This window comes from Alligator mississippiensis, chromosome 8, assembly GCF_030867095.1.
Source record: "Alligator mississippiensis isolate rAllMis1 chromosome 8, rAllMis1, whole genome shotgun sequence".
Taxonomy (NCBI): domain Eukaryota; kingdom Metazoa; phylum Chordata; order Crocodylia; family Alligatoridae; genus Alligator; species Alligator mississippiensis.
This window is the reverse complement of record NC_081831.1, coordinates 81,903,450-82,046,334: the sequence shown is the minus strand read 5'-3', so window position 1 is coordinate 82,046,334 and position 142,885 is coordinate 81,903,450. Positions and strand designations below refer to the sequence as shown.

At 50.1% G+C, this 142,885-nt stretch overlaps 2 protein-coding genes and 2 long non-coding RNA genes across 5 annotated transcripts in view; 3 read left to right on the top strand and 1 right to left on the bottom strand.

The window, feature by feature from the left end:
* SLC6A14 (solute carrier family 6 member 14) overlaps positions 1-2,851 on the top strand; it is a 16,442-nt gene extending 13,591 nt beyond the window's left edge. Inside the window, exon 14 of the mRNA XM_006265530.4 lies at positions 401-2,851. Within this exon, the coding sequence (XP_006265592.2) occupies positions 401-550 (150 nt within the window). The 3' untranslated portion in view covers positions 551-2,851. The remainder of the gene's footprint in view (positions 1-400) is intronic.
* A 20,142-nt stretch (positions 2,852-22,993) lies between these two features.
* Positions 22,994-27,300, top strand: LOC102565668 (protein FAM162B). Its single transcript, XM_006265533.4, has 4 exons — positions 22,994-23,433; positions 24,328-24,433; positions 25,574-25,682; positions 26,372-27,300. The coding sequence occupies exons 1-4, from the start codon at positions 23,253-23,255 to the stop codon at positions 26,462-26,464; spliced, it is 489 nt and encodes a 162-aa protein (XP_006265595.1). The 5' UTR covers positions 22,994-23,252; the 3' UTR covers positions 26,465-27,300.
* A 6,012-nt stretch (positions 27,301-33,312) lies between these two features.
* LOC106739323 (uncharacterized) lies at positions 33,313-103,410 on the top strand. Of its 2 annotated transcripts, none has more exons than XR_002091883.2 (3): positions 33,313-33,465; positions 85,491-85,652; positions 98,127-103,410. It is a non-coding gene; the product is annotated as an uncharacterized LOC106739323 (long non-coding RNA). The 2 variants fall into 2 exon arrangements; XR_009464038.1 differs by having other exon boundaries at positions 33,313-33,743.
* On the bottom strand, positions 61,684-103,755 carry LOC109284431 (uncharacterized). The gene is made up of 4 exons (XR_002091882.2): positions 103,667-103,755; positions 103,408-103,487; positions 67,600-69,682; positions 61,684-65,855 (listed from the first exon to the last, which is right to left on the bottom strand). It is a non-coding gene; the product is annotated as an uncharacterized LOC109284431 (long non-coding RNA).
* Positions 103,756-142,885: the final 39,130 nt, after the last annotated feature.

Sequence of the window (142,885 nt, the reverse complement as noted above, 5' to 3'; positions counted from 1 at the left end):
ATGACCTGGTCCAGTGCTTCACCACCCTCCTCGTGAGAGTTTTTCCTAATATCCAACCTCAACTTCCCTTGCTGCAGCTTGAGCCCATTGCTCCTTGTCCTGTCACCTGCCCCCACTGAGACCAGCCCAGCTCCATCCTCTTTGGGATGCGATTAGTAAAGGACTGCCGTGTGCAAATGAAAGGGACCATCACGGGTGCTTATGAATCAGATCCAAATCCATTGCTTGTATAGACTCAGACCTCCAAGTTTGGGGCAGGGGACGGGACGGGCGGTCATTATACTTCTCCCCACTGTTCAACGGGGAACTAAAATAAAACCCAGCCTTTTGAAGAGCAGGGAAATGCACAACCTGCGTCTAAGGCAGCGGTCACCCCAATTGGTGTCCCTTTGCTTTCCAGCGCATTGTAACCTGCCTGCGGCCAGCTCCGAACTGGGGGCCTTACCTGGAATCACATCGAGGAGAACGATACAGCCACATGGTGGATCCCAAAAAGGAGAAGGACCATGAGATCCCGACGGTAGCGGGATACGTGCACAAGCCTCAGTGAGACGCCGAGTTCCTCCTGCAGATTTTTAACCTGAATAGGATTTTTTTAATGTTAGGAGCCAGTGATGCAAAAGAAGAGAGGAAGCCATAGTATTTATTATTAGCACTGAATGTTTGTGGAGCAACCGGTCATGGACCAGGGACTGGACCCCGGGAGGGCAGCCAAGTGTGTCCCAGCCTCCCCGGCGAAGAGGGGCCGGCTATCCCCTACCCCGTCCTGTGGGGCGTGGCACGCAGCTGGCCTGCAGATGTTGCTCCCGGCTGCAGCGGGGCTGGGGCAGATGGGGCTGTGCTGCGCACACCACAGCCCAGACACCCCTCCTGCCTGCTCCAGCACCTCTCAAGGGGCGCCTGGGCGGGCTGATGTCTGGCTGCGTAGCCTGGGCACCGAGCATCATTTCTGCAGTAGCGGGGCCCAGGATTGGAGGCTGAGACAAACGTGTGTTTGTGGAGCTCAAGTCTCTGATACGGAGCGGTGAGCAGCTGCCGTGCCCTGCAACGAGGGTACGATGCAGCAGAGTAGCTTTCTGCACATTTCTATCCACTGGGATCACAAACGGGTCACTGTCCTGTCGTACGAGCACAGTCGGGAGTCACCGACCTCGCACAGCTGAGTAAAAGGCAGGGTAGATTTGCACCTTCTAGGCTAAGCAAAGTAGACCACTAGATGTATAAGTATGTATAGATCTATATAGCCATATATATATACAGAGAGATCTACAGATAGATATAGATATCTATCTATATCTATAGATAACTATATAGATCTATATATAGATACATATATAGATATCTATCTATATATATAGAGAGAGATAGAATATATCTATATATAGATATAGAAGAGAGATAGATATCTATAGATCTCTTTATCTATCTATAGAATATAGCTATACATAGATAGATATCTATAGATCTCTTTCTCTCTCTATATATAGAGATCTATCTATCTGTCTAACATATATATAATATGTTATTTCAGCTACTTTATAGTGTATATCTATCTATCTAGATAGCTAGATAGATGGATAGTGTTCACAAGTCTATCAATCAATAGAGAGATAGCTATAGCCAGATTGATTAATAGAGATCTATCGATTGATATAGATATCAATCTATCTAATATATATATAGATCCATGTAGATAATATAGCTATCCATATACAACACAAACTTTGTGAGCTGAAGCTCACTTCACCCGATGCTGTGAAAGGCCGTGCGCAGAGCGGTATATAAGGGAATGCAAAATTTGCACACCAAAGCAGCGAGGGGGGCAGAGGGGCATTGGGGGGACAGTCTGGGAGCAGCAAATATAAGCAATAAGCCCTAGGACCACGGTATCTGATGAAGTGATCTGCCCGTGCAAGGTTGTGCTGTACGTGGATCTGTAACTACACGGGTTCGCCTATAAAGTGTGAATTGACCGGGCCGTCTGCACGACTTCAGACCAGAACACAACTGATGGCGTCTGTCTTGCAGCTAAACCTGGAGCCCTCTTGTCCCCCCTGCACAGAGACGGCAGGGGAACGCGTTACCCTGCGCCCCGCTCCCCTTCGTTCTCGTGGGGGACAAGAGTCCCTCCTCGTGCGCGGTCCCACCCGAGGGCCTAGGCCCCACTTCAAAAGAGGGCAGCAGGAGGGTCAAATCATGCTTGATATTAGACTGTCGTCCCAGCCTGCCCGCGCTCAAAGCTCAGGAGTGCGGCACCGGGAATCATGACGGTCATTTATAAATCCTGATGCTTTAAGTAAAAATCCTAGGAGAAAAAAGCCTTTTCGTTGGGTTGTCAGCATTTCTCTGTGGTCCTTGTCAGCTTTCCTTGGTATCGATCAAGGCCAGTAACTCCCTTCCCTTTCCGCATGAAGGCACGTGACCACGTGACTCCAGGGGCTGGGGATTTATGCCAACCAGCAAGTCTCATGAGCGCTGAATTTGTCCATTCATGTGATTTTGGCTGTGAAGTGGCACGGTTTGTTTCCAAGGGACTTGGCCTCACGCAGGCTCCAACTTTACTGGCCACCAACACCTGCAATTTGGTGGTGCAGGATGGGATGGAGGATGTCTGTCCTGGTTTCGGGGAGCGGCGGGGACCGCTGTATCTCTCCCCTTGTCGTTCCGGCTTCTTTGCAACAGCCTGGTGCAGATTTCCAGCTCGCTGCCCCACGCGGGTCTCTGTCTCTCCTAGCCTGGGTGGGGATCGCTGGCCGGGCGCTGGCTGTGCCGTACAAACAGAGGTTCATTTTATACTGGCATTTTTGTGATGAATTAGCAAATTCAGGAAAATAAAATGCAGAGTTTGTAACTTGTTGGGTTTTTTGCAACCAGGAATGTGAGGCAGCCTCTTGTCTCACCCGCTGTGCACACTGTCGCGAATCTCGGTCGGGTTTTCTCTGGGCGCGGGGGCGAGAGGAGGGAATGGCCACCCCGGGGCGGGGTGCTGGGCACTGAGCTGAGGTCTGGCTGCAGCACAGAGGACCCAGACCCCAGCCTGGCCTGTGCCAGCAGGGCGGGACGGGGCTTGGCTGCGATGCCCTGGGACGGCAGGCAGCTGCCACCGTTAGCAATGAAGATCACCGTGGGAAAGGGCGATGCATCGCCCCAGGCTGCATTGGGAGGGAATCCTATTCAGACTGGCAGGGACCGGCAGGTGGGCTTTGGAGAAGGGCATGCTTGCTGCACTGGGGGTTGCACCTGGAGCTAGGGCTGCTCCGTGGCCACGTGCCCATCCCCGACGGCCCCCTTCTGCCAGGGGCAGTCAGGAGACCTGAGCAGGCTGCTCCAGCCCATCTCAGGGAAGATCTCCAGCCCCTGCCCTGGTGAGGGCCACAGCCCCTCGCTGCAATGCCTGGGGGAAGACAAGCCCTTCATGAGGCTCTAGAAACCCCCCAGCCGAGCCGTGAGGAGCCCCCGTGTCTGCCCAGCCCTTACCCCTCACCTGCTACAGTCGCACAGACCAGTGCTGGAGCGATCCCATCTGCAGGGGGGCTGCTCTCCACAGAAGTGGGGTCCCCTACTCTTGCCGGCTCACCGGGGAAGGGCGGTGCAGTGTTAGTGCAGGGGCAGCTGAGCCCTGCAGCGGTAGCGCAGCACGAGCGGATGTGAGGGTGCAAGGCAGCACTGCAGTGGGGGCAGTGTGCAGTGCAGTGTTAACATGGGGTAGATATGAGCACACAGTGCAGTGTGAAGGCAGGGGTAGGTGTGTAGAATAATGTTAGGATGGGGGCAGCTGTGCAGTGCAGTGCTAACGGTGGATATGAGTGTGTAGTGCAGTGTCAAGGCAGGGGTAGGTGTGAAGAGCAATGTTAGGATGGGGCAGCTGTGCAGTGAAGTGCTAACGGTGGATATGAGTGCAGTGCAGGGGTAGGTGTGTAGAGCAATGTTAGGATGGGGCAGCTGTGCAGTGCAGTGCTAACAGGGTGGATATGAGTGCAGTGCAGGGGTAGGTGTGTAGAGCAATGTTAGGATGGGGCAGCTGTGCAGTGCAGTGCTAACAGGGTGGATATGAGTGCAGTGCAGGGGTAGGTGTGTAGAGCAATGTTAGGATGGGGCAGCTGTGCAGTGCAGTGCTAACAGGGTGGATATGAGCAAGCTGTGCAGTGTTAAGGCAAGGGCAGGGGTGCTGTACAGCATTAGGATGGGGCAGGCATGCAGTGCAGTGTTAACAGGGTGGACATGAGCATACAGTGCAGTCTCAAGGTAGGGATAGGTATGCAGTGCAGTGCAGTGTAGTTGGAGGGGAGGGCTGAACGTGCAAGGCGAGGCAGGTGAGCAGCGCAGTGGTAGCACACGACGGGGGCAGTGAGCAGTGCACACTACCAGGCCCCCCAGGAGCACTCTGCTGCCCCGCTCCAAGCAAACACACCCTCTATTTAATTCACAATGTTCCGAATTTTTGTGAGATGCTTTTAAAGAGCACGTTCGCTTTGCTCCTCTGGGCTTTTCTCCTGCCTCCTCTTTCCATCCCATTTCTGGGGAACAAAAGGAGGAGCAGGAAGGGGGCAGAAAAACCCTTTGGCTTTGCTTCCCTTTGGTTCGAATGCACCTGAAAGCACCTGCTTTGGCTGGTTTCCTCACCTGTCAGCCTGCCGCAATGACTGAGGGGTAAGAGTGTGAAGGCAAACTCGAACCAAAGCAAGTGGTGGCTGTTTTCTGGAGGCCGTTGCTAAATTGGGAGCCAAGAAGGAACCAAATGTGAATGCTACTTGTGCTCTGACAGTCACTATCCCGTCTTTTTCCTGTTCCTTCCCGGGCGCCGGGCGTGCGGCTGCTGCAGGCAGTAGAGGGCAGCCTCGGTTTGCTGCTGCATCTCTTTTCTCGGGCTACAAAGCACCGCTGCAGAGGGGCTGGCGAAGGCCCGGTACTCTATTCAGGAGTCTCCTAGCATCCTACTCCAGCTGGGATTCCCACCAGCTCCCCTCCCTGCATTTACTTCCCACTGAAAGGGTCTCAGGAACGTCTTTTGCAGCCGCAGTGCTTGGCTCTGAGCTGCTTTGCTGGGATGCTGGTCCTGCTGACTCCTGTGCAGCAGCGCCGTTGCTTCCCCAGCGTTACTGCCGAGCGATGTGAATGCAACGGCGACGGGAATCGGCCCCGCTGCGCTAATAGGGCATCTTCACACACAAAGGTGGGGTGTGAAAAGGGCACAGGACAATCTCATTTAACTCCCCTATAACTTGGCCTGGCCTGCATGGCCTGGTACATTGGTGGGCAGCGCTGCTGCGGCCGCCGCGTCTTGCGCAGAGCAGTCCAGGCTGGCAGGAGATGGTCAGCTGGGACTGGTAGCAAGGAAGGAGTTATGAGGATGCTGTTTTCAATAGCACAGATGAAGGCTGAAAATGTTTTAGGGCCGGTTCAGACTCTAAGCACTTCCAGTGCGGACGCGGGTTCCTGCGACAGCAGTATCATAGTGCGTTGCATCCCGGTTGGCCCAGCAATGGGATGCAATCTTCCCAAAGCTGCCTGTGGAGCTGATTTGCTTCTGAAACATAAATGATGGCAGTGGCCAGAGTCCAACAGGCATTTCCTACCAGGTGGTAAAAGGCAAAGGATCTCCCTCGGGGATGATCTTAGGTGCAGCGATGCCTTGTTCTGCTATGGGGATTTCCCAGGCTTCTGGGCTGTGCTGGCTGCCCCGTTCCCCCACTTTCTGCTATGTGTTGGGGGGCTTTTCAGCCTTCCCAGAGGCATTGGGTGTTGGCTGCAGCCCAGGATGGGGCTGGGGATGGGGACTGGGCTGTGCCAATGCTCCTGCTGGGACTCAAACCCCGGCTAGAGGGTCTTGCCCCGTTGCTCAGGGTCAAGCAATGCCAGATCCGATGTCGGGAAGGAATCGTACCCCCAGATGGATATGGACTGGGGGGGCTGTGCTTTCCTCTCTAGCAGCGGAGCATGGTCCTCTACCAGGGATCCCTTGAGCATATACGGATAGCGTTTCATAGAAGCAGGATGGACGTTGGCTGCCGTGGTCCCCTGCTTTCCCTGTGACAGGTGCAGGTGATGTCTGGTGTTGTGTCAGGGCTGAGGGTCATCTTATGCAGAGTTTGGATGATGGTTTTGGTTTGGACAGGGCTGATCCTACCTCAGGCAGGAGGTTGGACTAGACGTACTTTCTTCAGGTCCCTTCCAGCCCCTACTTCTTTAGGATGCTATGACCATCAAACACTGGGTGGTATTTGGGTCAGATGGAAAACTTCACCCCCAAAAGTCAGGCATTGCCACGCTCCATTCATCTCCTTGTGAGCATCCACCCCCTTTGGACAACCCGGCATGGCCGGCGTCCCAGAGGATGTGGGAGTGTGAGGTCTGCAGGTTATGGGCATGAGCAAAACGGTCCTGGTGGTGCCTTTCATGGGGAAAATGAACATAGGTGGCTATCTTCCAAAAATCAGGATGCGTGTTTGTGTGCACGCATGCTTGCACAGATACAGAACTAAAAGCTCAACTTATCTCTTAGTTGAAAACCACAGACATTTTGGGCCTGGGTTTCATTAATGGACCAGTGCTCCGGCTGGGCGTTGTGTCATAATTGGATTCAGACTCGTGGACGTGGCTTCGTGTGATGCGAGCAAATTTTGGGGGCAGCTCCGTGAGCATCTGTTTGAGGACGTGCCCGCGGCAGCACGGCTCCCAAGCTGATTCATGTGTGGCAGCATCTTGTTTCTTCCAGAGGAAGTGCAGCTGCTCTCCCGCCGCAGAGCGGCTATTTGGAGGGAGATGAAGGGAAAGGAGAGATAATGGATAGCCTGACCCGACCAGGCTGGCTACAAGCTGCCCACACGACTAGTGCAGGTTCAGCGAATACATCCAGCGTCCAGACCCGGGTCCAAATCGTGCACTTCCCGGATGAACTAGCAGGCGAGCTGGCTGGGGAGTTTGCAGCCAAGCAGTTTTGCACTGGTGCACGCTCGCTGCCTCGTGAGCACTGCACCAGGGTTTGCTCCCCCACAAATCTCCTGCCTCAAAAGACTAAACAGTTTTGAAATGATTAAAAACAACCCTGCTTCCATATTTTTCAGACTGACATTTTTGTGTTGTTCCAAGTCTGATGACTTTTTGATTTGAACCTTTGGTAAAGCTACATTATAAAAAAGGTTACAAAAAAGATCGATATTAAATTGAAATGTTTTGGAGCTGTCCAGGCAGCGTGTTTTGACTGACCCCAGCAGCGCTGTGTTTTGTTTCTTAATAAAAACGCGGGGGGTTGTGGAGACATTTTCACATTTTGTTTTGTTTTGGAAGAAGAAGGATTTTTGATATCTCAATATCTTGGCAGGACAGGAAAACCATTTCCTGCTTAGCTCTAATCATCCTGCACACAGGATGGGACCCCTTGAAGAGAAAAATAATCTCTGAAACCTTAATGTATTGCAAGAGGGTTTAAAAAAAAAAAAAGAAAAAAAGCTGAGGTTCAATTCAGCATTACTATTTATCGTATCATTTTAGTCTAATTCCAAGAAACAGGAATCCAATTTGCACCATCCCTTAAGTCTGTCCTTAAAGTCCAGATTGCACCCTGCATAGGAATATATATGTGTGTGTGTGTGTGTGTGTGTGTACATATATATGTGTGTGTGTGTGTGTGTGTGTGTACATATATATATGTATATGTATACATACACACACACACACACACATATATATATATATATATATATATAAATGTGTGTGTGTGTATAAATATATATATAAAATGTGTGTGTGTGTATATATATATATATATATATATATGTGTGTGTGTGTGTGTGTGGGGGGGGGTGTATGTATGTGTATGTATCCATGTATGTGTATATATGTTATGTATATATGTATGTGTGAGTATATGTATATTTATATATATATATTTCTGCTCTAAAAGGTCAATGAAATGTGGCTCTAAACTGCATCTTGAAACTAGCACTTCAACATCCCCCGCAGGAGGGTGAAGGAGAGGAGCTACATAGTCTTGCATCCTTGCCATAACCCCCAGACCCTTGCAATGACCTTTCCTGTTTTATTAACACTGAGCTCTATCCCGGAGGCTGCAGCAGTGCTCAGATGCACAGGGATCAAAACCTACCTGTGCCGGATACTTTACAAACAGCCACTCTCGTTAGATCTTGCATACAGCGTGAGCAGGGGTCCCAGAATATCAGCTCGTTTCTTTTGGGTGTGCTTATTTCAGAGGTGGATTGGATGTATTTTGTCCCAGGGTGGCCACCCCACACACCAGCCTAGCCTACCCTACAGTCATCCAGACATGAGACCAAATGCTGCGACCTTTGGAGGCAACAGGACGGCCCCCTGCACCACCAGTACTGGGATCTGGTACCAGTTTCCAATCTGCTGCCGTTACAAGAGAAGGCTGATATCAATGGGATGCTGAAAGCTTGGCCAGGAAGACAGGTCTGTTCACCTCCATGCAAGTAAGAGGAATCAAACGCTGCAGCCTATGAACAGCTGGTGCAGTTTTAATGTGTTGCTGCCTGATTGCTAAAAAATAGAAGGCAAAGCACCGCAGGACATGCCTGCCACATGCTCGGGTGCAAACCAACCTGTGTCAGCACCCTCCCTGGCTCCAAAGCATCCAGCTGCAGGTGAAACCACTGGTGCAAGAGCTCATCTGGGCTCCAGAGATGAGGGGATCACTGTGGCCACAACGCCAGCCGAGGGGCCGGCAGCTCCCAGACACAGGATGTTGAGTATACCCCTGAAGCAAGGGACCGAGAGAAATGGGCAAATATATTGCACCAGTGTCCACGTCCTGTGTCCAGGGAAACTGCTCCCTGTTGTGCTGAGACCAAGGGGAGTGGGAGCAGTCGTCTCTCTGTGTTGGTGGACACTGGTTTTGGTTTTGGTGCTAGATGAATACAGCGCCTGCTGAATCATTTCAATAAGGACTGGGGTTTTGGTTGGAGAATACCTGGAGTTACGACGGAGGATGTTTTTCCGATCACTAAGGTCTCAGGCCTAAGTGACGACACGTCACATGGATTATGCTCAGTTACCTTCATGCACAAGCGTGGACACAAGGACGTTCGCTCCAGCTCTCTGTAATGTGGACAAGATCCCTGCTCATTACAAACGAGCATGTTGCGTGCCTTCTGCCACAGTTAACTGCTGCCACTTGCTAACTCCTCCCAAACTCTCCCCCTCTATTCAGCACTGGGAGGCCACATCTGGAGTCCAGTGTCCAGCTGTGGCCCCCCACTGCAGAAAGGATGTGGACAAATTGGAGAGAGTCCAGTGGAGAGCAATGGAAATGGCTGGGGGACTGGGGGACAGGACTGGTGAGGAGAGGCTGAGGGAAATGGGCTGATTTATTCTGGAGAAGAGAAGACGGAGGAGGATTGAATAGCAGCCTTCACCACCCTGCCGGGGGGCTGCAAAGAGGCTGGAGCTGGGCTGTTCTCAGTGCGGGCAGATGGCAGCACAAGGAGCAATGGGCTCAGGCTGCAGCAAGGGAAGTTGAGGTTGGATATTAGGAAAAACTTTCTCACTAGGAGGGTGGTGAAGCACTGGAGCAGGCTCCCCAGAGAGGTGGTGCAGTCTCCATCCATGGAGGTTTAAGACCCAGGTAGACAAAGCCTTGGCTGGGATGATGTAGTTGGGTCCGTTCCTGCTTGGAGCTGTTGGACAAGATGCGATGCCCTGAGCTCCCTTCCAACCCTCAATTCCTAGGATTTTATGATTCTTAGTTCCAGCCCTGTGCTACTGCCTGCGAGGCCAGCCAGGGTTCCTGCTAGCCAGAGTCCCCGGTGCGGTTATTGCAGCTGGATGCTGACTAGCTACAGCTGAAACACATCTGGAACCAGAGCAGCTTGGATGTGCACGTGGCTTTCACTTTCCAGAGGCTGCATCGGCAGCTGGGTCTGTTGAGATGAAGCAGGTCAAGAGGCAGAATCCTTCCTTTTGTGGGGAAAAAGCAAAGCTCTTGGGGCACAGGGGAGGGGGGCAAGTTTCACTTTGGAAAAGTAAGACCCTTGCATTCTCCCCTGGGGCAGGAGCCCTGACAAATGTGGCCTCTGCAACCTTTGGGCTCAGGCACTTTGAGCCAAGCACTCAGCGGTAGCACGCCTACACCTGCAGCAAGCCTTGGCTAAGGAGCTGTGCCCGGCAGCACTGCCCTTGAGCTGGCCAGCGAGCACCAGCTGAGGCCGGGTTTGCACGCCGGTGCAATGGCCAGCCTCCTGGTTCCTGCACTCTGCTTTGCTTGGTTCCTGGTTTTGGCTTATTTCTGGGCTTTGCATTTCCCCGTTGTCCTGGCTCGGAGGCTTGTGGCTCAGTTATGCTTCAAGGGCTTGTCCCAGCCAATGCTGGGGCTGCCCCAAGGCTGGATCCCTGGTGTGGATGTCCACGCTCCCCAGTGAGCTCCCAGCAAGAGGAGTCTGATGAGACCTGCCAGGGTCTGTAGGACATTACAAGTCCCTAATGCCATCTGGAGCATCCTTGTGTTGGCAAATCCCTCATCAGCTCCATGGCTCAATAGAGTCTACCTGATTCCTTCTAACCCCTTCATTGCACAGGTGTTAAGGACCCTCTCTCCTCTTTAATGCTCTGTAAAGGCTCCCTTAATCAAGCCAGCCTTTCTTCTGCTGTCTGTTAGCTGCTCCTCCTCACAGCGCTCCTGTTTCACCTCCTCACAGACTGTTTCTAACACTAGCTAGGAGCGTTCACTCAGGCGTGGAAATAACTTTCAGGAAAGCACTGGAGGCCCTGCCAAGATGCTCGAGAAGGCTAGACTGTGTTTTGAATCTGAAAGAGAAGTACATTGATTTCTAATGGCTACAGGGCTAATGAAACAACATCTTCTGATAATGTTTGCCTAGTTAGTTGTGCTTTTAGGCATAATATGCAATATAGCAAATGAATGCACATTCCAGTAAAGGCGTTGGGTTTGGGGTTTTTTTGCTTTTAACTTAAACTGTAATAATACAGCCCTAGATCTCTAGCATATTAGCAAAGCTTCTAGTTTCTTTTTACTTAGAGAAAAACATGTGTTGTGCTATATAGACTCATAGGAAATGAGGGTGGAAGGGACCTCAAGAGGTCACATCTATCCGACCCCCTGCTCAAACAAGCAGGACCAGCCCCAACCACATCATCCCAATCTACCCGGGTCTTCAAAACCTCCCCCCACCTCTCTGGGTAACCCGTTCCCATGCTTCACCACCCTCCTCATGAGAAAATTTCCCCTAATATCCAACCTCACCTTCCCTTGCTGCAGCTTGAGCCCATTGCTCCTTGTCCTGTCGTCTGCCCCCACTGAGAGCAGTCCAGCCCCATCCTCTTTGACAATGCACCACATCATCTGCACCCCCCTTTGCAAAATCCTAGATCCGCCCATGAAGTCAACTGCAGAGAGCGTGGGACACCGTTAAGAAACCAGCCCAGGGAGGGGGAGACATCTTGCAAGTAAGAAAGCAAAAGGGACAGCACCTTTTAATGAAAGGCTTCCCCGGTGCTCGGCAGCATGACGCTGCTCTGCAAATGCCTGCTCTCGCTGCCCGGCTGTCCCTTTCCAGGGTGAAGGCCGCACATGGAGGGAAGGCAGCTGGGAATTGATTTCCTGCCACGACAGGCCGTATTGCTCTGGAGAGCAGCGTCTGCAACGAGTCCCCGGATAGCCCGTGGGAGGATGGGAAGAGGCGTGGGAATGCAGGCAGTCATTTTTCCCATTGCATTTTTCCCAGACAGCACCATGTTAGCACTAGCATGGGCAGGATTCAAGCTTGCATGCACACATGCGCATTCGCACACACGTGTGTACTCTTCTGTACTTCCTAACATACATAACGTGTGCAAGCGCCCTAAGTTCCCCTGTCTGACCTTCCCAGGTGTCCTCATGGCACTGCCTGGGCCTCTGCTGTGCTTCCTGCACCTGCAGCTAGTTACAGAAGTATTTTAAAAATATTGGCCCAGGCTCCCTGCGGTGTTCAGCCCCCCGCGTTCGGGATGGCAGGCGAGCAGGGCGAGGAGCGTGCTCATTCAGCAAAGCACGCCAACTTGTGCTCATTAAAAACACTTAGCGGAATTGCATTTCCCAGGAGAAAGCCTTAGTCTAATTAGGGCTCTGTACTGACTAGAATAGAAATGCCCGATACCAAGACCCTGCCTATGTTCAGCGTGTGTGAGATCTCCACAGTCAATCAAGTTTGAGCAGCAATTGGTGCAGATGCTCAATTTATGTACACCCAAAATATCTGATTGGATGGGGGAGGTTTCTGTAGGAGAGGATTTTATACATGCTCACACCCAAAGGGCTGTGAGCCAGTTGGCATCAAACTTTCCTAAAGCAATCCGCCTTTGGGCCAAAGTTCAGCCCCACTCAGTATTGCCACAGCTCAGGGTAGTAGAAACAAAAACACTTAGTAATAAGAGACAGACTTTAGCTTTAATGACAGCGTGGGCTACCGTATGCATACATGCAATCATGTATGTGTACATGCAATCATGCACGTGTGCATGCAGTCGTGTATGCATACACGTGCACAAGCCGTGAGCTTGCAGAGAAAGCAGACCTCTTCTTACAGATGAGAATAAGCCCCACAAGGTAACTTGTATCTTCTACTTTTTTAAAAGTTGGAAATAAAACATGAAAACATGAGACAGGAAGATATTCCCCATCTGTTCAAGGACTGGCATGATTAGGCTTGAGTGGATGGCCCTCTTGTGCACGAATCCTGGTCTGCGGCATTTTTCTTTGTTAAATTTAATTCAGTTCCTTGGGAAACAAATGAAGAACTGATAAACAAGACCTGAGCAGCTAGACAGTGATGGATGCTCACAGATATGGCTTCTCAGTCTTTTGGCTGAGATCAAGGGTGGCGAAGGAAGAAGGGCAGGCTTGCCAAAGGGGGAGGAACAGCTGTGTGGGTGACCAAGGAAGGGTTAGATCCAGCAAGAGGGGCATCTGAGCTCCCAAACCTCCAGGCATGAGGCTTGCATGTAGGATGCCTGCCATGGGTTTGGGAGTATCTGCAGCCCCGAACCGGAGAGGTGGGGAGGAAGGAGACTTGCCGGTGGTGGCATCCCACAGACATGAACAATTGAGTTCTGCTCAGTTGAAATCTGGAATTTAATTCAGAACCGATTCGGCCCCAGTAAATAAATAGCAGGTTTGGGACCCGACCCAGGACTGCCTTGCAGAAGAGTTACATGGGAAATGCAACTGCTCCTCTCTTCGCTTTTGGATGTGGGATTTTACCAGCCCCCATGAAAGCACGGGGTGGTCGGCCACCTTGGTGCGCGGTCCCCGCACGGTTCGAACATGGGAAGGCAAAGTGCCTCTTGCTGCCATTTCTGCCCCCAGGGATGAGAGGTGTCTCCACCCCACATTTCCAGTGCTTCTATAATTTCACCCTGTTTCCATTGCAACTCAAGTTAATATTGATTTGGGATTTTTTTGACACAGCCATTTGCACTTTGGGCTGGGAGCGACGTTGCTTGTGAAATCTGGTCCCTGCTAGGTGTGTGGCAGCACTGGGGTAGGCAGCCTCTCTTCTGTCTCCTTAGCCTGAGACTCATTAGTCTGTGTTTATCAGCTCTTGCCAGAGAACTGGTGAATAATGAGCCGTGGTCCAGGTAATGAAATGGTCTCCCTCTCGCATCTGATTGCATTGCTCCTTGTTATTTCCTGCAGCTCGCAATTTAGCTTCCCCTGGAAGCTTGTTTTGCAAACACTAACGACGGTGCAGCGACAGAGGGACACTGGGTTCTTCCGCCATGCCCGGGAAGGATGGCAACCCACAGGGCCTGTTAGCCGGTGCGGGCATGGGGACATCCTCCCAGCCACCTGCTCCAAGGACACGGTTGGAGAGGAAGGTTGGGTATCCCCCCGGGCAGCTTCCCGCCAACAGGCACGGCTACCTGAGCTAGCTCCTCTGCCATGCAGACTTCCCTACAGCAGTGTTTCTAAACCTCATTAGACTTAGGGCACCCCTCATGAGACTCAAGGCAGCCCTTTATTAGCAAATGACAGCCCTGAGCTGTGTTTTGACAATGGAAAAATACCAGTAATAGAGCCGTCCTTCTGTTGCAAAGCACTCAGAAAGCCCAGAACAGGGCAGAGGGTTTTTGGCACTCCTGTTGGAAATCTCAGGGGTTATCTTGTGACTTATGTGAAGGCCTTTGCACCTAATAGGAGGGGCACCCTTAAAAGGATCTCGCGGCACCCTGGTTGAGAATTATTGTTGTAGGTTTGGGGGCCAACAGTGGCAGGTGGATATAAAATGGGCGCAGGTGTCCACTGGAGTCTGGTGCCTCACACCGAGCTAGTATCTGAGCAGTGCTGTAGGGAATGGAAAGACCATTTCCCCCTGTCCCACACTTGGAGCAGGTGTCCCATGTGTCCCATGGCTGGTGCATTTGCTGGATGGTTTCTTTCAACCACCTGATGGCCCTTTGAGAGAGCACCCATGAAAGGCATCTCGCTGCCGGGTGGACTTGTCTGGCTCCGAAGAAATCCTTACAGAGGAGCCCCAGAAGAGGCATCTGATCCCAGACTGCGTGCGGCTTAATTATCAATGGAGTTCGTTGGAGATCTTGAGACAAAACCAGCCCTGGCGCAACTCCACTGATTTCAGCGAGGGATTTGTTCGGAGCCTTTTGTTGTATTGATTACATGCATATTCAAACACTCATTAAAAAGTGAGGTGGTGACCCAGTTACACGGGGTCGCTCATAATGATCTCTCCGGGGGGTACATTGTATTGGCCTGGTCGATAACGTACGGCTGCTTTGGAGGTGCCTAAAAGCCTTGCGTCGTACGTATATTAAAAGAAGCGCCGCCCGTCTGTGCAGAAACCTGAATTTCTAGGCAGGATAGTTCAATCTTTTTTTTTTAAATTAGGCTGCTTTCCCCCCAAACAATTGACTAATGGACTGACAAATTTCCAAACACATCTGGTTGTGAAAACCACGCAGTCTTTCTAAGAGGAAAATGCCATTAAGTGATGAGCAGGTCTGTCCTGTCATCGCGTTCCTCAGACTCTGTTGGGGAAACAGGTGTAAAAAAGCCTGAAATGAAATTGTTTTTCCAGTCTGTGAGTTGAAGATTTAATTTGCTCGAGCTCTGTGCTGCATCGGTAGCTTTGTTTTACCCTTCAGGGTCTTGCACGTTTATGCAACGTGTTTGAGACCGTCCACTCCCTGCTCTCCCAGTAATCAGTTCTTGTCTGCGGATCCCAGCAAAACCAGCCAATGCGTTAATTGCTTTGGGTTGTAAAACCTGCAACGTGATTGCTCAGATCTGAATTCTTTGCTGGATTTCCGTACATCTGGGATCTCTACTGCTTGCATGTGGCTGTCTCCACACAAATGAGGCACGCTGCAGGTAATCGCGGGGCATTTCACCCCATCAGTATGCTGTGGGAGTGCCACGCCAAACACATGCTGGCTGGTTCTGTAATTGCCGCGCTGCAGAGCCCGTGTTGCATTTCAGTCCTATTGCCTAGTGCCCATGAACTTGGGGAGGGAAGGTCACATCCTGCAGGTAAGCAGGGAGAGAGAGAGAGAGAGTAACTAAAGGAGCCTTGGGGATTTTTGTCCTCAGTGGCCCCGGCTGTTAGAGTACAGGCTTTCTGGAGCAAGGGCTTGTAGACAATCCTTCTCCCTCCCAGGCTTGGTGTTTGCATGCAGAGGTCAGATCCAAATGCAATAGGAGTCAATGTGTCCCTGTGTTTCAAAAATTCATACCCAAATCGCTGTATTTTGGCCGAATACCTGAAGTCTTGCTGAATAAAGTGCAGTGGTGGTATAAATCCATGGCTTAACCACGGGTGGAGAACTTCTGGGCACTGAATATTGCGAATCGTAGCTTAGCGCTCCATGAAACAGAGGTAATTGGAGCTTTTCCTCTGACTTAGATTTGCTCTTGCGCACAGTGCTGATGGGACGTAATAAAAGAGTCGTCCCTCATTGTGTGCGCACGCCTTACCCACCAAGCAGCTTCATTAAAGCTAAGGGATGACTCAGGTAAGGAAGGACTGCTCAGCCGGGCCCTTGGCATTACTCCATTGCTGCATATGCTGCAGGGAGCGAAACACAGCCGTTAATTGTGGGTGAACTCACTGAACGTGTCTCACGACAGCAGAAGGTGCAATCTCATTAGATGAAGTTCGTTTGCAGCCCGCCACATCAGGCACTTCTGCCCAGGTCGGGTGTAATCTGGTTTCATTGAGCATATACGGTCATCCAGGCACTTAGCTTAACCCTGGTCCTGTTCAAATACAGTGCGCTGGCCCAGGAAGCACATGGCACTACTATCGGTTTGACCAGAGGAAATGGGCTCTGAAATAGCCGTCGTCTGCATTTCAGGCTTTTGCTGCCAACCTTCATACCAAAGCCCATCTGACTGGGGAGGATGCATTGCTTAGCACTTGCTCTGCAGCAGAAGTAGCTCCAGCTGCTCCTCGGCTGGACGAGGTTGTCCTCACCAGTAAAATGCCTCCCTGCAGAGGCTGGTGGGAATCAGGATGGGACTCTGAGGTCAGTGCATTTTCCCCACGTCTTCGGGATGTTTTGAATTGCAGTGGCACATGGCAGCTACAAAACACTGCGAGGAAGGGGCAAACATCAGTGGAAAAGCAAGAGGCAAGGATTGCTACGGGCAGTAACTTTTATTGAACCGACTGCATGGTTGGGGTAGACTTGGACAAGCATTTGGGTATCACAGCACCTTTCTTTGGGTCTCCAAAGCAAGACATTTAACTCTCGAGCTGCTTAAAAGAATTTGGCAATCAAAATTGTGGCAAAATCGGTGTTTGAAATCACCCCATAAATAAAAAAGAGGCTGTTCCCTCCCTAAAATTTCCCTCTGGTATTTTAGCAACTGTATTGTTCTTCTTGGTGGTGTCTGACACTAGTGGGGCTACCTTTGACTATGCAGAAGAAAGCTTGCAATTAATACCTCCAGGCTGGGGGCTATTTAGGAAGCTCTGTATGGACCCCCAGAGTCTAGTTTGACTCTGAGACCTTGCATTTGTTTGCCAGATCACAGCCAGTCATCTTTGAACTTGACTTGCGGGTGGCACCAAGTAGCTAATGAGCCGTCGGTGTGTCATAGATTTGCAGTTGTGGGTCGTTAGGGTGGATAGCTTCCAAGAAGCTTGAAGGTCATGAAGTGCCTAGATGCCTGGCCAGAGATCTCAGCTGAGCGGAGTGAGAGGCCCGGGTCTTAGGTGACCATCGAAGGGGAGATGGAGACTGAGTGGGTTGTGTCTGTCTCTGAGGCTGGTTTTGCACAGCAGGGTCTTTCAGAGGATGCCTTGCTGGTTTTCAACATGCTGCATTGTCACGCAATCACTGCCCTCCCCTTTGTCGTCCTTGCTTTTTGGTGGGAAAGAGAGCACCATCCGGGGAGCGCACTAGCTCCAGACTTTCCCTGTGGGTCACTGCTATTTTAAAATAGATCCTATAAGAAGGACACTAAGTGGAGACCTCGATTTAACCGCTTCTCTGGAAATGCAGAGACAGCCGGAGGCTTGCGGGGCAGGTCAGATGGTTAGAGATGCACTGTTTGGCTTCACTGTGCGTCTACATGTGCACTTTAATGTGCATTAGCCTACTTTAATGTGCATTAATGTGTCATTAAAAAAAATGTTATTTAGTACATGCACATTAAAATAGGCTAATGCACATTAAGCATCACTTAAAAACCGTGCTTTTTAGTTAATGAGCATTAAGACAGGCTAATGCGCATTTTCCTAGTACCTCACAATGGAGGTACTAGATTTAATGCACATTAGCTTAAGTGCTTTAATGCACGTGTAGATGCACCCTTAGAGAGCAGCAACCTCCTCGGAGGTGGTTAAGCCCCGGGTAGACCAAGGCTTGGCTGGGATGATGTAGTTGGGGCTGGTCTTGAGCAAGGGTTTGGACTAGATGACTCCCGAGGTCCCTTCCAACCCTCATTTTCTGTTCGGTGATCTCTAGCACCATATCTGCAAAGGAGCTCACAATACTGTGAGCCACAAGCCCATCCAGGGCTGTTTATTAACCTCTGCTAAGAAGCTAGGTTACAGCCTTGGCCTGCATTTAATTAGACTGAGGCTGAGAGAGCTCATTTTAAGACACTCTCAACTTTCTCGCTGTCAGCACAACTCTCCTATGCAACAGCTTTAATTGCAATGGGTAGGAAAGCCAGGAAGCAAAGACATTAGCTTCTGCGCGCTCTGCACACGTCAGCAGCTTGCTTTGCTAACAGCTTGTCAGTTGTGCTTGCGGCCTCAACTCAGCAAGAATTTATTTTAAAAGCAGGTGGACAGGACAGAGTTAGAAACCGGGGAAAGGATCTAATTAGTACCCTTAGCAGGAGCTAATTAGCAGGAACGACGACTCCTCCAAATCAGTTTGATGCTGAGGCCTATAATGATTTGATATCAAATTCTTTTCCAGTAGAGAGAGTAGCAATAATCTGGTGTGGTTTAAGTGCTGTTTGTTGCCAGATAGAAATGTGTTCTCCCGAGGCCCCTTTTTCCTGAAGCAACAAATGCAAGAAATGTAATGGGAGGAGCACGGTTGGCCGAGGCGAAGTGACTGCGTCCAGCAACAGGCTGGTCCTGACGAAGGGGACGGAGCAGGGGACGGCAGCCCTTACCCTGCCATAGGTCGGGGGGCTTCGTGCCCACCCGGGGCTGCATGCGGGGGTGCGTGTGCACACTGGGGTGTGCGCCAGAGGCACCGGTGTCCAACAGCACGGTGAAGGTGTGTATGCATCCTAATTCTCCATCCCCCCCGTGCCCCTGCGCTGCCTGGGGCACAACATCCATATGAATGCGTATCATTAACTCCAAGGCATGGAAAGGAGAGAAATGCCGAGAAGCTGAATGTGCTTGTCAGATACCACCATTTACTTCCATGTTATAAGCAAACACACCCGCTCCTTTATAACCCCCCAGCATCCTGGTCTGGCCTTGTTTTGGCTACCTGCGCTAATCAGCTGCCTGCCCATCGGGAGGGTTAGCGAGCTCCTGGTCGCTCGGAGCGCTTGCAAATTTTAGTTTGCAAAGCAGTTGTTTTCCTGATTGCCTCAACCGGCAAAGAGTTTGGGTCCAGGATGCTGGTGCTAGGGATGGGGCTTGGCTCGCCGTCCACCACCACGCAGGACCTTCCAGAGAGAATTAAATTGTACTTGCATATGAAACAGGGGATGCACATCCTGGAAGGGGCAGACAGGGAAGGAAGGCATCGGCGGCTTCTGCCTGATGCTTGCCGGTCAATCACTGCGCGAGTCCGAGCAGTGTCGCCCGTCGTCCAGGCCCTGCAGAACCGCCGTGCTCCCTGTGTCTTGCTCAGGGCCAGGGTGCTTTGCTATTTGAGTTCGGTGGGATTAGGATTGGGATTGGGATAGAGCTCAGCCGTGCCACATGTTCTGCGTGCACCCACAGACTTTAGCTCTCTTGGACTCTGCTGCCGCAGACACGCTGCCCTAGCTTTTCAAGCCAAGGGACTGTGGTTTCCCAATGGCAGATGCTGGAAGCAAATTTCCAAGCTATAGGCTCAGTGGGTGTGATATGGCTTTGAAGAGGAAGGTGTGTTCTTGGGGAAAATGCATGCATATTTTCCTTGCAAACAGTCAGGGCCTGATGCAGATGATTCAGAGCTGTGGGAGCAGCTTCCCCAGCAAATGCTCACACCCATAGGCTGAGCATGAATGGGTGGGTTGATGGTTCAGAGCAAAGTGCGTAGAAAAGCCTTGCTGCCTTCTGAGCTGGATCGTGCATGTGAGGCTGTTGCTGCTCTTCCCAGTCCAGGGAGATTTTCCCCTGCTGTGCTGCAGAGAAGAGTCAATACCTGGCTGCTCACCTGCAGCACAGCCTGGCCGGCGCAAGGAGCATCCCGAGCCAACTGGGGAAGGGGGTCTGGGATGCGATGTGAGGGTGGAGAGTTGTCGCCACCCTCACAAACTCCTGCCCGTTCGCCAGGCCTCTCTTATCTGTGCCGAGCTGGTGGCCGGCTTCCCACCGGCGAGAGCTCGGGGAGGGCAGCAGGGCACACAGCTGGGAGCACCCAGATAGGGAGATGAGGAGGGGCAGGGAGGAGATTTGCCGATGACCATGCCCCGCAGCAAACGCATGCTGGAGAGATGAGCTCTTTGAGCTCCCAGGAGTTTTCTGCAAGAGAAACCAGGGCTGCACCTGGATTTAAATGCAGCTGGAGGGTAGGGGAAGCGAGCCGGCGGGGGAGACGGGAGAGGATGCTGCTGGGGGGCTGGTGCAGGCTGCAAGAGATGGGTTTTGCGGCAGCATTGCCTGAGGAAGGACGTTGTGCCTGCGGGGTAAGGCCCTCAGGGCCGGATCCCCGCATGGGCTGAGACAACTGCAAGGGGGAGGCCGGCAAAATAGAGGCACCTCGGTCTGCAATGAGCCCCGCTCAGCTGCCCCCGACCCGGGAGGGTCCCGCAGTCCGTGGGTCTCCAGCTTGGGACATGAAGGACCCTCTTTCCCAAAACATCTCTGCATGGGCTGAAGGAAGCACAGGCGAGGGCAGAGCGAGCGCACAGAGGGGTGCAGAGATGCTCAGTCTTGCGGGTGTCTCGTTTGCATGCTCAGGGCCCCGCCGATAGCCGGGCCGCGCTGGGCTGGCAGGGACCCAGGGGGTGACTGGCCTTCCTCTGCAGCCTGGATGTCACTCGTCTGCTGAGAGCACCTGGCCACCGCTCGCTAGTCGATCCCCTGTGGCCACAGGGCCTTGCTCGCTCGGTCTCTTCTGCCGGGGACTGCAACGCTGCTGTCTGCCTATATGGCTACCCTGGATGTTGGGGCGCCCTAATAGACCATTACAGCAGCATCGGTTTGGTAGGACGTCACGGCCCATCGTCTCCAGCCTCCTGTACAGGAGAGCAGGCTAAACGAGCCCCGAAGAGTCCCTGAAGCCACGACCTACTTATAAACCTCTAGCCTGGCCCCTTCCCCTCCAATCGCAGCCCCTGCACGGAGCTCCCCAACCACCGCACCAGGTTCCCGTGGTGCCTCGTTCACTCGTCGCCGCGTCTTTGCAGGTCTAGCTTGCAGTGGAGGTTGCAGCTGGAAGCTCGAACTGCCATTTATTTTCTGTGTAGGTTCCTAATCTGGAAATGGATCTAATTTGCTTTGCTGAATTAAAAGCAAATTAAGCTAAACACATTGTGTTATGTCTGGGTGCATTGTGCGGCTTCCATAGCGGAGGAAAAACAAAGTCGTCATCGCCACAAGTTTTTTTGTCCTCGGTATCAATAATTCCATGTTCTCCGAAACATAAAACATCTCTATAAACAGCAGAGGATTTTTCCTCAGGGCCAAGAGATGAATAGCTCAAGTGATTCAGCTTATTCCATCTGCCTCTCATCTTTCATCACCCTGCTCCTTAAAGAGCATCCTTGCCAACATGGCAATCTGCGTCCTATCACCCTCCGCCCGTCCCCCCGCCCCTGCCCAATACAGCTTTGATTGTCTTTGGCAACGTGACGTTTGATAGCATTAAATGGTTCTTAACATTTTCCCTTTGGCAAAAGTCTCTTCCCTTTTGAATGAGGATTTTCTTCCTGGATGTAAATCAGCTTTAGAGCCTCCTAAGTATCAACAGAGTAAATAACCCAATGCTCCAGATAGGAAATGCATTTTGCATTTTCATTTCCTGAGCCGTTAACATCATGCAAAATCCAGGAGAGAAAACATCAAGTCGGGAGAACGATACTGTTTGTATTGCATTTTGTGCGTATAACTTAATAGTATAACTCAATCATGTATGACTTGAGAGCTGGTAGGATGGACATCGGCGGGACTTTTCCGGCGTCGTGGGGTTTGATTTCGGAAGAGACCAAACAAATCCTTTCCAGGTTAGAGCCACGTCAAACTGACCCTTCCACTTGCTGCCAAATAGTACATAAAGCAATGTTTTAGCAAAATTAATTTTAGTCCTCGCAGGCTTTTCCTGCTTTGCTGACTTCCAATCTTAAAAGTGCTGCTCTGCTCTGAAATGCGATTATCTCAAATGGAAACTCTTCCTCGTGAGACCAGCTGCCCTTCTGCACCCAGCGTCTTTACACTCCGGCTCTTTGACTTTGACATAAATGAGTAAATTATATTTTCGTCCTCTTAGCCCTGCCGAGCCAGTGAGCGAGGATGGAGGCTGCGGGCATCTACCCTCGGATGCAATGAATAGACTTGTTTCCAAGTTGTAATTCATGGGTCAGTCGGCGATCAGGCGAGAGCTGCCTGCAGCATTTCCAGGGGGACACTTTTTCAGCTGGAAAATGCAGATTCTTGCAGAACAGTTTGGTTCTGATGCCTGTCCTGAGTCCAGCCAAGGGTCTCTCTCACAGACCCCTGTTTGCTGGCTCTTGAAATACCCATCCCGCCGGGGATAACGGGAGCCAGGGCCGCGGGGCGCAGCTGTGCTAGAGGAGATCTGAACTTTGGGGTGCGTCATGAGATGCAAAGCACATAAATCAGGAGGCAGAAATAACCCGCTGCCTCCGTGCTTCCCTTCGAGAGTGCCCTGGGAAAGCTCAGGCTGGGATAAATCTGCGCTGCAGCCCTGCCTGGTTAATCGTTTGCTTTGGTTATTGTACCTGGGCAGCGCTGAGCAATGTGACTGCCACCCGGGTTCGGTACCAGGAATACATCACAACAGGCTTTCTCCCCCAGCCGATGCCAGCAACGCAGAATACCCCTGTGCTTTTAGGGGAAGCTGGTTTAACTCGATTACTTTTTCATGTAACGTGTGGTCAGCTGTGGACGGTTGCGAATGGCTCCTGCAGACTGGCCTTGTTGTGTTTTAACTCCTCTTTTGCAGGGGGAGAAGTTTTTTGGGTGCCGTTGCTGCTACCCCGATTGCTGCTCTTGGTCGGTGGATTTGGTGTGCTGCTCTTCGGGGTATTGCTCGCTTCAGGGGGGCTCGGGGCAGACTCAGAGAAACATTGCACCTTTGCAATGCTGGCAGCTCCGTGACGTTGCAGACCCCGACCCGCAGCCCATCTCAGTGGACGCAGGCAATCGCAGTTTGGCCGTTGCCCTCGTTATGCAGAGGTGTGTCTCCTGGCAGACCCGGGGAAGAGACTTAACGAGTCACCGTGACTCAGGAAAGCCGAGGGTGGTGCGAGCACACGGCCACGAGATGATAAGGTGAAGCAGCACGGCTGTGTAAATACCCTCGGAGGATCACACGCGTTTCCTGCAGGAACATTGGGTCCACGGTGCCTGGTCGCTGAAGCAGGGCAGAGGCTGGCGCGTGGATGGTACAGCGCCATGCACGCCATGCTGGGAAGGGCTCTGGGTGGCAAGGCTCTTGTCACCGGCCTGCGGAGGACGAGCACGGTCCGGGACTGTCCACGCATCAAGGAGGCGCCGAGGGCACCCCAGACAAGAAGACCATTTTGTGACATTGCAAAGGATGGGAAGGGCGCTCCCCTCCAGACCGCTGCTCCAGGTGGGTGGGCGCGTTGTCATCCACACTTCGCTGTGCGAGGACGGGGAAGAGGGTTGCCAAAAAACAACCCCTTTCCCTTCGGCTCCATCCAGGGCAAGACTGAGCTAGTGGGATCGGGGCCTTGCAGCCGAGCAGGGCACGTAGAAGGGAGGCCTTGCTGCTCAGAAACAGGAATAACACCAGCAAAGGGGGGAAACTGAGGCAGCAGCTGTGCCGGGTGGGGGAGACCGTCTGTGTCTGGCACATCTGAGCTTGTCCCGGTTCTGCCAGATCAAACGGTTGCAAATTGCTCTAACGGAGGCTGCCGCCGAGCCAGGGAAAGCAACAGGCAAGGCAACGAGGGGAACGACTTGGGCTGCGTTTGGGCCCCTGAGCCCCGAGCGGGAGCGGGGGGACGGCCCCACCTCATGCATACTGCATGGCCGTCCTGGTGGCAGCCTCTCTCTGGGAGTGCAGGCAGAAGTGACCATTATTGCCCGATCTGGCCACAGAAAGCAGTTTACAGCTGTGACCAAACACAAGTGCACAGCTGCAGACAGCTTCAAGAATGGCTGATCGGATGCCAAGCAGACTCCTCGTTGCGCGAGGGCTCAGATGAAGTTGTTTCAGGACAGAGCATTTTCTGTAACATCTGTCTGCGCTGCCTGTGCCCCCCCTCCACTTTGGCAGTGGTTTGGCAGACCTGGGGGTGTAGACCCGCTGTGCTGTGCACACGGATGCCACGTGGGGTTAATGTCTCACACCCGTGGACCTTATTTATTAGCAAGCAGGCTTGCAGATGAGGGTGAGTTTCCTGGAGAATAAGAAATGCCTCTCCAAGCTTTCGGGACGATGCTTTCCCCCCCTCCTTGCGCTAGCGCAGCTCGGCTCACGGCTCTCGTTGCATCCCCCAAGGTCACAACGCCTTGAGAAACGAACAGCAGCCTACAGGACTCGAGAAAAAGTCCCTGATATGGGCAGGGCGGTTTGAGAAAGAGGAGGACATCCCAGAGTTCGTGTCGTAAGTAGGCCTGTTTTCTGGTGACGTTAAAAATCTCCGTACCTGATGTATCCAAAAAAGCTCAGCTTTCAACTTTTCTCTCCCCATCAGCTGCAAAAATGCATCCGAATGGTGCGTGCTCTTGTTCGAATGCTCCCACCGGGCTGTGTGACAGTGAACAAAATGTGTGGGTACGCCGCCATTCACCACGTCCCAAAATAATCCAGATCCATTTGGAAACTTTAGCTATTTATTTCTTTATTTTTTGCCAGCTCTGGAGAGTACATTGGATTCGGTTGCTTTTGAAAGGAAGACCACACTTGGTTATACACAGGCTACAGGAAATTGTCTCTCAATAAGCAGCCCATTTAGGAGAAAATAGAAGGATTTGGTACCTGCCCTTGGAATAATCCAGGCAGGGCTTGAGCCACCCTCTTGTATTCATGGCATCATAAAATCATAGAAAATATGGGTTGAAGAGAGCTCAGGAATCACATCCAGTCTGACTCCCTGCTCCAAGCAGGACCAGCCCCAACTGCATCATCCCAGACAAGGCTTTGTCTACCCAGGTCTTCAACACCTCCAAGGATGGAGACTGCACCACCTCTCTGGGGGCATGTCTATACGGTGTGCCTAAACTTAATGCTGCATTTGCCTAATGTGCTTTAAGGTGATTTAGGTGTGCATCTACACATGCATGTGCTAAGGCGCATTAACATGGTGTGCAGACCGACTTGGAACTCAAGTTAGTCCCAAGTCAATTGACATATACAGTGTTAATGCTTGTCTGCATGTGCGTTAAGGCATTTTAGCTATTCATGCCTAAATTTGAGACCAGGTCTCAAATTTAGGCACAAATAGCCTAAAATTGCCATTTTAAGGTGCATTAAGGGTGTGCACGTGAAGACCTGCATCCTGCATCTGCCTTAAAAATGGCTAATGCACCTAAATCAGCATGTGTAGACACCACACCTAGGTAACCTGTTCCAGGGTTTTAGTGAGAGAGTCTTTCCTAATATCCAACCTCAACTTTCCTTTCTGCAATGTGAGCCCATTGCTCCTTGTCCTGTCATCTGCCCTCACTGAGAACAGTCCAGCTCCCTGCCCCTGCCAAAATCATTGCTCCAGCTCACGCCATTGCACGACTCTGCTCTGCTGCAGGTCTGAGGCCATCAAAGCATCCCAGGACACAGTGAGGATAAGGGCGTCGTACGTCCTGATGGCACTGATGCTGCTGTTCAGCTTGGCCCTGGCCATCTCTGGCAAACTTGTAAGTGTTCCTCTCCCTTCCTGGGCAAGGCAGTCGATCACACCCAGCACCCGGGGCGGGCACGCTCGTGTCCTCCTCCGTGCGCTGCTGAGACGGTTTTGAGCACGCAGGGGTCACGCTGCATTCAGGGTCGGCGGCTCCTGACCTCACTTGCTCTGTTGCAAGTTTCTTGTCGCGGGACGCTTCCACGCCCAGGCCTCGCTGCACGGTTTCCCTTTGGATTGACTTGGCCGTAGCCCATCGCGGTGCCACTAGCACCCGCGGTTTTGCCTCTAGCTCCGTGATGGCCTGTTCAAAGGGGAAAAAGGGTTGACTCCCCTTGACCGGGATTGATTGGGTCAGGCTTGGGTGGGATCCAGTTGGCCCTTTTCTTTTCCTTTGCTGCTTCATTTGGCCCCTTCTCAGCCAGCCCTAGACCCCCAGGGAACGACCTGAGCAATGGTGGGATGATGGTGCTGGAGCCAGCCAAAAACAGCTTGGCAGGGGCTTTGCTTGTGGGCTCAGCACCGACCCCCACCGCCTGCCCTTGGCTGGAGGCTCCGGTGAGGCCTGGGGATGCATTTCCACTCACATCTTTCCCCGGGCAATATCCAAAGGGCACCAAGAGGAGCAGAGAGAGGCAGAAGGGGGGTGCCCTTGGCCGGGGAAACGCTCTGGCGCAGGTGGCCTTTCACCTTGTGTTTTCCCAGGCTGCCAAAAAGGATGCCACGCTGGTGAGGAAGGCCAGGTGGAAGGAGGAAGCAGAGAGAGACCAGGAGGCGGCGGTGGCCAAGGCCGAGTGACCCAGAGCGGACGGACAGGACCGGGGCACTTTGAGCTCTCAGGAGCTTCGTGGCCATAACTCTGCCAGGGCGAAGATTTCACTGCTTCCCAACGACTTGTTTCGGGATCCCAAAACGCGAGTGGCAACACCCGGGATCTCTGTGCCGGCAGCTTCCCTCCGGGCTTTTCGACTGCTCCCTTTGAGAGGCCCAGGAATCAACCCGTTCTCTTCTAAGCCAAACAGCAGGGGAAGGATGATGTGGCATTAGGGCAGCCTGGGGGCGGTCAGATCTTTGCTCTGCCACTGACTCTCTAGGTGGCCACAGTCACGTCACTTAATGATGTGTCAAGCCCCATGTCTGACCTCCAGCCTGCGTGACCACATCCCCACGGGCGGCTGAGCCCAGACCGTCGCCCCAGCTGTCGCGGCACAGAGACTTGACCACCTCCGCCCCTGCTAAAGACCTCCAGGCAGACACCCTGGAAGGACCAGCAGAGACACGGCCGCCGTGGACGGCTTGGCACCCCCACCGCCGTGCAATAACCTTTGTCTCCGGGTACCTGCACTTTATGCACAGAGTCATCACCATGGCAGCGTCGCTTGTCCTGTGGCGCTGTGGCTTTGCTCTCGTTATCATTATTGTTTTTAAATTCCGGTCGTTATCTCCCGGTTCCCACACGAGCTCCGTCGGCTGCGATTCTGAGCCAGCGATGAACTGCCGCTGCATTGTTTTTGCTAAAATTGTATTATTAGTGGGGTTTTTATTTATTTTTTTTAAATCCTCATAGTTCATGAATTCATCATCAAACAGCTGCTTGGCTACATGGAAAATAAATGCATCTTCTCACAGCTTCATTTAAAGTGTCGCCCAATTCTCCCCGATGCTGTTTAACAGATGGCAGCAGGTCCTAATGAAATATCCAACGTTACGTTTCGGGAAAGCGATTCAACTTTCGGGCCTGATGACGCACCCGTTCCCTGCCTGTTGGGCGATGACCTAAAAAGCTGGGCATCCTTCCTCGTCTTTTGGGCTTCAAGAGACTTCTTCGTGGCCGGAGGCGGACAGGAGGATGGAAGGCACAAAAATATGTCTAGCTTAGACATACACACGCGTGCATTTCCCGTGCAACTGCCTGGCACGCGAGTGCTTGGCCCTGGGGATTGCACCGGGGATGAGTTTTGCTCCCACTCTGTGCAAGCGTGGGGCTGGCATCAATTAACGCTGCGTGACGGCAGAGGCTTCCCATTCACTTTAAGGTGTCATAGGGCTGGGCCTCCTGTGCACTTAGTATTGGTAGCCCCCCCAAAAAGAGCCCCACAACAAGTGTTGTTATCCCCTGTAATGGGGTTAGGCCTTGCAGTGCAAAGCAGCTATGGGCTGGGGAAGCTGGGAGCAGGACAGGCAAGGGCCACGGGGATTTGGTAGCTCCACGTCCTGCAGGGAAGCTTCCTAGGGCTGCAGTGGCTTTTCCATTGAGCCCCTCCGTGCTGGGGGACCAGGTCTATGGGGAGGAGGTGAGGGGCTGCAGACGTGGGTGGCAGGGCTGGGAGGTGGGCTGTGCACATGCAGCAGCTTGCCCTGCTCCCGGGGATGCACGTGTCTCCATCCCCTCCACAGGCCTTCAACCCCTGTGATGCTACTCGGGCTCTGGGTGCAACACAAGAACGGAGAGCAATACCCCCAGATGACAGAAATACCCCCAGGTGATAGAAATACCCCCAGGTGAGTGAGCAAAATGAAGCCACTGCTCCTCACACCCGCATCTCCTCCCCTCGCTCTCTACCCGAGTCACCGCGCAGCCTTGGGACTGAGCTGATAGCAAAGCATCCTGAAGAGACAGGCCTCACTGTCTGGGGCAGGAAACTCCTGTGTTACACCTGTCAGTGGAAAAGAGAAAAAGCCGTGAGGATTCCCATCAGGTCCCCAATTATAACAACCCATTAGCTTGGGTTTCCATTATAACAACCCATCAGATTGGGTCGCTTGGGGGGACTTGTGAAGTGCAAGTATTGCACCGGGTAAATCACCTGCAAGGGCTGTTTACAGGATCATGCATTTGAATAGGTAACGATGGCAAATGCTGGAGGTAAGTGATGGGGGGGGTGATGTAAAAGCCACGGGAACAGGAGCGCGGGCTGTCTCCCTCGCATGGGCGTCTCGCGGTAGTAACCGCAGATGCCACAAGAGGATGTTGCAGTGCTGGCTTTGCTCAGACACCCTCAGTCAGGAACTTCTGCATCTTCAAAGAGGTTTCATCCTGTGTTTGCAAAGCCCTTTGAAATCCCTTAATGAAACGCCTCTCATTACTGCGGTATCCTGTACATATAACAAGCTGGCCTGTACCACCCTCGGGTTTTCTCTCCGTTGCTAATATGACCCTTTCCAGGGGTAGAGTTGTCACTGCGGTGTTATCCGGTGGTCGACACTTCCCCGCCTGTGTCACCAGCCCGGTCGGGGGGCCGCAGGAGGAGCGCGGCCTTGCACCTGGAGCAAAGCAGTGGAGCCGAGAGGGTCTGGTTGCACGCCAGCATCCTGCGAGACGCTGAGTGCATCCCTTAGTCTCTCTGTCTGAGGTTTCCCCTTGGTACAAGAAGAAAAATCTTTCCCTGCTTTTTGCATGGGCTTTTTGCAGCTTAGCATGCTCCTTTGCCTGCAGAGAGAGGCACTGCAAATATGCAGCCTTTAATAACAAGCATGGGAGAGGCTTTTCCAAAGGGCCTGGCATGGGTCTAATGCCGTGCTCGCTGAAGCCAGTGGTTGGAGTCTCCCTGGCATCGGCGAGAGCAGATTTAGGACAATCCCAGAGTATCTGACAAGCCCCCTCGGCCCCCAGCTGCCAGGGGCTTACTGTCCAAGTGGGGCTCGCTTGTCCGGGAGCTTGCTGTGTCCCTCGCAGCTGCAGGTGTGCTGAGCTAGACCTGCACCTGGAAGTGTGCAGCTCAGGGCTGGGAGCACGGGGGACATTCGGGCATTCCTGCTCCGTGCTGTCCTCATGGCCGAGGCCGAGCTCAGGGGCTGTGCATCACCACCTGCGATGCACAGCCTGATCTCCCCTGTTTTTGGGCACCTCCTGGCACCTATGCTAGCGACGTGTCGATACCCCCGCCTTTCCGTCTGACCCTCTGCACGCAGGTTTTCCCCAGATCCTAGATCTTTCCCCAGGATCCAAGATGAGCTGTGCAATCTCATGCCTCAAATCCTCCCCGGTCCCCCCCGCGGTCAGCTGTACAGATGTGCAGCCCGCCAGGAGTGGCTTTGCACATCTGGGCTGAATCAGGCTGGCTTCTACTCCCAGCCATGGGGTCTGGTTATGACTCTGCCGGCAAAGCTGACAGCGCTTTTGCACAGGTCGGTGCCTATCTGTTGTGATTGCCTCTCACCTGCCTGGCTCCTCAGCATGATTTGGGGGTGCGGGACGGCACCCACATCTGAACCTTTGAGCAATGCATGCTTTGACAATCAAGCCTTTTAATCAGCAGGGAATGCAAGCAGGAAGCAAACGGCCGATGACCATCGCTACAGCGCATTGCTATGCGCATGGATCTCAGCTTAGTGCGACAACGCTGCGTCCCTCTCAGTCGCACGAGAGGAGCCCACCTGGAGGTTCCTAAATACCTTTCTCCGGTCCTTATTCCCCAATTCTGCTTCCACCTGGAGGTTCCTCAATACCTTTGTAAGTCTAGGCCTAGCTCGGCCCTTGCTGCCGCAGAAGCAAGACTAAGCAATCCCTGAACTGGGGAATAAGGAGCATTCGTTCATTCATTCATTAGGCGATCGATGTCCTAGGGTCGCTGGAGGGCAGTTTCCTGGAGAGGGCAGCTTAATGCACACGGACTCCTGATGCTCTGCTGCACCGTCCCCTAAGTTCATCAAATCGGGGTTAAGCTATGCCTCGTGTCTGGATTCAACCAGCTAACAGGGTCCCTGATCCCTATGGGAATAGTTTGTTGCCTTGCTTTCGGTGGGAGGTGGATATTCAGGCCCGGGATGCTAAATCGGGGTGCTCTGCTCATGCCCGCCCCAGAGACAGGCTCGTGGTCCCACTGACGTGGACTATACATTTTCTAGGGCAGGGATTGTCTCTAGGGTCAGCGTGTGCAGAGCCTGTCGCGAGTCGGGTGCTGGTCCAGACCCGTGGCTCAGGGATGCTGCAGAAGAAATACGAACAACGAAAGAGCTCCCACACCCAGCCTCGTTCAGCGTGCGCCAGAGTCGGACCCGGTAGCAGACCAGGATTTACCGACCGTAACATTGCAGCATGTCACTCAGCTAGAGCAGGAGTAATTGGGAGACTTTCCAGGTGATCAAGTGGAAGGCGGAAAGGGCCCGTTGCACGAGTCATTTGCTCAATGCGATCACGGGCCAGGGTTTGTATTTCTAGTCCCACGGTGCATGTCAATGCCTACATAACTCATCGCGGGGCACGGCGACTTGAAGTCATCGCTCTGCATAGCTCATAACTCTCTGTTTGCTCTTCTATCATTGTCTACAAATTGTCCGGCAACACATTTTATAATGCCAGGGATCTAATCCGCGCCGAGGACATTCTGTGAAGGCTGTCAAGACATCATAACTCAGCGCTGCTCCAAAGAAAATGAAACCACCAAATACTATTTAAAATTATATTAAGGGACTCACACAAGGCTTCAAAGCAAGGAAATGCAATGCCCCGCTATTGCACTACAGGGCACGCCGCGCGAGCGAGCCTCCAGCGGGGATGTTACACGCTGGAGTGACAAAGCCAAGCAGGCTGAGTGAAAGACGGGCTAAACTGGGCTCCTGATGCAATCTGAAAATCCCGCTTAGCAATTTTATATTTTACAGTTGTTAACTTGAAATTAAGAAATGCACAGAAGTGTGAGCGCTGCCCAGGTGCGCATTGCCGACATGGTCCAGGACATTGCGATGGGCCTGCGAGCATCCGTCTCTGTGACGAGCAGCGCCTTTGCAAGCTGCTAGTGTCGAGACCCTTTATGAAACGTTTCCTAGCCTCTCCGTGCCCTTGTTTGACTGGAGGAAAGAAAGAGCATGATCTCGTTTAAACTGAAATCAGAGGATGTCCTTACGGTGCTGCAACCCTTTAAAGCAGTAGTGCTTGAGCTTTTTTCAACTTCATGCACCCCTTGTTAGACTCAAGGTCCTCCTTGGCAAATGCCAGCTTTTGGTTCTCACTTGGTTTTTGGCTACAGAAAAGTTACTAGAGCAATTCTCCTGTTGCAAAGAGCTCAGGAAGCCCAAGTCAGGACAGGATCATTTCAACTCTCTGGGTTTCTACTGGACATCTCAGGGTTTATCTTATGGCTCATGTGTAAATGTTTGCACATCCAATGCTGCTAATACTGTGCAGGAATGCAAAACTCTAGTACTCTGGTTTAGAGATGATGATACCTTTTATTAGAGCAACTAAGAAATTGCAAAAAAAATGATCTTTCTTTGCAAGCTTCGGGCACACGCGCCCTTCTTCAGGCTGGGGATGAAATTTAAGATGGTGAAAGTCCCCTTAAATAGAAAATAAACTTAATTTTAAGCTGAAGGTGGATGCATGCTCCTCTGGGTCCATGAGATAACGAGCTCACCACTAATACTGCGTGGCACTCCCCTTCCCCCTGAAAAGCCCTGGCACCCTGGCTGACAATCACTGCTGGAAAAGCATCACAGTCAGACGAACTTTGCAACCAGACAGAAGAAAATAAAACCAAACCAGGCCACAAATGAAGCTCCCCAACTTGGAGGAAACTCTTACAAGCCAATGAGCTTGTCACACAGGTCCCAAAGAGATATCACCCTGGACTGGGCAGGTTTGGTACAGAGGTACTCTGCAGCAGATGGGTTTATTTCCCCAAGGCACTGCTGCTTTGGGGCCCACGGCAGTGTCTCATGCACCCTTCATGTACCCACAGACTGCTGCCGCGTCCCACTGGGAACGGGGGGCACTGGTGGGTGGGTGGGATACCCCTGCCTGGGTTTTCTTCTGCATCTTGGCATCACTGCAAGGAGCAGCACTGCTTTGACGGCCTTCCAGGCCTCTGGAAACCGTGGCGTGGGGGCAGAGCAGGATTTGATCCTGGCACGCAGACCGGGGTGGGATGCTTTGCACTCTTTTATAAAGTCTCAGCACTCAAAGGCTGCAAAAAAGGCCGCTCCAGCTTCACTGTTTAAAGAACCAGAACAAACTGTGACTATTCAGCAGAGCAAGTCTGGCCCCGATAGTCTGCTCCACCTCGTTGAAGCCAAACAGAAGTAAAAACAAACACATCCCTGTGCCAGAACCTGCTTCTGCAGGCCCCTGCCTTGCACGCCCGCCCGCCACGCAGCAACTATGCTGGCCTGGGAAGCGATTTGCAATATTTCTTTTATAGGTGCAAACCAGAGCATCTCTCCAGCCCGGAGATGCAGTGTGACATAGCACAGCCTCCTTGCTGGAGGAGGGATGAGAAGCTTGCTCCCAGCCTGGGGAACAGGAGGCTGAAAGGTTTGCACTGGGAAGGGTGTGTGTGTGTGTGCGTGTGTGTGTGTGCAGGGGGGGTCGATGGTTTCTCCGGGCAGCGTGACAGGCTGCAGGGCAGGTGGGAAAAAGCCAGACCTTGCCCTTCCCCAGCGCTGTTCACCAGTCAGCACTACCTGCTATCATTAAACCCATTTCACGAGAAAGGAAACTGAGGGGCTGACAGAAAAGCTGCGGTTTCCCAGCCAAGGCAGCAATCGAACCTGGCCCCAGGCCACTGCAGTGAGCGTTAGTCCAGCATCACCCTGAGGTAGTATTTCAACCCGGGTCAGGCCACGGCACCAGCTGCAGCTCGTGGGCTGCGAGATGACTCCAGGTCCCTCCCAGCTGCAGCTGGTGCTGGGGAGGGTCGTTAGCGCCAATTGGCACAGGGTGGGTTCCTAGGCCCATTTGCTTTCTTTTTCCCATATCTGAGGTTTCCACCCAGAACAGCAGCACCCTGGGAGCGTGGATCCTGAGGACTGATGGCATTGGGAGCCGTGCCCAACAGCGCTCCTTCTTCCCTAATGAAAGAGTAAGTGCTGAGGCAGGTGAGGCTGCGAGGAGGGTAACGAGCCCAGCTCTCAGGGTTTGGAGTTGCATGGAAAGGGAGCTAGGGTGATTTCTTACCTCCCCCCTGCTCCCACCCTGCTGTGGAAGATGGCTTAGGATTTGGAGAGAAAGCCAGGCCCAGAGGGAAAGGGAAATGAAGAGGGGCTTGCTGGAGCCCTGATTGCATTTGGACTCTTGTCCCTGCTGGAAAGGACAGAGATGCCGGGATTTCTGGAAGCCAGACAGGAAAGGGGCACGGAGGTAGGTGTTGCACTTGCTTCAAGCTGGCAAAGGAAGCTAAACTGGTTTGCCTGTTGTTTGGGGGGTCTTCGCCATGCGTGCATGCATGTGTGTGTGTGCCTTTGCTAAATATGTATCTGCATATCTGCTCTGTGTGTGCATGTGTCTGCTAGGGGTGTGTCTTTGCTATGCACATCCATATGTCTTACTAGACACGTGCGTGTGTGTCTTTGCAGTGCATCTATCTGCGCACGGGTGTCTCGGGAAGCGTACCAGCAGGGGCTGATTCTGCAAAGGGGAAAGCTGGTAAGGATGGAAAAAAAGAGCTCTTCCTCTGGCTCCTTTCTTTCATGCTCTCAGCTTCTCCTCAAGGCCAAGGGCAACGTGTAAGGCTTCTGCAAAGCAAACCCAGGCAGGGTGAGCTGGCAGGGAAGACCTTCCAGCCCCAGGTCACCCCTTTTGCACAAGCCAGGCTCTGGCTGGAAGCTCGCTGCCTGCACCCCCAGCTCACCCGAGTGTAAATGGGAGCATGGCTGTTCACATGGGGAAGCGCCTTTGTATCTTGGGTGGTCAAAGGTCTGCTCTGTGTATCGGCAATAATCAAACTGAGCATCCTAATTAAACTAGGAACATGGGGCTATGGTCTGTGCCTTGCCCCTGGGCTCAGTCGCACAAGCCGATGGGGCTCCTTCAGTGCCCCCAAACCGGCAGCAGCGTGGTTTGGATTTGCACGTGTAAGATGCTGCGTTTGTTGTTTTGAATCATTAGGGTTTGGACGTGGGCTCCTCTCGCCCCCCTAAAAAGCTTGAGATGTGGGGGCTGACTCTGGCGGGTGAAGAGATGTCGCAGAGATACGGCCCATCCTAAAACGTGGTGCTGAGGTTCCCAGGCAGGGCTTTGATGAGGAAGGCTTGGTCGCGGGTAACTGGTCTGCAGGCTGTTCATCACCGAAGTGCCGGTCCGGGCTAACGATGGACCGACGCGTTGTGCTGCCCTACTTGTGTTCTGGCTCATGAAGCGCGATTGCTGGAGGGAAGCCGGCCTGCCCGATGTGAAACGGCGCGTTTTCAATCCGTGTTGTGGTGTTTATCTGGAGAGGCCGTTTTATGGTGCACGGCCTCTGGAGAAATACAGGTCTTTCTCAAGGGAGGTGGAGCTGGAGGTGAAAGCCTTGGAGGGGAGAGCAAAGAAAAGCAAGCTTGCTCATAAACCCCTGTGATGGGAAATGCAAACGGACGTGGACTTGTGTCCTAAGCCCTGCTGCAAAAGTGAGCAGTTGTGAGCTGCAGCAATGAAGACGGGGCAGGGAGGGCTTGCAGGTGGTGACGACCCAGGTAGACCACATCACGTCTGGGATGATGGAGCTGGGGCTGGTCCTGCTTGGAGCAGGGGGGCTGGACTGGATGTGACCCCTGGGGTCCCCTCAACCCTCCTTGTCTGTGATTGCAAGGAGCCTGCAGGAGGGCTGTGCATGCTATGGGAGGGAGCATGGAGGTGGCTCACCCCGGACCCCTGCACGTGGGTGCCAGCCCACGGCTCGTCCCAGACAGCGGAGGGTATTGCTCGGTGGTCGACATCCTGCTGACCGAAGAGGCAGGTATAATTTGCCAAAGCTATACTGCTTAACACTGCCCGCTGCGACATCGCCCCTGGGCACGTGGGCTGCTTTGGCCAGCCCTGCCTCAGACGCTTGTGTCCGGAGAGCCCCTTGCAAGCACCACGGACGCGTTCCCCTTGGCAGAGATGCTCTCTGCCCTCGATCCACGCAGGCCAGGGAAAACGCTCCCCTCTCACCATAGCCATGTCCCCACCGCCGATGTTGCTGGCGTGTCGCGGATGTGCTGAGTGCGGGTGGAAATTGGTGGTGTTTTCACACCCGTCGCCAGCGCAGCATCTCCAGTGTGACTTTGCAGCATAAGCCAGGCCTCCTCCTGCTTGCACCGATGCATCCGTGCCGCTGCACAGCTCTCGCATCTGGGAGCAGAATCGGGGCCCTTCTCTCTCTTTTTCACCCTACCCTGCCTAGCTCGCGGGTTTGGAGAGGAAGTTTAACGTAGCCCCCAAGTTACCTCCTCTCGCTTGAACAGACCGGAGAACGATTTTTAACCCAGGCTGGAGCCTGAGGCAGATTTGCATAACGCTTGATATAAAAGCGACAACACCTCCCACACTGCAACCCGAACGGGAGAATTTGTTCCTGTTAGGTTTTTTTTTTAATTTAAGTGCTTGTAACAATGGAGCGATTCGGTGTTTAAAGACACTTTGCAAGTCCTACGACAATCGCTCACTGCCGAAAAACCTCCCACCTGACACGTCATCGGAGCTCGCAAGAACATCTGTAAAGTTTTTGTGCCGACACCTTGGCACGTGTTTTGGGAGAGCTCTGTGTTAGGTCTTGCCAATTTTCCCCCTCCCCTTGCCTTGCTGGGATGAGACTTGCTTAAGATTTAAATAGGTCCAGAATTTGCAGGCGGCTTTTTATGCCCCTGGATAGAGACAAATCCTGGAAGTGGAGGTTTGACTTTGTGAGCGCTAGTGAAGCAGCTTTCATCGACGCTGGGGCTAGGGGTTCAAATCCCCCTTCAAACTGTGTGGCAGTCTGGTACGGATACTGCTGTTTGGCGGCTTGGACCCTGGGTCCATGCATCCCATGGGTTGGATCGCAGCTGCCGGAGGAGAGCAAAGGAGCTCGTGAACCTCTGGCGTGATAGATCATCTCCTATCACCTTCCCCATGAAGTCACCAACCAGCAGCAAAATCCCCGCTGGATTTCATGGAGTCTTTGGCACCTCTTTTTTGGGGGGAGGACCCCTCTGTGTGGGTAGGACATGGAGGTGCTCTGGGTGGTGGGGCACGGGACTTTCTTGCTTCCCCGCTTGTCTTCCCGCTGCAAGCTCTATCCGGTTTCTCCCCTCTCTGATCCCCATCGCCGATGCTGGGGACATGTGGTGGGGACATGGCTATAGTGGGACTGCTTTCAAGGGCAAGATGGAAGGAAAGAAATAGTCAGAAATCCCCCAAACCCATCTTGAAATATTTTTTTCCCATCATTTTGTTTTCTTTGTCATGATAATATTTCTGTGTTTTTTTTTTCACATGACAACAATCAAATAAAAACAATACGATCTTAATGAATAAGTAAAATCCAATAAGAAAGCATATTATAATATTCAAATCCTTCCTCCTGGCCCCCTGCAGAGGTGCCAAGAGAAGGAAATCTGGGGAAAAAAACATCTTTTTTCCCCCCCTCCTCTTTTTCCAAATTAAATGACCTATATAAGGCAGCTGAATAGTTGGTAGAAACCCCCCATTTCTTTTCTGTCTCAAACTCATCAGTTCTGCAACCACAAGTCAACCTCCCCTTAATAAGAGCCGGCGTTTCCCACAGACGATGCGACATGCCAGCGGTCCGGCAGGGCGCCCGTGGCTTCAGACTTTCTCTTCCCGATCCTGCGTTCGTGGCTCGGCGCAGGAAGCAGCGGGCTCCGCCAGGCTTTCAGATCAGATTGGCAAAGCAGCAGGTACAACCGTCTCCTGAAGTCGCCCGTCTGCTTGCAGCTCGCTGCAGCCTGCGGAAAGCAATATGCTGTGCACCAGCGATGTTGAAGCATCTGCTTTCCTCCCAAGGCTTTCAACCAGGTTGGCAGAAGGAGATGCAGTGCCTTCCTGTGGCCCTGGTGCCAGAAGGCAGCTCTGGAGACGCCTCAGCTAGCTCTGGGGGGTGCCCCTATTCCGTGATTATTCTGCAGGGATAATTTGGGGACGTGCATTAGGGGGATTGCCACCCCCGCTCTTCTGGGGTGACGGAAGAGGTCATAGGAGGCCACTCAAAGCTTTGCCTGAACGGCTGCTTTGCAGTGGGCTGGGCGCTGGGGCAGACCTGCCCTCGGCTGGGCCGCGGAAGCTGCCTTGTGCCTCTTGATGCACGCACATGTGTGCACACCCGCACACATACTCGCACCAAAACTGAATGTCTCGTGGGGACAGCTCGGAGTGGACGAGCCCTGTTCCTGCCGCCGCCTCCAGCTGCTTGCACGTTCTCCGGGCCACACGCCAATGCATTTGCGTCCCTTTATGAGTTTGCCGCTCTGCTCCCCCAAACGCCCTCCTCTATTGCACAGAGGTGGGGAGGAGCTAATAGGACTTCGGAGCGACTCTGGCCAGTGAACCCCCATTTCCAAGATGATGGGATCATGCTCATTCGTGCAAAAAGAAACAAACTTCATAATAATTACCATAGCTACCAAAAAGCTCTCTAGGTGTTATGACAGACTCTTAAACTGTCAGTGCCTCATTAGCAACCTAGCCTGGAGAGAGAAATCCATTATGCATGTAGACTGCAAAAAGTAAGTGAGCATTAATGTATTGAATTTATTAGCCTCTGCCTGGGAAATAATAAGCTCCGCTCGTGGAGATTCACCTAGCCCAGAACGAGGAGCCTGCACGTCGGTGCGGGGCTGGGGCAGGGCTCGGCGGAGCTTGTCCCTTGCTCAGACTCGGCTGCAAGCTGCAGGCAGGGCTCCCACGCAGCACGGACAAATGCAACGGGTGCCAGGTGTACGCGAGAGCCCCTGTCCCCAGTGGGGCATCCAGCCAGTGCCATGTTGGCTGCTGGGACTGCCCCCCCATCCCTGTGCCTGCCCCTTGCTCCGGGTTTGCACTGCCGGGGTATGTCCGAGGGGTAAGTTCTCTGCCCAGCTGCTGCAGGGATCTTGCTCCCAGTGATGGTGGTCGTCACGCTGGGCATGCTAATGACTCCCTGTCACTCTGCAGCATGTGCACTGCTGAGAGGCAGAATTGCTCCAGGGGCAACTTTGCCTCCTTGTTAAACTGGTGCAATGACTGTAAACCAGGCCATCGCGGCACCTGGGGGTGCCTGGAGATCCTTCCAAGGGTCGTGCAGGATGCCGCACCACGTGAGCGCCGGGAGGTGTGCAAGCGTGATTGACAGCCTAAACCCAGAGGTTTCAGGTAGGAGCCCGCAGCATGAAAAACATTCATGGGATTTTTCCCAAGTTCTTTGCAACAGGGGAATTACTTTATAATTTTTGCATGATGGAAAAAAGGAGTGAAAAAGAAGAGCTGGTGTTTTCTAAGCGGCGACTTGAGTCGAATGAGGGGTGCATTGAGTCTACAAAGGTTAAGAAGCACTGAGGTAAACCAGTGCCCCCCTACGCAGGGCCGTGCTGTGGTTTTCTTCTGCAAGGGCACATGAGTCGGGGGCAGCAGGGACCCTCTGTTCCCTTTCCTCCCCCAGACTGGGGTTGCCTGCAGGTGCTGTCTCGTGAGCAGCCTGCAAATGCACTCACCTGAGCGCCGTGGCACTGCCCCGTAGGAGACGGCAGAGCCCGTGTGTCCTGCCATGGGCTGCGGATCAAGGCCACGCTAGAGCCAACAGCCAGGGGAATGCAAACTTGTCCGTGGAAGAGCAAGGGCTGCAGGGGAAGCTGGGCAGCACGGGGTAGAGACGAGGAAGATGGGGAGCAGACGGGAGGAACTGGTAAGCCCACAAGGCCTTGAGGCTTGTAGGAGGGAACAAAATGTATTTCCAGCTCTACCTGCCCGACTTGGGGGCTTCTGCCTGGCCCCACTTCTGTCCCCCGCGATGGGGATTGTCGGCGGAGATCGCATTACCCGTTGAGCCCGGCATTGCAGTCAGTTTTCTCTCCAGCTTGCAGCCTGTTCATCCAACCCGCGCTTCCTTAAGTGGACTTAACTGGGCACGGGATATTGCTCCTGGGGATTGTATGAACAACACCAAATCCTATATCTGAATATCCAAGATCCCCGTCCCCAGACCACAGTCAGGGCCTCTGCATAGAAAACCAGCAATGGGGTGCAAGGAGGTGTGACAGGCAGGGCTTGCTTTCCACCACTTTCCAAAGGCAGGTGACATCCAGGACCTGAACGTGGGGCTATAACACACGCCCTCTGAATAGCTGTTTGGAAATGGAAGAGAAACTTTATGAATGCGTATTGGTAAAAATATCGTCGTGGAGCTGCCTGGTGCACAGGCCATAATGTGGTGAGCAGAGCAGCGCATTATGACATGCATAAAATTAGTGACATTGTGTTTTTGTTTTCTCCTTTGATTAGGAAAGCTTGTTACAAGTGGTGTGTTTAAAGAGATATTATGCAGGATAGTGATAACCAGTTTTAAGTCATTATACAAGCAGTTTAATTTGATGTTGCTCTATAAATAATCTAAGTGTATTTGCATGCATATTTTGTTGACAGGAAGATAAAAACTATAATTCCTAGCAACAACATAATGATGTTATGACAGTAACAAAAAAAAAATTACATCTGCCATTCAAGACTTAACTGCTCAGTCATTAGAAGATAAAACTTTACCACCCCAAGCAAACATATAATGAAAACAGGGTACCCATCTAACTACAACCTACTCCTCGTGGGAGTGGAGAAATACAGTATAAGCTACGAAATTTAGAAGTGTACCTTCCTTCATGCTTTCAGACTTGCATTGACTTGAGTGGGCTTTTGTTCAGGTCTTGACATTTTTGCAGGTAGTTGTTTCACCTTGTTTATATGCTAATGTATCTTTTTTTCCTAACGAGCTTCCTGTAGCAATATCCCCTGCAAAGAAAGTAGTGTCATATGTCAGGATGTTCCCCTTTTTAGAATAGATTTCTCTTGTATTCTTTAGTCAAAATTTAAGCCTAATAACCCATTGCTGCTATTTGCAAAGCTCAAGAACCAAGTTGCCTTCAGTTAAAATGCAGCAAAAATAGCTGCCAAAGCTGGCGTGAAAAGGGAGCAAACAATGTGTTGGGTGCGTCAGGCAGAATTCTCTAAAGAAATGCAAATCGTTAGTTTTTTCGGGGTGGCAAAAGGAGCTGTTTGATTTGGAGACCACCTGGTTTGGACTCAGGCATTTCGTGATGTATTCCCCCTTTTTTTTTTTTTTTTTTAATTCTGTTTCCTTACCGTTGGCCTGTAAAGTGAAAGTCAGGCAGGGCCGAGGAGCAAATCACCATGCAGGTTAGGGGCAAAGTCACCTGGCAAATGCAGTCCTCTAGTGAAAAAGAGATGACACGGTGCCTGGATGAAAAAGAAAAATGTGCTTGAGCTGGAAGTGTCCTGTCCTGACCCAGAGGAAAGCATGAAGCTCCTTGGATTAAATGTACATGCTGCAGATGCTGCATTAGTGGGAGCATTGCCAGCAGGTCAAGGGAGGTGATTCTTCCCCTCTATTTGTGAGGCCACATCTGGAGCCCGGTGTCCAGCTGTGGGACCCCACTACAGAAAGGATGTGGAGACATTGGAGAGAGTCCAGTGGAAGGTGATGAAAATGGTTGTGGGGCTGGGGGACAGAACTGGTGAGGAGAGGCTGAGGGAACTGGGCTCGTTTAGTCTGGAGAAGAGAAGACTGAGGGGGATTGAATAGCAGCCTTCACCTCCCTGCCGGGGGCTGCAAAGAGGATGGAGCTGGGCTGCTCTCAGTGGGGGCAGATGGCAGGACAAGGAGCAATGGGCTCAGGCTGCAGCAAGGGAAAGTGAGGTTGGATATTAGGAAAAACTCTCCCTAGGAGGGTGGTGAAGCACTGGAACGGGTTACCCCGAGAGGTGGTGGAGTCTCCATCCTTGCAGGAGTTTAAGGCCCGGCTAGACAAAGTTTGGCTGGGATGATGCAGTTGGGGCTGGTCCTGCTTGGAGCAGGGTTGAACTAGATATGACCTCCTGAGCTCCCTTCCCACCTGAATTTTCTGTTTGTTTGCCCATCTCCTCCTTTCCCAGCCAAAGGATTTGCTGAAGGACCTTGATACCCTCCTTGATCATCCCCATGAGGCAGGGAACGGGTCTTTAAGACCTCCATGGGGTTCATCCCCTAACCTCCAAGCATGCTAGGCAAGCATCTCCATTTACAGCTCCTGCGTGCTGGATGCATATAACACCCCTGGGACACGTACACCGGGGTATTGAGGTCTCCTGCATTTGTTCACATGGCATTTGTATGTAGACATTTCCGCGAAGCAACTGGGTGGGAAGTCGGAGGGTGAAACCTAGCGTCTCTCAGCTGGACGATGCCTCTCGCACATCTAAATTGGATTCCTGATGTCACACTGATGGCTTCCATAAAAAACGGGAAAGTTATCCGGTGACTCTGGCGGCTGGCTCCCAGGACCTCGATTAAAAAAGAAGTGGCAGCAAACAAGATTGATTGTCAGTAAACCCAGCGACGAGAGCGGAGTCCGTCAGGAATCCGTAAACAGGATCCTAACTTTTACTCATTAAAGACTAAGCATCGCTTGAAAGGAAATTAGCACCTGGCTGTATCTGGACGTGCTGGCTCGCTCCGTGGGTTTCTTACTGAAATGCACAGCGGGGCTGGCATCGTGGAGCTGGGGCTTTCCAGTGTCTGGGGTTGGTTTTGTGAGCTCTGCTTTCCTTTCCCTGTGTATTGCCCCACAAGACTTTGCCTTAACTCAACAAGCACTTTCCCCATCATGCACAAATAAATAAAATGGAGCTTGTTCCCCCCAAACCAGGCCAAGTTTGGGGGTGTGCTGCCATTTTCTGTTTTGTGACTAAGGGATGATCCAGGTGCTCCAGTGACGAAGGGAAACCCCGCACCAGCGGGGACCTTTTCTCCACATGGGATTGCATTTAGCTTTCAGAAAATAGCCTGGTGCAAAATGCAACGCACGTCAGAAGCAGGGGGGTTTGGGAACAGTCACCTCAAAATGCAGCCTGGCTTCGGCAGGGTTATTCCCCAAGCGAGGACTACAGGAGAAATGGCCTGGAGGAGGATACATGCTCTGAGCTTGCTCCCAGCTCTTGCAAGAGCTGATCTTAAAAATGTGAAATTGCAGCGAGTTAATCCAAGTGGGAATTTGTGTTCTAGTCAATTTAGCAGTCATTCTGGAAGAAACATTGCCTCTCAGTACAAGGCATATGACTTCCATAGGGGGAAATACATAATGTCCTATTTACTGCTACCTGGAGTTTATGCTTATATAAAGGGCTGGTGCGAGGTAGCAGGCAGCGTCTGACAAGGATCTGGCATATCCCATTATAGCCCACCTGGGAGGGTCTATGCCACACTCATTACACTGGCATTTGCACACCCCAGAGTGCTGTCAGCTCTTGTTGTCTTCCTCCCTGGATGCGTCTACACGTTCATTAACGCACCTTCGTTACTGCGCATTAAGTTTAGTACTTGCATAATCGAGCATTACTCGGCACTAGCCTTTTTAGTGTAGATGAGGCCCCTGAGCAGGGACATCCTCCCCTACGAATTAACAATGATCCCATCACTATGCTTCAATCAACACATATAGATATAAAATGATTAAGCAAATGCCCCTTGATTTGAGATGGGAATTGCAAAGAGCTCTCTGGGAGTGACAGCGGCATGTGCTATGAGAAGACTCATAAATTATCCAAGCAGAGTAAGCTTTTATTGCACATCAGGCCTTAAACTAAATGGATCTCTGATCGGAAATAAAGTAGCAACAGCAGCAATCTGAGCGTGCAAAACCCCAGTGTGAGGATTATGATCCTGCACGACTGGAGACGGAGCGTGTGAAGGGTACCTGCTCTCCACATCCGTCTAGAAATCTCTGTGACCCCAAATGCCCGGGTGGCATCTAGACAGACCTTTGTTCTTAGAAATGGAAAATGCTTCTTTGAAGCAAAAGGACAACGTTTCCATACATATGTGTCGAAGCAGAACGTATCGGCCAAACTTCTTTGCAAACGTCCGTGAAATATCGTGGCACTTCCAGAGGCCTTTTATTCCTCTGAAACTAGTCGCCCGACTGGACCCCAATTGCAAACGTCGGCTCCATCCAAAGGCACGTGGTCAAATCCTCGGCTCGGGGAGTATCGAAGAATGAGGCACGTCCCCTTCTTTGCTTTCCGGGACAACTCCCAGAAGCACCTGCCCCCAAGTCTTGTGCAGGGCGGTCTGTGGTGAGCAGCAACGTGGATGTCGGGAGAGACCGGGCCATTGGTGCAGAGCACTGCACGCTGCTCTTCACCCCCAGTTTCACACCCGTGCCAGGGTGACCCCAGGACACGATCACCAGCAACACGCTGGCAGGTCCTGAACTATTCCAAAACTGCAATGGAAAGACGGACCTACGTTGCCCCAGGCAGGTAGGGCCAACATAATAGAAAGAGCTGTTGTTGCAACATCTAGGTTTTGTATTGGCAAGTACGCGTGTAATCTCGTTTTGCAGGGCCTGACCCAAACAGGATAAAAGACCTACCACTGCCAGGAGCGCTGCGAGCCGTCTTGCCTTGTCCTGCGGACTGCAGATAGCTTTGTCTAGTCCCGGCCACCTGCAGATGTCGGTCAGTTATGCAGCAAGGCTTGCCGTTGTGCGACACACCTAATTGCACGGACTTGGATAAGGGAGGCATTGGATTTAAGTGCATAAAATGAGACTTCCTTAAGGCGGGGAGGAAAGACCTTCTGCGTGTCCACTGAAAGAGCACAAAAGAAAATGGTAAAACACCACCAAGAAGTGGGTCAAGGCGGCATAAGCAGATCCTTCCAGTAACCCCCAGCCTTAAGACATGGCTTTTCAAGTAGCACAAGACATCTCCCCGCACCACTTGTTTGCAGGCATTGAGCAGGTAGCCAGGCTGGGAAGGGGAGCAGACGCCTCTACACGGACAGGGACTGAGGTATCGTGCTCCAGCTCCCGGCTTCCCTAGGCAGAGCATCGCATTGCACCTGCAGACGCAAAGGCCTGAACCTATGCAACAACTTCCTCTCGCTACGGGACCTTTCAGGGCAATTCTGTGCAACTTGGGGATCGCAGCAGAAGGGAGAGGTGATCCCAGCTCCACCAGCTCCTTGGTGAAGTAGGAAGAAGTCGGAGAAGCTGAGAATCCTTCACTTGAAATAGGAAAATTGAGGTTAGATATTAAGAAAAACTCTCACGAGGAGGGTGGTGAAGCACTGGAAGAGGCTCCCCAGAGAGGCAGTGCAGTCTCCATCCTTGCAGACTTTGAAGACCTGGGTTGACAAAGCCTTGGCTGGGATGATGGAGTTGGGGCTGGCCCTGCTTGGAGCAGGGGTTGGACTAGATGTGACTCCTGAGGTCCCATCAACCCTCATTTTCTATAATTTTACAGTCTTTAGAGGTCTGATTCCTGGGGCGGGTTGCACTTCCATACCCCTGGGAGAAGCTGCTGGTGTGCAATGCAGGTAAGGGAACAAAGCCCCCAGAGGAAAGTTGAACTAAAGCAAAACTTGTAGAGCCCAGCAATAAGCCGAGCACCACCTGGGAAGCATTTATCCCCAGCCCCGAAGAGACCCACGGTGACAGCGAATAAATATTGCCTTGATCCAGCGCTCTTCGCCCAGGTGTCTGAAAGCACGATTGAAGCGGCGAACGAATGCTTTTGTTTATCCGCTCAACCCTGGAGTCTTCTGATGGCTGTAACAGCTGGACGACACGTTTCATTGGCGCTTAACGAGAAAACGGTGCTAATCGCTGTAAAGCCATCCTGGCTCATGTTCTTGATGCGAGAAGCCTGATTTGTTCTGATCTTTACATCGGAGGGGTAGTTGCAGCTTCGAACCTGGCACGCGTGCAAGCAAGCTAATTCCCTGCAAAAGGGCCAAGCCCCGTGAAATATAACTCGGCTGTTTTAATTGTCACGCAGCTGGGTTAAGTGTTGGCTTGTTATGCTGCCATTAGCCTTCCCAATAAATAGGCACATTTGTATCTTGTGACAAAGGTGCATTAAAATGGTAAATGTATCTCGGGAAGCTGCAGCGATGCCAAATGTGTGTGTGTGTGTGCGTGTGTGTGTGGTGGGGGGATTTTTTATTTCAATGGCTATCGAACTTAGTCTTGGAATAAGAAGAGGAAATATTGGGCCCAGGGGACAGACGAGCAACGAGGCAGCGTGCCACCTCCTGCTCCACACAGCGCCCCAAAGGGCAGGATGGTGCAAAGGTGTCCCGTGGCAGGAGGGCGTCCATGGGATAGTCTTCAACTAAGGCGGCACAAGAAATGCAGGTTTGGAAGCTGCAGACTTGTCTGTTGCCAGGATTGGATTTCTTCAGAGAAGACCTTTGGTTGGAGACTCCTCTTCATGGGTTGAGAGCCAGGCAGTGAGATCCATCCATGAAACGCCCGATGATCCATCCGAAACAAGTGGGGAGCCCAGGTCCGTGAGCCCCGGCGAAGCAGACTGAAGCTGGAGCTCTGATGTGCAGCAGAGCTGTGCGTGTGCCCAAGGGTCTAGTTTGCACACCCGGCAGACCCCAGTGCTACGGGGTCAGTGGTGGGGTGGCGTCTTCGGGGCATCGGCTCTCTTCTCTCCTATGCTCCTGCAGCTTCGGGCCAGCAGACAACATCCCACCCTCTTGTCGGGGATCGGTCCGTGGCATCCCAGGCAGCCGTTCTCTTCTTCTCCAACCTAATAGGGTCTGTGGGCCACTAGCCCCATGCCTGCCTTAGCAAGAGGCCCTTATAGGAGGGCAAGTTTGAGTTGGTCCCTTGTAGCTCCAGTGCCCTGGGACGTGGCGGATCAGTGCCCTGGGACGAGGTCCGAATCTTAATGCAACACCGGCGTGGACCTGACCCGTGGCTACCCCGAAATCATTTACGCACCAGGGATCGATTTGACCCCAAGGTCTGCAAAGACAAGTTGGGAAAAGTTAGAACCAACAACTCTCATTTTCTATCGCTCCAAGGGAGGAAAGTGGAAGAGGAGGTGGGTGAAAGGGAGGGCAGCGCAGGCAGGAGGCGTGCGGTGACGTGGGGCCTGCCACCGTTTGGGCGACACGCAGGCAAGCACCCGAGGCATGGAGCGGTGAAGCAGATTTACGGGAGGAGGAGAAGTGAGGGAGACCTCGGCGGAAAGGAAGTTTCTGTCTGAGAGGAGCAAGAGCAACCGGCGGTCGCTGTTAGTGCATCGCAGTTGCACAAATCCCCTAGTCCCAAAGGCAGGGAAGTTCCCCTGCACCGATTTGCACGTGTGTGTGAGCTTGCTGCTTCCTACGAGTTCCCTGTTGGCACTTCTGTCGCGTAAGGCTAATTTCTTTTCATTTTCCAGGGCACAGACACTTGTCTCTAGGGTTGCCAACCCTCCAGGATTGCCCTGGAGTCTCTGGGAATTGGATAGAAATCTCCGGGAGATGCTGAGAGTCACCCGGGAGATCAACGATGGGGCATTCATTAAAATAAATATTAAATGTCGAATCCAATTTAGGCAGGAGCCCGGTGGGTTTTTAAAATGTCATAGTAATATGCATGTGTCTTCCTGACATAAAGTCTACGCACCAAAATCCATACCTGATGTATGCAAGTAAGCGACTTTCACTTTGAAATGCCTCGGGGGTGCACTGGCAGGATAAACCCCGTCTGATGCCGGGCACCTTTTTCTTCTCTGTTGTTAACTGGGGATGAATTCAAAGCTGAGCTGAATTCTGCTTTGTCTTAAATCTCCCTCTGGCCATGTCTTGCACGGCACTGCGTGGGGGTGAGCGCGGGCAGCGCTGGTCCCCCGAGACCGCAGGGTACTTTCCATCAGAGGGCAGCAACATTTTGTCTCCGCAAAGTAATTATTTTGGTTAAACTGCTGGGTCCGGACTGAGTGCAATGGAGAGAGCGATCCGGTGGGTGCTTCAGGGAAGGTTCCTTCCAAAGGGGAATTAACTTCCATTAAAACTAAGCTTTGACTTAATTATTTTAGCTGCATTGGGATAATTTCAATTAGCTCTTCACATCCGATGCTATCGCTCCCGTCTTGCTCAAGCGGACATTGGCACTCTCTTTCCGAGAGTTGATCAGGATTACGAAGCCTTTCCTGTTTTCCATTTGTGTCTTGTATTTATACATCGGGCCTGATTGTTTATCTGATTGCTCAGGATAGCGAGGCCACTTCTTGGAAGCGATTTCTCCTTGATTAGCTTCAGCTACGGCATGGGGGTTGGACTCGACGCCACGTCTCTGATCCCACCAGCATCTCGACTCCCGGCCAAATGCATCCTCGCCGGTGATGACAAACACGCTTATAAAGTTTGTCCTGTGCAGGTTGCTTAGCAACTGCATCGCCCGCCTGTCACAAACAGGGTACCGCTAACATGGGGCTGACGATGATGCTGGAAAAGGATTGTTTCAGCAGCTGAACACCGACGGTGGGACCCGAAATAGCAATGACTTGCTTTGGCAGGGCTGGCCGTTGCACCGTAGCTCAAGGCTGGTGCAAGGCATGACGTCCTCCCTCTGCCCAAGAGGGCTGGTGCCAGGGGGCAAGGGCCTGGCTCTTGGCCACGGGAGCAAACAGCAAAAGGGGGATCTCAAAGGAGGTTTTAAGAGGTGATGCCCTGATGCCTTGCTCCTCCGGGTTGTAGCTCCCATTCGGTGTCTTGGCTATTGACTTTTCCTCCTCTCCGATCTCCCCAAAAGAGACTTTTCTGAGATGGGAACACGGCACGTGCTCTCCCTGGATGTCCCCACGTTTTAGCCATCTTTATTCCTGAGCTTGGCGTGTCTTCCCGTTGGCTGCAAAAGCACTCCCATTGCTGAAAGACTTCTCTCTGAAACCTCCCGCTCGACAGGAACGCACATTTGTGGCTGCCTTATAATAATTAATACCTGCTTGGCTAATCAATACGTCTTTATGTATCTAACTCCCCCGTATGTGCAGAGTCTCTCTTTAATTACTCTGCTGCTGTCTTATTCTGTTGCTAGCATTGGCTGTAACAGCCTTTTTTTTTATATGTGTAATACGTGGTATGGAGTTGGGCTCGGCGCTATGGATGGGACCGTTTGCCATTGGAAAACTCCAGTGTGTCGGGGATGTTACTTAGGTCTAGGAGAGTATGGAGGGGAGAGAGGGCAGACCTGGAAAGGCCTCACTCGTTAATTAAACAAACTCCAGGACCTCCGCTCAATAAAGATTAGTCTGCTCCATCCAGGACATCGCGAGTTGTCCACGCAGAAAACAGCTGAACAAATGACCAACCTGCTCCAAACTGCGCTCGCTCTCGCTGCTCCTCCTGAGAACAGCTGAGACTTAAATGATACCTGAGGCTTTCTCCTCTTGCTCATTCTCTGCCCTGCTGGAAACCGGATCAATTGAAAGCTCTTGGGAATGATGCTTCAGCTAATGTACATGTTAAATGCTCCTACAGTAAGTAATTGTCTGATGGCATTTTGTCGGGCGGTGGATTTATTTGATTCGGTTTCCATTAGTGGAGTCCATGCTGACTTCTGTTGGCGTTGCCCTGAAGGGCCTGGTTTGGCATTGTCGTTTTTTCCTTTAAGCACAGGGCTGTGTCCCTTGGCTCTGCCCAGGTTGGGTGTTCAAATGGTGGCCAGCACAAGGATCATGGCCCTCCACTGAGAACCACTAATATGAGCCGATAACCATATCTCAGAGTCAGTGCGGCTTTACATAGGACTCGGTACTAGTGGGCACATCTACACATGTGCATTTACTGTGCAGTAGCCAAAATTACTGTGCAGTATGGGTGCACGTCTACATGTGCACAGCCATACTGCATAGCAAGTATGGCAACTTATGCTGAATTGAGCATAAATTTGATACGTGCTTCATGCAGGTATCAAATTTATGGCCGAGAAGTGACCGCAGTAACGCACATGTAGATGCCTTACTGCGCAGTAATACTCTGTGTGTGTGTGTGTGTGTGTGTGTGTGTGTGTGTGTGTGTGTGTGGACTGACTTGGGTCTAACTTTAGTCCCAAGTCAGTCCATACATGGTGTAAATGCGCTTTAATGCTTGCACATGTAGATGCCGGCCTATTCCTGCTTACTGCACAGTAACTTGCTGCGCATTAAATTTAAGCCGGTGTAAATGCACATGTAGACGCACCCACTGAGGAGCACTGGGATCTTTACTATGTGGGGCAGCTTGAGCCTGAGCCTCTCCTTGTCTGCTTATCTCCCCTCCCTCTAAAGATCTCGAGGCACCTGGTTGAATCGCTGACTTATCCTCCCTGTAAGCCTGCTCCCAATAGATCCAGTGACCTGCTGCCTGCTTTAATTAATTTGTGTTGTTTCATTTCTTGTCAGATCTTCATCCTTCTTTTCTGTGATGATACCATAGACATAGCACTAGTTATTTCAGGCAGGGACTCTCTCTTTCCTATATAGCTATACAGTGCCTGGTGCATTTAGGCCCTCGTAGCAAACAGGGTTTTGTATTTTATCTATTGGTTCTCTTCCCTTAAAAGCAATTAATTTCCCCTTCTGCTACAGAGCAATGCAGCAGGATATATCGGAGGGAAGGGAGCGAGCGAGGTGGATTGCTGCTGGCACACATCTGAAGTGACAAGCACGTATTGGCAATCTGTCTTTGCTGGTTAGAAGTGAAGGCCAGGGAAAAGGAGGCAAAAAAGCACCCTCTGAGCCCATCAGTGCTTTGTGGCCTCCTTTTATTTCCTGCTAGCTCTGGTCAGTAAGCTTAGGTCTGTTAGAAATGCCTTGAAACAAGAGTCATCTAATCAAACATCACAGACGTCCTGCTTCTGCATGACGACGTTGCCAGATTTTCAGCTCTTTTATCCCATGCCGAGAGATGAGTGCCATCTCCAAAACCAACAGGCCTCTGGCCAAGCCCGAGGTATTGAGTTTTGGGATAACGATACTTCTGGGAGGTGGTGCCCACCGAAGATGAAGGCAGGTCCAGCCAGCAAAGGGTGATGGGAGCCAACCTACCCCCACCTCTCGTATCAGATGGGGCAACGTAGATCCGCCGAACACGTCTGCCCGGCTGGTTGCCAAAGGGAACCGACCCGGGATCGCGACCGTCCGGGTGCGGGTGCAGGCGGAGACGAAACGCAGCGTTCGCACAAGGGAACGGCGCTGGAGACGGGTAACGGCCCACGTGAAGCCAATCAAGGACTGTAATTGCTTGTTTCCCATTAGCATGCGGTGTCCTCCTCTCGACGAATGTCAATGGGATGGATGGCAAGTCATTGATTATTTTTAGTAAAATTGTACATTTCTTACCTGCTTCCTTTTTAGCTCCCTGACACTAAAATTGAAGCAGAGGAAGCTCGTTTTTGTTATCAAACAGGAAGACTGTAATTAAGCAGTCCATCATAAATGCCTTTTATAACTGAGGCCATTATAGGACTGGAAAGCCTTATCTAGCCACATAATAAGTTGCCTTTTTTTAGATATACGCATGTCCTTTGAGTCTCCTTGGCCCTTTGAGTCTGTGTAGCAAATGCTAACCCCCTCCAAAGTCCCTGTAGTTGCACAACTTCTGTTTTTAAAGAGCGAGTGTTTCTGTATTGCGTATTTATCATCCTAATTATGCAGCTAGTTGTCAATAGCACCACGCTTGCTCTTACTCCTTTCATTTTGTTCTTGCATTGTGACCTAGCCTTCTGTGTTCTGGATCTGCATTAAAAAAAAAAAAAAGTTGATTTGGCATCATGTCATCATGCCTAATTATAATCCCAAAATACCTTCACATGTGTTAACACAAAGATGAATGCCTTCTAATTAGAAGAGCCCAGGACTTCATGGTCGCCCTCCTCAGCAGAGGCTGCTGCAATTGATGTTGGAGCCAAAAACAGACAAATAGCAATGGGAGATTCATGAAGCGCTGCCATTCATGTTGGTTGAGATGGCAGTTTGGGGGGGTCTTTATTGGTATCGCTGACTCCTGGTGCTGGTTTATACATGCCGCGGCTGCCGTCTGTTGAAAAATAAAGTGCTCTTAAATTGAAAGAGTTTAAAATTTCTTTTCTCCTTTCCAGGCTTTGTTTTAGGAAGCAGACGTGTGACATGGTGCCTGGTCTCGTACCAGCTGCCCCATCCTCCCACCATCTGTAGGAGGCTTTGGAGGACAGGTGAAAAGAAACCTATAAAACTATAGCGATGTGATAGAGCAGATTAAGGGTTGGTTTGTTCTGGTGTTTTTGTTAGAAAACGCCTGTTGGTTAAAACCAAGGGCAGTTTTCATCGTGGCAAGGGAGGGGATGTCAGCCCGGGTGACGGTGAAGCTGCAATAGCTGCAAAATATCCCCCCCAGAGTCATTTGGGGCAAAGGGAGGCCAGCAGAGCAGGCTGGACCAGGGCAGATGCCCGCCAGCCATCGTGGCAGGCGGGTGTGTGGGCATCTCTCTCCCTTTGCTGCTGCCGCTCTCCTTGGTCTAATGCAAGATATCGCATCTACCCAAAGAAGTCCGCCTGTGTCCTTACACCAACACGGCTACATCCAACGACCCCCACTTCCCTCCTGCACTCGGCACAGCTTATCTTTCATTGCCTTCTTGCTCTGCAAGCAATGAGGCTGCAGCGCGGGGGCCTGGGCAGTGCCAGTCCCGGTGCATGCTAGTGCAATCCAGCAGCTGCTGTAGCTTTCCAAGGGGCCACATTTTGCAGCGGCCCAGGAAAGGAAGATCACGATGAGAGCGGATCGCAGCCCACACCTGCCACCCCCTGTGCACCTGGCTGAGGGGCGGTTCGAAGCTGCCGCGCGTGCTCTTTGCAGTGAGAGGGGTGCTGGCTCCTTTCCTTTGGGACCTCGCTGGATTTGACCAGAGGCAGCTACTATTTATTAGCCACAATCCCCGGGCACCAGGCACTCACGTTTCCTTACTCAACACATTAGCAAAGCTGACTTGATTTCAAGTTAAGGGTGTTATTAGGAATAATGTTGTTTTTCAAGAGAGAGAGAGAAAACTATGCATGTATGAGACACAAGGTCAGAAAAAAACCGCACTTGTGTCCATAAAAACCAAGACTGATCACCTCCTACTTCTCATCTGATAGTCGACTCTCTAGTGACGATGGAACAAATATTGCTGCCCTGCAGGTATCCATGCTGTTTGCCAAGCGCTTCCTACCATACGCAGCAAAGCAGTGGGGGTTTGTTTCCATCATATACATCAACAGCTGAGCACTAACACTGTATTTTCCAACACTGAAGAAAAATGAAGGGCCTGAATGCAGTTTTCTTCCTCAAGGAATATATCCATTTTATTGGAGATGGCAGAAGACTTCTGCATGAAAAATGTTTAGAAGTGTTTTTCCGCAGGTTTCAATGAAATGATCCATCGTAAGTGAATGCTCAGTGCATTTAATTAGAGGTTTTGCCCTCTTTTACGGCAGCAAGACGTGTACATTTGCAAACTTAATCTTTAAATTGAATCTGTTTATTTAGGCACTGGCATGTTTCCCTTCTCTGTGCTGCTTCCAGTGTTAAGGGACTAGCACAGGCGATATTTTTTTCACCACGGTACCAGATTTCACAGTGAGCAGAGAAATAAGCCTGTGCCGGGCTCTTGAAATTTGCACTGAAAGAAAAAACAACTTCTCATTGAGAAATGTGGCTTTTGCAGAAGGCTAGCGCTCCTTGTGCGATGCCCTGTGGAACTGCATGCCGATGTGAAAAACTGCCCCCTCAAGCACGACAAAATGGTTATGGCTCTGCAGTGTTTTTCTTTAAAGAGCATCTTCCAAATTGGCTAGCGCCTAGCTTGCTTACTACCATCGGAGGTGGCGCTGAAATGCTGCAGAGCTGCAAAGTTTGGACTTCTAGGACGGCTTCTTAAAACCTGACACTTCTGTTGTCCATCACTTGGGTTTTTTAATGGAGCTGGGGATCCTTGTTTTCTGGCTCGTTGGAGCATTTTCTTGTAGGTGCATGGCTGTGGGTGGCCACACGTGCCTATGCTGGCCAGGGCATGTTCGGCTACCTGGCCTGTATCTACTCGGGGCAGTTAAGGCAGATCGACTAGCGGGGTGAAGCCAGCATTTGAAAGTTAAAGCTCGTTCAGCCATTTGGCTCCAAAATCGGAGCATCCCCAGACGTGGGAGTGAGAATGTGCACGACTTTCTTCCTTTCACTGCGTGCTCTGTGTGTGCGTCTACACAAGATGCTTTAAGGCGCATTAGCCTAAATTTAAGATGCATTAGGGCACTTGTCTACACAAGCGCGCACTTGAAAAATGGTGATTTGGGGCTAAGCATTCCTAAATTTGATACCTGTAAGTGCAGGTATTTAATTTAGGCGTGAATAGTTAGTTAATGCACATGTACACACGTTAAAGCGCACTAATGCTGTGTGTGTGTGGACTTAAGATAATGTGCAGTAAATTTTGGTGCGCTTAAATGCACGTGTAGACGTGCCCTGTGTGTCCTTCAGTTCCCATATGAGCAAGCAGGTTTGGGACTTCCCAACAATTAATTCCAGGGGTTGTTCCTGATGGAGGTTTTGGTAGGCTCTCTTCCACAGCTAGCTGCTAAAAGCATCTGCAGGTGAGAGACCGACCAACTTCGTCAGCTTTTCACAAAGGAAGTGACAGTGAGAAAACTTAAACAGACTCGTCATATGCCACATTTCCTCACCCACAACGTACCTCTTCCCCCAAAAAATCACCCCCCCCCCAACATTGAGTGTATGTATTAAGCGGGGAAACTGATTTTTCTGGCCAGGATAAAGCACCCTGCTTTGATTCCTGCTCTACCGTGCAGCAGCTGTTGCATTGCTATTCAGGCAGATGAGGGAGTCAGTTCAACCAGTGGCTCGTTGGTCTTCACTCCAGAGGTGTTAACAATTGTCTCTCCTTTTTAATGATCTTGGTGTTCCACTAACCTTTCTTAGGGCAGTTTAGCTGTCTGGCAGCTGCTCCTGGTCTCTCCTCCTATTTCACAGCCTTGGAGACCCTTCAGCTCTTTGCAGAATCATACAACCATCCCCGGAGACCCGTCGTCAGCTGCAGCTAGGGTTTCAGCTTTAGTCAAGCAGGGAAGAAGAAGTAAAGCAGCTGAAGATTAGGGTCTGTACCTCCCTTCCCCAAGGAGGTGTGCATTATAATCTGGGCGGTGTTATGTGTGAGGAAATAAGCTATCCCAAGGAAGTCTTTACTGTCACTAGGGCCTTTTTAAAATTTATTTTAGTGCCTTCCTGGATTAATTCTGCACTTCCAAAGCTTTATTTGATTATTAGTTGGTTCTCTATAACTGCAACAATTGCTAATTCCCCTCTCTATAATCAAATATTTTGTGGGACTTAACTTCTAATGTATTTTGGATAGTGTTGTCTTAGGCCTGGTTAAATATTCTCAGACTGATTTAGCAAACGCTGCTGCCTTGATGTCATTAATGTTCTCTTAATGTTGCATTCTGGTGATAAACCTTATTTTAAATAAAAAGCCCAATACTGAGCATACATTTTGATCAGGCTAACACTGATCTTCCTGTATTAATATGAATGAGGAGGATTAGTGTGAGCAAATTTGCAATTTCTAGAAGCTCTGGAAGTCTAACCGAACAGAAGAGGCTGGACTCCAGCAGCCCATTCACGGGGGGGGTGGACTGTGTCTCTCACCTGTTTGTAGTCGTGTAACATGGGGTGGGCAAGTAGGGCACGTGCCCCAGGCACCACCTCGGGGGTGGAGTCGTGGAGGCTTCCTTCTCCGGTGGCCCACTCGGTTTGCACTCCCGTGCTGCACGCTGCAATATCCCAGATGGCGTGAGTCCGTGGTGCAAGGGGTGCTGAGACCTGTAACTCTGGGTTCACTGCTGCTGCGGGGAGCATCAACTTTAATTTTGCTAATGAAATCAGCCAGCGTGGGCTTTGGAGGCAAAAAATGGGGAGAAATTTTCCTCTAGCAGTCTGAAACCCCATGGCTGCCCTAGAGAACTACACTTCCCAGGATGCCTTGCACTCCATGACACACACTGCCTGGGCCTGCTGCTTGCTGCTGCTCTGCCTGCTGCTTCGTGGGGAAGGATGAGAGGGGTCTGCCCCAGGCTTTGCATTCCTGTGCGATGCCTCTGCCTGCTTGTGCCCAGGTCCTCGTGCAATGGAACCGTGACCGTGGCTGCTCACGTGGACATTTCTACACGTAGCACCATATTGAAGCCAGCACAATTTGAGGCTGTCCTTCCCCCAGCTGTGGGCAGTCCTGGTCCCCCTTGGCCTTGAAGTCTATGCACAGAAGAAGGGTGGTTTGGGCCCAGGTCCTGCCCTGGACCCATTAGTGACTCCCTAGCTGACGATCCACGGCTTTGTGGCACGGAGGGTACGGTAAACATTATGCGAGTTCGAAGTGCGCTGTGGCAAACAACACCAGGGTTTATATATCGATGCAGTTTGTTCATCAATCGCTGCTGAGCTCTGGAGAATAATCCAGACTCGGACGTGGCTGTGAAATGGGTGCATTGCAGGGGGAGGCAATGCCGACCTGTACGAGCCCCCGGTACCATGCACGCTGCAGATATCCGCGGGCTCCCTTACAGGGGAGGATGCTGCCAGGCAGGAGCGACTCTATTACAGTCCGCGTAGACTCATGTCGGCGTGAAATAAGCGCCCGTGGCAGAAGGCTCAGACCCGTGGCTTTTTCAAATTGGGCCGTCTGCACACTTGTCAAGCCTTTCTGCTCGTAAGGAGCCCTGAGAGTGAGACTCCCGGGGCTGTGCAATTTGCTGTAGAGCTATAAATGAGGAACAGTGTCATGGGCTGCCAGAGATTTCCAGGTTGGTTTCTCCATCTCGCATAGCTCAGCAAAGTGATTTTAAATGAACAGGCGTCCACAGGTCAGTTTTCTTTCCCAGCCAGCCTGGCCGGAGCCTATTAGAGCATCTCTACCCCCCGGACACACCAGGGCTGCGTCCAGGAGCAGCGGTCATGAATGATGGATTCCTTTTCCCTTTAAAACATCTTTCTCTCAAATTCTTAGCAGCTCTGGATCACACCTGGAGCATTTTAAGTGCAAACTCTTTTCTGCACCAAATGCTTCTCCTCGGCGCAGGCCAAGAAAATCCCTGGAGAGAAGCACCATGTGCCGAGATTGAACGCCAGGCTGCTGACGGCTCCCAAACGCATCAGGTTTTGCTAAGACAGCCGCATACAGCCGTCTCCTCGTTCCCCACCCGGCGGAAATGTATTAATCAAGGTGTACGAAGGACTTCCTTGCCCTGAAGCGCGCTTGTTAGGGGTCAGAGCCCCTGAATGCAAATAGCTGGCCCAGGGGAGGGGGGAAAGAAAATCGATCTGCTCTTAGAAATGCATCTTCCTGTGATCAATGCCTGCTCCCTTGGCACACGCTTTAACTGTTGTTTGATAACTGTTGTTATCAAATATAGATCAAAGTATATGAATCTTCGCTGTCATCATACAACAACGCTAGCTGCAGTCGCTCTCCCAAGTTAGCGTGCGTGCCCCGCACAGAAAGCGAACAGAATAGAGATCTCTCTCTCGCTCTCTTCCCCTGTCGCCATTGTTTCTTAACATCAGGGGAACTGCATAAATAGGGCCCCGATTTCATTTCATTACCATCCGTTACAGACTGCATTGACAGGTAGTCTATGTATCCCTCCGGGGCAGTGAAAAGAGAGGCGGAAAAGGCTGCGGCGGCGGTGTGTCAGACCTCTCAAAGTAGGAGCGGCTCCGTTGAAGTAAGAGAGGTTTGCACCTGCTTCTGCACCTGACTTGGGCTGCATTTTGCGGGTCTTAGGATGCGGTGCACATCTGGGCATTTTCATCTCTCTGCAAAGCTCGGCGCCAGATGCCGAATCAGGGCAGGCTGCAACATCTCCCCTCTAAACGGCGAGTCTCGGGTGTGAGTACGCAGTATCCCTATAAAGGTGCTGGATGGATGGATGGGAACTTGTGCAGAGTTTCGCTGGTCCTGTGTTTTTCACCTGAATTTGTTACCGGTGGCTGGGTGGGGAGGAGGCTCACCTGCCCCCCGAGCTACTGGGCACGGGTCACAGCTGGAGATGGGAATGCAAATCTCGCTCGTGAGCTCGGGACTGAACCCGTCGCTAAAACTGGGTCAGGAGGGATTCCCCATCCTTTATCCTCAGCTCGGGCTCATAAAGACTGTCATTTATGGGGACGGGTTCCTGCCTTGCGATGCAGAGGAAAGCATCACCTTCCTGGCACCTTTTGAGTCTGAAATAACCTGATTCCTTGCTGACGGGAGCACCCTTGTCTTCCCCCCACCTCTTGACCAGGCTACATGGGTGCATTTCTGGGTGCGCTGTGGCTCTGAGGGAGAGAAGTCATCCTTGTAAGATCCTTTTGCAGTTCGTTGAATGCAGAGACAAATTCTTGGCCTCCGAGGCCTCTTCTGGCCCGGCCCTCGGGGAGCTGCTTGCACACCTGAGAGTCTGTCTGTGGGGATCGGGCCAATTTGCCGATGCTGCCGCCACGTAGCCCTGCAGACGCAGGTCCTCCATGCATGTGGTTTTCTCTGGTCGCTGTCCTGAGAGCTGCACCCTTGGAGAAAAGCGCCCGTGTGCGTGTTGTGCAAGGGGCTGGGGTCATCCCTGCCTCTCCCTCTGCATGCTCTCGTGGCAAGTCTCCAAGGGGGTCCCTGGCCCTGCTGTAAGACTCCCCCTCCCCAGGCGAAAGTGTGGCCCTGAGTGACTTGCTCAATCCCTTGCAGGAACCCAGGGCTCCTTGGTCCCGATCCTGAATGCAGCCACCAAGAGCGTTTCCAAGCCTGTTGAGCGTGCAGCCCTGCTTGGTATCCTAGTTGTCTGGACAGGGATTTCAGCTCTCTCTCACCGTAATCTGCTCTGCTTGTAAAGTCGCCCATCTCTTATAGACCCTGAACAAGGACACGAGTATATAGTGCTTAGCTGTTTAAGTCCATTTCCACATATATCGAGCGTACGCTGTGCATCGCAAGCGTGCTCCTGCCGCCTCCGTAGCCATGCTGAAGTTGCTTTCAAGCAGTAAGCTAGGATATTGCCGTAGCCATGTCATCCTCGCTTCGCACACGTCTTTGGAGAGGCTTTGCTGCAAAAAAGTGAATAGAGTCATCTCTCCAGGCTGTTGCTGCAGGCTCCAGCTGCTCCAAATCCCATTCCCAGACAGGAACAGCACAAGAAAGAGAAAATAGAGACGTCACAGAAACTTCTGAGCTGCACCAAAGAGCCAAGGGGAGACATGTCTGGTGCTGTCGCTGTCTTGCTATGGTGAGATGCAGCTGGCAGCATCGCTCTCCCCTTTTCCTGGGATGTGTTTGCTGGAAAGAGCATCTCCTTCCCCATGAAATCCTTCCCGCTCTGCCTAAAACCTCTGCGCGCCAGGTGCTTGCACCGCGGCCCTTCCAGAGCCTGCAAATGGCACGGCATCCGGCGTTCCCCCAGCAAGGCGGGACAGCTTGAATAGATGAATATCTCACTTGCATCTTTCTGGTTCCCTTGTAACTTGGCTGACCGACGTGCTTCCCTGTCTTCTCAGCGTTCATCTATTTTATCGAACGTTTAAAATCAAAAACACGGGACCGTGCAGCACATTGAACCTGGACAGGTACTGGGACGCATTTGCTTGCCGGGAGGGTATAGATCGCAGCCTGGAGCCATCTCCCCCAGGAGGGTGAGTGCTCTTCAGCTCCTGTTTCGCTTCCAAATGGCCCTGCTTCAGCGGCTGTAGTGAGGATGGGAAGCCAGAGGCACTTCTGGGCTGGGTGAAATGAGACATTTGGCTGGAAACACTCTCAGAAAGAGGAATGAGAGGGACCGAGCATGAGGTTAGTATGATTGGCACCTGCCAAGGAGACTGATGAAAGCCCAGATGCGGTTCCTCCTCCTTCCTCGGTCAGAACCGCTGTCATCCTACTTGCTCGTTCGAGACACGTGTGCACGTGGACTCGGAGTGTGTTCTTGTGCTTTTCTGGTCTCAGGAGAAAAGCATCTTGGAGCAGACTAATGTTGTTAAAAAAGCCAGTCCAGGAAAGGAGAAGATTCAACAGAGCTGCCTTTGAGTGAGGAGGGACATCCCAGCCAAAAAGAGACGGCAGGTGATGAGAGCCTCTTCTGTTCTGGCTCTGCATCCGTGCTGGGAAGCAGAACTGATGGCATGCAAAGTGAGCGTAACTATATCAAAAAGTAAATCTAGGTCTTTGGAAACAGCCAGCCCCATTTCCTGACGGGGAGAGCGAGCAAATGTGTCCCTTCTGCTTTTCGGTGCCTGCTGAAGCAGATCAAACGCTGCTTTCTTGCAGGGTTCATTGTCAGCTTCTAGGACCCTCGCACACGCATGTAAACATTTTAAATAAGCATCGTACAAGCCACAAATTAGGAGTAGCTAACAGCAAATCATTATCGAGCATTCAGCACAGAACGTCAGGCCTGTAATCCTCGTGCCAAAATTCAAGAAAAGTTTAAGTTCATGAGCACTTTCCTGTGAATTAGAGCGAGATGCAAAACACCTGCTCGTATGGCCCCACTGCTCCCAGAAAATCAGACTAACCACTTCCAGCCACTCAAGTGTTGGGCCAGTTTGGCAAAGAGCACAAGCTGCTGTTTCATAAGCTGCATTCGCTGTTATAGCAGTAAGAGAGTGCCCGGAGCGCAGACGGTGAAGTTGGGAGACGATAAGCAATGCAACATCTGCATGATAACCTTGTGTTTTTTACCATGCCTTTGTAGTGAAGGCTGCCTTCATATTTTTATGTGCAGCAGGGATGTGATGCCCTTCTCTTGAGCACGCGATGCAGTGCACCTTCCCTGAATTGCAGCCATAATTTGTGAGCAAACATCAGGTGACTGCCCAAGGTCGCGGAGGGGAAAAGAGCCCAGCCCTTCTGTCTTCCAGACCAGCCTTTTGCTGCAAGAGCCGCAAGGAAAAGCTGGAGGGGGGGGGGGGGGACAAACTCTTCAGCGGACATGGAAATTACACCATCAATTATTCATACGCTGAAGCACTTCATTGTGTATCACTTCTGGTTGCACACACAACACCTGCCTGACATAACCCTGGACAGAGCCCCGCCATGTGTGCCTGTCGGCACGGCTGGAGCAGACGTGTTCAATTAGTCATAAGTTTCAAAGCCAGGGAATGAAACACGCAGGCATCAAACATGAGATAACCCTGGAGACGTGCACCTCGCCATTAGCACAACTGCCTGGCATCGCTGGCCAGGCTTGCACTTTCGCCGAGCACCTCCTTCCCTGCGCTGGGGCACGAGCAGCTTTCTCCAGCTGTGCAGAACATCTGCAGGGGGTGGGCAGCCGGTCTGGCTGCGGAGGGGGAGTGGGGCCGGGCAGGGCTACAGCCCAGGCGGTCCGGAGCACAGGCCGTCTGGAAGTTAGAGACAACTCAGATTATTGTTTTAGGGCTAACATGGGAAGGAGAAGGCTGCATTTCAGGCCCCGGGACTTGTGTCCATGATATTGTTGGGCAAATGCTCCCACCTGGGAATTTTGCCATTAACAGTTCTGCTGAAAGAAATTTAATTGACAAACACGGGACCCAGCCCGGTCCTGGTGACGAGAGTAGCCAAACCATCCGTGACTTCCCTGCATGCAGCATCAAGCTGGGAGTTGCGGTACCAGCCCATGCACGCTTTGAGGGTATAGAGACTTGCTCTGCTTGGAGGGTTTCCCAGCCTAGCTATGTTGGTGAGAGTCTGAAACCAGCCTCCCGATGCTGGCCAAAACCCCAGCGTAGCTGCCGTCAGACCTTCGCAATGTGGTTTAAGCCTGACCGGGAGAAAAGTCGCCGTGCTGCATCTTTGTTAGAAGAGCCTTTGCTCGTAGCGTGGCCCAAGAAATGTTGTCAGTAGAAGTGCAAAAGTCTGGGTAAGATGTGCTGAGTTACGCCGCTGCCAATAAATTAGTCCCACTGGCGTCACACCGTAGGGATCTATCTGATTTCGAGACATGAGCTAACACAGCATTAATCATCGCGCCTTTCTGTGTGTCACCGATGTAAATCTCAGGAACGATACTACAGCCATTAATCAAACGGCATTCGGAAGGGAACTCAAAGCTTGGGAAATCAAAAGGACACTTTTTGTTCAAAACCGTGATTAAAGGGTTTGAAGATGTGTAGGAGAAAATTCTCATGCCAGGCAGTGGAGATTCATGCTTCTAAGCCACTGTCTAAGACTCCCCTATTAACTCATGCAAATAATCTTCCCAATTACTCTCTAGGGCCTGCTTTTCGGAGAGGATTTCAGTCCTTTCCCATGACGGCATCTAAACAGCGTCTGATCATCAAGGAAAGGACAAAGCCCTAGTTCAAGAATTGTCTCTCTTCCTCCAGAAAATAAAACCTCCAACTGCTGATAGCTAACGAGCATGCCGTGATTACCTAGCAAATGAGTTTGTAGGGAATGAGTTTGCAACTCTGAAGATCTTCGCGCGTGCCCGGCTGAGACCGACAGGAGACGCTCGTTTAGTGCTGAGCCGGCTTGGAGAGGGAATAACCCTTCCTAGTCCAAATGTCAAAAGGGCTGGATCCGAAAAGGTATTCGAGAGAAATTTCTAGCGATTCAAAGGGTTTCGCTAACATGCCGCGCGCAGGAGGAGACGCAGCTGTTGTTCTCGAAAAGATTAGACGGGGCTATCTTAACGTGATCAGGGGATTTAAAAATGGGCATTGAAATGTATTTGTTCTGTCACTCATCAGGAAGATGCGATGAAGTCGGTTTAATTTGATTGTCTCACTACACTGCGAGCTCGTTTATCTCATTAAGATATTGACCGGTAGTATATTAGATTGGATGTTAATATTCATGAGCTTAATTAGATGTGCATAAAGAGAGACAGATGCGTGCCATTGTTCTGCGTCTCTTTTTTTGTTTGTTTTCTTGGTCGTGTTTTGGGAAGAAAGATGGGAGATACCCGCATACAGTCGGCACGCTGTCATACTCTTGATTAACATATAATTAGAGGACACCTGAAAGAATCCCAGCTAATAGCTGTACTTAAATATCTGAGTTAGGAGGTTTATAAGGGGTCCGATGTTAGCGGGAGACTTGGGGGTGTTGGTTGTGGCTGTGTTGGTGTCAGGTTGTGGCCGTGTTGGTCTAATTGTGATCTCTTTTAGTTGGTCGGATAAAAGAGATCACAATCCCCCAAAGTACCTTGTCTGGCAATGATATTGCTTCTACTACGACGAGTCCTGATTGCTTTTGTCTGCCAATGGGAGACTTGCAAAGTAAACTAGGCAGAAGGGAGCACCTTGGGGACTAACATGGTAGTCTCTAGACCAGCTCTTGCCAACACATGGGAGGGTTTCACGTCGGAGAGCAAGGGAAGAGGGGAGGCAGAGCTCCACACCTGGCGCGGTGTTGAGACAAGATCAAGGAGCGGGGCCGTGTTTATGGAGGGGATCGGAGGACGGAAAGGAGAGTCCGGTTGGGCGAGATGAGTTGTGTTTGCCCCTCTTGGGTTGCAATGCAGAGCTGACAGTGTTGCTTTTTCCCATGCTTCTGGGCTGGCTTTCAGAAAGCATTGAAGGAAATGACCACACGTGCTATCAGCCACCAACCCCGTGCCCGGTGGCACAAGAACGGGTTTTGCATCGAACGCTTTGGCCCAGTTTCATCCTGCTGTGTGTGCAAATTTTAGGGGGAATTTTGCAAACATCTAGATTCGGAGCGTCCTGTTTTCTGAGCGCGAGAAGCATGTCGGGGACCGAAGAAGAGCATCCCGTTCACTGCGAGAACTGCTTGCTTCCTAATGCATGTGCAGTGGATTGGATAAAAACAATGTCTCGTGTGTTGTCAGGTCCCATGAATGGGTTTTCATTGAAAAATAACCATAAACCCCCTCCTACTTTAAGATTATGGGGTGGCACAAACATGGCATTAGTGAATCAGTGCGTTCCACCACAAAATAATAGCTTTTGTTGCTGGTGTGTGCTGTCATTTAAGAGCACATTTCAGCTCCAAATCTGCCCGTGTAGAAAAGACTGGATACGCCAGTGTGTCGTGACACCACATCAGTAACAGACTGCCTACGTTCAATTTACTTTTGTATTCTAGCGAGCGTTAACCGATCAAATTAAAGTCAACGTGGCAGGTACCTTGAACGATGGCACCGCTCATTTGCATAAAAGCAACAGCAGATTTGGACGCCTGAATTTATTTGGGTTCATGGTCATTTTAAAGCAGCAGTGAAATCCTGCTCAGCTATAATTATTGCCTTGAAAGTTTTGATTTTTTTAAATGAAAAATGGATTGATTTTGTTCGAGACCATTTTCAGAGCCCATAAATCCCCATGAACTACTGCTCTGGGGAAGGAGTGAGTGTTATAGATTTCCTACCTTCAGCCTTCTCAGAGCTTATAAATATGTAGAAGTGAATTACAGTAAGGAAATAACGATGCATTTATTAATGCGGGCAAAGCTTCTTTTTTGTTGTTGTTATTCCTAATAACCATTTGAAATAAGCTGCTTCTTTGGTTGATTAATATATGCAAGCCCGAAACAAGATGCGTCTGTGTTAATGACCCCTTGCTGCATTTTGCCATCGAGCTCCACTGGCCCGCAGCTGGTGGCCTCGTTATGCAAAGTGAGTCCAATCACTGCCCAATCAGAAGGGAATAATCTGCATAAAAATGTTATAACTCCAGCAGGTGCAAGGTGATGTGGCATGACACGGTAGCTTTGCTCCCCACTTGGCTTTCCAATGCTGATGGGGACAAAAATCCCAATTTAAACAGCCCTAGTTCTCCCTCTCCAAGGTGCCTGCGGCCTCCGTAAGATATCCTGGCTCACCGCTCCTTTCCCGCTTGAACAGGAATCTCTCGGTCCTGCCCAACAATTTCTGCCTGGGGTTTGCAGAGGGGGATGCTGTTTTAACCCCATTATGTAAATGCAAATGGTCACTTAAGTAGGAAAGTGGGCAATAAACCTGTGGAGCAGAGCAAAGGTGGAAGAAGTCATTACCGTCCAAGCAAGGAAGAGAGGAGCGAGATAAAGCTCATTATGTAAAAGAAGAAGATCATTCGGAAGGGGAGAGTGCCGTTAGTCCATGTGGAGTGCGGCGCTGTTAGCAGCGTGGGCAGGTAATTGTAATGAGCTATAAAACCAGTGCCTGTGTTAAAAGTCCATGGTTTTTAGCGTCCAGTCAAATAATGAAGTTGTGTTCCCGGGCCCATCTTCTGCAGGTATCGTGTAGGTTTTCCTTGAGGGCAAGGCCGGTGGTGTGAGAAATGGAGAGGCTGCTCTCCTTTCCCGCTACCATCCAAAGGCTTTATCGTTTTTACCAGTGGCGTTTGGCTTCACCCACGTCGTTTCCACGAGGCCGTTTGGTGCATCGGATGCGGCGTATCACATTTTGCGATAGGCACACGTAGGATGCTTTTTCACAAGAGGTGTTGAAAAAGATTTTGCATTTGCTTCTCAGTGCCCGTGGCTGCGTGCTGATCGCTGGGGAGTTGATTTCTGAGGACGAGTTCAGCCCGGGGCACGGGTGTTGTGCAAAAGCCAGGAGCAATGAGGGGTCGGATCGGGAATATCTCAAAGTGTTGTCCCCTTCCAGAATAGGTTGCCATTATCCAAGGGTCTTTCTGGCAGGGATGGCAGGTGGCATCAAGAGGGGTGCGTTGTCGTCCCGCGGTGCAGTAGGGTTGCGTGGGGTGGTGGGTGGCCCGTTCAAGGACGTGGTCTCTCTCTCTGGTGGAAAGTCCTCGCTGGGCAGAGCCCGGTTGGGTGTCACGAGCAGATGCGGTCCAGCGGCATTAAACCACGACGCGCACGTCTGAGTTCACGATGTTTACAACAAACGTTTGTCCTCTGGAAATTCATTGCGTTTGCCGCTGCTTCTTGGTGGGCTCATAAAAATTCCTTTTAACTCTGCAAGGCCCTTCAGTGTGCAGAAATCCTCCGATATACCATCTGTTCAGGGTTTGTGGGCATCTGCAAGCTCCTTCTCTGTGACGGGGATGTCTGAGCACAGCGCAGCCTTAGAATATTTAACGAGGTTGAAATTTTCAAAGCCCGATACTAGCGAGAATTCAAATAACGGTACTAGCATCGAGTAAGCGCACGTTATAAATAAAATAAGGCATCGTATCTGCAGTTGTTTACCTTCTGTCAGTCTTGTCGCTGCTCAATTAGGTGTCCTAATTCTTAAAGCATAACCATTTCCTTCCATTACTTAACACTTCGGTTTGTGTTTGGGATGTCGTCTAAATTAAAGTTTTAGATCATCTTGAAAGGCTTTTACCTTAAATCACTACTTACCTCCCCAAAAGCCTGGCTTCATAATTTCCTGCTGTGCAATTGCAAAGTCTGGATTACTGAAGACGCTGTCACTGGAGGAGTTTTCTGCATCGAAACAGCGATGTGGCCGTTTGCAAAGTACTTTGCTGCAGGAGCTTCTGCGAAACCCTGCTCCGGTGCAGACCTCCAGCTTTCATCGATTTTCACAGCCGTAACTCGTGCGCAGGGATCCTGGTTGTTGCTGGTTAAACAAAAAGATAACAAAAACCCCACAATTTTTGGATTAAAAAAAGTAACCCAACATCCACATTTTTCCATGATTAAAATGAAGCGCCACTAATATATCGATATCTATATCTAGACTAATATATAGATATCTAGACTAATATATGGATATCGATATATTAGTGGCGTTTCATTTTAATCATGGAACAATGTGGATTTTGGGTTACTTTTTTAAATCCCAAAATTGGGGTTTTTTGGTGATTTTTTTTTTTTCCAGGATTAAAATGAAACGCCACTAATATATAGATATCTATATCTAGACTAAGATATAGATATCTATATATTAGTGGCACTTCATTTTAATCATGGAAAAAAGTGGGTTTTGGGTTACTTTTTTAAATCCAAAAATTGGGGGGGGGGGGTGATTTTTCCATGATTAAAATGAAACACCACTAATATCCAGATAGATCTAGATAGATATCTATAGCTAGACTAATATATAGATATCTATACTAATATATAGATATCTATATATTAGTGGCACTTCATTTTAATCATGGAAAAAAAGTGGATTTTGGGTTACTTTTTTAAATCCAAAAATTGGGGGGTTTTGGTGATTTTTCCATGATTAAAATGAAACGCTACTAATATCTAGATAGATATCTATAGCTACACTAATATATAGCTATCTAGATACTAGTGGCATTTCATTTTAATCACAGAAAAATGTGGATTTTGGGTTAGGGGAAGGAAAGGGAAAAGAAAAGAAAGCAAGGCAGCAGTGTTACAGTGCTGCTAATCTGACAATTTGCTGCTGAATTTTAATTTTTTACCTTCAGAAAATGTCTCTCTCAGTTGATCACAGTATTTGCAATGAGCATTTAGGGAAGTTGCTCATGAGCAGCGATCCTGGTTTTCTCCGATTTAAAAAAAAATAAAAAAAAAATTATATACCAATGGCATTTCTTTTTAATCGCGAAAAAATGTGGATTTTGGCTTACTTCTTTCAATCCGAAAAATGGGGATCTTTTTTTTTTTTTTATCAGAGAAAACCAGGATTCCTGCTCATGAGGAACTTCCCTAAATGCTGGTTGCAAACACTGCGATTGACCAATAGATACGTTTCTGAAGGCCGAAATTAAAATTCAGCAGCAGATTGCCAGATTAGCAGCGCTGTGACGCTGCTGCCTCATTTTCTTTTCTTTTCTCGTCCCTTCCCCGTCTCCACCCTTCCCCGTTGCGATGCTCCAAGGAGGACTCTCTGGCAGGGCCGGGATGTAGATGATCCGACTTGCCGCAGCATTGCGAGGCCACAGTTAGCCCTTCATGTCCTCGAGCAGGGGGCCAGAGACTGTAATCTGCTGCTGTTGATAACGGACCGAATTTTGGGCACCAGAAACCGGGTAGCAGCAACTCCACCTTTCAGAGAGAGGTGATGAGCAGAGCCGCTGGTCTGTTCAGTGCCCTCTCCCGAGAAGGTCAACAGGTTTTGAAGGGAAAATGTCTGATGGATGCTATTAAATGCACAAGCTTTCTGCCTAGTACTTATTGACATGTTCTAAAATTAAATGACTTTCTATCAAGCTTGAAGGCCATTCCAGCCACCCTTTGCTACATGTTTTACTGCCAAAGACAGGATCCTTTAAGACTGAAGTCCAAAAATGTAACCAAGAAATCAGCATCTTTCAGAAGCTTAAATAGCCCGTGCTAACGAACCTTACAAACTCATGCACAAAGCATCACGGCTCTGCCGTCCTTACCATGCGGGGTCGTACCTCGTGGCCTGCGTCTTCCCACTGACACTACACGTTTGACAGCCCAAGGGGGAGAAGACGGGAACCTCCCCGATTCTCCCTGCACCTAGTTCAAATCACTACAAGATGAGGCAGGCGCGTAATGAGTCGTCTCCCTTGGCGCACGTTTAGTCCGCAGGCTCGGACGTCTCTTTCTTCTTAACATCCCTTGTGCCATCTGGAGGTTGTGCTGACCCCAAAATGTCCGATTCCCGCCGGAGTGACCGCAGTGGGGCTGGGCCCTGAGGTCCAATTATCATGCCTGGTGCAATGTCATAGCTCGTTAGCTTGTGGAAATATCAATCCATCGTGCGGGGCAGCAGGCGTGCTTTTTTTGGCATTTGGCATGGGGATTAAGAGATGATCAGAGCAGCCCCTTTAGGGCATGTCTCGGCAATGCCCCCGCGTGGAGAAGGCAGCCGCTGCCGGGCATGGAGGGTCTCAATAATCGTTCCCAGCCCAGCCCTATGTGGCAACCAGCAAAGCCCAGGGGCCTGGGAAATAGCCAGAGTACAACACAGACGTACGTAGACCTAAATCATCCCCAACCGATGCTTGTCCAGCCTCTTCTTGAACATCTCCAGCGATGGAGATTTCACAGCTGCATCAACGAAGGGTCTCAGGGGGGGCCGTGCTCTTCCCCTTTAGCTCAGGTGGTCTAATTTACTACGAGAAACCAAAACCTACCGCAATAAGAAGATGTCAGTGTGTATTTTCACATGCAACTAAGTCGATGATCTTTTGAGGTCCCTTGCGACCCGAACAACTATGAAACGTAGCAAAATGGCGATTTTGGTGCCGTTTCATCACGTGCATCTAAACGGTACACATCGTGTCCAAGCGCCCGCAGGGGCTGGGCAAGACTCCTGGGATTTGACCCCTGTGTCTCTAGAGGCATCTCAAAGTGGTCGTCAGCAGTCACTCAGCCCCATTATCATACAGCAAGGAGAGGAACAAACAAGGCATCAAAAAGACTATAAATATTTCTGGGGGTTTGTCCTCCAGTGGGTAGTAAGTGACTGAACACTGAAAGCTCCTAATAAACCGGGGGAAAACATATAAAACATATATAATGTATGGGTTTGGGAATGCAGGTAAGGTGTGAAATCAGTCAAGCTCACTCCAGAAGATTAGGGCAACTAGTGAGAGTCCCATTTAATTCAATTAATCTTTCCCAATAGTTCTTAAATCATGTCATCAATCTATTCGATTCCACAGGCTTCATCCTTTACATGCAGCCGCCTGGCGCAATAAGCCAGGGAGACTCACAGCTGCATTCAAGGGAAATAAATTTAATTATGAACACATCATAGGGCTGAACATTTCCTGAATTCGGAATTCAGTGTCTTGTCAGCTTTCCAGCCGAGAAGACTATCACGCTCTTCTAGGAAGGCAGGCTCGGCCCTGCATTTATATGTCCTGGCAAGCGTGTTGGCCAAAGGAAAGCACAAACTACAGCTTTTTACCATACTCGAAAATCCCATTTGCTTAGGTCTCACTGCAGCAGCATGCATGGTGGCATGACAGAAAGTCATTCCTGGCTCTTATTTTTAACTCGCCTAGTGCTGCAGGGGGGAAAATATAAATAACTATCTAGGTCTAGAGACTCTGAACATCACCGATAGATCAGTTAGGGCAACTTCTCTGCGGAAGAGGGAAAACGGCTTTATTTAGTGGACTGTGCAGCGTCCCCGAAACGCCCCGCTGAAAACCCGGAGAGTCTCCTTGTTTATCCGCATCCTTGTGCAATGGCATCACGTTGGCAAGGAAGAGACGTGAGCGTCTTGTCTCTGCTAGCTTAGCGGCCGGGCATTGCTTGCATCCCTAGCTTGTCCTGGGCATCGTGAAAGATTGGTAGCTCGTCGCACGCTGCTTGGGCTTGCCGGTGCCTTTGACGGTGTGCACTCTGGGTCCTGAAGCTCTTAATGGACTCAATTCTTCTCTCAACGTGAGGGGCGCGATGCCTGCTGAAACCAGGGACGTGGCATCTGTGCCCGGGAGCGTGCCCGTGCCCTGGCGTGCAGGTCTTTTATACGCTCCTACTGAAAACCTGTAGGTATGAGTTAAAACAAAGGATTACAAGTCAGTTCAAGACTTTTGGCAAGAAGGAACATATGTTTCCAGTTCAGTTGACTGGAAATAATTAAAAAAAAAAAAGACAGACCATATAAACACAGATGATGATAAATTTGATTTAAGCTCATTTAAATGATGCCCTGAGGTTTCCTGTGCTGTACAACTCCTGGGCTCTGTTCGCATTTGTTTGGCCCTGAAGATCTATGGAGAAAACGTTTCTCTCTTTACCAGGCTGATTGAGCGTTGGATCCGAAGGAGACTGTTGGTAAATATAGACCGCGCGTCTGTGCTCTCATTGCTGCAGTGCATTTAGTTTTCTTAACGCGGATGAGAGGTGAGATGAGTGGACCTGAAACAACCCCGTGTCCCATGATGCGATGTGCCAAGATGGACCGCTGGAGAAGCACTTGGGTATAAAAAGGCACAGGGCAGCCATGTGAAACCCTCAGCAAGTGAAGCAGCCAATATTTAGGCTTCAGAGAAACACTCAGCTCACTCCTGAATACCCAAATAACCCAGATGGCCAAACACACCCTGGATTTAGACTATATCAGATGTCGCAGGAGCAGAAGCGGCAAGAGAAGCAGAAGGTTTATTGAATCAACCTGGTACATTTTACTTACGAGGGTGTTAAAAGGCTGTTTAGTAGTAGCGTGAATCCCACGTGGGTGTCCTGGTTTGCAGTGTAACACCTCTTCTTTGCTGTTAAAGTCAGGCTGCTGTGATTGAACAGCAAACACCACGGTGCAGAACTGATAGAGCTGCTCGGTACTACATGGCAAGCGTGATGCGAATGTGTTGGACTAAGCCCATTGACAAAGACCATTATGGAGATGGAGATGCTACTCCTGGCACGGGGGAACTTCCTGAAAGGATCATAGATGGTGAGGGTTGAAGGGAGCTCAGGAGGTCACATCCAGTCCAACCCTTACTCCAAGCAGGACCAGCCCCAACTACATCCCAGTCAAGGCTTTGTCAAGTTGGGTCTTAAACACATCCAAGGATGGAGACTGCACCACCTCTCTGGGTAACCTGCTCCAGTGCTTTACAACCCTCCTCATGAGAGTTTTTCCTAATATCCAACCTCAGCTTCCCTTGCTGCAGCTTGAGTCCATTGCTCCTTGTCCTGTCATCTGCCCCCACTGAGACCAGCCCAGCTCCATCCTCTTTGCAGCCCCCCTGCAGGGAGGTGAAGGCTGCTATCAAATCCCCCTCGGTCTTCTCTTCTCCAGACTAAATCAGCCCAGTTCCCTCAGCCTCTCCTCACCAGTCCTGTCCCCCAGCCCACAACCATTTTTGTTGCCCTCCACTGGATTATCTGCAATGTGTCCATGTCCCTTCTGTAGTGGGGGGCCACAGCTGGACACAGGATCCAGATGTGGCCTCTGCAGTGCTGAATAGAGGGGAAGAACCACTGCCCTCCATCTGCTGGCACTGCTCCTACTAAATGGATGATAAAGTACATCTGTACAAGAGATGACATTTTCTCAGGGGCCAGACAAGGGCTGTGGAAATAACTCCCCCTCTCCCCGGCCCGAAGGACCACGCTGAACCCGACCTCCCTGAACTCCGAGTGCAGGGCAGATTTCTTTGCCCTCACCTTCTCCGCAGTAACATGTAGCTGAATACATGTCCTACAAAGCAGGTCTGACTCAAACTATTCCAGGGCACTTCCTAGGTGGGAGGACAAACCCATGACAGATGCCAGTCAAGCTGTTTAAATGCATTGCTAGCAGATGCTCGGCTAGTCTAGCAAGGACCGTGGTAGAGAGCAACCTGCCATGGAGTGGACTGGAATCGTGCTATTACTCACAGGAAGCATGTGTAGGCTTGAGATGATTGTGGTTATGACATGGCTTGTGCTGCTCAGTCCCTTTTGCTGAATTGTGCATGTAAATGTAGTATTTAAGTGCTCATATTGCCAAAGCAAGAAGCAGGAGTGGGGAAGAGGGGGTTGAAACTGGATAATGTGAAGAAGCTGCAGCATTTTTGGTGCCTCGTATCCGCCTGGCAGGTAGCATAGCGTTTTTATTTAGAGTTTACAGTAAAAGCATGTCTGTATTTATGGGCTATAGCTTATACATGCAAAAGTGGAGCAGGGGGGACTCTGCACTGCTAACGGCTCTGTGTAGCCCAGAATAAATCTTTATGGTCACTATGATGACAGCTGACTTCACGTCCTGGGGGCTGCTTCGTGCCAGCTTCTGCCCTTACCTAGGGGGGCACGCAGGCTGGGATGGCAGGGCTCACCAGCAGCCTTAGCTTTGGCTTCTCCTCCCTGCAGGATCTTTTTCCCAGACAGGCAGTTTTGAACAAAAGCTGGGATTTAAGAGACCTACAAGGGACCCACTCCCAATCTTCCTACAGGACTGGGCGTGCAGGGCGACAGATGCAGGTGGAGGCTGGTCCTGGGCACGGGGATGGTGCCGCCATCGGGGTCCTTTGGAGGAGAGAAGGAAGCAGAGCCTCAGCCCTGCTTCCCTCCAGACAGGGGTAAATCAGCCCCTGCAGTGAAGGGCATCTAACAACCTTCAACAACCCCTTCGGGGAGGCAGAGTGCAGATGCAGTATTTCCTTTGACTTTTTGAATCCGCAATATCTGGAGTTAAGCAGATCGAAGGCAAGATAGATGTGCACCTTATGGACTAACTAAGAAGCAGATCAAAGGCAGGGTAGATATCCACCTTATGGGTTTGAATTCATTTGATGGACTGTGTTAAGGGAGGATGAAGTGACCTCAGGTTCACGAAAGCTTGTGCTCTCTCTATGTCTTATTTAGTTAGTCTACATGGTGCATGTCAACCCTGCCTTCTGCCAAACTTCAGACGAACATGGCTAACTCCGTCTCTCTGTTTAGTAGATCCCCACCCCTCTGGGTGTGTCTACACGTGCATTTACTGTGCAGTAAATTACTGCGCAGTAAGCAGATTTAGGCTGGCATCTACAAGTGCAGGCATTAAAGCACAGTAACTGTGTCTGGACTAACTTGGGAGTAAAGTTAGTCTCAGGTTGGTCCACACACACAGTGTTACTGTGCAGTAATGCATCTACATGTGTGTTACTGTGTAGTAACTACTCGGGTGTAAATTTGCTACCTGCATGATGCAGGTAGAAAATCTACGCCAAAGTTGGCATACGTTGCCATAGTTACTACGCCATACAGGCATGAACATGTAGATGTGCTCCTGTACTGCTCAGTAATTTTCGGTTACTGCGCAGGAACTGTACACATGTAGACACACCCTCTGTGCACAACAGCACCTCATCTAAACCGGGTTAGCTCATAGCTCACCCTAGAGCAGAAAAAGACAGAGATGGAGGAGTAACAACGGCAAAACAGGCCATTTTCCATCCTACACCCGTATTTTGCACAGCTCCCCCATCATGCAGCCTGCCAAACATTTTCCAGTAATAGTAGATTTTCAGTGAAGTTGTCAGTGCCTTTACTAAGTTCCCTTTAAATGCACTCGTAAACACAGACAAAGAGCCTAAAGTACAGAGAGGTAATTATCGCTTCACATCCCAGCCTCCTTAGCTGTGCTTACTACAAGAAACAACAAGACCTCAATGATTAAGCCAGGGGGAACTTCACATAGAGATGAGTGAACAGTAATTGTTTATTGGCTTTGCTCAATACATATCATTATTCATGTATACAGTTATTTTGCTTAATATCGTATTAATCATTTCCTCATGCTTTTCTGAGTTGATTGCGGGGGTGTCGACAGCCAGGTGTAGAGGAGCAGCTGCTGCACATGATGTGTCGAACCTGCTTGGTTAGGTTGTCAAGTACCTTGGAAATGAAGGATGCAGACATGACGACCCAGAGCAGACACTATTATTTTTAGCTAAACCTTCATCCAAGCAGTATTTGCTGTATCGCAGGTAGCACAGCAACACATAACAGATGCATTCAGCTCTTTCCAGGTTTTCAGCAAACACAATTGCTTTGGCTTTCCCCCTGCCACGAGTTTCATAAGACGACTTAGTTTGGGTTTTGAAGGTAAAACATCCAGTAATTGTGGATGAATTTGGGGAGGGAAAGCATCTCTTTGTCAGACTTACAAATCCATGATTTTGAAAAAATGCCAGCTTCCAATTTATGCCGATGTAACAAGGTGGTCCACGAGAAGGAAAAATGTTCTGGTAGTGCTGCAGTGGTGCTATAGCAGTGTCTGCTTCTTCCCCACACCCGAGGAAGAGTATCTTGTGCCCAAAAGTGCGTCTAAAATCTCTCCTAACAATGTAGTTGGTCCAATAAAAGATATTGCCCCCCAAATCCTTGCTTCTGACATGAAACATTTCGAAGTTTTTCAAACTGTTTCTATTTTAGAGGGTTCAAAGCAGATCCATTTTGCATAATATTCAGTAAACCACATATTCCAACAATGCTTTCAATAGCATCTTGATAAATATCTCAGTAATAAATATTGATAAAGTTGAGACAGGAACAGTACATTTTGCAAAATGGGACATGGCAGTCAATAACAATTTTGTATAACTGCCTGCCCAAAATATTTTGCCCAACTCTATTTTGAAAATATTGGAAGTACTAGAAATACAGAAATTATTAAAAAATAGACCAAAATGCAGTTCCTAGAGAAGTCGGCGTCAGTTTTGCTTGCAGTCGGACTCTTTAGACTGCTTTGTTCTCAAAAACCAGGTGAGGATGGACTGGCTGTGACTGCCAAAGAAAAGAGTCTACACGTCCACTTTAATGTGCATTAGCCTATTTTAATGCACATTAAAGCATCACTGAAAAAACATGCAATTTAGTTAATGTGCATTAAAATAGGCTAATGCACATGAAGCAACACTAAAAACTGTGGGCGCTGGCTTGATACTTGGTTTCTGAACCCCCCCCTGCAGTCCCTGGCCCCAAGCTTGGCTCTACCCACTGGGCCGGACGCCCCAGCGGACTGAGGATTGCCTTTGAAATAATGAGCATACTTAGCTGCAGAAATGCTCATTATTGTGGTAATGAAGAGGATCTGTAGATGAAAATGAAGCTAAAGAGACACTCGATCCTTAACGAGAGGGAGAATATTTTCTCGGTGTCCTTCTCATCCCTGCACACAAAAGGTATGTAATTTGGATCTTAACATCTGGGCAAAACCTAAGCTATTAGGAAAAGCTAAAGAGACCGAGCCAGTAATGGGGCAAGTGAGAAATCTGGCAATCCAGCATAACCAATATCACAAATGTTGGTATAACAAATACGGTACAAGTCGGCGGCTCCCTGCACCAACCGCGATGTCGTAGACAGCTCTGCTGACGATGCACGAAAAGGGAGAAGACCAGAAGACATCGCCGTGCACCAAAAGTGCCTGTCCTCCTCTCACGGTGCGTCCCCTTTCTCCACACCGGTCTGGCAGCAGGGACGGGGCGTGCCGCTGAACTTCCCTAGAAAAGTACCGGTGGCGTTTGCTGATGAGCATCAATCAGCAAACAAGCATGGCATCATCCACAGCTTAATTATAGCCAGGGCTGCTTCACGCTTAGTCACGGAGACAGACACACAATCAGGGACTGAGTCATTTTGGGGGAAGATCACACAGGCTGTTGGGATGAGGGAGGAAGAGGAGTGATGAACGTGTCGAAAAGGCTTCCCTCTCCCAAAACACGACGTTCGTAAACGCTTATTTTTAGCCCAAGCGAGTTGCAATCTGTTCGCGTTCTGCAGTCTCTTCCCCCGTTGAATTAACCAGAAAGACGAGCTCGCCGCAAAGCATCGTTGCAGGGGAAGTAGCAATGGCAGCAAAGCTGAAATGTGCTGCCCACAGCCGGGTTTTCAATGCTTTGAGTTCATAACCTCTCAGCCTCCAAGCCCTGGGCCCTCTTGCACCCCTTGCCCCGGACACCGCCCTTAGTCGCGTAGCAGGGGAATAGCCTGGGTCTCGTCTCTGCAGCAGGGGTGATGCATCCTCCACCCGCTACGCTGATGGGCCCCTCTCTTGGCCAACGAGCGTTAGCAAACTGGTGCCGTACAGCTTCCATGCAGGGTAGCAACTAAACAGCATGCTTTTTTCAGTGACGTTTTAATGTGCATTAAAATAGGCTAATGTGCATTAAGCATTGCTACAAGCTGCGGGAGCCTATACACAGGCAGCGAGGCCAGCAGCTTCATGGGTCTGGGGGATTTGCCAGCTGGTGGAAGCTGCAAAGGCTTAGGAAGGTGGAACCGGAGCCATTCTTTCCTCTCGGCGTCTCCATCAGCGGTGCTGTGAGTTACCAGGCACATGCTCGTTGGTGAACCCTTTTCACGGTAAGTCACAGGAATATCCACGCCCGTCGTGCTTCCCTTTTGTTGGCAGCGATAGGCCGAAATGTAAGCGCGGGCGGCATCGAATCCCTCCGGCAGGGCAAACAGCTACAGAGACGTGACTGGGTGACCCTCCGCCGTGTCTCCAGCAATACCGGACCCGTGCTCCCGTTTTCTTTCCAACTGTTTCACGTTCCCACATTTCAAAGCACTTTTCCTCTCCCCCACCCCGGCCCTGGAGGATGCTCACCTGGGACAGCCCCAATTTGGGTGCCTTTCAAAGCTCTCCTCCCACCCTGGTCTCGTCTGCGACTACACCTGATCCTTTCTTTTGGCAAGCGAGTGCCTGATTTGGCTTCCGTCCAGGTGAGGAAGCTAATGAGCGAGGAGGGGTGCTGTGTTTACGGCACTTGCTGCTCCTTGATGGCTCTGGAGAAGGATCTTTATTAACGGGATCATCAGTTGTAATGAATTCATTTCCATTCCCAGCACTAAAACAATTTCAGCATCTAATAAGTTGCATTATTTTCACTTCCATTCGGAGCTAATTGATTCCTCTTGTCTGGTTGCTCCGTCTCGGAGCACGAAGCTCCCCTCCGTGTGCGGTCCTGCGCTTGCGGGACCTGGACTTGGGCAGGACTCTCTTTCCTCTGCTCATTCATGAAGGGCAGGCTCAGGACTCGACGTTCCCCTTGAACCGTGCCTTCCTCTTGGAAGCAAAGTTCCCCAAGGCGGCCCGTACCGAGTCTGGCGTCCTTCCACGTGACGTGAACAAGACTCCGAACGCGGCAGCCAGGGTGAAAGTTGTAGACTAATCCCCAGCAGGCTGTAGGCCCGTGCTAACCACCCTGATGTAAATGCATGCAGAGAATTACAGTTCATCTAGTATTTTTATGATTTAGGGAGTGAGGCTGAAGAAACTTGAGAGGTCACAACCAGCAGCTACGGGGAAGCACGGCTCTGTGTAAAAGCTTCACACCTACAAGGCATCACCATGAAAAAGGAGCAGACCGTTCTTGTTAGATGCCTTTAACACAGGCAGCTATCAAAGAACATAATACCGTTTGCTTTACACTTAGTTGTTGTTTTTTTTAAATATCTAGAGAAGGTGCTTTTGTGCCTGTTCGCTGCATGAGAGCTCTCAGCCTCTGCAAGCCCTCTGTTTGCTTCAGGACTCTGGGAAAGACTGGACACTGGAGTCGGGAGGAAGGAGAAGGGATTTCTATTGGTCCGACACATTGGAGGACTGGGCCAAAAAGTATCTCCTGAGGTTCAACAAAGAGAAGTGTAAAGTCCTGCGCTGAGGAGGGAGCGATCCCCTGCACCAGTGCAGGCTGGGGCAACAGGCTGGGCAGCAGCTCTGCAGGAAAGGACCTGGGGGGACAGGGGACAAGAAGATGGACAGGGGCCAGCAGTGTGCCCTTGTGCCAAGAAGGGTAACGGCATCCTGGGCTGCATCGGTAGGAGCGTTGCCGGCAGATGGAGGGCAGCAATTCTTCCCTCTATTCAGCACTCGGGAGGTCACATCTGGAGTCCTGTGTCCAGTTTTGTGCCCCCTGCTACAGAAAGGATGTGGACACACTGGAGAGAGTCCCGTGGAGGGCAATGACAATGGTTGTGGGGCTGGGGGATAGGACTGGTGAGGAGAGGCCGAGGGAAATGGGCTGATTGAGTCTGCAGAAGAGAAGACTGAGGGGGATTGAATAGCAGCCTTCACCTCCCTGCAGGGGCTTGCAAAGAGGATGGAGCTGGGCTGTTCTCAGTGGGGGCAGATGGCAGGACAAGGAGCAATGGGCTCAAGCTGCAGCAAGGCAAGTTGAGGTTGGAGATTAGGAAAAACTCTCTCCCTAGGAGGGTGGTGAAGCACTGGAGCAAGTTACCCAGAGAGGTGGTGCAGTCTCCATCCTTGAAAGTTTTTAAGATCCAGATAGACAAAGCCTTGGCTGGGATGATGCAGTTGGGCTGGTCCTGCTTGGAGCAGGGGTTGGGCTAGGTGTGAGTAGACATGAGCTCCCTTCCACCCTCGCTGCCTGTGACTAACCGTTGATTCTCCAACCTGCTGGCAGAAAGGGGCCATAAGGGCACCAGTGGTTTAAACATCTGTTAAGCCATGGTTCGGAGTCATGTAGCTCCGAGATTAAAGAGAGAGGGCCAAACTTCCTTAGAAACCTATGGGAGAATATGTTATATCCCACGTTTCTATAGCAACGTGCACATTAATGACATACGCATGAAGAGCTGAAAAACAATCATAGCAATCTCATATTCGAGATCAAAAGTCAGATGAAGCAGAGGAATCAAGCGTATAACTTGTCTGTTGTTCACTCATCCGCTTCGACGTGAATATTGCCGTGTTCGGAGGCCACGATGAAGCGTGCGATGCTCCGCCAGCCGGGAGCCTTTCTCCTGACGGGCCTGCCTAGCACTGCACAACCCAGCAGCAACCACAAACCTTACAGCAAGTCCCGGATGAAGCACCGCACTTCGGTTTCCAGCAAAGGAAACTGATTAAAAGAATTCCAGATGCTCTGATGTCCGGCTGTGTGCAATAATGATCATAAATAATATAATCAAGGTAAGATAATATCATTATTGGTACGGTACAAATCCCTTCTCTTTAACCGTTGGATGGGCACAAAGCTCCGGCTACCCGTCGCTGTTGGCTTGGCGCTAAGCCAAAGGTAACAAGTCTGGTTCTTGGCTTGAAGGCATGAGCATTTCTGATGCAAAAAGGCTGTTCTTCATTTCTCTTCTGTAGCTGTCCCGTTTTCACCTGTGCACTGTGGGAAGGGGTGATGAGGAGCCTACTCCCTGCATGTGCCAGACCGTCTCTCGGTCCTTGCTGCAATGCCCGTGCGACCGGGCTTAGCGCGATCACAAGCGATCAACTTGAGGCATGCGTAGGGAGAGAGCGATGCTCCACAAGTACATGCCTTTGCCTTGGCCTCTTCTACAACCTCTTTCCCTGCTGACAAGCCTTGCTTGCAAGTAAAGTTTACCCACGTTGGTCACTAAGAGTTTGTTCATGGTTCTTTTAGCAACCCCTTGTGCAAGCTTTGTGCCGTCAGCCTGGTGTCCTCGAGATCTCTCCGCTCCCTTTACCTGGCGTCACCCAACTGATGAGCACCATCCGCAACGACGCGATGTTGTCTTCCTGGCATTGTGATGTGAACCTGGCGCTCATCCTCGTCGCCTGGACTATTTTCCAAGAGTCTCTTTCATGGGAACACCGGAAAAGCAAACCTTCCCTTGGAAGCTGCTTTAATAGGACTGAAGGAGCCCGTGTTTTACGGAGGTTCGCGCCTGCCTTTCCGCGAAATGGAAGCAAACTGCTGTATCAATCCCTAAACTGGTCTTTTTTAACGACGGCTTGAATAATGTTTGTTCCCGTATCGAGAGAGCGAGCAGGGCCGGTGTGTGGTTTTGAGCTAAGCTCCATCTCTCTGGTTTCGCTGCTTTTCTCAGTGACAGTTTCCATGGCGTTCAGGCCTCTCGTTCACTCGCAAACATTTAGCACAATTTTATTATTTATAAACCTCATGTGAAAATTACCCTTTTGGTTCATAAAGAAGTACCCGGCCATTAAGTGTTCTCCTAAATAATCTAATAAGGATCTTTCCTCCGTGATGGAGACAGCTGAATCAAAAGAGCAAGGCTCCCCAACAATGCATGGACGACGGGCCCTGGTTTCGCCACGTATGATGGACTTGTCCTGTTAATGGGACTGTGTAACTTGCTCTGAGTCCTAGTTGCCTTAGAGTCAATGAGACTTTGCCTAGATCTGGATTTCACCCGTGTGGATTTGAATGCAACACCCCTTCGGCTACATTGACCCATCAGCTACTGCCCTGGGGAGGTTTTATGCAGGAGATTACACTCTAGAGTCAGTATTTCTAACCAAAGAAGAGACATCGAGGTTGAATTTCTCCCCTGGACAGGCCCTCTGAGCTCCTCTGGCTGAGCGGAGTCACAGGGGTGCATCTACACGTTCATTAATGCGCAGTAGTTTACTACTGGTTAATGAAATACTAACTAAACGCACAGTAGCACCAGCACATGGGTTTTTTGGTGATGCTATTGCACAGTAGCCTAATAACACTGCACAGTAGCGTACTAGTGCGGGTTTTGTCCGGCGTGCTACTTTGCATTGCGGTAAGTGTCTTGTGTAGACGCACCCACAGTCACGTAGGCTGAGGCGCCCGTGCTGCATTCGGGCCCCGGGTCCCTGTGCACCGCTCCCATTCCTGAGCTCTGAACATTTAATTCGGGGCAGAATTCAGCCTGCTTGAAGAGCCCGGCACCCCACGTCTTCACTTTAAACACTGCAAGGGGACAAAAGGCTGGGAAGGGGCTGATGGTCTAGGCTGAAAACGTGCGTTTCCGAGCTGACGTGGGCCTTGCTAAGCTCACCTGCTTCTGACGGGGCAGAACAGGACAGCTGGTGCCTGGTCTGCAGAAACCCCAGCTCTCTCCTAGGCGTCGGGTCATGCATTAGGGATGGGGATATGGCAAGTTTCCCTACATTGCAGCTACCTCTGGCAGCCAGAAATATTCTTGAGGCCTCCAGAACTAAGTAGAAATGAGGCTACAGGCTGCCATTGTAACTCTTTATGGATTTTCTTGTTTTTAAAGCTATGGACGACCTTTCTGACCATCTTGCCTGACCTCCAGCGTAGAGCTCCTCACCTAGAGAGCCCTGCGGGAGCTCCAGGACCTCTTCCACAAAGACATACCCCTCGCTGGGAGGAGAGCGCGCCCTCGGCAAGGTGTTCCCAGGGCTACAGTAGCCTTGCACGTTGTCAAAAGTGCCCTTTATTTCTCACTTTAATGCACCAGCAAGGGGAGAGGAAACGAGGCCGCACTTGTGCCAGGCATGCTGGGGGCTAGCTGCTGTCCCCGGGGCAGTGACCCACAGCTTACCTGGCACAGGTGTGGCCCAGCTTCCCCTCCCCTTGCTGGCAGAGACCTCCCGACTCCACTTCTGCTTTCCTTTCCCCCGGTGACTGTGCTGATTCTCCTGCCGTTGCCTTGGCCGGGTCCCAGCATAGCTGAGGGGAGAATTATGTCAGAAAAGCCATGCTGTTAAATCCACATGAACATAAAATATTCACAAGAGATGGATCTCGAGGTGCAACTGGAGAAGTTTGCTCAATCTCTCTCCATCTTGCTGCAATTTGTAGCGTCACCATAAGTCAGCTGTGGTTTGCATAATTAATAACGCTGGAAAAAACACATTCTGAAATGAACTCTAATTAGCATGCTTATTGTTTGAAAATAGCTATTTAAAATGCATGCACGCATGCTACTTTGAGCTGCGTATCATGGCACATAACAAAGAGGATGAATTTTTCCCTCTCGTGAACTGTGGGGGTTTTTTTTAGGTCAACCTAGTCGAGGTTTAGTCCTGCAGCTAGAGAGGCCCAAAGGACAGGCACTGTTTCTGGCTCTTGCATTCTTCCCAATTAATTTCTTGGCACCAAACGCTGCTCATTTCCTGACAAAGATTGAAGGCTGCTCCTGTATCATCACACCAGTAAGTTTTAAAACCTGCTGCACTAAATGAATGCGACTTGAGAGGACATTTACTGATGGCCATTAGGCACTGGGCCCATTGAAATCAAGTGTGTTTTGCTTGCCTGCGAAGAGCAGGGTCAGGCTTTTTAGTGATGAAAGCGCGCGGCTCAGGTTCGGTACAGGAAGATCCTGATTTGAAGCCCGTGGAGCACTGCCAAGTCCCAAGGGGGGAGCTGGCTCTTATTTTAAAAAAATAAATACCTTTGTCTTCTGGGTTTTGTGGGTCACATTTCCAAGCTTCCTTCTGCAGGCGCGAGAGCTAGAAACTTCCTTTAAAAAAAAGGAGCGTGTGGAGTTTGATGCTGGAAGCCAGCGCTGTAAGGAAAATGCCGCGTCTCATGATGAATACATGCTAAAAACCTCGTCACCGGGGCACGGCCAAAAAAGAAAAGGAACAGGCTGTAGATGAGCCAGCAATGCAATGCTATTGCCAAAGGGGCAAACACAATTATTTAGGAAAAACTTTCTCACTAGGAGGGGGTGAAGCACTAAACGGGTTACTTAGAGGTGGTGGCATCTCCGTCCTTGGAGGTTTTGAAGACCGGCTAGACAAAGCCTTGGCTGGGATGATGTAGTTGGGGCTGGTCCTGCTTGGAGCAGGGGTTGGACTAGATGCGACCCCCTGAGCTCCCTTCAACCCTCATTTCCTATGTTTCTACGATAAACCCTTGGGAAGAAGAGCTGGTTGGGTTGAAGGACACTGTGGCACAAGAGCAAGCTGGTATAAAGTGTCCTTTGGTTTCCAGTGAGACTCAGGTGGGAGCCAGGTAGCTGCCAGGAAGGCCAAGGCAGCTCTGGACGCAGGCAGGAGCAGGGCTGAGAGCACCCAGCTCGCCCGGCAGCAGATTGGGAAGCCGGAGGGGCAGGGGCTATGCTCGTTTGCTCCTCATTCACTCTCTCTCCAGCTCCAGCAAAGGAGCCTGAAGAGCTGGGAAAGCAGCTGAATCCTGCCCAAACGATGCCCCAAGGAAAGACAACTGGGGGAAAAGTGGCTGTGCTGAGGGTGGAGCCCTTTTCCTTTGTGATCTGCATTTTGGCGCTCGAGCTGCGTGCAGCATGCATGTGCACGCGCCTGAGTGCCTGTGCTGCACCCACCCCACGTCCCAGGAGAGAGAAAACCTGGACCAGAAGACGGTCCCTCCCACGGGATGCTAGGAATGGTGCTTGTCTGGAGCTGGAGAGGAGGCCAAGCCTCTGCCTGGCCTCGGCGAGCCAAGACCAGCTGGGATGTCAAGCCTGGATCCCCTTGCAGCAGTGCACGGTCTGGGAAGCCCCTGGGGTCTGTGACGCCAAGGACAGATGTGCTGGGATGGGCAGAGGCAGATTTATGGCCTGGCCCATCTGCCTTGTTGCCCTGGCTGGGTTTCTCCAAGCCACCGCCCTGCCTCGGCCACGCGCTCCTCCAGCCTTGCACCATGTTCCTCCCAAAAGCTGCTGCCATCGGGCGCAGGCCTTGCAAACACCATATGTCACCACGAGCTTAATCAGGAAGAAATTAAAACCAGGCCATTCTCAATGGCAGATGACAGCTGCCAATTGGTGTATAAATGTAACATTAATGCATAAAAAAAGGTGATCATAACCTTTATGCTTGCTTAATGGTGTCGTTTTTAAGCAAATTAGTGACACCATATTTTCCCATTCCACTACAGTAAATCCACTCGCCCTTCTGTATTTTATTACTCATTGTAAATTCATTCAAGCGGCGTGTTTTGCTTTCTGCAAGGCGGCCTGAGTTACTTTTTTCTGCCCAGGATAAATGGAGATAAATTCTGCCAGCGCCGGGGCCCCACGCATGGCATCTATCTTTGCTGTTGGAAAGATGCAGCCCGGGCTGAGCGGAGCTTGAGAAATGATGCTATCACTCGTCAGAGAGTTACGCATCGCAGGACTGCAGTTAAGAGGCGTGCAGAGACCTCCGCAATGTAGTCCATAGATTAATAGGAAGTGAAACGCATTAAAGGCATTTGATGTGCTCCGTAATGTTTACCCTGATAGCGCAATCAGGGTAGTATAAGGAAGTGACACTGGTAATTTACCCCCGTTATCACCGGTAATGGGCTGGCAGCTTGCCCAGGCCACCGGGGTTGCCGTGAGTTACCGTAATTTCCACCGGAGATCTGTGGAGGGATTGCCAGAGTTGTGCAAATGCGGAGATATCTATTTTTTAAATAAGTTTTCAAGTAAGATGTCTGCTCCTTCCCAAGCTATTTTGTACTCCCAGGCTTCATAGCGATGGCTGTTGTTTCTTCGCGTCGGGTGAAAGCCAGGGCTTTTGTGCCAGATATGCATGAAGCAAAGTAATAAGTGGCCCGACATTACAGGTGGAATGTAGCAGGGGATGTTACCTTCGTCTTCTCCAATTGGATGCATGAATTTTACCAGCTAAGGGGATGGTGTAAAGTGGTAGGCTGCACGACGGGGACATCCCGCCTTTACCTTCCCATCATATGGAGTGAACTTGGGCACGACCCGGCGTGGTCCTGTGCAGCCGTGACCCACTGTCAGCTGTGATCCACGGTGCCTACAAGTCTGCACCAGATCTTGCCCCGCTTCTGCGCGGTGGATACTGGAATAAGTGCTATTCGGAGTGCTTTTGGCACAGCAGAAAGCTCCTATCCTGCCAGGCGCTACTAGTTCACGGATCGATAGCCAGATGGACTGTTGCAGACCTCCAAGTAATTACGGATGGTCTTGATGAAGCAGACTGTAACAGCGCCTTCAAAATCAGCACAGCCTACCACGTCAACGGATAGTTAGGGAGCTATTACTATATGGATCATTGATCCGGGAAGCCTGCATACCGTGGCCGTCTAGCTGCAGCGCAGGGGTGTGTAGTCAGCATGCTAAATTCTGGATGGCTTTTTCTTTTGAAAGCTGGGACCGTGCACAGCAAGCCGTGTTCCTGCGAGGCAGGCCCACGTTCGGTTTTTTTTCCAGATTACTGTTATGCACCAGTCACTAATGAGCTACAAAACAGAAGCCATTTAGAGACTGTATTTAGAAGTGTTTTAATATGCAATTAAAAAAACCCTCCTTTCTAATTGTTTGGTATTATTGGGATTTTACAGCAGCCGAGGTTTTTGGGTTTTTTGCGCTGGGAGTAAAAGAAACGATGCTTTTTGGGCCAAAGTTAATTTTGCGTGTCTGGGTTACAAAGCGCTAAAATTGTGCGTCCCCGTAATGAAATATGAATAGACCTTGAGCTATTGATGGGGAAAAAACCCCCCACGTCTTCAGTGGTGCAAGCCTGTCTCTAAGTTGAGAACGTGCTGCTGCTTAAATGTCACCGCGGAGGATAAGCGCTTGCCTTCGGCTCACCTGGGAGATGTTGGCTGAGAGCTGGGGCCGTTCAGCTGACTCAGGGCTATTGATGTGATTAACTCAAGCGCAGGAGAGTGCTCTTGGGCTGCTCTGAGCCCCTCGCTCCAACCTGATTCAAGTCCGCTCCAAGCACTTCATGAAGCCAGAGGTTGGCTTAAGATGCACGAGGTTCCCACCCCCTGCACGAGCTCTTGCAATGAAGGGGAACGATGCGTGCATTTAGCTTGGCTTGGTATTTTATTACTGAAAGCCAGCTCTGCACAGTACTGTGGGCAGCACGGGCTACGCCAGCTGGGCAAGGAAACCCAGAGAGATCCCTGTACGGTCAGGGGCTGACTCTTTTCGCCGCTTCATCTCAAAGCATCTCCCGTCCGTCCTCGGTACACTTGTGTATTTAAAGAGAAGATGATTTCCTTGGGGTGCTTTACTCTGTTAAGTAAAACCATCAGTTTTTAAATCACCTGCTAGAGGTTTGCAATGCAGCTGGGATGTGTTGCATGGTGGTCTGTTTGACTTGACTATTTAAACAGCGTACTCATTTTTGTGCCTACCCTTGCCTTTCTCTTATGTTCAACTCTGGTATTTTTCTGCACAAACCATGCATTGTTTCTATTGCTCACAGGTTTGAAAAACGAAATCTTCTGAGATTCCCTGAGTCTTATCGGCACACAGGGCCAGCAATGGAAGTCGATTTAAAAAGCGCTGCTCTACCACTGCAACCTACCCTGTTACTTCTCATGAACTCAGGCTTGTCGGAGAGCTGGCATTGCTGACGGCTTGCCAGGTAAGAGCAGGTGGGGGTGGCTAAGGAGTCTGGTTTGCTTCAGAGGTCATTACACCTGGATGCATAGGGCGAGCTTAGCAAAATGCTTGGCTGGTCTTTCTGTGCGACGCAACATGGGCAGAAAGGTGTCGGTGGCGCAGCGAGTCAATGTGGTGCAGAGCAGTGGTTGTGAAACAGGAAGCGGGCAAATGTCCACAGAGTACGCGAGAGGAAAGAAAAGGAAAACAGAAGATGAGAAAAGGGGAAATGCAAACAGAGGAAAAGGAAGAGACAGTCAGTGAAGAACAGCTCTCTGATCTGGGGAAGGGGAAGGCGCAGTGTGGCTGTAGCTGGCATAGCTGTGCTCTTTTGTTCATCATAAGAGAGTCCTAGGGATAAAGAGCAAATAAACACCTTAGCTTCGTTACTCACAAAAGTGATTGAAAAGGGGAGTGTGACCCAAAAAGTTGGAGGGCCAGTGGCCTAGCAGAAAGTGCTGTAAGATGGATCCACAACTGGTTGGAAAACTGTACTCATAGGGCATGTCTACATGTGCATTTACACTGGCTTAAATTTACTGCACAGTAACTTACTGTGCAGTAAGCAGGAATAGGCCGGCGTCTACACGTTCAGGCACTGAAGTGCATTAATGCTGTGTGTGGACTGATTTAGGACTAAAGTTAGTCCCACGTCAGTCCACACACACAGTGTTACTGTGCAGCAAGGCATCTACACGTGCATTACTGCGCAGTAACTAATTGGGCATAAATTTGATGCCTGCACGATGCAGGTATCAGCTTTATGCTCAAGTCGGCATAAGTTGCCATATTTACTGCGCAGTACAGGCGTGCACGTGTAGATGCGTGGCTGTAGTGCTCAGTAATTTCGGTCGGTGCATTAGTAAATACATGTGTAGACACACCCACGGGGTAGTTGCAGTGGCTCATTCTCAACGCAGAGGAACGCATGACATGGAGGTCTACAAAACTCTGTTTTGGACTTGGTGCTATTCAATATGTTCATTAATTACCTGGATGAAGGGCCTGAAGATGCGCTCATTAAATTTGAAGATGACGAGTACTTTGGAGGGCAGCATTAGAATTAAAATGGCTGTGACTAGAAACTAGAGAGACTGAAATAAATCAGGTGGAATTCAGTCATGAGAAATGCAAAGTCCTACGTAGATCTAGGAAGAATCAAGTGCCCAAATACAAAATGTGGGGGGTGACTGGCTAGCCGTTCTGCAGAAGAGGATCTGGGGATTACGGTGGATCACAAACTGAACAGGAGTCAAATATATCATATGGTTGCAAGAGAAAAAGCCAGCGGTTGTCTGGGAAGTAGAAACAGGAGCATCTCATGCAAGGCATGTAAATTGTAAAGCAAACCTTTCAGTTGCCTGGGCAGCCCTGTTTCGCGCGCAGAAGAGGAGACTTCACACAGGAAGGTTGCAAATAGTTCCCCACGTTCCCTCAGGTTAGGACAAGAAGTAATGGTCTTCACCTCCAACGAGGGAGGTTTAGATCGGAGGCTAGCAAATGCTTGCCCAACATGAACGCAGCAAAGCGCTGGAGCGCGTTTCTGAGGGTGTCGCTGCCCTTCCCTGACTCGGGAACCGTACCTGACGTGCTTCATGAGCGAACCAGAGCCGGGCGTCAGGTACGTTTCCTGCGTCAGGGAAGGGCAAACCGCCTGCTTTCCGGCCGGCCGACTAGCTTAATGATAACCCCTGAAAAGGGAGACGGAGATTTCTTGGAGACGGGAAGCAAGCAAGAGAGACAGAGGGGACGTGGGTGACCGAGCACCTTAGCACGAGGTCGGGAGCGAGGCCGGCTGTTGCAGGGGCAGTGCCTAGGCTGGGCGGAGGATGGGATCTCGGAAGGGGTCCAGGGGTGCAAAGTGAACATGTGGAAGCATCCTGCCACCTTGTATCCGGGACTGCGAGTCAAGGAGCCTGGCTCGGTCCTCAGGATCTTGCAGAGCACGAGAGGGGAGGTGGGCAATGAAGGAATGCAAAGCGCGGGCTCCAAAAAGGAGGGGGCTTGACGTGCCCGAAACCAGCTGCCCAAGAGAGGAGATGCTGGGGGTGTGGAAAGCATCCAGGGGCAAAAGCAGAGGGCCTGTATCATAGGGGACTTGCATTATCTTCATCATGAGGCAGGAAGGCGGGTGGGGAGAAAATGCAAGACAATGGCAAGAGGCTTTAGGGACCAAGCGAGGTGACTCCGAGACATTCTCAGTGCAATGGGAACAGGGGAAGCGTGCGTGCGTGCATGCAAGCGTGCACTAAAGCAAGGCAGCCTGAGGACCAGGCTGTTCTGCCGGGCACCAGGAGCGATCACATCTCACTCCAGCAGTTTACTATTCTCTTCCACTAAAAGAGAGGAGCAAGACAGCCACTCCAGCAAGCGTCTGCCCTCCTCCGTCTCTCCCGTCGACTTCACCTGCGCCCATTTTTTCTGCATTGCTGAAAGCACTCGGATTGACGCCGCGCTGTCATTATCTTGTAATAACCAGGCACAGAGCCGTAGGAGCTGAGCTGAGAAGGCCAAGGTCATCTCCGACACTTGCAAAGCCAATTAGGACTTATAGAGCACTAAACTCAGACTTCTTCAAGCCATTTCATTTTATTGATCAGACCCATTTTTATTTTCAAATGGCTCGCTCTTGGGAACCATCCAGGTTTCACAGCAGAAGGGACTATGTAAAATTTAATGATTTAGCCTTTTGAGCGTGGACTTGTGCGGGTTTTATTAAGCTACGGCTCCACGGCAGCCTTGCCTTTTGAGATGCAAGACGCAGAGCGAGCAGAGTCATAATCTGTCTGGTGCTGCCCTGAAAGACCCAGTGGGTTTCCGAGTTCCCCATTTCTCATGTTGAATGATTTGTGCTGCCGTGCACTTTTAAAAGAACAGCATTCACTTTTTTTGTTCTGAATCTTGGAATTTCTGTCGCCGAGACGCCCCGCCGCCAGCACGCATGCTAACTTAACTAATTTTCCTGCCAGACAAACATAATTCTCCAAAAAACAGCTCAGTGAGCTTTTCCCCCGTGGCCAACAAAGACTGCATTTCAGTCAAGGAGCTGATGCTCACCCTGGCCCCTCCTGAACAAGTGGAGTAGACGATATTACTAATTCCTGCATGCAATTGCTAGGTATGCAAGAACTGATGGGCGCCGCATGTCTTGGAAAGCAATGAAAAGCTCTGTTGCAGAGGAATGAGATCTCTGGGCATTTTCCCTGTCACTTAATGAAAGGTGTAAACCCCTCTGGAGGGAAACAGGATGACACGACCCCTGGACCACTAAGGGGAACCAGGGATGGTTACGCAAGGGGAGTAAAAAGATCCCTCATGCCTGACAAATGCAAATGCTTGTTTTATGATGTGTGCAGACAGCATCATCGCTAGCATCAAGCGGAAGGACCGAGGGTGCTCTGAGGATGACCAGCTTGTGGCTAGAGTATTATATATATATTATATATATATATTATATAGAGCAGATGCAGATTCAAACCTCTCCTGGAGGAACGTGGGTTCAGTCTCTGCAAGAGGCTGCAGCCGATGGCAGGTTTTAGACAGCTTGAAGCACAGGAGCAATGTCCCAAGGTTACACTTGCGCTGCAAAAGCGCAGAGGAGCAAAGTCTGGTTGGACTAGGGTTGGGAATTACTGGGCTTTTCGAGCGTTTTATTCCTTTGGCATCTCAGGCAAGCCAGGAAGGAATTGCTTTCGAAACAGGAACGCGCAGGCTCCCGTTCCGTATTAGAAATGCTGCCTAAGGTTACATCCCCCCTCGAACAACAAGGACTTTGCATGGGGGCACAGAAACATTGAGTGACACCTGCAAAGCCCATGTGAAATCCAGCCTGCCTCGGTGGTCTCAGGCTCCCTCTGCTTTCTCTCCAACCTCCTCGTTCGTTCTTCTCTTCTCCTTTCAACTGCCCCTTTCACATTCATCTTGCTTTTGCTTCAGTCCCTTAGCGCCGTGTCTGATGAATTTGAATTTAATGGCGTGCGTTTGCTTGTTAAATTCCGTTTCAAGGATGCTGCTGGGAATCGAGTTTGAGTCTCGGGGACTAACATTTTTAAGGGGCTCGTAAAACTTTCATTCAGTCCCCCCACCCATCCCACTTCTCCTCCCAAGACGCTTAAATTAACATCATCTGTTATCATAGCTGCCAGGATTGAAGGGCCATCGTCTCCCCCACAAATCTGGGGTGCAGACACAATTCTCCATTGCCCCTTTCATTGGATATTTTTCACTCTTTGCACCTTTTTCTCCCAGGACCCAGTAACTCTGGCGTCAAGCCACAAGGCGAGAGCCCACAGCTTTGCAAACTGCATTCACGTTTGCAAACTCTCCTATGACACCATTGCAGCCTTATCAGGCAGTAGCATTGAATTGTTCAATCCTTCCCTAGTAAAAAATATATATATATATATATATATATATTCCTGACTCCTACCTTTTAGTTATGACACGGGTTCCCGAATCTGTCTTTAATATGCTAAGAATACTGTTCCTGCTCAAGCAAGGAGGTTTCAACACGCAGCGAATCCGCTTCGCCTGGGTGTTTAATCACCTTCAGAAGCTGCTCGTTGTATGTACCCTCTCCCAAGAACATTGCTCTTTAAATAACTTTTTGCAACAGTGGCATGAGGTGATTATGTCTGCAAGGAAATCTATCGTGGTATCATCATAATTTTCATTAGCACACTGAATGATGACAGCTCCTTCTCTGCTCAGATTGATGTGATTACCACTTTGAAGCCCTGGCGCGTTCCCCTAACTCCCGACATCTGGGAGAGAATGATGGGAGGCCGAGCAAGCTTTCAAAGTCATTACTCGGTACAAAGGGAGGGTTAGCCTCATTTGGTCCAGTAGCTCCTGTCGCCAGAGGTAATGGCCTTCATCGGTTGCTACCGCTAGTGAAATTCTTGCAGCGATCACACAAATATCTCGTGCCATTCGGGGTGGAAAGTACCTTGAAACAACCGTGTGACCTGGAGCGGCAGTGACCGGGATGAACCGTGCTTTCTCATTTAAACCTAAAAGCCTACACGCTGGTAGGAGTGTGGATTGAGGGGTTTGAGAGCCAGTAAAAAAAAAATAGATGAAATTCGACTTATTGCATATTCTGAGAGGCGGCTGTGCAATCCAGGCTTTGCTTTTAAAGATGGTCTTGAGACGAGCGGCCCAGAAAGGAGCGGTGTGGTCAGCCTCGCATCTGGTTGTCCCTGACCCCCGAGCTGCATGGCCTGTCTATCGACAGCTGGAGTGACCGGGAGCCGGGGGAGGATTTGGGCTACACTCGTGCCACAGCAGGACAACATAAGCGCTCCACCACCATGTCCCAGCATCGCTATCAGGACCAGGATGCTGCAGTGTCGTCCCTCCATCGCTGCACTGAGGCGGAGCCAGGCACAACGCCGTCAGGACCACGGGGTTAGAGTAGCCCTATTGTGCCTCGGATAGCAGCATCCATCCCAGGTCTGCTAGCCAGGACGTTGCTCTCCTTCCCCAGCAGTGCCTAGGGCTCGAATTCAGCCTCGCGCCTGTTCTTCCATGTCGAAGTCTGCGCTCAGATGCTCGCTGCTGGTGACGAATCTTTTCACCGTGCTCTTGCTTCCAAAAGAGTTCAGCAAACGCGACACGCTTAAGAGTGTCCAACGGTGAAATCCGATTTGCACTTCCACCATTAAGCTTCTGCTTTCCACAGCCGAGAACGACGCGGGATGAGGATCCGCGGCAAAGCTCTGCAAACCAATGCGGACAAGAACGTCAGATCGCTGCCTCAGAGAAATAATCTCCTTTGACACTGCCGAAGCCGTTGTCTAAATGAAACCAGGCTCCCTTTCCCTAGCCCGCACCCAGGCAGAAACATAAGCGGATGTGAAATGTCACCATCGTTACAGCGCAGAGCCTTGAAAGCGTGCGGGCAATTCACACAGTAAAGTACTTGCGTGCACATACACGAGACAGCCAGTGTATGTATCCTTATCCATTTGCAAACGGGATAAGGACCCCTGAAGTAGCCCGGGTTTGTTCTTGCTGCTCAGAGGATGCAGTTTCAGTCCATGCTTAGGGTGCTGGTAGGGTGTGTACAGAAGTGAAAGGCACCTTAGCAATGGTTCACCAGCACCAGGCTGCTGCCGGCAAGCCCTCTGTGCTTACAATACGCTCTCAGCAGCTTGTGCTACGAATGTCATAAGAAGGACCAGAAAGGAGAGACTCGGGCCCTGCCAGAGCCGTGACCAGCAATGCTGGTGTGTGCAAAGCGAAGCGCCCTGGAGCCCAGCCCGCAACAGAATAGTTTTGCAAGGAAGGGCTATGGTTAATGAATGCCCTGCTCACTTAGCTGAGCCACAACCTCCTTCCTAATGCAGATGAACCCTTGGTCTTCCTGAATGCAGCAAGCAGGCTACATAGGATGCCCTTTCCTGAATACCATCCAGGGTTTCCTGCTGGCTCGTCCTTGGGGCTGGACTGCAGGGAGGAGACCTAGAATGGATCAGGCAGCCAGTCCTTGCAGGAACTGCTCCCAAATGCCAGGAGGACAGCTTCCTGCCCCACCTTTCTTCTCCCCGTCCCATGTTTCACCTTCACATCCCAGGGCCTGAGTCATTAGGATGTCCAGTGAGCATGGGACGACTTGAGAGATGACCAAGGGGTTGCAAAACCTCGTCCGCCCCCACCAAGGTCATCGATTCTCACTGCGGTTGGGTCAATAAATGAAGTTTAACATCCAGGGGATGAGGCTACATTCAGACAGCGGTCGTTAGCCGTGTTCATCTGAAGTTGGACAGACAGCAGGGTGGATTTGCACCTTCTAGACTAACTGAAGCAGAGATAGAGAGGGTACACTCACTCATGGGGTGCTGCGAAAGGACAGCGCAGAGCAGGGTCTGAAGTGGAGCGTGCGATCCGAATACAAAAGGTGGGAAAAGAGGAGATGGGCAGAGCTGGGAGAAGCAAACAACCCACAAGTAACGGGATAAGAAGCCATCCAGCCTCTCAGCATTTCAGGGCAGGCGATTGCTGGTGTCTGTATGTAACAACCGCAGCAATTTCACTGCAGATGCACACGTGAAGCCCGGTTGTACAGTTTTATCATACATGCAGCCTCGGGTGGGCAGATGCTGAATGTGGGCCAGCCCTCAGCCTTAGTCTCTGGAGAAGCAAAATCAGACCTATAGGCACATGCATTCTCCTGGATACTGCAGCATAAGAGATCGAGGGTGTAAACCGATTGATAGTCATGACCCCCACGATCAGCTCCTCTTTGGGGCATCTCTCCCATGCGGTCTCCATCTGAATGGTCAGCAATCTGAGCAGGAGACGGAGGCAGGCAGCCACAGCACCCTTCTCCCCAGCCAGGCGTGCAGGAGGAGAGAGCGAGCAGCTGCAAGCCACGGATGGAGGCTGAACTGAATCTCGCCCCGTCTCCGAAACAAGTACCTGGACGCTACGTAGGCGTGAACTTCACCCTCAACAAGCAGGTGCCAAAGAAAGGGGAAAAAACAAACCCATAAAGCTTCCACAGCTTGTTATCCAGCTTTTCTCAAGACAGGACGAAGCCTTCAGGCTGCGGTTATCCAAGAATATTGTCTTTATAGTCACGGAGATATCAGACTTTTAAACATTTTGATCGACAGGATTAATCACGAGCATGCTTTATAAAGCTAGGTGAGCCACGGATTACTTCCAGGCTTTGTTAAGGAACTGCTTGGCCATTAAATATTCCAAGGTGAAAGTGCTCGTATGACTCTTTCTGTGATCCTTATGAAATCGGATCCAGCCCTAATTTCCATACACCTCCCGCAGCGCGTCAGGCAGCTCCACGGCGCTCAGTTTGGCACCGATTCTAGGTGGTTTGTCGCTGACAGGAAACCTGGGCACGTTCCAGATCAGATCACCTTCATAACCATACCCTGCTTAGCCAGTTCAAGGAGAAACCCAACAACGTAACACTCCCTGTCGCCTTATATCACAGCCTGAATCAGTGCAGTCACTTCTGTCAATGTCCGAGCCAACTCTGGCCTGCAGAGGTAAACAAATACCATGGTTTTCACACTCTTCGGGTGTGTCGACACATGCAATTAAGGCTATTGGGCTTTCCTGCGCAGTACATTTACCTGCATATGCAGGTAGTAAATTTACTGCACAGTAGACTAATTTACTGTGCATTAAGTGCCTGCACGTGTAGACAGTGATGCTTTACTGTGCAGTAGATTAGTGTATTGCGCAGTAAAGCATCTCGTGTAGACACGGCCTGTGTGTTATATGTGGGTTCAGGAGGAGCTGTGGACAGGTTGATGGAACAGGTTAAATTTATTAATAAAATAAATGAAGGATATAACTGATATAACAGGGAGCCAACTCTAACACACCACTGCCTGGAGCCAGCCAGTTTTCTCCACCCATCTTGGTAACACTCATATGAAGAGATGCAGTTAGCTGTGCTAGTCTCAAGTCTAGCCAGCAGGGTAGATTTGCACCTTGTAGACTAACCAAAGTAGATAGACAGGCGTACAAGCCAGTAACCTGAAATCCTTAAGCTCCCCCACGGTAACAATCAGATTCCTATGTAAAATCCTGGACATAGAAGGGCTCCCAAAGTTTTTTAAGCCCCAAAAATGTCACCTCCATCCTGCCAGCACGTGTCACCAGTGCCCAACTGGGCAACACAGCTGTTTTGTGCAATTACCAGCTTTTAAAGAGTGAACTAACCCATGACAGATCAGTAATGGGGATGAGCAATGTGGGCACTCCAGTGAGCTTGCACTGACTCCACTGAGAGCTACAAACACGGGCAAAGCTCACAGACAAGTTCACCTGTAGATGTGGGGCATAAGCAAAGCGGATCCAGAGCTAATTCAGTGGGCGCATCTACACATTCATTAACGTGCTTTTGCTAATATGCATTAAATTTAGTTCCTCCATTGCGAGGTACTAGAAAAAGGTGCATTAGCTTATTTTAATGCACATTAGTGAAAGCACACAGGTGTTTTGTGATGCTTTAATGTGCATTAAAATAGGCTAATGTGCATTAAAGCACAGGTATAGACATGCCCAGTGAGTACTCTGCAGAACCCTTAACCATATAAAGTACAACACGCCATACCGTGTGCGCAAAAACAGCTGCACATTGGAAGAGATGAACGCAGCAGAAAGGCCTGAAGGTGCTTTGTAGGAAAGCAGAGGAACAGATGATGCCTTGCATATGGGTCATATACCATCATTATGGCAGGGTAAATCACTGTGCTGGAGCTTGCAGGCCAGAAAAGTGAAGAAAATATGTGCACCACCCTCAGGGAAGGAAGGCGTGATTTGGGGGAGATTTGGCACGTCTGTGACATTAACACACTGCAAGAGAACATAAACAGATGGATTTTTAATATCAACCTAGCCCCCGATACAGAAACGTGACACAAGCAGCACACACAGAGGCGGCCAGATGCAATCCGGCCAGTGTCAACGCAGAGGGTAGAAACTATCCGAGAAGGAAGAGTACAAGACAAAGGCTCGCAAGTGCTGGCAACCACAGATCCCCGAGCACTCTCTCTTCTGAAATACAAGCATGGCTCCCCAAAGCAAGAGATGCTATTTAGCAAGGACAGCAGAGAGCTGGGAGGCTGCTGGGATGCATATGAAGGGAAATGCAGGCCAAGCAGCAAAGACAGTGAAAATATATATTATTCTCAAGAGGCCTGGGTTCAAAGTAGGAACGGCCTTCTCTACGGCAAGCCATGCAGCCATCAAATTATTGCAGGCTCCTATTCAGACTCCTGGGAAGTGGAGGCACTGTCAGCTGCTACTGCAGTAACCGTCACAGGCAAAGCAATGGGCTCTCAGGAGGAACATCTCCCACGCTGTACTGTTTCAGCAATGGACCCTTGTTTGCTTGCAATGTGGTTTACATGAGAAGGGAAGTTCAGCCGTATCATTGGCACAAGCAGCCCAATGGCAAAGCTGACTTGGCAGAAAGTATTGAAGAAAATTTGGGTTGGAAGGGAGCTCAGGAGGTTGCATCTGGTCCAATGCCCTGCTCCAAGCAGGACCAGCCCCAACTACATCATCCCAGCCAAACTTTGTCTAGTCAGATCTTAAACACCACCAAGGATGGAGACTGCACCACCTCTCCGGGTAACCCGTTCCAGTGCTTCACCACCCTCCTAGGGAGAGAGTTTTTCCTGATATCCAACCTCAACTTGCCTTGCTGCAGCTTGAGCCCATTGCTCCTTGTCCTGCCATCTGCCCCCACTGAGACCAGCCCAGCTCCATCCTCTTTGCAACCACCGTGCAGGGAGGTGAAGGCTGCTATTCAATCCCCCTCGGTCTTCTCTTCTGCAGACTAAATAAAAGAAGGATGCCAAAAGCAAAGATCCTAGACAGCAGCCCATCCCTGGATGGAGAAATGCTCGCAGAGGAGGCCCTAATAGCAAGCTAATACAACCACACGATGTCAAGACGCACATGTAGGTTGGGACCCCGGCTCCAGCATTTCTGCAGGTAGGCAGCGGAAGGAATAACAGACAGAAAGCAAGAAACAGAGACCTGCAGAGTCCAAAGCGTGTTGCTCCCAACCAGCTAAAGACCTCCCAGAATTGTAACCAGAAGGTCCTGCCAGAATCGAGTGATGTCTTCAGTACAAACCGTTTGCTGCCTGAGGCATGTGTTAAATAGACATATCCTTGTTTGTGAGACAGATCCGTGGACGGATGCATAGTTCATTGAAACTGCAAGTGCCTGTACCTAGTGCAACCATGAGACATGCAAAGGATTATGGAGCAGACTTTCTGCTGAGGCTTGATCAACAGGAGGTGGCAGAAGAAAGCCAAAGGGCAATGGGCACCGATACTGGAATTTAGATTGGACATTAGGACATTAGGAAGAACTTCTTCACAGTTCGAGTGGCCAAGGTCTGGAACGGGCTCCCAAGGGAGGTGGTGCTCTCCCCTACCCTGGGGGTCTTCAAGAGGAGGTTAGATGAGTATCTAGCTGGGGTCATCTAGACCCAGCACTCTTTCCTGCCTATGCAGGGGTCGGACTCGATGATCTATTGAGATCCCTTCCCACCCTAACATCTATGAATCTATGAGAGCAAAGCAGGCTTCTCTCTCAGGCAGCGATGCACTCGTCCCCAGAGCCAAACGCCTGCAAGGCACTGGAACCCAGTGTGCAACAGAAAGACGAGCAAGGTGTTAAGGTGATCATATAAAGATGTCATAGAGGCATAATAGATGCATTTAATTTTTCGACCTTTAATAAGAGACAATCACAAAGTTTCCCTTTAGGTGGGGTGCTGTGCTATCGATCGTTACACCTGGGGGCCTGGAGAACTCTGCCTGACGCGCGGAGGAAGAAATAACACCTGAATGCTGCACCGACGATGGCACAAAACGTCCTCTCCTCTCCCTTGGTAACGCTAGACCGGTGAAACCGTGCGTGATGGCCGGAGGAGCTGGACACTTGACTGCAGGCCTGATGTTCCTGTCCGACTGGTTTTATGCTAGTGTATAACTCACTCTTGGACTTACTCTTTGTATAAATCCTGGGAGCAGACAGTTAGGTCTCCCAATGGAAACAAAACATATTTTACTCCTGAACGTCTAGCAAGATGGATTTGCTATGCTGGAAATCGATCTGGATGAACAGCATAAAGAGCTGGCCAGAAGCAACGACTGAAAATAGACATTAGAAGTTTTAACAGCCCATAAAAAAAAAAACCTGATGAAAAAGCACTTAGACATGCATGTACTTTCGGAACTATGACTTAATCCTAGTCTTCCTTCAATAATTAAATGCACCCACTCCTGGATGAGTCTCCCTTTACACCTGTGTTTTGAGACCTGTCGACCAGCCAGCTTTCCATCCCCGTGGCCATGAGTGCCATGTTGCTTTTGCATTGCTCTAGGGTCTAGCAAAACTGTGCTGGCGTGCATTTAAGGAGGATCCCATTCCCCTTTTCTCATACCTTGCTGTAAAAGGAGGCTATTACGGCACGCGAACCTCCCCAGCACCTCTCCTTACTGCTCTACATCTCTATGGTAAGCTTTGCAGTCGAGCAGCTCAGGAAACGTAAATGCTAGGTGAAATCCTCAGATTGAACGTGCTCCATCAGTCAGACTAAGGAGGGAGAGCAAAGACCACCTGTATTATCTGCCTGCTACTTATTGCTTTCCAGAAGCTCTTTTCAAAATGAAGGAAATGAGGCCACAAGACCCTTTTTACCAAGAAGTTCACGGTGTCGAAACAATAATAAATGCAACTGCGTGAAGTTTCAATAAAAAAGGATTTCTTTTAAAATGTCAAATAAAATTAATCAGATTAAATAAAATTGCTTTATGGTATAATTATTGGAGATGGGAAAATCAATCCGGATGGAATCAGAACGAACTCAGCCCTTCATCCCTAAATCAATGAATCAAACCATTTTTGGCAGCTCGAATAAAGCTCAGCTCACTTTTCATTTCCTTGCTTGTTTTTCTAGGTATTAGCATTGGCCCAGAGTCAGAGGCATCAACACGCTGAGAGAGGGCCTGTCTCAGGCTTTCAGATCTGAAAACACCTAGCGACTGAAACCTCAGAGAGAGCGAGCTTTCTTTTCTTCTCTTTCCAAGGAGCTGAGATAAACATCCGACTCGACGGCAGTCTATGCATATCTTACTCCAAACCGTGGAAAGTTTCTCCATCGATAACGCACGCTGTGAAGGAGGTCTGCCTACAAGTGAATGAGATGGTGCTGCCAAGCTACCCTGCACCATTGCAAGGACCATTTTTTCCAGCTGTAACTTCCCTGAGAGCAGCAAGCAGACCCCAAGAAGGAACGGGGGGTCTGCACGTCAGAGACGACACAGTCGCCCTCCTTTCCCAAATGGACTCTGCAATTGGGGAGGATGTGTTTTCAGACGCCCTCGGTTTTATCCTTAACACCACTTCCATGAGTTTCATTGGGAGACAGCATCCCAAAGGGGTTTCAGTCGACCTCTGGAAACTCGGGGCCAGAATCAGGTGTGCCGTGCCCGGCGGCTCCGGGGGTCGGGAGCTGGCAGCTTTCTCTGCGTCCCGTGTCTGCGGATCAGGCGCGTGCCGGTTTCCCTCGATAGCCTCGTGCACCGGGTTGTGACCAAGCACAACAGCTCGCAGAGACACATTTTACAAGCCAGGGGTCTCCTGAACCATGCGGCAATGTAGCCGAGGGTCTGCCGTACCCCGCGATGCAGGCAGTGGTGCTGAGCCGTCTGGGTTGGGTCTCCTGCAACCTGGGAAGGGGTTTACATCAGGGGCTCCCGTTGTGTGGGTTAAGTCCACATCAAGGCTGTGTAATGCATAAAGCAGCCTTTGGGGTGGCTAGGATCCAACCTGCTGCCTCAGTGAAGCTCTTTACCTTCTGAAGACAAACTCGACCAGTGCTTGCAATGACAAGAACTTGCCCCGTGGGCCCATTTCATGTAAGATCCCTGATAATTCTTTAAGTCGGAGGCTCTCGCACCGGCTTCCCAAGTCAATACACTTGCAGCCAGAAATGCTAATTTTATTTACAGGTTTCCATTGGAGACAGAGCTTGAACCTCATTATTCACCGAACGGGCTTGAACGTGACGTGATAGCAATAGCAACTCGGGAAGTGCCGACTCCCCTCCGCCCCAGCCCTTCTCCTCTGCACGCTGACATTTCTTTCTGAATGTTTAAGTTCATGGCTGCGCTAATCTCTTGTGCAAAATCAAACCCACACGAGGCAGCTGGAGTGGACATTGTTATGCAGCACACACGAGAGCAGCTTGCGGTGCGGAGCAGTGACAAATGCCCAGGTTCCTCTCCTCCGTGCAGGGCTATTTTATGTATTTATTTAGTTATTTTTTGCATAAGCGCAAGCCTGGAAAGGGCTTTTCTTCCTCCACCCCTGCAAAAGCCTTATATTGACCTGAAATACTAAGACCCACCTGGGCACGAAAATGCAAATATCAGCTAACCTTTCATTACGGAAATAAGATGGCAGTTTGACGTAGCCTTGGCTGGAGGTGCTCGGTGCAAACGGTGTCACGTGGAACGTGAATTCGGTAGACAATGCTAATCTTAGAAACTGCACAACGTGAGAGAGAAATTAGGGCAACTCACCTAACGGCGAAGGCCCCGGGGTGCTTTCAGCCTTTCCGGGCTCCTGCAGCTTTGCCACGGCAGGTACTTGCTCGTGTTATTTAAGTAACGGATAATATTACGTCTTTTTGCGTACGGCGCCGGTCAGGCCAGGCGTCTCGTGGTCTGCTGTCTGGTGCCACGTCGAGCAGCACAGCCTCTTCTATGGTCGGGTGGTCAGCGACTCGCCCTGGGCTAGCCGGGGCGAGGAGGATGTGGGGCACTAAAAACAAGACCTGTCAAAGGGTGGATGAGCAGCCTGCAAGCCAATGGTCATCCATGCCTGGAGAGGAGATGGGCACCACCAGGTCGCTTTGCCTGGAAGATCACTAACGATGCAAAGCAACTCAACTAATTTCACATGGGACCGGTCGAGGCCGGGTCTACGATGACAATGTCCAAACGTAGGGCGATGTGGAGGAGGGTTGTTACAGCGTCCGTGGTGCCCCGATGGCCGCAGTGGCCTAGGGACTGACTTGACTTCCATAAGGCACAGACCAGGAGCTACATCGGGGGAGGCAAGCTATAGCCCCCGGGCTGCATCTGGCCTATCCAGCATGGGGGACCGATCTCACGAAGCTGTGCTGTCCCCACCTCCCACAACCCCTCCACCGAGTCTGAGCTTCCTCTCGCTGCAGAGGAGCTGGGAATCTGGGGGGCAGCCATTCCCTTCCCACCCGTTCAGGATCAGGACATTGAGCCTGAATCCTGGGTCCTCTTGCGATCTCCTTAAAACTTTGCAGCAACACGGCGATCATCCTCGATGTGAGCTGGCACGAGTGTGAATACGGGCATTTTCGGCACAAATAACCAACTCTGTTGCATGATGGGGGTTGTCAGAGATGTTGCAAACAGCCCCCAGAACGTGCACTATAGTAATGACTGCCTTAACGAGGGGGGAACTGGTGCCCCTGGAAAACGTGCTTCGTCCCAGCTTCTCTGCCATGAGGTCTCACATGCCCTCTTATTGTCCTCACATAGAGCTTGGACCCTGGATGGATGAGGACACACCACAGACATGCGGAAACCCCCGAGAATAAGGAGCTTTTGTCAACCTGAGCAGCGCCGTGAGAGCCCCGAACGCTAAACGCAGTTGCACCGTGCTGGGCCTGGGTCATCTCCAGCCTTCCCTGGCTTTTTCCAGGACCTCTTTGGCCTTTCCTGGACACAGGCACATCCCGATACGAATTTGTGGAAATGCAGCCTGGCGGCTCAATTGCCCTCGGGTCCGAGGAGCCGTGCGAACACGCCATTAGCTTAAGGATCCCCTTTCCCAAGCCGCCGATTTGGGGGTTCTCTGAGTCGACGGGTGGGACACGTGGCAGTGAGAGCATAAAGTCTCTGCTCCAAGAAACCAATCACTCTCGACTCTAACTAGCAGGAGAAACACGCATGCCTAGAGGAAACAAGAACGGTGCCTGCATGCATTTCTGTGACACGGGCTCCTTACCGCTCCTGGGCTCTTTGGGTCAGGTCGGCGTGCTCCAAGGACTCCTTCCTAATCATGGCTTCTCCTCTGGATCATGGAGAATAGCTCTCTTCTTCTCAGCCACTTTCTTCTATCAGTTAGCCCTAGAATTAACCTGTTCCTCTTGCAAGCATGAACTGCCTGCCGTTCCCCCCGTGCAGCTACTCTAAAATGCAGAACAACGCAAGAGATGCCCGCATAAACCACACTCCCATGGCAGCAACAGGATTTCTTTACAACAGGTCAATCCCCAGCTTCCCCTTCAGAGACATCGTTATATCCAGTTGCACCGTGGCAGCACAAGGACAACTTAGCACATCCTGGCCCCCCAAACTGCTTCATCTAGTTGTTTAGAAAGAATTCACGGGCATCCATCTGCATCCAGCGAAGAGCATGTGGCCATCAACCATGCAGAGACTAACGGTTCGGCTCATTAAGTGTCCAAATGCTGCAATTTTGATCTGCGAGCGGCTAAAGTTCGAAGTGCTATCTGCAGATCTGGAGGCCGAGCTAAGACTTCTTGCAAATGCTAGTCCCACGGCGAGTGAAAGATATTGCTCATAAATTCTGTCCACCAAAAGCCTGACAGCGGAGAGAAAACTGACTTAGGCCAAAAGCAAATGAACAGAAGCAAGTCCTGAAGCTTGGGTGAAGGCCAAGAGTGTGACACTTTGATCCTATTTCCAGTAAAATCAGTGGGAAAGCTGCCATTGACTCCGGGGGTGCAGAAGCAAGCACCAGTGAAGGATGGAGTGGAAAGAGACCCGAGTCTGACCCATCTGATTAGATGCGAGCAAAATGGATTCGCTCTCAATTCCACTCGCAATTTAGCCATAACCAAGCCAGCGGAGGAAACGTGCCCCTGACCAGGTGGGTACAAAAAGATGCCCACACTTCACCTCCTAAAAATATCCCCTGCTGAATAGACCGAGTGAACAAGATGATTCAGACAAAGCCAGTCGTCTGCCAACGTAGGCGCGGTTGCACCTACACTGTTAGAGGCTATAACGAGAGGACGGGAGCTAGACCCATGTCTCTGGTGCAGCTGATAATTTGAAATAAAGCTTTGAGACATCATTTGGTCTCTGCATTCCTCAGTTTACCCTTGGCAGGTATAACATTACGTGCTTACCTTGGGAGGGGATGCTCTGTGGAGGTTATTCAATCAAGTGCTGACTTTCTTAGAGCAAAGGCAGTACTGCTGTTGCTCCTAATATTTATCACATAAAAGTTTCAGTTGCACAATGAACAAGCCCATGAATATTCATCCCCATGAAGTTGGCCTTGAATTCTGCTCAGACTCTGATTAAAAAACTAGACAAATCATATATTATCCAGGATATTTTATATGTACAGCCCGGAGTAATAGCTGTAACCTTTGTAATTGCCAAAGTTGCAAATATTCATTGCAACGTGTACGGAAATGTACGGTCTTTGAGGCATAAATCCAACTGTGGGGCAGTCTTTTGTGCTCGCATATTTGCATTGTGCCAGGGAGAATAAAAGAAATATGCTCCAGGAGTGATTTTTAGCTTCATTTTCCCTTTGAAGGTGTACAGAGCAAGCAAGATACAAGCCAGTTTTGTGTCTTGTTCGTAACCAATACTGTATTCAGACGGCACATCTACACGTGCATTGATGTTACTGCGCATTAAGTTTATTACCTCTATTAACTAAACGCACAGGAGAATTAGTCAACCGTGCATTTGGTGTCTCGTGTAGACTTGCCCAGTGTGTAGAAAGAATAATTTCCTAAAAAGATGCCCTGAATAGGCAGGACTACAGCAAACCCGCCAAGGCTCAGACGAGGCGCGGGGTCAGCTATAGTCATAAGCAGACCAGAAGGTGTAGTGCAAGCCCCAGAGTGGAAATGCTGATGTTTTCCTTGAATACGGTGCAGAGGTAGGTCTCTGTGTTAGTCTGAGGGCAGGCAGAAGTCAGGGCAGGACAGCACCTTAGAGACTAACTAGTCCAGAAAGGCACATGCTTTTGTAGGCCACAACCTACTTCACCAAGTGCTAGGAAAAACATGCCAGGGTCTCTAAGGTGCAACCCTCCCCTGCCTTCTTCCTACATGCTGTCCAATAAAAGCTAGTAGGGAACCAGATGAGCATCACGGTGGGGATAATTAAAAGAATCAGCATTATTTTTATTCTGTCATCACGTACCTGATAAGAAAAGGCAGTCTCCACCAAATGAGGGTTTCTTTGCATCTTTTCCCGGTGCTTTGGTTACTGAAAGTCATAATCTAGAAAACAAAATGGTTCAAAAATCAAACTGCCATGTTTGCTCAACGCTCTCCTTGCCTAATATCTTGTATTAACCTTCTGAATGCTGCTATGGTTACACTCCCCAGAGATGACCAAAATAAAAGTGAACTCAATTAACGTTCATGAAATATGCATGTATTTTATGTTTGCTCGTTACCTAGCGTGACATCCTGTTTCTCTGCCATCCTGTCGCTCCTCGACACACTCCCCAAATAAAAAACACGCGTTTCTCAGGTTGTTTCACATTACGTGGCACTCCTAGGGCAGCGACCCCTCCGAGAACTGCTCTGCGCACCCGCACGAGCAGCGCAGCTTGCATCTATCGAGCATCTGACGAGCGGCTACAAACCCGTCCTTTTTCGGGGGGGCACAAGAAAGAAAATCTGAATAGCGACAAAACAAGGAACGGAAAAGGACAGGAAATGGACAGGGAAAGCATTGCCAAAAATGGGATATCTTGGCAGTTTTCCAATGGGCTGAGTATATACAGCAGCCTTATGCAGCTGGGCCTCGTTTCATGAAAGTGCTAAATATGTATATAATCTATGCTGACTTCAGTACACTTTAAAGTTAAGCATGCACTTCAGTGCTAGCCTGAACTGGGGAAAGCTCCTGGAGTTGCATAGTCGAGTCTCTCGGCAGAGCTATGGTCGAAGACCAGTTGCATTTCATTTCTCCATCGGGAATGCACCAGGTAGCATATGTTCTCCACAACTGGCCCGGGGAGAAGATGCCCAACCAGCAATGCGGTGCCAACCCCCAGGCCTCTCTGCTCAGCTCTGGCTTGCAAAACCCTCACTAGGTGGGAGGTCGGAGAACGGCTGATGCTCCAGATGTGTTCAATTGTCGTTTAGAAAACGGTGTGAAGAAGGACAAGAGGAACACCAGTGTGTGGGTATCCATCGTTACATCGCATAAGGCATCACTTTGTCCATGTTTTACACCCTTTGGAAAGGCTGCTGGCCATGAGTTGAAGAACCAGCTGCCTATGTAGGCATCTGAATAACTAGCCTGCTTTCCAAAAGTGCTGAGCAGCCAGCAGCTCCCGTTGACCTGGGACAGGTACACGCTTGAACGTGAACGAGCCAGGCTCTGTAGGTTGCCCGCACGTTTTAGCATCCCGTGCAATGAATAATATCCATTGCTGCGACAACTTCCCAACTAGCCTGTAATTAGTACAGACACAGCCAGAGTTGCCTTTGTATTAGTTATGATTCATGTGACTAAAATATGCTTTTTCCCATCAGCCGAGCCCGTTTCATCCCAGTGCCAGCCAGTGGCGTGTTGTAAGCAACCTAGGGCTCTGCGAGGCTTGCCAAAGCCAAGTGCTTCCTGAGAGGGAACTTTGTATTTAATCTGACTAGGATTTACTTTACAAAAGATCGAGATCAAAAAGGTTCAGCTCTGCACAGAAGAAGAAAGAGAAACCTAAACGCATCTCAGAGAAAGGGATTTTTCCCTTGTTGCCTCTCCCGGCACCCATCAGCTTTCAGAAGAACTGTTTGCAAACTTGGCATAAACTGTTCTGTCAGTTGGTTAATTAAATGTTTGTATTTTAATCTCTTTCTAGTTAACTGGTAGAGAGAGAAAGAAACAGAAGGCCCAGTTGAAAAGCTCATACTGAATGCAAAACTTTTCAAACTTTAATGTGCTACATGGAATAGCAATGAGAAAACGTGGCTGAAATTTATTACGGCAAAGCCACAACAATAAGGCTAGGAAACTCCTTTGGGAAGAGGCCGCTCTGGGTCACCAGTGTGCACAAGGATGTGCCCTTCTCTGCACTGCGTGAAAGGATCACCAGGGTGGAAAGTCCTAGGAGGTCATTTCAATTGATTTCTCATTCCTAAAACAGCCTGAATACCAGCTTATCAGGACGGACAAGGATAGCATGACTATTTCCTATGGCACGGGGTTTAATTGTCTAAGGGCATGTCTACATGTGCATTTAAGCACGCCTAAATTTAATGCGCATTATCTTAATGTGCATTAAGCAGGTTTAGGCAGGCATCTATCTACACATGCAGGTGTTAAAGTGCATTAATGCTGTGTGTGGACTACAGTTAGTCCCAAGTCAGTCAGTCCACACACGCAGCATTAATGCGCTTTAATACTTCTACATGTGTGTTAATGTGCTTTAACTATTCACGCCTAAATTTGATACCTGCATTTACAGATATCAAATTTTGACATGAATAGCCTAAATTCGCCATTTTTAATGTGCATTAAATTAAGGGTGTGCACGTGCCCTTAATGCACATTAACATAGGATAATGCACATTAAAGACCCACGTGTAGATGCACCCTAAATGTTCTTAGTACTTGACAGGAATGGCACCATGTTAACATAGGGCCTGTGTTTCAGTTTTCTAAATAAAAATAAATACTTTTTTTTAAATGTCTTACAACCAGAGAAATGCTTCTAGGAAAAAAACTTTGAACAAAAGTCAGCCATAATCAAGAAAAATAGGACAGAGCCCTGCAATTTTTCCTTGGGTTAGTCATTCTTATGCATGTAGCTGGTCACGGTGAAGCAAGCAAAGATTGCAGGATTGCACCTTTCATTTTTAGACAGTCACGTACTCCTATGGCCTTTGGAGTAGCATCCAAGTGCTTAGCCAGGAATCAGTAGATTGCAATCAGAAACAATCTTCTTGGCTAAGAGAACACCTCGGCCGACGGGGTCTCAGATGAGTTAGCTAGGCTCTAGTTTATCTTTTAAAACCAGGTTGCATGTCTATTGCTTTAAGTTAGTCCTGAAATCTTATCCTTGTTTAGATGATGGGCCATGATTTCCAGGAGGTACCACAGGTGCCTTTACTCTTCTAGGACATGCTTTACCCATTCAGTTCTTTCCACCTAGGCTCTTCATTTCTAAACGTGGATGGTGACAGCAAGACTGTTTCAAGGGAGGAGGTTGCATTTCAAGAAAGGTAGTACTCCGAACATGGAGGCCCCTGCTACACGTTACATACATTACACAATTAACTAGTCAATCATGCAATAAATTTAGACCAGCCACACGTGCAAAGTAATGATCGCATGATAAAAATGACACTTCAGCTATAAAAAGAGCCAACCTGCTATAAAGTTAGTGCTTGAAAATGTACCTCCCAGGTGTTAACAAAGAAGCAGAAATAAACCCCTGTTTTGGGTGGATTTTCACCCTATTTTGTTAGGCTTTGTTTTGTCATAGATTCACAGATGCTAGGGTCGGAAGGGACCTCAATAGATCATCGAGTCCAACCCCCTGCATAGGCAGGAAAGAGTGCTGGGTCTAGATGACCCCAGCTAGATGCATGTCCAACCTCCTCTTGAAGACCCCCAGGGTAGGGGAGAGCACCGCCTCCCTTGGGAGCCCGTTCCAGACCTTGGCCACTCGAACTGTGAAGAAGTTCTTCCTTGTCTGCATCCTTCATCTTTTGGCTTTCAACCAAATTCCTGATGAGCGTGTCCATTTCAGCAAGCACAAAGATATGACCCCCCCCCCAACACATCTGCCACCAGAAATCGCACCAAACCAAGTACCAACATTTCCAACCAGCATTGCTGCTCACGTCACCAAACCAACACCTGGCTACGGCAGACTGCTGAAGAGCTGAAAACACTCTGCAGGCACATCTACATGTTCATTAACGTACTTTAGGTAATGTGCATTAAATTTAGTACCTGTATTGCGAGGTACTAGAAAAAGGCACTATTTTAATGCTAATTAGCTAAAGGGCATTTTTATTGTGACGCTTGAATGCGCATTGAAATACACTAATACACATTCAAGAGCATGTGTAGATGTGCACACTGCTTGGACATGTGGGAGTCAATATACTGAATGCTCAGACCTATTTCTCAACCGTAGTGCTGTCACAGTGCGCGAGGCCTGGTTTGCCTGGGAAAGGTACGGCCCACGAAGCCTGGTGTCCATCCACAGTCCTGGAGCACAGCTGCAGTGCAATGAGCAGTTTCTCATGCTGCTCCAGTGCTGTGGCTGGAGCCCGACGTCAACTCAGCCTCTCTCTTGTTCCTCCTGCCCGGAGGAAGGGTGTGCGTTTGCTGGCATGTTGGTGGCCGCCGGGTTTTTTAAACCTCTGCAGAACTGCATCTTGCTCATCCCTCCTCTCCCCCTCTTCGCCAGGGCATCCGCAGACAATCTGACAGAGGATATTCTGCTTTCTGGCTGAGACCCCTGCCTCCCAGAGCAGTGTCACTAGGACTCTTTGTTCAGGAACACAACGTGCCTTTCACACCAGCCACCAAATTGCTCCATCCGGTTGTCATCACCAACCTGTTCAACCGGTCCACTCAATCTTATTTTTACACCATGGGCCCATCTCTTCCCAGCTACCTCTGCTTGGCACCTGACTCTCCACATTTATCTTCCTGCATCCGCTTCCTAAAGGGATAACAACAGAAATAAAACGGCGCACATAATGGATTGTTTGCATCATGTCATTTTTAGTCGCTATATTTGTGCACTTATTCAATTTGCCAGCACACTCATATTCAGGCTCCTTCATCAATCCAGCCTCTAGAAATCAAGTTGTGCTCGCTGATTAACAAACCATGGTTTGTGCTGAGCAAGGATAGCCAGACTACAGGAAGATTCAGTTGCAGAATAATTATTGCCAGTACTGATTTGGGGAATTCTTAAAGAAATACAAAGCTATTTTTGAAGGCAGAAATGAGTTTTCTACTGGAAAAAGCCAAGCTGCAGTTCCCTGCACTGACTCGTCACCTTCTGGAGGCTCAAGGGGGGATGAAGCTTGGGAACCCATCGTTCAAATGGCAGAATGAGTACTTTCGATCCCTTAAAAAAGCTCGGCTCCAAAATCTGAAGAATCACTCTGGTGGTTACCATGTGCCTGAGCTGTATATGCACCTACTGTTTTCTCACTGCGTGAAAGACTTTTCCAGTTTTTTTCCAACAGGATAAAGGGGGAACAGCCCACACTGTCAGGTGCTGTACTCAGGAAAATGGCAGGAGAAGTTTGTATAGCGCCTACCACGGTAAGGAAACGAGGCTGGGACTTTTCAGGGAGCAAACAATTAAATCCATGGCTCACACCCCCGTTCACATCTCTCTCTCCCATCTTGACCTTCAAGACCATCTACAAGGGCAAGTGACCGCCTCCAACGAAGGGGAAAGTCACAGCTCTCCGTAAGATGGTGACAACAAGACTGCTTCAAGGGAGGAGGCTGCACTTCAAGAAAGGCGGCGCTCCGAGCACGAGGCCCCCGCTACACGTTACATACATCACACAATTACCTGGTTAATCGTGCAATACACTGAAACCAGCCACACGCGCAAAGTATCAATCGCACGATAAAAATGACGCTCCGGCTATAAAAGGAGCCAACCTGCTATGCAGTGAGCACGTCTACATGTTCATTAATGCGCAGTAGTTACTGCACATTTAGTTTAGCATTGCTTAATGAAGTCCTAACTAAATGCACAGTAACTACAATTACCGCGCGGTAGTGCTGGCGCACGGGGTTTTTTGGTGACGCTTACAGTGCCTAATAACACTGCACATAGTGTAGTAGCACAGGTGTCGACTGGCACTTTACTGCGCAGTGTTATCAGGCTACTGCAGAGTAAGCATGTTGTGTAGACACACCCAGTTAGTGCTTGGAAATGTATAATGACTCTGTGGCTGGTTTCTACCCAGCTTTCATTTGAATGTGTAGCAGGGCCCTCCTTTTTTCAGACTTGGGAGGAAGGCAGGCTGGGGTGCTTGGTGCCTGGAAATGGAGGCGGCTTCGGCAGGCCAGGGGCAGAGTTTGATTCATGATTCACGTCGCTGGGAGGAGACGGACGCTTCCTTTGTTCTGCTTTCCCCGTCGGTGCTTGCTCCTCTTCGAAGTGTCCAAACCCCGCAGCTGGGCAGCGGCACGAGCGAACCCAGTGACAAACGGTGCTTGCGGGAAGTGCTCCATCGGCTCGTTGCGCTGTCGTGAAAAAAAAGAAACGGACCAGACACTAATATTTGGCAAAGTAGTTCTGTGGATTTATGACTTCATTATCTGCTTTGCTGATTGCTAGTCTCACAAGGACAAACGCGTGCGTCGGGGCTCGCGCACATCTGTAAATAGCCAAAATGAAGAAATGCCACGACTGCTCAGAACAGCCATGCCATAATTAGCAAAAAGATGTTAAATAAACTTAATGGAGTGTTTAAGCTGCTGTACCTGTGCCCTTTTCTTTCTGATCAAGCTCGCTACTTATCATTTCCAAACGTTTGGGGTTTTTTTAAGCCTGCAGCCCTGAAACACCTGCTTCATAATCTGCAGGTTTTATTTGCCTGTGCAGCCATCTTGGAGAATTGGCTATTTCCTCGGTGACTTAAAAACACTGCTCAGCCCTTTACAGATGCACCGAAAGGCTCATCATGATAATAGGGCAAGTGTTAGGTATGTATTTGTGCAGGCCTGTTTGAGTTAAGGAGAAATACAAGGAGGTTAGAGAAGAAAATATGCCCCTGGGGAAAGGGATGAACAGTATGTTGAAAAATGCCGAGCCCCAAGGATAACGACACTCCTCTTGAAACGTTAGCAGATGGAGCAATGACTCTCATTGCTGAAACTGGGGCCATTCTGTCACTTCTTGCCATTTAAATGTCAGCAGACAAATTCTTGTGGCTTTTTCCTAATTTGAAGAAAATAATGACAGATACATAGAAATTAATCATCGATTTGTCGTGCACGAGGAACCAGCTGAAACGCGGGATGGAAAAGAACCTACCCGACACCGCAGGGACGTCCTTGGGGGAGTAACGAAGGCTACGAGGGAAAGATTGTGCTCGTGCCCTGCAGACTTCACCCCGAATCTCCCAGGACTCGGACTCGAGGGGAGGGGTGAAACCGAACAGCCCGAGCACCGGGGTGTTGCCCCAGGCTGTTTTCAAGGCTGCGAGTCCGTGTAGAGCTAAAGGCAAAGAAGAAAAAGGAAAGTATTAACGTGTATCTCTGCTGCTTTAAAGTATCAAGCCTCAGTTTCCTGCCTTGATACTGGGGATAATCATAGGCCTTTCTCCCACTTCTCGTCAGCCTTCGCCATTGAACAGGGAAGTTTCCTGGGGCAGAAGCAGCCTGCGGTTGCACAAAGGGGCTCTGCTCTGCACTGGACCCTCTCAATGGCCCAGCATCAGTCCCACGCGTCTATCCTGCAAGACGCCTACGACGCCCTCCAGCCTGGAAGCAGCCGTGTCCCGAGTCTTAAGCTTGAAATGCCAGATTTCCTTTTTCTAGCCCCCAATTTCAGCACTTTTTTCTCCAAATCCTCTGGTGCAAAACACAGCGCAACGACCCCGCTACGCCGGAGTCCCGTCACTGTCAGCTTCGTGCGTGGCAGCACAAAGACGTTTCCACCTTTCGGCACATCCTAGACTCTGCCAGGTCCACCCCTCACTCAGAGACGAGGATTTTGCATGAGCTAAACCATCGCTTCGGGCACCACGTTAGCAACTCGGGGTGCGAGGGGATACTTCTGCGCTTAGCGCATCTAACAGACACCAACAGCACTTTCCATATGGCAGCTATTTCTTACCGTTGGTCTCGATCCCCAAACTGTGGTACGCATACCCCTGAGAGGACTTCGCAAGACATCTCTGGTGGGATACACAAGCTAAATTGTGTAATGGCGGATTTAATTTTAATTATAATAGTAATTAGCATTTAAGGAGCTAAGATGTAAAATGCATGCTGGTAGGGGTATGCAGGTAGCTGGTAAATCAGGAAGGGGGTTGCAATACGAAAAAGTCTGGGAACCTCTGATCTAGATCCATGACACAGATACCGTCATTGTTAAAGGAGATGAATAGGAAAGAAAGATATGAGAGGCTTAATATAAATAAGATTTCAGTTTCGTGTGTCTTTAAACACAGACTGGCATCTGGAGAAGCTTCCTCCGGAGCTGAAGATACAGCATTGCAGTCGACTTTTTTTATTGTCAGTTTTATGATTCTTTATGGTCCTTGCTGCTTCACTTACGGAAACCAGGGCTACAGCATCGCAATCGTGAATCAAGGGGGCATGGATTGGGCAGGACTGGGCCTGATCTTCCTGGATGTAATGTACAACTAGATGCACATTTTGAATAAAACGTACAATTAGCGATGATACAGTTGCATTTAGAGTCCGAGAGCGCCTGTCCATTAACATCAGCGGGCACATCCACCTGCATATGCAGGTAGTAGTAAACTGATTTAGTTTACTACCGCTCGTCTACTGCAGCAGACAAGTTTACTGCGCAGTAAGCACCTGCACATGTAGACGATGATGCTTTACTGTGCAGTAGATTAGTCTACTGTGCAATAAAGCGCCTTGTGTAGACATAGCCAGTGAGAGCTGGACTGGGCCATTGGTAAACACAGACCCAACCTCCACCAATCCTTACCCATGGGAGCAAACATCCCCTGTGCAGTGATCCACGCCAGGCTACGGTGGCTGATGATAAGGGGGATGTCGATTCAGATCGAAGTCGTTCTGCCGCGTTGAATCATGCACTTTCCCATGAATCCTGATGCCGCCTGCATACACACCTCTCTCCAGTTGGCAAACAATACTCCTTACATTATCATCACCGGTAATTACTATTTTTTCTTTTATTAAAATCAGCGATGATAGCCTTTCTGGTGGTAGCATTGTACTGTTTAGCATTCATGAAGGAAGGCCAGGTGTTCGGCAGATGAGTTTATCCAGGAGATTGCCTTCGACAGCCCTCAGCCCCTCAGCGGAGTCAGCCCGTGTTGAGCAAAGGAGCAGGTGTGTCGGTACCTTTGCTCTGCTTTTGATCTTTGGGTCCCCTGACACCTTTAATTCTTCTCCCCTCTGTTGCATTTAGCAATGAATTTAGCTGTGTGATGCTGCAACCACGCCTTCTGCAGGTCTCTGGGAAGGAAAATGCAGAGCAGAAGAGGATGCTGCTTCTCTCGTTGCGTGGACTGAGGGCAGGACTTCCTTTGACTTCCAATTTTTCCTGTCAGCACTACTTTCACATTTTCCCAGTCTCCCTGGCGAGGGACAGAAGTTACACATACACCGGTTTAAGTGATCAGAAACTGGTTTAAACCTGTAACACAACGGCAGTTCAGTGCACAAAAACTGCTTTCAAAATGGCTGAAACTGGTTTCAGATCAACCTGGTTGAATGCAGGATCAGACTTAACTGATTTAGGTCCAACCAGTTTAAAGAACTTCTCTCCCAGACCCCTGCCTCGGTTCTGCATATGTATGGCAACCATCTTACCGTATGAGAAAAGCTGAATTTTGCTAGATGTTCCTTCCAGGCGGGAACAAAATTACCCACGCCATTTCGACGCTGGCAGGCAATTATCTCTGGATCCCAAATGCTGTTTCTCTCTTTATCATTAGGTAATTGTAAGCCTAGCACTTCTTCCTTTATTTGCACTGCCTGCTAAGAGGTCCGTGGCATTTCATCTGTGGTTAAAATGGAGTATTGTTCGTATCGGAGAAAGCAGAAACAAGCCGCCGAGCCGGTCTAAATCCATTCGTGATAGGCAGAGGGAAGCCATTAAGCATTCCCTATACCCCCTCCAGTGCAATCATGATACTGTAGCTCGTTCTCTCCCACCAACAAATTTGTCTGTTGGTGTCTTCAAATTAAAAGTAAATTTAATTTTTATGGCGATACGGCTGGTGGAACCGGGAGCGTGTGATAAGCTCCTCGGTGATAGCAGCCAAAGCAAAAACAATAACATAAATATTGTAAATTTAATTACAGTGTTCAGGAGGCAGCACCGTCATTAGCCGCAGTCTAACAAAAAAGGGAGGAAATGCATTTCGAGTCATCGCTGAAGGAACAGCCTCTAAAGGCTGCGTCGTGTCCCGTTGGGGCTTGTCCTTGATGCGTGTCGTCCACAACGGCTGAGCTGCAAGCCCAGCCAAGATGCACCCAATGTTGCCCCGCGGCAGGGAACCGGGGCAAGTTGGGAGAAGCCCTTAATCCCCTCTCCGCTAGATTTCCAGACCCGTGGGAAGCCAGGTGCTGTGGGTCCGGGGGCTGGATCTCCAAGCAATGACCCCAGGCTCTGTAGAGCAGCCGCGAAGGAGGAGACAGCCACGAGCAGAGCAGGGCATTAACCATCCCTCCTCCCTACCAATACTAAAGCATTTCTCACTCTCCCCATCGCTACAGCTGCTTGGGAGCCATCACTTTCCAATGTATTTCTGTGTATTACAGCGATTAGGCAACGAACTGAAAAGCAGCAGATACCAGGCGCTTCACTGCTTTGTACCAAGTGTCACGGTAGTCCCACGTGCAAATAGCTCCTCGCGCCGGCTGAGAGCTGCGACCCTGGGAGACGTCGTGCCAATGTCACGCTAGTGTAGCCAGAGAACATTTACCTTTTTATGAGACCTGACCCCGCTCCCCGTGCCGGAGACAAAAACGCCCGTCTTGCACATCGCTGAGGATTAGGCGGCGTCCGATTACATCAAATCACTTGCGATAACGTAAACCGGTGTAAGCAGATACAACATGACACGTGTGTCGCGTCACATCAGGTGTGAAAGAGGCTGCCAGTGGTAAGCCCACGGTTAACAGGTTGCGGGAGAAGTAAGGTCATCCGCAGACCTGAGAGCTTCCCAGCTGCAACTCGACTTTTCACACAAGAACGACACTTTTCAGGGCGTACGGCGGCAGCACGGTTAAGGCATCTCATTACAGCTCCAAGAGCCCCCGTCTAAACTCCCACCAAAGGGCACAACCGGTCCATCCAGGTGTGTCTGGGTACCTGGCCATTCAGCAAGCCCACGGTGACCGGATGTGATACCGACCACATCACTCCCATGTTTGCCGGTGGTTGTGGACACCGGTGAGCCATCACCATGAACCCTTGATGGACCTTTGACCTCTCCGGGACAAATTTCAGCCCCTGTGCATCCCATGGATGCTGAGGATTGGTCAAGTCCTTGGGCTTCCTTCTTCTGAAGGAGAGCATCCAAGACACAAAGGGCCTAACCTCAAACCACAGAGGTCAATGGTGTCTTTCTATTGACTTTCAGAGGCTGAGGATCAGGGCCAATCCATCTCAGGAGATGGTGTTGCTTTCTAGTGAACTCCCAGAATAAAAACATATATTTCTTTTCACAGGCCAGAAACAAAAAACGAAAAAATCCAGCAACACCAATTCTGGGTAAAAACCTGGATTCTCCTAGAGGAACAACTCCTGGACTAGACATTAAGGGCTGAGATACCGTCTTGTTTTTAATAGGATGTTTCAGCCTCTCCGATGAGAAAGAAAAAGTACTCAGGGGGAAAAGACCATCCATATTTTGCTGTTCGAGTTGCTTGGGTCTTATAAATACTTGTCATACTTGCAGTAAAAATGACATAGAAACTAAAGAATAGAGTTTTAACCGATCCGAAACAAGATACTACCTGCCATAAGGATACCGAGTTTCCTTTGCTCTGACTCTGTAATGTTTAATGTATGCTTTCCGATCAACTCGGAGGTGCTGCAGCTAGCAATACAGCCGTGCCCGCGTGGGAGGTCCCCGGGCACACTTTGCAGACATCCCTGAGCCCTGCCATTCCCTGCCGCACTAAAGACAGGTCCAAGCAAAATGTACTACCCCAGGTATGAACTACAGCTGTTACCAGGAAGATAAACTGAGCTTTTCACATTCAAACCAGTTCCTGCGTGAGAAATGGATATCTCAAAGCTTATAACCGGCAACAATCAGGTGGCAGATTTGGCCCAACAGGTTGGGTATGGATTTCGCTTGCTGTATCAGTATTGATGGTTTTAGTGTTTGGCATTTCATGGTTAATCCCCTAACCAGGTATACTTCTGTATCCCCAGCTGTGCTGCATACCAAGGAGCCAGCTCCCCGCACAAAGCCCCAATGGGCTCAAGGTGCTATTTAGAGTCGTTAGCCCTCGAAAGGTAAAAGGTAACGGATAAGCGCTAACTAACGTGGCATGCCGGAGTGTCTCAGGAGGAGCTGCCCAATTAACAAGAAGTGGAAGAGAAAGAAAGAAGTGGATCCAGGGTCATTAAGAACCGCTGACAGATATTAAAGCGAGGTTGGGGAGAGGGAGGGAGAATAAGAAGTCATCCAGAACTTGTCCGACTGTCTTGGCCTCGTCACGCAGGAAGAATAAATAGCTCGAGAGCCGCAAATAGGAAACGGCCCTTGGGAGCTGAGATCGAAGGCCGTGAGTGAGACGAGAGGGTTGCCGAAATGCCGCGCAGTCACAGGACCGAATCAAGAGACCAACCAAGGCAGGGCACCTCTCCGTCTCCTTTGCAGCATCCTACGCTCACCCTGTGACAACGTCTTGGACATCTCTCACCCTTCACACCATGTACCGTGCAAATCAGGAGTCGGGAGGGGAAGGCACAAGGGGTCAGTGCCTCTCCTCCCTGACCCCCTGGCTTGGGGAGCTGAAAAGAGGCTGGTGCATCGCTTGGGTGGAAGATGAAGTTCTCAGGAGACTCCTCAGACGGTTACCAGCCTTCCCTCAAACATCCACCGTGGGGGAAGATGTGGTATGAACACTTACAATACCGTAGAGAAGCTGGGCTGAAAGGGATCTGCAGACGTCATCTCCTCCAGCCCCTGCTTGAGGCAAGGTTTCAGCTTCCAGGGCAAGCTGGGCTGAGGAAAGGAGCTGAACCCCTGCCAACTATTCAAGCACTTGCTTAAAGAAAAAAAAAGCCACCACAGACAACCCAGCGGGTAAATACTATATCTGCCCTGGTCTGAGAGAGACAGACACACAATTAAACACACCGCACTTCCAAGTGAGAAAGCTATATTTAACTTTATAATACCCCTACACCTTTTTTATATCCCTGGCAGAGCTCCTGCATCTCAGGAAGTTTGGAAAGAAGGGATAACTATGATGGTCCTGCTTGGGGCAGGGGTTGGACTAGATGTGACCTCCTGAGCCCCCTCCCCACCCTCATTGCCTATGACTATGCCGAGCACTACGTCGATTTGGCTGCCTGCGCTGAATTTGATAAGAAAGAAAAAATACAGCGTTAACTTCCCGCTCCTGTCCCAGAGAGCACCCCCCACTTTGCTGCTCCAGTGGATTAACTGAAGGAATAACCATCAGCGATCCTATGCAAGCAGCAGGGCTACCCTGCCCCGGGATGCTAGGTACCAAAGGTACCAGGGTCCAAGGCGGCTGGATGAGCGGCCAAGCTTTCAAAAGTGAGTGTGACCTTGAGTGCTCATCTTCATGTGGCAATGCAGAGGAGGGTATAAGCCAAATCCCCTTGCAAGGCTGCAATCTGTAGGTCTTTTGTCAAGAAAAAAAATGCACCTTAAATTCAGGGCACAAAAGACCTTCCAGTATTCAGGAAAACCCGGCTTTGCCAAGAGTCGGAAAGACGACAGCAGGGAAACAAAAGGGAAAAGAGCAAAGTCTTTTTTTTCTTTGACTCTGCACATTTATTTAGTTGACTGATCTGGGTTGATAAATAATTCCACCTTATTCTTTCCACATATTTATTTCAATTCACCTTTAAATTACTTACTCAGCTGATGACAGTTTACTCACGGCTTTAAAAATAAAGAAGGGCCCCGGATGGTTACCGAATCATGAGTCACTGTGCAAAATGGCTGTTTTGAAGCGAGCCGCTTTTGAGTTGTTCCAGCCACACCGATTTCTTTGACCCAGTTTCTAAAAATAAATGCAGCCCTGCAAGCCGAACGTGCCCAGGCCAACACGTAGGGTCCGGCCAGTCCAGCTCCCGCGGAAATTAGGATCCTGCAACGAGGCCCTGCAGAAGCTGCAGCGAAGGCAATGCAAATGAAGTGGCCGCGTTATTTTTGCCAAGACCCTTCTGCATCTGAGGTCAGAGCAGTTTAAAGGGCTTGGTAGCAGGGGAATTAACGGTGCACATAAAAGGTGATACGGGGATGAAAAAGCTCAGTGGGGAAAAACCTGGGGGCTTCCATTGTGCGTGGGGAAAGGTGGCTTCATTGTCGGAGGGAAGAACGCGGGAAGTTATTATATGCTTTGACAATGGAAACGATTGTGACCAAAAGAGACCTAGGCCAGGAGCATTCGTGCGAGAAGAGTTATTGAAGAAACCGCAGCCGGGGAGCCGCGACCTTTAAACAGCCGCGAACAAAAGAGCGTGGAGAAAATAGACCGACTGCCACGTACCCGCAGCAGGCAGATGGCTTTACTTGCGGTCTCTCCCCCGCTCCTCGGCCAACTCCACGGGCAGGCAGGACAAACCGGTCGGACCCAGGGCAAGGTCCCCGTGCACCTTTACAATCAATGGGTCTTTTGCTGCGGAGATCAGGCGTTTCAGCTCCAGACCTACGTGTGTGTCCATCACCCGTGTGTGTCTCAAAGCCCCAGACGACAGGGACGTTTCTGCAGGCATTGCCCTGGAGAGAAGTGCCTGGTGCTGGAGGGTCCCCGCGGTCCTGTAAGGGCAGAAGGGAAGGTGCAAGGGGCACGGCGCCCTGAGAATAGCAACAGGTGCAATGCCCCAGCGGGTGCCAGGGTCCCAAGGGGTAAATAATTGCATTTGGTATTGGGTTTGCTAGGAGGAGGAACAGCAGCACCCTGTCAAGCAGCTGCTACAAAGACTGGATATATCTCTGTATCTATCGATATCTATCAATAGAAACAGAGAATTTATATGGATTGCATGGATTGCTTTATATTGATGGATTGTGTAGACATACACACTGAGGAAAGGCATGAAATAAAAGGCATTGAAGAGCTTTGCAGCACTTTAGAATAGTAACTAATATATAGAATATTGTGTGTGTGTATGTATACAGACACACATACATATACACATCACACCGGGGTCAACTTCTTCCTTTGGGGCTGGACTCGATGATCTTCTGAGGTCCCTTCCAGCCCTATTGCCTATGAAATATATCTATACACACATAGATAGATAGATAGATAGATAGATAGATAGATAGATAGATAGATAGATAGATAGATAGATAGATAGATAGATAGATAGATAGATAGATATGCACCTGAAGGAGAGCGTTTGTGCCTGAAAGCTTTCAAAGAACATTTTTTCCAACGATTTCATTGATCTCATAAAAGATATCACATCTACCCAAAGTACCTTGTCCGCCTACATGCATACATACGCATCCGTTCCTACACATACAATAGTCTATATATTAGTTACTATTCTAAAGTGCTGCAATGCTCTTCAATGAAAGGCATTAACTGAGTGCAAGAAACTATACATCATGTAGCACATTTAAATTACTGCTTAAAGCCCTTTAGAAGTGCGATGGACCCACATCTGCCAGCTAAGGCAGGGCCATACATGACCCCCCAATCCTGAGAGGCGCTGAGCAGCTACTACCTCCCTCCTTGCCATCTTCATTTACAAGCTCCTCGAGGCCGGGGAGCTGTTCTGTTGTTCTGGGGCCAGACTCTGCCTCTGGTACTCCGGTATGCGTGGACTACTCTGGCGGCAAAGTCCTGCTCATCTCGAGCAAGCACCGGGCCACATATTCATAACCAGCACCATTATTATTGCGTGGCCGGTCCTGAGCATGCTGCAATACTTAGAAATACGAGTAGGTTGTGGACTCTCCATCCTTGGAGGTGGGCAGACAAAGCTTTGGCTGAGATGATGGAGTTGGGGCTGGGATGATGCAGCTCGGAGCAGGGGGTTGGACTGGATGTGACCTCCCGAGCTCCCTGCCACCCTCCTTGTGTGTGAAATGCTGCATTTCAGCCACGGCTTTTCTGCTGCTAGCAAATGTAGAGCTTGGAAACTCTGTGGGTTTATACGGTGTCTAATGATTTCACAGAGGAGCTGAAGCAATCAAAAAAATAAATAAATAAAAGCAGCAAAGACCGCTTTTCTTCAGCCGGTATTTTTACATTTTGATTTTCTGGAAAAGAGCATCGAGTAGCAATGCTGTGGGTGGAGGGGCTGAAAACCATTCAGACCCACCAGAGTGGAGGAGATTAAAGAGCGAGACAATTTTCAAAGCATCAGAGAAAAAGAGAGCCGGAAAATTTTTTGACCAGCTTTGTAATTTAAAACAAAAAGAGGTAAAACCCTGTTCTTTATAAGGAAGCTGTCTCAGGCAGCCAGTGAGGAGATGTTGTTTGTTTGATTTGTTTCCAGCTTCAAAGAAAAAAAAATCTTAAATCAATTTATCTTCTCCTTTTTAAGGAACAAGCAGACAGGTTTCAAGTCCTCCAGCACAGCAGAAACCTGTCGCTGGCCCAAGCGAGACGCGAGCCCCGTACAAATCGGAGCAGCCGTGCAATCAATTCCTCTGCTTACTTTTCCTGAAAGCAACAAGCTTTCGGGAAGCAGCATTTTCCCATTCTTCTTGGGTGAATGGCTTTCCATTAATAACCAGATTTCAGTGAAAGTTTGGTATTTGTAACTCCCTTATAGCTTTCCATTTGTCAGTGAAGGTTTCAGTTCCCCATTGAAGTTATAGCAACAGCAAAAACACCCACATTTGCTCTGTCGAGTGATGGCCACCTCTTCTCAGGTGCAGAAAAGGGAGATAGAAGAGAAACCCATCGCCTCTCGTTCAGCTGCTGCATTCAACAGAAAAGCTTCCCATGGCTTAGGACCCCGCAGGGTGCTCTGGTTTTAGATAGACAGGTTTAATATTCTGCAAAGCACTTGTGGCAGATCACACTTGTGTCTCCATGTCACACGCTTGTGCTCTGGGTCTGTCCGAGATAGTCTCGATGGAAGATCACAGCTAGTCCGGGAGACAGAAGTGTCTACTTGTCCTGCAGCGGCCATCCACCAAATAACACCAAGTTACTATAAAAACCGCCCTCCCTCGAGGTAGGACTGGTGAAATTTTAAGGGTGGAGGGTACTGGGAAGAGCAGGAAGTGCCGATAAGGCCGAACACGGCCCGTGCTAGTGCAGAGCCGTGTGTGCACACTTGCATGGAAGAGTACGGGGCTGGATTCACCTTGTTCAAATGGGACACTAGCGGAGGTCTCGAGGTTCGAATGCCAGATTCATCCTGCCTGCCGCCGCAATGGTCTTTAAACTGCTGGGAAGTTGGCAGCACAGTCGGCTGTTTCAATTACCGTAACAGCAAATATTAACTAATATTCTTAAATAAAAGGCTTCGAAGCCATGCAGAGGCTCTTGCTCTTAGGCGCAGACTCGTTACTCTCAGCCCTCGCGGGGGGTTTCTGTGATTCACTCCTAGTTTCACTCTGCACCTCCAGTTACCAAATTGCCGTTTGCACTCCTTCAAAACTACAGTTCTGGAAAGAAAGGAGTCAGGAACACGGGCATGTCTCCAACTGGGGTGACCTGGAGACCTGACGGGATTTGCTCAAACACTTGTCCCCACTGAAGAAGCTCCAGGAGCCAGACAAGGGACTTTCCAAGCTGTTCTCCCACACCTGCAGCGGGCGCAGGGAGAAGGAAGAAAGGAGGTTGGACCAGAAAAGCTGGGACTGTCCTCAACTCAGACAGCAGCTGCCTACAACAAACCCTCATCAAACACCTGCAAGAGCTTTAGGGATTCAAAGCAATCTGCAACCGGTGCTTTGGGTTAGGCTTGCACTGCAGGGGAGAGCGGAGGAAGTGGGTCATTACATTTTAAGGAGGTAGAGACAGGGTGCGGAGGTGAGGAGCGAAGCTGGGACAAGGGTTAAAATGCAAGCCATACGCAGAAAGGTGGAAGGAACAAGGCAAGTTTGGCAGAAAGGAGCTTCTTCTTCTGCACAACATTTTAGGATTACAATATTCATAGATTAATATCGAACTCTGATAAGGGTGCAACTGCATCTGGGTCGCTGCAAGGATCGATTTTAGATTACCGTTAAATGATCTAATTGGGCAATCGTTCACAAGGTGTTGCACCCCCGGAAAAATCGCACCGCAATCGCAACCGGGACTCTCTTTGATTCTCCATTTTCCATGAAGTGTCCGGATGCGATTCAGGGAGGACCAAACCTCTCAAACCCTGGCTGGGGGACTGTAGGGTCGCTGAGGTTGGTATTTGCTTCCCTCCACTGTTCTTCGGTGCTTAAGGAAAGAAAGGAGCTTAAGAGGGGACAGGACCTGGCTGGGGTCGCTCTTTCCGGCCCAGGGCTCGGTGACCTATTGAGGTCCTTTCCGACCCGAACAACTATGAGAGCCTCTCGCAAATAGGGGACAGGCAGCTCTTAGGAAGGGGGAGACATTATTTCCTCCCCCCTGCTACAGAGGACGGGGCCTGTGGGAGTAGCAAAGCACATTTCAGTTCAATCTTTAAAAGCAGAGGGCTGGAGCAAGCTGCCCGAAGAGCTTGGCCAATCTCTGCCGCTGGAAAAAGCTGGATTGAACGGCCTTCCAGACTCGCAGCCTGCGTGTCTCCCAGCACGGCTGTAGCAATGCTCAGTGTCGCATGGCGCATGCATGCACGGCTCCCCCAGGCCTTCCAGAAATGCAGTGAAAGATGCACACGGTGCACGCTCCTGTTTGCATGGGTGAGGTCTGCTGCAGGTCGCTGCCTGTCCCGTCCCTCCCCTGCCCCTCAGTGCTCTGGTCTGGCCACGAGACGCTCTCTGTGCAGAGCAGAGCGGAGCGAGCCTTGGGGAGCGGACACGCGTGCTCAGCCCATTAGCAGGGTGCAAACCCCATCGGTCCCTTCTGCTGCCGGGTGCTCGACTCGGGCACCCCAGGCCTCTCAGCATGCTGTGCACAAAGCACGGCTCCTTTTCCAATCAATCACTCTGCTTTTAGCCTCAATCAAGCAATGGCTGGAAGTACCTAGATGAAGTGGTCGTTGCCATGACAATCCAGGCATGCCTTCCAGCCACAGCCGACTGGAGCAAACGGGAGACTCGCCCGTGTCCTTTCAAGGGCTCCGGAAAGGGCTGGCACCGGCCACCTTCCTCGAGGAACGCCGCGACCCGGAGTGGCAGCGGGCAGCCCGGCTTCCCCAGATGTGCGTGCAGATGCAGCGGGGCTGGGGACCGGTGCGAGCCCCACCGCGCACTAGTGAAGACCGCGAAGGAAGAGGGGATAAAATTGATGCTTTGACCCATCTGCAGCCAGTCACGGCCCCTTGTCCTTTAACCGGGGACTCCCCATGCGGGCACGTGGCAGGCTCTTCCAAAACTTTAGCAAACAGAAAGCAAACCGATTTGTACAGCCGGGTCCGACCTCTTCTTGGAGGCATCACCGCCTGCCAGGAAACGGGGTGCCAGCTTCTACTCTCCCTCTCCAAACATTGCACGGTTCCCAGCTGGGGGTTGAACCCCGAGTGCTGCATTCGTGCAACCAGGCCCCCCATCTCATGTCCTGTAGCCTGTCCCCATCTCCCACTCCCTTCAGGCTGCTCTCAGGCTCTCTCTCGCCACGTGCGTGTGCAGAAATGAAGGGACCCGGGGCCGATTTGTAAAGAGGAGGAGAACCTTTTTTTTTTAAAAAAAGGGGATGACTGTTGTGGTGGTTTTGCTTTTTCTCCGATCCCTTTAGTGACGATGCCCTAATTGCATGTGCCAGCCTAGAGCAGGGGAGAAGAAAACCATGGCAACAGAAACTTAGTCCGTACTTTAATTTATTGCCATCAAGACACTTGCCAAGTGCCATCTCCCTGGGAAAATGCATTTTTCATAAGTACTACACAGAAATTAGCATCAGAAGAATTAATGTACTTAATAACTGTCAAGAAACACTGAAAAATGCGTCTGAAACATGAAGACAACTATATTTATGAGTCGCTCCAACCTCTAGCAAACATCAGCTAACTGGATAAGTGTCACGGTACGTTTGAATCATGTCGCGGTGTCACTCTGAATTTCGGCGAAGCACAGATGCTCTTTATTTAGCGAATGCTGGAAGTGACACATTGGCTCCGGCTCTGCAGTGCGGCTTTTCTGTCTGTTCGGAGCTCGGGAGGCGCGAAGCGAGCCCCACGAAGCGTGTGGGGCGATGTTGGCGGGCAGAAGAGGCACGGAAAGGAGCACGAATGGCACCGAAAAACAGAGAACAGACCCTTTATGACTTGGCAGATGTGCTGCTGCAGTGCTTCTCACTCTCCTTCCATCCTCCTCTCTTCAAGCAGACAGCCGCCTGCGCTCGAAACGATCGCTGCGCACAGACTGCGGCACATGCCCCCGACTCGCGTGCACCGTGGGGCTGTCTGACGTCCCTCTACACCCCAGCTCCTTCAGGCACTGTGATGGTTCGGTGCCGCCCAGGCTTTGCAGCGTGCCAGGGACGGGAGCTCACTGCTGCACCCTCCTTGGCACTAGCAATGCAAAAAGCAGGCGGCCAACCTCACTTTTAGGGGCCGTGAGGCCCAGACACTCTTGCCTTCCTTTCCCTTCATCTCTCAAATCATGCCTCTACCGCAGGATGAGGGAACCGCAGCACAGGGGTGTGCAGCTGCCAGTGCAAAGTCACGCAGGAGTCCACGCTGCGGCACACATGCGGGACCACAAGATCATCCGGGTGTGCGATGGGCTAAATTGCAGAACGGACCCTTCCCAGGGGCAGCTCGTGGGTGTGAGCTGCCATGCTTGGGGAGCACTCCCCATACTGGCAAGTATGGCTTCCCCCCATACAGGCAAGTGGGAGAGGGTAGAAACCAGCCCCCTGCTCAAAAGGGCAGGCCAGCATGCAGGGGGCGATTAGCTGCATCAGGGATGGCGTAGGAGATCATTAGCCATAATCCTGAATCACTGCTGGTGCTGGGGATAGATTATCTATTATGACTGGGGATAGATTATCTATTATGATCGCTTCCCCAGCTCCTCACCCTCCTCATCACAGCCCGCTGACGGGCGGGCAGAGAAATTCGCCAGCCCGCTGCATCGGAGCAGTGCCACAAGCCGGGCACGCCTAAGAGTGTAACACACACCTAGGAGTGCTCACCCTCGAAAGGACCTCGCAGCACCCCGGCTGAGGATCACCGGGCTGGACCCCGACCACGTAGCCACAGATGCGGCACATAACAGGCACGCGGCGCAGCCACCGACACCCGGCTTTTCGCTCTTAAGCTTTTCCCGACCCGATGCTGAATCTTCTTGATGCGTTAAAAACATCGAAGATGCAATGCGATACGGTTGCAAAGAGCACCTGCGTCTTTGTGAACATGGGTCAAACTCTGCTCTGTGCATTGGCTTGTTTAAGACACGGTTGCTAAAGCCACTAGCTTCGGTGCCAGATCTGCTTTTGGGCCCCACACGGCTCAGATGCGAGGTGCATTATCCCAGCTCCACAAGCAGCAAATCCATTTGCACCTAGACCTCCGCTTTTTCAAAGGTTTTTTTTACAAGGCACAGCCAGACAGCCGGGGGAGAATTAATAACTGCCATTCACTTCGGCTGAAGGCAGTGCTGCTGAAATTTGTATTTGTTTATTAGTCTGCAGGCTATGCGAGGCTCTGACAAATTGGGCATCGTATTCAGCTCCGTGCCTTTAGTGGGGAACACAATTTAGCGCTGGACACAAAATGGCAAATTTATGGTGAGAAAAAAATAGCCCCTAATCCATTGTCCAACTGTCTGGGGAGGAATTACCTATGCCGCCGCGTGATTCAGCCCCAGCCACCCTATTCCTGGAATTAGAAAGGAATAATTTAAAGCAAAGGATACACAATACTGAGCTCTAAATTAACCGCAACCGCTGGGCATCGCTGCGGACAGGCCGGTGAAAGCCTCGGCTTCGTGCCCATCAGCAGCCCGAAAAACAAGTCAAGTGTCAGGACGCATCAATCACGGGGCGGACAACGAGACCGAAGACGTTATCACAGCATTACAGAAAGGCTTGATCCTCCCTTCGTGAATACTGAGCTCGGCTGGAGAAAGCCGCCTCCGAGGAGATCCCGCAGAAGCAGAAGAGGCCTCGAGCCAGGAGATGAAAACCCTGACAGGTACGGACAGGCCTGGGCACGAGGAGGAGACGACTGATGAGCTTTGAACGGTGACAAATGAAAGAGAACATGATGGAAACGTGTGAACGTCGAACGGCCTCGGGAAGGAAAATGGCATGCCCTTCTCCCACGCCGCCTTTCCTCACCAACAAGGAGAGGAGAGTCAGCGAGCTGGAAAGGTAGATCGTTGCAAAAAATAAAAAGCACCAAGTGCATTAAATGCAAGGGAACGGTCTGCTTCAAGCTATGCCAGGACCTGGCTGTATTAAACAGAGGGCGAGACATTTATAGGGCTAGTGAGAGCATCCAAAAGCTGGGAGGATGCAGGATAGAGGCTAGACACCAGCAACGGCGCGGCAGGGAACAATACATGCTGCAGAAAGGTTATTGCATTCGTATCCGCAGCACCAAAAGCAGCGTCGCTCTCTCTGGCGTTGGGTCTGGGATGTCTGCGGTGTAACGGCACATTTGGCGCATCCTTTCAGACCGCTAGATATCCGGGTTGGCCAGTCACACGCTCTTCTCTGTTACGAAGCGAACTCTGGGGCTGCGACGCAAGCTCGGAGTTTAACACCGCGGAACAGGATCCATTCCCGATTCATTAAGGGAATAATCTGAAATGCCTTAATTGATATTGGGGATGTGTTATTTCCATATTAGGATTTTATGGTGAGTTAAGAGCAGGGCTGACCTTTGCATACCCTATCCATTTTAAGGCCGCTGAAGATGATTTTACACCAATTATTTATTAGCATTATAAGTAAATGAGTTATTAGCATGCATGAATTCTATAACAGTCAATTTGTTCCTCTGCCCAGAGCCTTGAAGTGCCTCTTTCACCATTTCTTAGAGATGTAACCATAGGAACTAAGTGGTTGCCAACCTAAATCTTTATAATTAATGAGGATAAGCTTTCACCCTATTGAGCAGTGCAGAAATGTATACGGAGCCCACACAATCCACCTCAAGCACTGGGGGATCTTGGAGGAAGCTGAGGGACAGGGAGCAGCACGTGTGAGCACGTGGTTTGCATATCGCTCCCCCAAAATGGGCCCGTGAACCGAGTGGTCAAGGTTTCCGTCCCGGTCCCTACCCACGTACCGCCCAAGGGATTCCTGAAAGTCCCCGGGTGCATGGGAGCAAAGCAGCTCTGGCGCTTGCTGTCTGCTGAGTGAGGCGCGTCCGGGGGAAGGAGAGCAAGGGGCACGGGGCAGACGGCTCCACAGGATCATCTCTGGCCAGCTCAGTTTCGAGCCAGGTCAAGGCGCAGCAGGGAGTCCACCTCCGGGCCCGTGTCGAGGTGCAGATGAGCACCTTGAGGGCCACGCACAGTCCTGAACTCGGGGCCAGTTCAGACCAAATACACCCACCCTTAAAAACAAGGAAGAAGACAATGCCAGCTTGCTGAGCACATGCACATACGGGCGAACGGTGGAAAGCCCCCTGCAAATTGCTGGGAGATCCTTCTAACAAGCTCCAGCAATGGTTTTCCCAGCTGGGGGAAGATGCCAAGAAGACTGCAGCCTCTCGCAGGGTCTTCTAGGGAGGCTACCGCACGGCCATCTTCCAAAAGTCAGCCCCGCGGCTCAGATAGCACCGCTTTGGGAGACATAGGACATGCAAAGAGAAGAGCGTGAGCTCTGTGTTCCCTTCCCGCTCACCCTGTGGCTTAGCATCCTCCAGCCTCTGCTCCCCATCACTCAACCGTACCACTGTGTGTGCATGCGAGTGAAGCCTGTGCAAAATATTAGGGAGCTTGCTGCATATCCGCACAGCCCCATTCCACGTCTGCAGCACACATACTACCTGGGGCGTCCTAACCCAGCTTGGAAATAACGCCGTCTCTTCCAAGCAGGTTGCAGACGCTCAGAAATGCCTCCGCACACTCTCGGTTTAAAGATACCCACCTTCGGGTTAGTCCAGAAATAAAGCTGATAGAAGATAACGTCAGGCAAGATAATAGGCCCCTGCTGCTAGATGAAATGCTTAGGGAAAGCCACTCATTTGAATTCTTATTTTGGTGGCTTTAATGAGAGGCTGTCAGTTCACATTTAGCCCCAGATTTGGGTTGGATTAAGAGAAGCCTTTGGAGGAAAAAAAAAAAATCCTGACAGCAATAAAAATGTTCCCATGAATTTTTAGAACAAATTCCACTGGAAGCAGAGCTTCTCATGCAGTGCTTGTTGCCCTGATGAATTTGTATCTCGAGCATCGTGCCAGGGCCAGGTACCTGGCCGTGAGCGGGACGGGAGGGCTGCCCAGACCACGTACGCTATGCTGAGAAATGCAAGAAAGGAAACTCCCCAGAGCCGGGCTTCTCGCACCTTCCTCTGGATAAACCCAGCTCTTGTTCGTAGCACAGGTGCGGAAACCCCGTCTGAAGGGCTATTCATGTAGGGTGAAGTTGAAACTTTGGCTTTTGAATCTGACCCCTTCCCTAAGCCTCCTTTTCCCCTTGTGCTTTTGCCCCCTTTGTCACTGGGGCGCCTATCTGCATTTAAAAACAACTCTGCTCAGACACTAATAATGCACCGTGGCCCTGTCTGAGCCACTGGACTGCCCCCTGAAACCCGGGGCCCTGCCTTCCAAAAGTGTGTGCGCCAGGCATATGCCCTAGCTGCCTGCAACGGGAGCAGAGCTGCACCCAAAGGATCCCAGCCCTAAAAAAAGAAGGGCGCCTTCCTCTCTCCAGCCATACCTGCATTCACCACCCTACTTTTAGAAGGATGCTCTCCTGTCTCGCCTGCCGTACCTGCATGCATGCTGCCCCACGTGGCCACCAGGCAGCTTTCTATTTTTTTCTCTCCATTTCATTATGTCTTCTGCAAGCATCGCTGAATCGAAAAGTTTCCAGCTCTTGCTCTGAAATCCCTGGTGGGTTTAAGTTCTCCAAACTCTCTTCTCTGTAAGCGATGGTTGTTACAAAGGGAAATAAGGATCTGAGTGTTTAGCATTGAAGCACATTTCTTTCCATTAGACCCTGCACTGCTGTTTCTGAACCGATGTCAAACCATAAACTCAATCAGGTAACACGTGCCAGCTAATAAGAGACAGACCCTTGTGAGTAAAACCAGGCTTCTTGGCCCTTGGGTAAAAAACACCTGAAGAAACGGATGGTATTTGCACCGGATCCTGAAGGTTTAACTGGCTGCATCAGACAAGCTGTTATTTTCTTCACACACAAAGGATGAGAGGTTTGGACTAAATGGCACAGCTGAGATTAAGAAGTTCAATGAAAAAAGCAAGGCTATAATATGTCAGGAAGAGAAGCAAGCTGATTCTGCACTGCCAATCAAAGGAGCAAAATCCCATGGGGAAAAACGTGCAGCCAGTGACCGAGAAACCACCCTGAAAACCTGTAGTCCGTGTACAGGAACGTCTTCGGGCATGGATGGACATAGTTTCCGCTTCCTCCTATCCCGTGGTAACCAGCAGGTAGCTCAGTGCACGAATACACGTCATGAAAGTTTCACAATAAAATTAATCCTGGTGAAACAATTGGCTATGGTAATATTAAAACATATCAGAGGTGGTCTAACTTGCCACGATACATTGATCACAATAAAAAAAACCAAAACAACATGACTAACTTAGCGAAACGGCCATTTCTGGTGCCGTTTGGTAACGTGCATCTAAACAACACGCACCATGTACAAGCGCCCTTACAGACACAGCAGCTGCACTGAGGCAGGGGGAGCTGCTGAGGTTTGCTTTTTGTGGGATAGGAGCAGACAGATGTGCCGGTTACACTGGATGTGTGCTTCTGATCATGGTCCCGACCCTTGGTGGACTCTGCGTCACTGCTGGCTTTGCATCACAGCAGGCAAAGCGAGGTTGTTGAGCAATCGTCCCGGTAGCTGAGTCTAGCCAGCCCGTAAGGACTGAACCATGCACGCAATGGGAACAGCCGAGCTGCTGGCACCACAGCTGTGACCTCCAGATTGGAGGGCCTCCTTCGAGAGGCTCTCGTCAGTAATCTCCAAGCATCCACATCGAGGGATGCTCGGCAAGATAGCAACAGTCAATCGCAGCTCATCATGTCACGCTGACCTCAATGCGACTTCACAAGCGATGAGCCAGCCACGGCCCCCATTTTGTCACCGGTGCGCCGGATTGAAGAACTCCAGGGCTGGAAATGAGAGGAGCTGCAATTCGGCGAAAGTAAAAATGAAATGAAAAGTAATTTAAAAAACAAACAGAAAAAAAAAAAGAAATCAATGTTCACTTCTCCAGTCCGGGCTCTAGCGAATCCCTTCTGTCAGCACAAACTGCATAATCGCTAACAAACAAAAGCAAGACATGGGAGACAGTCTGAGACTGCAAAATAGGTTTCTCTGTAACTATGTCATTATGCTTTTATTCCCCTCGGAGAATGGGTTTAATGTTTGCTTTACACAACGCGCATGGAAAGCTAGCCCCATCCAAACACCCATTAGAGCCGTGCAAGCCAAACCGAGAGCCACATCCCGGGCTTTGCAGAGGGCCTGATCTGCACGACAGGCTCGAGTCCCAGACGCGATCACGGTGCCCGTCCATTCCCATACAGTGTGGGCCAAGTGCATCCCTCCGGGGTCATTTGCTATGTGCAGTGTCCTGATGTCAACAGGCAGCAAATGGACCTAGCGAATGCGAGACCGGAGCCCCTGCAGCTGCGATTGATAAGGCAGATGTTCACAGCTGCGTAACGACTCAGCGGGCTACTGGCAGCAGTTGTGCGACTGCTAGGCTGGAAGAAATGGGAAAGGGAAGATGAGGACTGGGAGCTTCCCAAGGTCTCTGAATGGGCATGAGTTTGTCCTTTATCACAGATACAGCACCTCAAATAGATATCTCCGAGCAACCCGTGGAAGAAGTGACCATGCTTTCTGCTGTGAACATAGGACGAAGGTGGGGTAGGAAGGGTTACCAGGCCTACAATCCTCTTCCATGGGAACCAGTGACCCAGACCCTCACGCGCACCCAACCCAGCCAGATGTACTTCAACGCTTCCCTCGGTGGAGAGGTTGCAGGGGGAGACTGGAGTACACCCTTCCTCTTGCTGCGTGCCCTTCTGGCCTGGTTTCTCTGCACCGAGCTGCCAAACACTTCTGCCCCCAAGCTCAGGACATGATTACCCTCCGTGTTGCATCGTCCACCCGTTTCCAACCCTCTCCCCACTTCCCCTTTCCCAGGCAGTGCTCCAGCACGCACAGGCCCACACCGACCCTGCAGCATTGCAAGCAACAGCTGCCTCCTGCTCTCCTAAATCCCTCCAACGTACAATCCCTCTGCCTGCATATAACCAAGCACCTTCGCTGCCTCCCTCCCCCAGACTGCGTGTGGTGACCTTGGAGAGGATGCTTGTGTGTATGTGGCAGCCTCCTGAGCACGCCAAGCTCTGCTAAATCAATTCTGCTTTTCCCTAAGGTTAGACAAATAGATAAATATGTATCTATATCTATATAGATATGTACATATGTATACACATATATATAGATATGTATATATATATACACACATACATGTAGACACAGATACAGATCTGTATCTATATTATAGAGAAAAGATCTATATAGATATAATTTTATCTATTTATCTATATATGTATTTATGTCTATACATAGCTATAAATATATGTATGTATTTGTATTCTATATATATGTACTTGTATCTCTCTCTCTATATATATATAAATACATACATAAATACATATATATTTATAGCTATGTATAGATATAAATACATATAGACAGATATCTATATAATTTTATAATATAGATCTGTATCTATATCTATAGACATATAGATATCTATATATACATATATAAATATCTCTACCTACATCTATATGTGTATACATGCATACATATCTATATACCTATCTATATCTATAGATATTTATATCTATATATAATTTTTTCCCTCAAAATTGTGCCAGATGCTTTAACCTCTTGGGTGCCTGAATGCTAAGAGGGGACACGTTCCAGAGGGACACATGGAAAAAGGGTGCAAGGCCTCCACCATATCTGGTGTCAGCATTGGTGGTCAAATACTGCCAGGCCCTGTTTGCAAGGGAATGCACAGCTGGAGTCTCCTCAACTGCTCCCTTCAGAGAGTTTTCTGCGAGAAGGGGAGATCTCTACACCCATGGGAGGGGGAAGGATAGAGCCAGGCAATCCCAGGAGGCCCAAGACAATGCGAGGAAGGTAGGATACAACCTCCTGGATGCTGGGACTGGAGTGCAGAGAGCCTGCCCCTGCCCAGTGCTGTCCAGCTGTCCTTTGGCCGTCTGTGCCTTTTCCTCCTCCTGGGGCCTGTATTCTAGTCTCGTCCCAGGCAAAGCTGGCTCCCAAAGGCTTAACTGCATGCAAACGAAAGCCACTGGTGCCTGAATTCATCGCTGCAACATCATCTCCCCTCTTTGTGCTTCAGAGGTCCATGCTAACCGCTCCTCTTCCTCCCAAACGTCACCTCCCCCTCGCTAATTGGAGAGATTAGGACGATGCACGCGCTGCGCTGCCGCAAGCGGTAAAGATACGTGGCTGCTGTAGAGCGCTCCCTCTGCGCTCGCAGAGCTTCGCAAAGAAGGGTCGGCCTTATTGTCTGGAGGGCAAAAAAGAGAGAGAGAGAGGGTTTCCTGTGAATGAAACATTTCAGGGAGTGTTTTGACAGCAGCTTTTTCAACTAAAAAAATATTTTGTTTGAAAAAGAATGGCCAAAAATTCAATACAATAAATAAGAGGAGAGAGCGCCAGCGTTCCCCCAGTCTTCATATTTTTTAAGTTCAGAAGTTGCAGGACCTGAGCCAGCCCACGCTCCCTGTCCTGGACTGGGTCCCTGTCCCACTAGGTGCATGCTTGCAACCTGTTTGGATTCAAAATGCCTCTGGGAAAAAGCCAACTCTTGGCTTTTGCTTGTTTGGGGGGTTTTTTACTATGAAAAAATCATAGGGAGAGACAAGGAGTTTTGTGGGTGATTATTGGACCAACTGCACGGTGGGAAGAGACCTGCGATTCTCAACCAGGCTGCTAAGATCCCTTCAAGCATGCCCCGTGTTAGAGCAGTTAGATGCATAAATATGATTCACAAGGTAAACCCAGAGATTTCAAATAAGAAACCACAGTGGTAGACTCACAGACAAGGAGTGTGGCAGGGAGCTCAGGAGGTCTCACCGAGTCCAACCCCTGCTCCAAGCAGGACCAGCCCCAACTGCATCATCCCAGCCAAGGTTTTGTCTAGACAGGTCTTCAAAACCTCCAAGGATGGAGACTCCACCACCTCTCTGGTAGCCTGCTCCAGTGCTTCACCACCCGCCTCATTAGGAAGTTTTTCCTGATATCCAGCCTCAACTTCCCTTGCTGCAGCTGGAGCCCATTGCTCCTTGTCCTGCCATCTGCCCCCACTGAGACCAGCCCAGCTCCATCCTCTTTGCAACCCCGCGCAGGGAGGTGAATGCTGCTATCAAATCCCCCCTCGGTCTTCTCTTCTCCAGACTCAATCAGCCCAGTTCCCTCAGCCTCTCCTCATCAGTCCTGTCCCCCAGCCCCACAACCATTTTCATTGCTGGACTCTCTCCAATGTGTCCACATCCTTTCTGTAGTGGGGCCCACAGCTGGACACAGGACTCCAGATGTGTCCTCCCCGGTGCTGAATAGAGGGGGAGAATCACTGCCCTTGATGGGCTGGCAGCGCTCCTACCAATGCACCCAGGATGCCGGTCGCCTTCTTGGCATGAGGGCACACTGCTGGCCCCTGTTCAGCTTCTTGCCCCCTGTCCCCCCAGGTCCCTTTCTGCAGAGCTGCTGCCCAGCCCGTCGCCCCAGCCTGCACCGGTGCAGGGGATCGCTCCCTCCTCAGCGCAGGACTCTGCTCTTCTGCTCATTGCCCCCTTCTGCGCTTTCTGAATTCTTTGCAACGAGGAATTTCTGACAGACTCCAAAACAGTCTCTGCTTGCCAGAAGAACAGTGTCTCCAGCTCTCCACCTTGTAAACCAAGGGAAGGAAAAGATACTGGAGAATCAACAACAGAGAAAGAAAGCGAAGAAGTGTGCGTGCAGCGACTAGAAGTTGGTATCGACCAAGTTCCTAAGGGAAAGGAGATGACCTTTTTTTCTGAAAAAAAGGTTAAGTGACCACCAGAAAAGACTGATGAGGGGTAAATTGAATTTTCCCTCGCTGAAATCTTTCAATCTGATGTCTGTTCAGCCACAACGCATTGGGACCTATTAAAGGAGGTTTCATGGCCTGTTTTAGGCAAGATTTAGTACTAAAAATAGATATTGTAGTGGTACCCCCTGCAGTGAACCCTTCTGACCTTGGGAAGGAGGACATTTATGAATCCCATGCATGCAAGTGGCTACGTTGCCCGCTGTTTCACTGCCATCAAATTAAAGTTGAGTCGCGCGCATTTAACTGATCTGGGACGGTTCCCATGAAACAGGTTTATTCAGCGGGAGCCAATCAGTGCTTGCTTTTTGTTATGATTTGTGATTTTATCTCGAGCTTAAACAGATTCAGGGGCAGATACAATACATGGTAAACTGTCCATAATAAGATGCTTCATATTAGGAAAATGTAAAACTATGATCGTTTATCATCTAATTACATTTCAGGCGAAGTTTATTGGAATTTGATTTAGTGGTGTGTTGTGAATGAGTCACAACCACATTTGAGACAAGAGGCTAGTACTACAACTGTGCACAATGACACAGAAAATAAAAGCTGCTTCCCTGCCAATTGGAAATAAATCCACAGTTATTTAAATGAAGTCATGAATTATTTATAGGAGGGCTCTAGGAGAGAGATGCTGATGTAGAGACTACTCGTAATACGGCACAAAAAAGCAGAATCTAAATACGTGACTCAAGTCAATGACTCCGAAGCAAGCCTACGGAAAAAGCCCCCTGGTTTAGTACAATGAGCTCAACACCGGTACGCTCATAAGTATGTGTTTCTATATTCCAGCCCCATGATCCGTTAAGGCAACACAACTATCAGTATTGCAAATAATTTGCATTACAGGCTTTGAGCTACTATTTAGAAAACTCAGGGTTTATTATACCAAGTAGGGAAAATTGAGCATTTTCCATTTACCCATTTTTCAAAAGAAGCTAGGTTTTTGACTGAATGGCTGAGGGAACTGGGCTGATTGAGTATGCAGAAGAGAAGACTGAGGGGGATTGAATAGCAGCCTTCACCTCCCTGCAGGGGGGCTGCAAAGAGGATGGAGCTGGGCTGGTCTCAGTGGGGGCAGATGGCAGGACAAGGGGCAATGGGCTCAAGCTGCAGCAAGGCAAGTTGAGGTTGGATATTAGGAAAAACTGTCTCATTAGGAGGGTGGTGAAGCACTGGAGCAAGTTACCCAGAGAGGTGGTGCAGTCTCCATCCTTGGGGAGTTTTGAAGACCCAGGTAGACCAAGCCTTGGCTGGGATGATGCAGTTGGGGCTGGTCCTGCTTGGAGCAGGGGGTGGACTAGATGTGACCTCCTGAGCTCCCTTCAACCCTCATTTTCTATGATTTGTGATCAAGTTTCTGGAACAGACCCACTTCCCGTACCACGCACATGTGCCACTACACCGCGATGAAGAAAGGCAAATAGAAGACAACCTTGTGCTTCCTGTGACCTGCATTCGTTGCACCGAACGATGGAGGCATCAGCCTTGCCCGTAACCCAGGATAGCTTTATGCACACACTCCTAAATCACAGCTGCACTGATGTGATGACTTACTGGAGCAGAAAGACTTATTAATACACTCCTAATAATACTGTATTAATACATGCCTAAATCAACTCAACTGATTACTTATCAGAGCAGAAATAAACCCAGGGAGTCTGGCTGGCTCGCCAGCTGAAAAACTCATTTTTTCTGCAGGAGTTCCTAATTGACTCTGCTGCAAAAGATGTGTCAAAATGTCCCAAAATGAGCATGCAAGTACTTTTCTAATTTGCTGACACCACGCACCCCCTGGTACACCAAGTGCACTGGTCGTTTTTCTTGGCCGGCAGAACCAATATAGATGTAGTATCTCCCTTTTCTACATAAGAGGGAAGTTTACAATGGCTTCTGGCGAGAAAATGAACCCAGTGAACTCCTCAATGTGTTTGTCCCTGCCTGTCTTCCTCATTAAACTTTTATGGAAACCAAAGGCTGCAAATCTGCCTCTCTCCTTGTAATCACATCTGAAACATGCTCAGGACTCAGTAATCTGCTTGGGAGCATGGCTGCTCTTTGCCGCGGCGTTCCCGACTCCCACGCTCGTGCAATGCTCTCACGGCTCACAAAGGCCAACGTGCTTGTCACCCCGTCTGCCCGCATTGCCGTCTTCAACTCTCTTTTCCATTGTGCAAGTGAATGGGAGAAACGGGAAAGCCTTTCGAGCCAAATTTAACAGACCTGAGCAGCTTAACTCACCAGACTGCCAAACTCCGGCAAGCAGAGGCAGCTTCATGTGAACCGCGAAGATACGACCTGGAAGTTCCTGAAACAAAACACAGGCTGGAAAGTGGGATCTGAAATGCCAGACTTGAATTGTTCTTCCCCTTTCCAGGACATTTGATCCATATTTGATGGCTGAGCTTACCCACGTCTCACGCTGGTAGAACAGATTTTGTGCATACCGGAGTTACAATTTATAGCACCACAGCATGGTACCTACAGCGGAGGCAGCTTTCTCTTGCCATATAGCTAATAGCTAAGAGATTAACTTTCTTAGCAGCAGACTCCATAATAAGCACATGCTTCTACCAGTAAGAGGTTACATATGTCTATTAGGATCCTATACAAACCCACACAAGGGCTAAAACCCTCGTTTCAATTTATTGCTCTGTTTGTGAGCGTTTCTCCATGAGACACTGTGTTTTGCAAGGCTGTACATAATACTTGAGTGCTGACTGTGATTCCTATTTCTTTTCTCCATCTCTCCCTGCCAGGGATAAAGACTTATTGGGGTCAATTCAGCTTTAACAACAAACAGCAAGCACTCCAAAGGCTTTGCCCTCATTCCTGCATTGACCAGAAGCCTGAAAAGATCCCTCCTCCGGTGTGGACGCGGCAATGCTGGCTAGAGGGCTTTGGCCAACATCTGGGGATGTCGTGTAGCCAAGTCAGCAGAAGAGACGTCTTCTTTGAGTTTGTCAGCACAGTCCTGTTGGCCTCTACAGCATAGACAGGACCCTTACGGCACTTAGTTCGGGTTGCTCTGCTTGTCTGTCTTTTCAGATCGCTTTTCCATGGCCTGTTGACCCAGTCAGTTTTACTTTCGGAGCCAAAAGAGGGGTGAAGTGGTAATATTTTTGCATGCCACGACTGCAGTTTTCATATAGCCATGCTTTGAACCACCATATAATATAACCCAGGACAGAGACCACACGCTTCCCGGATCACCGGGATAATGTCTCTTCCATGCTCATCAGTCGGGGATGGCACCCACGTCTTTGAAATCTCGCCCCTCAGCATGCAGCCTGCAACGTACACTTAAACACCCAGGTTTTTGCAGTTGTTTGTGGACAATTTGGGAAATCCTGCTAGGAGAGTTTGAGAAGACCCAGATTTTAAGCATGCATCTTTAAACCCTATCTCCACCCCGAGTCCATGTACAGACAGCGTTGTACAGAAATCTGGTAAGAAAATCCAATGCTTGCCGGAAAATTAACCCCGGGAGAAAAACTCTGAAGGCAAGCAACTGATTTGTGTTATAATCTAAAGGCAGGAACATTTCAATACAAATAGACCACGAACTATTTCATTCCAAAAATATGATTCATGACTTGCCTAAGAAAGCCTAGGAAAGCATACAAAAATAAATGCCAGAAACCCTCTATACAAATGAGAGAGCACTCTAAATGAGACATTTATTAGATTCAACTCAAAAGAAAAATGTAGCAACACAATCCCTTTCTTGAAAATTAATTCTGTTTGATCTGGCATACTCATTTTTGTTTTTTCATTTATGACTAGAGAGTAATTTGCTGACAAGGTAGGGTACTGGAAAAGGTACATGTGGGTCAAAACAATTAATTCCAGAAACTCAAATTGAATCTTTTTTTTTTCTTTTTTTTTTTAATAACTGTACCGCCTCGAAAAATGTAAAGACAAAAAGACGCGTTGCCCGATAAGCCAAACTCGAATACAAGTTGCTGCAGAGAACGTGCCGTGCGCGCGCTTATTTGCCTTGTCCTTTGTTTTATGTTGCCAGCGACAGGATTTCCATACTAATTTGGAGCATGCTCACTTCATGCTTTAAAACTGGGTCAGTGCACCCAGAAAATTCACACCCAACTGCAGTCCTTGAACACAGATAGGCAGAAATGTCAAAATATTCTCATCAGATGAGTAAATTTTTGCTCCGAGCAAAAAAACCCAACAGCCTGGAAAGCGCGAGTGCCCTGCGAGCTCTCAATTAGCCTGTACAGCAGGATAAACTTGTGTCAAAGGGGAAATAGTTCAATATTATAGGAAGAAACCTGGCCCTGTTTTGACTTGGAGAAAGGGACAGCTTGGAAACGTCAGACGGGGACAAGCACTTGCCGGCCTCCGAGGTGCTTGTTGGGATGCAATCGGGGTAACGGAGGCACACCGAGAAATGCATGCTGACCTCTGGTCCATAACCACCAAAACGTGCAACCAAAATGCAGCCTCAGGAGGTCATGTCTAGCCTCGCCCCTGGCTAGGAGCACTCCCGAACAGACCCCTCAGACAAGGGGTGTCCCACCAGCTCTTAGACACTGCCAGTCCGACCGCGCCCAGTGCCTAGCCCAGCACACACCACTTTGTATTGGTCACGTACTGGGAACTGCACCACCGCATCCAGCCAAGAGGCGAGTGGACAGCTTGCTGTGGGCTGGGCGTGTTAACCCACGCACGTGACAAAATGCTCGCACCCAAAGGGAAACCTAAATATTCGGGCCGAGTTTGCCTAGGATACACCTTAGGAAACTCTGGCAAGTGATGGAGAGGGCTCTCTTGAGACGCACGCACAACACAAGCTCTGCCCCTGCCAGAAAGCAGCCCCGAATTCCTGACGCGCCCAAACCTGGACGGATTTCAGTAGGGCCCTTTCTCACACGGACACATCCAAAAAGTCATTTTACCCCAGAACGTATCATTCCCACTTTTTTTTCTCCCCGGTGAAGCCAACCAGGTTCAAGTTCGTTAATGTCTGGGCACATTAGTACATCCTAACCAGAGTTGTTTTAAAACTAGCAGTCGAGGCCCAGCCCCGAAGTGTGCAACTGGTGCATCAAGAAAAACATCGGCGCAAAATATTTAAAAAGCTGCTTCAAAAATAACACAAAAATAATTTTTGGTGAAAATATGTCAGATTAAAAAAATTAAAAGCCCATACATTTTCTGATTAAAATTTTTTTTTTAATTGAAGGCAGGTAGACCAACTCCAGAGGTAACAAATGGTCCATAGCTCTTATCACGGGCTCTGGTTGGAGACCCACAACCGGGCAGTCAGAGGCCACGCGTCACCACCATTAGTGGTGACTGACCACCATCAGTCAAAGGCCACGCGTGATGTTTAAGCCCGTCCCAGGCTGCTGATGCCCAGAGCGGAGGGTTTACATGAAGGGTGCATCTGGTCTCTGGTTCCCAGGCGTGTCTGCCACGCTTACTCCAGTGAACGCTGCTAACAGTGCTACCACGAATCCTGCCATCCTGAAACCGGTGCGACAGTAAAGATGCCCTCTCCCTTCCAAGAGCTAAGGCAGGGACACACCAAAGCCGTGCTGAGCAACGGGGAAGGGCTCACTGAGGATTTCAAAGCACAGCTTCAAATCCCAAGGGCAAAATCCCTGCTGCGCTTGAAGCCAGGAGCAAAACTCCCCTCGACTTCAGTGGGGCCACGGTTTCAGCGCCGGGGCAGGATCCCACGCAGATCGTCCCGGGCTCACGTCCTCGTGTCCTGCCAGCGTCCAGGCTCTCTCCAACTCCCGTCCCATCTGCCCAACTGACTCGCAAGAAGAGCTGTCCTCCCATTTCTTTCCCCTCTTGTTCACTTGACGTCTCTCCGCACAATCTGCATCTGGCTCTGAGCCCATCTCTAGCTATTTCCCCTCCTCCTTTTTCCTGTCCTAACGATTTCTTTCTTTCTGCAGTGAGCCGCACCTGCCTCTGCCTTCGGAGAGCTTACACCAGTGAAAAATTAACCTTCATCAAGCAGTGTTTTCCCAGCCACATCAATGAAGTCGGATGATTTAAAAACCCCTCTTCCAGCCAAGACCTTTCTCAAGCGTCAGCTCTGCAAGGACGTTTCGAAGGCACGGCTCTGAAATTTACTCAGACGGATTCTCTCATCCCAGTCCTAATTTAGTTTTATTGACTGTACATGGCTCCCCGAGTGCTTCAGTCTGGATCTTGCCTGTCTGGTCTTTAAATATGATTGTAACGTATCTCTGGTTAAATGTCACAAGGACACTTTATCTTGGAAGCCAACAAGGTTTAATGAAGAGGAAAATATCCCTTTTGAAATACATGATAGCTTTAAGGCTGTAGAGTGGAGGCAGCCTAAATTGAATTTTTAGGACGAGTTGTAAAAAACGAGTGGTCGAACCCATTTTCTAACAGAAAACTTATCCAAGCTTCAACATCAATGTGACCAATATATTGCCGCGTTTATTAGCGCGCGGTCCGTGGTGGATGGATCACTAGATCCGAGTCTTAAAATTGTAACGAGAATGCTCCACATATTCTTCCAGTTTCCATTTGTATTAAAGTCTCCATCACACAATATTCCTCATTGACCAGCCCATACTTTTGACGTTTATTAGTCCCCTCACCTTGACAAAATGCCCAATCTCCCTCTGCTTCAAACTGTTTCAGAGCCCATTAATAAGGGAAAAATCGAGCTGGCCAATGAAACAAATTACTCTTGGAAACAGATCACAGTAGCGCAGGCTCGGATGAGCTTTAGAGGAACTGGATTATGGAAGGTAGCAGACCCTGCGCGTCAGGTACTTAAAAAGTGCATTTCTTATGCCCAGATTAAGTGGTTTTGCATAAAAAATGAGGTTTGATGCTCACGCACAAACGTTAGTTTGTTTTGTGCTAATACTTTGTCAAGTCAAGCAGTTAATATTTTAAGGGAACCGTGTAGCGAGGACATCTGTTCAAGAATACGACATCCAACTCAAGAGACACAACCGCTTCGCTGATCTCAAGCAAACCATTGCGCCGAACCCCGCCACCCTCCCAGACACAAAAAACCCTCCAGAGAAATCCACCAGAAAGACCCACAAGAACCAGGGCTTGCACCAGACCATCAGTCGATGTGCAAAACTTTCCTTTGGCAGCAAGGAAGATTTCTGCTTTAACAGGTCTCTAATAGGCTGTGATGATGCAGTTGGGGCTGGTCCTGCTTGAAGCAGGGGGTTGGACTAGATGTGACCCCCTGAGCGAGCTCTCTGCCACCCAAATTTTCTACGAGTCTAGGCCCTCATGTCAGGAGCTGCTGGAAACACACACATCCACACGTGTTGTTGCGTGGCTCCTTGAGATTAGACACGGGCTCAAGCCCCAGCACCGAGCTCTGGAGTTAGGCTTTGCAAGACCACCAGAGATTTTGGGTCAGGGGGTTGTATATAGGCTTGAGCCTCCCCGATTAAAGGCGTCACATTCGTGCCAAAAGGTTATAAGAGAATTCAGAGCCCCCTTTTTGTTAGAAGTCCCCGATGCACCTAATAAGAGAGACCAGATTTACCCAAAGATCCTTGTCTGCCTTTCTCCAGAACTGGGTTTGGCCTGAAGAAGGGTGATTGCGCCCAAAAGCTTGCAAAGAACATTTTTTCCAACTACTCAGTTGGTCTAATAAAAGACATCACGTCTACCCAAAGAAGCTGGCCTGCCTTGCTCCAGGACTGACAGTCTGAAGAGAGCGATCTGGTCCAGCGCTCTCTCCCCACGCCTAAAAGAAAGCAGAATCAGGGCAAATGTCCCCCTACCCCAGGCTGGACTTGTAATGCATCGCTGTGCTAGATATGAACTTGTATTTGATGCTTTTATTGTTTCTGCCCCCGCATCGTACGACCGCTGCCTGTTTGCAAAGTACCTTCGCGTTCCTGCAATCACGCTTTCTTCCCAACCGTCTGATACCTGGCTGCATGATGATGAGCAACAGTGGAAATCAAAGGTTAAGGCACGTAATACTATGCCAAGGTCATATTTTCCTGCAGCAAAGCTCTCAGCTAAGGGACTCAATTAGGGAAGGGATGGACAGACTGTTTTCCAGGCTGGGAGGCTCTGGTGTATTTCTTTGGACCGCATCCTTCTCAGAGCTTTCCAAGGGGCAGAAACGGGAGATAAAATGCCTGCAAAACACTGCCCACTAATAAAATGCATACTCAGTTCAAATCAATTATTGCTTTTGGGGCAGATCCCAGCTACATGAGGCAGTGCACGTCTCCTTGCCTGCCTACAGTCAGTCAGAGAAAGTGAGAAGTAAAAGCTTCAAGCTTCAAAAACCAGCAAGGGGACGGGAAGACCCATGATCTCCACCGCTTCCCTCCCCCTGCGACACAGCCAGGCAAGCAATCCAAACATCTTGCACCCCGTGGAGTTGACAACTGCTCCCCTCCTGCTAAGTAAAGATGAACCTCCCAGGAGAGCCAGCCCCACAGCTGAAGGGGCAAATCTCCATCCCTGGGCTGTGCTGGATGCAGGCGAGCAAGCATCCTCTCCCACTGCACTATAGAGAGGAGTGAAGTCACTCCAGACTGCACCAAATCCCAGTGCTGCCCAACTATCCCTTACGCAGGGTGGGGGATGGCCCTCAACCCATGCCAGATAGCCGTGCAAGGATGAAGGATAACTCCGTAGCCCCCTGCCAAATTCCTCAGATCACGCCTGACCCTTCTTCCATGTGCAATTCCATGATTAAAAAAGAAGAAGAAAGAAAAACTGCTTTTTGTGGAGCAATATTTGCAAGGAGGAACAAGCTAATGTGGAACAGCTGCACGGTGGAGTTTATGAATAATTTTCTGAAATAAACTTTAATAGCCAAATAAGAGCACGGAAGAGCGGTGCCATTCTCTGTATTCTCCACTGGCGTCTCGCATGCATAAAAGTACACTGCAAAATTGGCAGGATGGCCGGCCCGACTGCCAGTGACTTCTCAGGAGAGCCCGGCGTGAGCTATCAGAGCTGCTGCAGGACGGAGGTGTGCTGGCAGGCCTTTGTGGAGAAGCTTCCCCACAAGCAACTTGGCTCCAGCCAGCATTTCGCTTCCCAGAGCTGTAAATGCAGCGAACTCGCTCACGAATCAAAGGGGAAGAGGAGCCAGTTGGCCAAGCGTGGCGGTTCTTCCCCCTCCCCGGAGGGGATCCGGTTCTCGGGCATCAGTCGTGTCAGGAAAGCCGTTCCAGCCTTCCCTCCCCCAGCTGACTTGACAGCTCTGCGTTGTTTTGAAGGACCCATAGGAGCCACGTGTGCAGCTTGATCCAAACTCCATTCAAATTCAACGAGGACTTTGCGCCCATTTCAGCTGGGTCCTGCACCCTGTAGCAAGGTCCTGCTCGGGTGGTATCAAGTGCAGTGCCCCCGGGGTCGGTCCTGGGGCCGGTT

Excerpts from the sequence above, each read along its gene's own strand:
- LOC102565668 (XM_006265533.4), top strand. The coding sequence starts at position 23,253 with ATGCACGCCATGCTGGGAAGGGCTCTGGGTGGCAAGGCTCTTGTCACC. Across the intron at positions 23,434-24,327 it reads CCTCCAGACCGCTGCTCCAG|GTCACAACGCCTTGAGAAAC; the intron begins GTGGGTGGGCGC and ends GCATCCCCCAAG. Across the intron at positions 25,683-26,371 it reads TGGCCATCTCTGGCAAACTT|GCTGCCAAAAAGGATGCCAC; the intron begins GTAAGTGTTCCT and ends GTGTTTTCCCAG.